This window comes from Misgurnus anguillicaudatus, chromosome 4 (assembly GCF_027580225.2).
Source record: "Misgurnus anguillicaudatus chromosome 4, ASM2758022v2, whole genome shotgun sequence".
NCBI classification, from domain to species: Eukaryota; Metazoa; Chordata; class Actinopteri; order Cypriniformes; family Cobitidae; genus Misgurnus; species Misgurnus anguillicaudatus.
This window is the reverse complement of record NC_073340.2, coordinates 34,081,399-34,225,577: the sequence shown is the minus strand read 5'-3', so window position 1 is coordinate 34,225,577 and position 144,179 is coordinate 34,081,399. Positions and strand designations below refer to the sequence as shown.

The window sequence follows — 144,179 nt, the reverse complement described above, 5'->3', positions numbered from 1 at the left end:
ATACATCAGATTTTACTTCAGTCAGAGCCCCTTTTTTATCATGCTATTCAGGAAATTCTTCATAAACATGGACAAACTGACTGTGATGCATTAGTAAGAGATATAGCCAATGCACTAAAAGAAAGTAACCCAATTTTGAGAATGACCAAAGCTGGCGAGCCTCTTTCCACAATAAGCAGAAGAGCATCATATTTTCAGAATGAATTTCCCATGGTCATGCCAATTGAATACAGTCTTGATTCGCAGTCAGTCTCTTATGTACCAATTCTGCAAATGTTGCAAAACATTCTAAAAAGGGATGACATTTTAAATAAAGTCATTTGTAGTGGCCGCCCAGATAATGGATACAACACTTTCAGAGATGGCAGTCACTATCAAGAAAATGACTTTTTTAAAACAGAAACCTTTCAGATTGTACTTGGTCTATATGTTGATGAATTTGAGCTTGCTAATCCCATTGGAACTTCGCGTAAAAAACACAAAATGTTTGGTCTCTACTGGGTTCTAGCCAATCTTCCCTCAAAAGATCGTTCATCACTTCAGTCAATTCAGCTAGCAATTTTATGCAGAGCTAGTACATTAAAACAATATGGCTACACAGATGTCTTGCGCCCACTTGTTCAAGACCTTGAAGCTCTTGAAAATCATGGTGTTTACATTGAAAAGTTAGGTGACTGTGTGAAAGGAACAGTGCTTTTTGTTTCCTCTGATAATCTAGGTGCTCATTCTTTGGCTGGGTTACAAGAGAGCTTCACTGTTGAGCATCCATGTCGATTCTGCTATGCCAAGAGAAGTGAAATCCAGGAAAAGGAGGTCTGTCTGGGAGCCTTTGAACTCAGATCAAAGCAGGAGCATGACAGGCAAGTGGCTAAAGTGATAAATGATAAGAGTTTAGGAAAGCAGTATGGTGTGAAAGGTGGATGTGTTTTCAGTGAAAGGTTGGAACATTTTCACACAATCGGTGGTTTTCCACCTGACGTAATGCACGACCTAATGGAGGGTGTCATCCCCATTGAAATGTCTTTGTGCATTAATAATTTGGTTGCAAGGAAATTAATTTCTCTTGAGTCTCTAAATCAAGCTATTAAGCAGTTTCCTTACAAATTCTCTGACAAAGTTGATCAGCCTCAAATCATCCCAGCCACATTTGCCTCTAGAGGCACGATTGGTGGCAATGCCCATGAAAACTGGGCATTAATAAGACTTCTGCCCCTCATGATTGGCTTTGATATCCCTGAAAATGATCAAACATGGGAAATTTTGTTGCTTTTAAAAGATATTTCAGAAATGGCAGTGGCATTGAAATTTACTGAGGATTCTCTTGATTTTCTTGATGCAAAGATTTCAGAACACAGGCATTTACTTTTGACAGTGTTCCCTGAATTCAGATTACGCCCTAAACACCACTACATTGAGCACTATGCACAGCTCATAAGAATGTATGGACCACTAAGAGATGTGTGGACAATGCGCTTTGAGGGAAAGCACAAATTCTTCAAACAAGTAATCCGTGACACCAAAAACTTCAAAAATGTTACACAAACTCTGGCTGTTAGGCATCAAAGACAGATGGCTTACTATATTGACTGCCCCTCTTTTTTCAAGCCACCAGTTCAGACAGAGAAGGTGATGGGTACTTTGATTTCCACTTTCTCTGAGAATATTCAGGAATTCCTGAGACGGACTTATGCAGTTCAAAATACTGTCCTCTCAGCATCATCTGTGAGCATTGATGGAATCAAGTACAATCCAGATATGGTTGTATCTGTTGGTACTTGTTCAGGACTGCCTGATTTCAGACAGATTTTCAAAATTCTGGTCATAAACAATGATGTTCTATTTGTGTGCAAAGAACTGACATGTTGGTACATTGAGCATCTTCGTTCTTTTGAACTGTGCAGTCATGTCCTGTCACTGTCAGTTATCAAACCCTTAGATTTAAATGACCCATTTCCTTTGCCAGCCTATACACTTAGGGGCAGAACCTATGTTACACTTAAACATTATATCCTGTGCTAAATGGATGACACAATTAAAGGCATAGTTCACTTTAAAATGAAAATTCTGTCATCATTTACTCATCCTCATGTTGTTCTAAACCTGTATGAATTTCTTTTTTCTGATGAACACAAAAGAAGATATTTTGAGAAAGATATATCTTTTTTCAGAAAAAAGAAATGTATACATGTTTAGAACAACACAATAATGAGTTAATGATGACAGAATTGTCATTTTAAAGTGAACTATCCCTTTAATGCCAAAGGGAGTTCAGAAACTCTGCAAATTGTCATTGTTTACTCTTTTTTTTTATTATTCAGGACGTAAAACGGTTAGTTTGTGTAAGATGTTCTGTACTATATAAGAATAAAGTAGTGATTGCCTTCAAGATTGAGGAGGTCATGAAAGCATAATTCACTTGTTTTAATTAGCTTTATGTTTCAAGTGTTCTGACCGTAGATTGGTGTGTTTGATGAAAAACAAATTGAAATGTAACTTTATTTTCTTAACTTTTGTCACATTCTGTGCACTGTCTTTCTAAAGGACCGCTTCATTGCACAAAGGAGATTTTGTAAAACATTTGCAATGGATTACATTGTTGTTGGTTTTTATACAAAGCTATTTATTGCTTTGAACACAAGGATTATATGGCACAAACAGCATGGTATTATTTATCAATTCTTTTGTGTACTTTTTAAATGTGTTTAAACAAGAATGGGTGGTAATTTTTCTTTCTTGAAAAAAAAATGTTTTTTTGGCAGGGTAAATACTTATCTTCAGAAAACTTACTAAGTTCTTTAACCTTTGTAGACAAACCAAATATAGAGACGAGGATCATACTCCGAGTGATTGTCAATGAAAATGATATCAGAAAAGTCACACTTCCTGAGAAACCACAGACCGTTGAGTCACTGTTGGAGCAACTTGAAGAGAAGCTGGGACTTACATACAAGTTCTCCATACAATTTGAGGATCCTGACTTTAACAATTCTCTAGTGAATCTTACTGACATTGCTGACTTGCCAGATAAGCCCACACTGAAGATTGTCTCTGTTGTGACGACACCAACACCTAGTACAGCAGAGACGACACCAACACCTAGTACAGCAGAGACGGAAATCCTTTCTGTGGCATCTGATGACCCCTCAAGTCAGAGTAAGCGAACCACATGGCCAGAACCATTTGAAATCCCAACATTTCCTGTTGACGTTGAATACAGGTTACGTCAGGGAAACTTACATTACATGCAAGATCAGACTTATCTACAAGTGTCTGGAGTGCTGAAGCACGAGATCCTACACAAACTCTCAGAGACAATATATGGTTTCAAAGCCTACCCAGACAAAGAAAATTTTGAGGAGGTTGCTGCTGCACTAATTAAAAAACATCCCTGCCTTACCCAGCCTGGCTCCTCTAAGGGGTGGAACGGGTGGTATGATAGCCTCAGGTGGAAAATGGGTAATTATCGTTCAAAACTGCGACGTGCTGGGTGTTTAGAGGTATCCGTAAATGGTGGAAAAAGAAGAGGACAACAGCTTCAGAAAAACATCAAAAGACCGAAGAGGTATGAAGTCAATTTTCTACCTGATTACCCTGATGGTGAAGATGAGTCCAGCTTGGAAACCAAAAGGAAAGAGATGGCAGGGGAAATAAAAAAACGTCGACCTAATGCTGCACTGATAGCCCAGAATATGAATTCTACGTTTGCATTACGTAGAAAAGAACTGATAGAGAACGAACCTGCTGTGAAGGATACCGTGGACAGGTGGCCAGCACTCTTTATGGAGAGTCAGGTGAGTAACTATTCTTATGTAAAATGTCTTTCAATTTTTCTATACAATTTAAAAAATAAACAGCATAAAATGTGTTTAATCACATTTGGTTAATAAACAGATTGATGTTTAATTCATACTTTGAAATTAAAGGATCATTTTTTACTAAAATGTGCCTTTTTTCATTTGTAGATTGTGGCGGAGTTTAGTCGCATATCTGGCAAAAACCTACAAACTGAATTCTTCCAAAAACTGGACGGTTTTATTCCACGCTTCATTGATATCTTCAGGACCAAAGGGGGAGATATTGGGTGTAAACTTAAGAAGATCCTGTGCCAGATTGATGATGTAAGCTCCACAGACACACCTCAGATTTTTGCTTTTGCAGGTAGACTTTGCTCTTTGTTGTGTTTGTGCTATGACTGCTATGAAATATTCCTTTTTCAATAATTTGGCAGAAATCTGACATCAGTGGCAGAAGAACAGCAGTTCTCCATGGCCTTCCACTGCTCCTTGGAGAGGACCCCACTGATTTCTACAAGACATGTTTTGTAAGTAGTTATATAATTTTCTGTTCTGGGTGTTTGTAATGCATGCAGTTTTTGAACCAAACCGCCAGGACACAAAAGCAAAGTAAAGAATAAAGAAAAAGTGAAAACTAAATGAAGAAACCAGAGGAAAACTACTGTAGAAATCATGCATTTTCTAGGTGACATAGAATGATTGAACAGAGTATTTATCCTTGTTCTGTGATGTGACTTAGACAAAAAAAATTTGTTTGGGTCTGTAATGCCTTAGAAGCTTCCTAAAACCTCTCTCAGAAAGCTCTATTAGGGTGGGGGATTTTAAACAAGTGGTTTTGCACCTATTTGGCTTCCCCTACTGGCTTAACTTGCAATCTCATTACTGATTGGCTGACTTTTCTGCCACTCAAAAAATGTAGCCAATTGGAGGGGCAGTTAGATGCCTGTGATGTCATAAGCATCAGTTTTTCAGATTGGGCTGTTTTCTGGCTGAAATTTCTAAAACAGGAATTTCTATGAGACTGAGATGTTTAGCATGTTTAGCACTTTTTGTATGTTTGTGAATGCGGGTAGACTACCATTATTCAACAAAGACAAGGTAAAAATGGTTTTTCATTCTCTGTCCCCTTTAATATTCACATTTTGTTTCACCCTCAGATTCCAGATTTTCAGGATTTTTTTTGTATGTCATATTGTTCTATCCTAACAAACCATACTTTAATCTTATTTATTTAGTTGTCAGATGATGTATAAATCTCAATTTCAGCAAATTGACCCATATGATTGCTTTTGTGGTCCAGGGTCACAAATATCAAATTAGCAGTTTCAGATTTGGTTTTGATATTTATAGCGTCAGCTTCTTTTATTTTCATTCTATTGTGCAAAGTGTTTTCGAATTTGAAGTTGTTATAAAATACATAATGTTACTTATTTTAACATTTTTGTTATATGCTGTTTTTAGGACTGTGGTGATGAGGAACACCAGGCCAGCACTTCAGTTTGCATACTGACTGTGATTCCTGAGGACTCTCAAACTGTACCTTATTCACTGCACCTTGACGCCACATCCACAGCCATAGTTTTGGAAGGCACAGTTGTATTGAATGACATAGGAAATCTTCCCCAAGCCATGTGCCTGCTCTTTGGGCTCATTTATGCTCTAAATTTAAAGTATCCTCTGCTGCTGAAGAACACTTTTGATTTCATACAAAGGGTGATTATGTCACTCGGCCACAAGTCTCTAAAACCTAAAATACAATCCCTGAAAAATCGCTTAATGCAGTACAATTTTTGAGTTTAATTTCTTTAAGAAGAACTTTGCAATATAAATTCTGTTTATAACTTTACATAAGACCTACAAAATTACTGAAATACAGTACTGAATTTTTTTTACGCAGTCTTCAGTGTGAATTGTGAAAAAAATATTTCCAGAGTGCAGAATGTGCATTTATGCTTTGAATATGCAGTTGATGATTTCATGCCTTAAGTAGGTCTTGAATTAACATTTTATGTTCATTAAGAAATAAAATAACTACTTGTGCCAACAGTCTGTGGTCTGTCTTTGTATTAACAACTTATAGGTTTGAGTTGAACCTGCTTAAGAAATTTAAGGTAATGAGTTTCCACAGATTTTTCTAGTAATTTGAACTAGCAGACAAGTTATAGTAACTGTTTAGTTTGAGTTGTCTGTACTAAGCTGAAATGAAACTGTAAGTTAGCTGAACTTATCATACTGAGTTAACTTTACTCAGGTTTTCATATAATCTCCACAAATTTTTCTAGTAATTTGAACTAGCAGATATGTTGTAGTAACTGTTTAGTTTGAGTTATCTGTACTAAGCTGAAATGAAACTAAGTTAGCTGAACTTATCATACTGAGTTAACTTTACTCAAGTTTTCATATAATCTCCACACATTTTTCTAGTTATTAGAACTAGCAGACATGTTGTAGTAACTGTTTAGTTTGAGTTGTCTGTACTAAGCTGAATAAAATCTGTAAGTTAGCTGAACTTATCATACTGAGTTAACTTTACTCAAGTTTTCATATAATCTCCACACATTTTTCTAGTTATTTGAACTAGCAGACATGTTTTAGTAACTGTTTAGTTTGAGTTGTCTGTACTAAGCTGAAATGAAATCTGTAAGTTAGCTGAACTTATCATACTGAGTTAACTTTACTCAAGTTTTCATATAATCGCCACACATTTTTCTAGTTATTTGAACTAGCAGACATGTTTTAGTAACTGTTTAGTTTGAGTTGTCTGTACTAAGCTGAAATGAAATCTGTAAGTTAGCTGAACTTATCATACTGAGTTAACTTTACTCAAGTTTTCATATAATCTCCACACATTTTTCTAGTTATTTGAACTAGCAGACATGTTTTAGTAACTGTTTAGTTTGAGTTATCTGTACTAAGCTGAAATGAAATCTGTAAGTTAGCTGAACTTCTTATACCGAGTTAACTTTACTCAGGTTTTCGTGTAATTTTTGTGTATACAGATGTTAACTGTACAAAGCTGTTTTTTGTTTTACTAACTCAAAAATGCTTACTTAATTTACTAGACAATTTTGAGGTAATCGGTTTCCACAGGTTTTCTTAGTAAACTCAACTTATTACTTTTTACAGTGTACGCGTAACAGCGAGTTTAAGAGGTAAGGAACTTGATCAACAAGACAATACCTCATTTACCTTGACACCTCCACACAATAAGACAAGATCAAATAACTGAACATTTAAAGGACAAAGCCATCGATAAGCTAAATCCAAGAGAATGGCCACTTATACAAACGTACTGTTTGAGTAAAACCAGAGAAATCTGAAGCTTGAGATGATGAAACAAACACTGAGATAATGTGTGAATCCAGACTGACAGGAATCTCATGTTTAGGAATTCAGTAATAGCTAAAACAAAGGTGCTTTATTTTACAACTGCTGCATGCAAGACTTTCATGTAATACATCTCTCAAGTAGGATTTATGTCAAACTCGGCATTTTTAGTTTTTGTTTTCCATGTACGGCAGGAATAGTTTTCCTGTAGCTCAACTGGTTAAGGTCATGGGTTCGAACTCCAGAGACCTGACATACTGACAATGAATATAATTTCTAGACTGAATGCACTGGAAGTCGCTTTGGTTTTAAAAGCATCTTTCATATGCATAAATTTAAATAAAATCACAGCTACTTTTATGTATTATTTCTTCAATTAGAGGAAAAATATATGAATTCTATTATTAGAATAAGGACTGGACTGTAAAAATATCTTTGCTGCCTTATATTTTTATCGACTTGAATTTCAACTGGATTTCAACAAGTTTTCTTTCTCTTGACTAGAGAGTACAACTTATAAAACTGATTATAAACGTTATAAAATAAGGCAGCAAAGAAACTTTTAGTTAAAATATGTGCATTGAGGAATGTCTCAGTATTTGATGCATGTGCATCCCACTTTTGCTTTATTAACAAAGAGCGAAGAAAACAAAGTGCAAAATAATTGTAAAAGCTGTGTTAAGACTTTTATCTGTTTTAAATTCTCAAATAAATTCGGTTATAAATTGCACTCCAGTATATTCTTAAAAATTAAAGTGCTACATGATTCCATATAAGAATTTTTGTCTGTAGATTCCATAAAGATCCTTTAACATCTAGATCAAGGGCCTCATTTATAAAATGCTGCATAGAAACCATCCTACATTTGATAATTCTATCAAAAATGCGTACGTGTGATTCATAAAACGAACGTACGCACAGAAAACGCATGTACCCCTTTCTTTCAGATGTGAAATTGATCAATAACAAATAATCTTGAACTTGTGCGCAGCTGAGCAGTTTCAGATTTCTGCCTTTAAATGCTGGCTAATTAATGTCATTGACATATAAAAGAGCGCTTGTCAATGTTTAAACCCTTTTCGAGCAGTAAGAATGCTTATATTTACACAAACCTGCAGCAATCTGACAAGCAAAAGTGCACCTGTTCAGACCCTGACGTGGCGCAAAGCACTTTTCCGTGTCAAAGACAGTTTTTATAAATATGGACTTTGCCGTGGATTTTTACGTTCGCACACTTTACAATTAAATCTGTGCGTACGCACGCTTTATAAATGAGGCCCCTGAGGTGTCCAAAGTTGGCCCCCAATGACCTTTAATTTGGCCTGTCATGAGATAAGGAAAAAGGATAAACATCATTGACACAGATTTGTATCATTTTTTGTTTTATTTGTACATTATATAGATGTAAATTGAAATTAAATGCAAGTAATTTAAAGTTAATATTTTTTTAATGTACATGCATACTTGAAGGTGTATAGCATGCATCTAATAGGCTAATAATGGAGAGGTCGATACAGTGGCACACAGACAAAACGAAATTTAAAAATAAAAGGCAAAATTATTTCTTTTTTACAAAATTTATCTTTGAAAAAAAAACCTGCATTAGTTATGCATAAACATAGTAATGGCTCAGCAATGTTGCCTTACAGCAAGAAGGTCCCTGGTTCGAGCCCCGGCTAGGTCAGGTGGCCTTTCTGTGTGTAGTTTGCATGCTCTCCCTGTGTCAGTGTGGGTTTACTCCGGTTTCCTCCCACAGGCCAAAAACATGCAAGTTAGGCAAGTTGGAGATGCCAAATTATCCATCCCCCAACCTGTGTCTGGATTAAATTGGGTATGAATAAATCAGTTCTTGCCAGGAATATAGCCGTAGATGCTGGAATGGTGTAAAGACTAAAGAAAGAAACAGGGTAATGTTTGCCTATTGATTTTTTAAATATTAAAAAATAAGTAATTAGAAGAATCTGGGCAACTTTAATATAATACAGCAACATTTACTTTCAGCCCATGTTCCTCAGTCAGATTTGATTGTTGGCCCTTGGTAGGAAAAAGTTTTGGCATCACTGATCAAGACGGTTCTATGTAATGGACAAAGGTTTATAAAACACTATAAAAACTATAAAAAAGTAAAAAATATATAAATTAAGATTTTAAGGACCTTTAACTAAATGATTCTTGGGGAGACCAAAATGTTTTGGGTTAAAACCTTTATTTTCTTTTTGTCTTTGCGTAGACTCTGTATGATGGCTGCTTGGGGAGGATGGGGTAAAAACTACAGATTACAGATGTCATCCAATTCTTGCAGAATGGTTGATTCCTGGAGCCAGAGTAAAAGCTTTTAGATTTAAAAGCTCAACCCTGATGAGTTCGACTTGGATTGACAGCTCAGGTTGAGTTCCTTGCGGTCGGCCCTCAGCTATGCACAAGAGCCATTTCAGCATGAAGTACTCCTGTCAATCCAAAGAGATTAACAGGTAGAAGAAATAACGTTTAGAGTCACTCACTAAACTCATTTGCGCCTGACACACAGAAAGCTAAACAAACAAACATTTAAAAAAATCATTTCACATTAATATATTTCCCCCAACACTGTAAAAAAATTCCGTAGAAATTTCAATGTTATTGCAGCTGGGTTCCCGGTAATTTACCGTAGATTTAAATTTATGTTATTTACTGGCAAGAGTTTGTTCAAAGTTAAATAAATTTCAAATATCAACAAGTTTTTCTCTTTACAGAATAAAACTATACAACAACAGCCTCATGCAAAGCATTCTGGGAACCAGAAATCATCATCAACAACAGTTATTTGCTTCAGATTTTGTTTCCCAGAATGTTTTGCTTGATGCTGTTTTTTTAGTTTTACTCCATAAAGACAAAGACTTGTAAATGTTTAATGTTCAATTAACTTTGAACAAAATGTTGCCAGTAAAAAACATAAATTGAAATCTACGGTAAGTTACCGGCAACCCAGCTGCAATTTCTACGGAATTTTTTTACAGTGAATATTTACAATCACAGAAATTTCCAAATTGATTTTTTAACTACTGCATCCCCATTTTCTTAATAATGTCTTCTTTAATGTATATGTCTTATACTGACATTTTCTTCAAAAAATCAAGTATGCTTTAAAATGTAAATTCTCAAACTTTGCAATAGAGGAGTTGTGTTTTGGTTAGGTTGACCTGTCATGATAAATCACCTGTAGACTATGAGAGATGATAGTTCCCATAGCTCTCTGGTTTTATAGTGTTTTGAATTTCTGCAGCTCTACTGTAACAGTCATGCTGTATCACACACTGTACTGTACCTTTATAAAGCCACACTGAGCTCAACAGCGACCTCTGTCGAGAGTTTGATGCCACTGCAGCCACATGATAAGAATCTGCACTTCGTATTTGAATCAAATTGTCTTTGTCATTTCAACTTACTACAGTATGTTATATTGTGATTAGTGATGGATACTTATGTAACTTAGTTTGGCAAATTAAAGTGCAGTGAAACATGCAAAATATTAAGTTGAAATGATTTGTAAAAATTTAAGACAGCAAAAATTTTAAGGGAGTGGAAATAATGCATTTATTTGTAATGCATTTAAGAAAAACCCTGCATCTTTCAGAACAAAAGTCAGTATTTAGTGTTGATCTTTCTTGGCACTCTTTTGAGGAGCACGTTCCTGCTATCATTCAAGCGTTAGGAGAGCTCACATTAAATACAAGTTGTATGTGTTTCATTTTTTTATTCTGCAAATACAATTTCCAGTATTTTCTAGTTGTATTTTAACAAAAAAACAGAGAAATAATTATACTATTGCAAAAACAACAAATCTAATGGTGGCATAACCAAAAAGATTTTTGCACTGTATTGTATAGACAAAGTCACTTGTAAGCAGACATGTACAGCTGTGAAGTTTAATACTTTTGTATTTGATCCTAAAAATATTTTACCAGTAAAAATAAACAACCGTAGCCTAAAAAACACTTGTGATTCAGAGACAGATAAACATGAATGAAGAGAGGGGGTTTACATCCTCAGGCATAACATTCTTTAATGTCTTAAACTTTGGATCCCTTTCTTCTTACTATCTCCGCTCTTCATTTATGAGTTTTAATTCAAATGTAAATGAAGCGAAATTGGGTCATTTTCAATTTCATCAGTTGAACATTTTCTAGGTAAAATAAACCCATCCAGTTAGGTCCATGACTTAAACAATTCATAATTTCTTAGAGCGTGTGTTAAATTTTTATTTAAGAATTTTTATGGTAAATAAAATCCAGAGGGAGTTAAAACATTTCAAAGAAGCAAAGCCTAGAAACGCAAAATTAGACCACATCATTAAAATCCTCTTCAAAGTAAAGGTGATGGGATGAAGTTGTTTCACATGATTAATCTCAGTTGGGATGATTGGCATATTTTCGGCGTTCACCAGTGGCCCCTATAGATCTCTGAGGGCCCGTGTGGGTCTGGAATGTCTCTCTATTCCTCCATCACTCCTCAGATTACAGCGTTCATAGATCAAGCTGACAGTGCAGAATGGCTGCAATGAGTTTGTCTTGAGACTGCAGGACCTGACAGAGCTGCCCGATGCATGCCGGTCACAGTCTATACCCACTTCTCTATGACAAATGCATGTTAAAGATGCATCATCTGTCTTATGCAGAAGTTTCTAAACCATCAAGAGTCTCATACAGTTCTTCTTATGTTTGTTTATTTCTGTAAACAACCATCTACTTTTTAACAAGATTCAAAGAAATATCAAAACATAGTGTTAGTTTTATTTAACTGCTTTAACTCTGTGTAAATAAACTGTCACATTAGAGCAACTTTGCTTTTGTCAACGTTTCTGAAGCTCATTGTGTTAGCAATGCAGAGGTCATTCCAGGGATCACACAAAGCGGTGCTTTTTCACAGGGATGATAACTTTTTAAATTTTATGTATCTTTAGGGTACCAATGTGTACTTTTTGAAAAGGTACCACCCCAGTGACAACTTTTGTACCTTCTAGTACCTTTTTTCTGAGAGTGTGTTTTATAAAATGTTTAACTTGAATAAATGTTTAAAAAAATTGTCTTGCAAATGCATAAAATGTCATAATAATTAGCGTGCATTCAATCTATTGGCTGCATCCCAGATTTATTACAAAGTCACTGTGCAGGTTGTATTACATTAAATCATAACACAATTCAGTGCAAATATGACATGTCTATATAGAAAACCTTTGTCTTAAATGCATAGATGTCATATACACTGGGGATGCTGGGGACATGTCCCCACCACTTTTTGAAAACATTTGGTTAAAATGTTCTGAGAAATCAAGCGAACCAAGAAATATTAAAGATATATTTGAACAAAATAAAACATGCAATGCAGTTTAAAACAATGTACATTGTCCAAAAAAAGTTACTTAAACAAAATATACTATAACTGATTCTAAAATGACCCAAAAACATTCTTGACACAGTTTCATCTTGTCCAAGTTATACATTCTCTCTCTGTGAACATGACAAACAGCCATACTGTTGAGTCGGGTTTGTGACATTGAAAAATGTCATTTTTGATGCGCTGCTATTCAATATTTTTCCAGTCCTGCTGTAATGTTTTTTCATCTGATCTTTTGTCCCCAACACTTTTCAACACAAACTGACGCCCCTGCTTAAATGTATTAAAAATTATAACATTTACAAAAAACTTAAATATTGCTTTAGTCTAAATTAAATGCAAAGTGTAATACTTAAGGTTAAAAGTTTGGTTAAATCAGACTATTTGATGAATATAAATGCAAGCTTTTGTGAAAGGTATGAAAAGTCTCACGAAATTTGGTTATATAGTCACATAGTTGTTTTATTATTTTTTCGTGATATTATAACGAATTTCCGCGTTTTTTTTTTGTGATCGTATAACGGCTTCCTGTTTTCGTGCGATTGTCACGTTTTGGCTACTCAACTTTTGTCCTGTTTTCTTACCATTGTCGCTTCAGTTTAGGGTTAGATTTACATAAAATGACATCCCTACCCAAACCCAACTCTAACCCTAACGCCAGGTGACATAAAAAAATCTGAAAAAAATAGTATAGATGGTTTCATCGGACGCACGTGATACACGCCTGGATCCGAACATTACTTCCGGTTTTGTTTTTTTAATGGTCTGACTAGTTGCTAAACTGATCTCTTAAAACAAATGCATCGTCGAAAATAACAAATGTTTTGGTTTCCTAGGTAATCTATGTGTTGTTTTTTTGCTTGTTATATAAATAAACTACGTTTAAAGAACTTTGTTGTTATTTATTCTTAGTGGAGTTTACCGGAAGTTACGTGCGGACCGCGACAGCCACTTGTTTATGTTGTTACTGCTGAAACGGTCTATAAACCAATACATAAATTGACACTCTAATGCAAGCACCAAATCTAACTCTAAGCCGAAGCGACAATGGTTTAAAAATATGAAAAAAAGTTGAGTAACCAATACGATAATCACACGAAAACAGGAATTCGTTATACGATCACGAAAAACACGGAAATTCGTGATAATATCACAAAAAAAGAATAAAAGAATACGTGACTATATCACAAAACCTTGTGAGACTGGATAGGAAGGTAATGAAAGTAAAAATTAAGAAAAATCGGGGCAAGTTGTCACTTTAAAGCAACACTATGTCGTTTTTTTACCTTTTAAATAATGTCTCTAAAATTATTTCATTGATAGAACAACTTTTAACTGGACAACTTGTACTGTTGCTGCAACCTGGGCAGCCTCCTAGCTGCTACAAGCACACTCTGAAAGTGGCGGTGGAGGGTAGAGCACACAGCCCCGCCCCTCCCCCTGCATGCAGAAGAGTGTCTGATACCAGGCACTGTTGCGCTTTTCAACCACATGGGGGAGCTGTAAGTCATTTTTACATGGAACCTTCATAGTGTTGCTTTAAGATTATACAACTTAGCAGTGTTGGGGAAAGTTACTTTCAAAAGTAATACATTACAATATTAAGTTAATTGCGTTACTTAGTACTTTTCATGTAAAGTAATACGTTACTTTTAAATTACTTTTGCGTTACTTTTTCTAACTTGGCTAAGGCTTACACTCTTTTAGCCCTTGCAGGTGTTTTTTATGACTGAGAAGTTCTGCATTCAGAAATTGCGTATTTCCATCGTAAAAATGTCAAGCTCTGGCCTGCCATCTCAGTTTCTGATTCAAACTGTTCCCGCTCAGGCGTGCATGCAAAGAGTGCATAATTCTACGTTAATACGTTCAGTTTAATTCAGTACATTATTTTTTAAATCAAATTAATTAAACTGAAAAGTATTTTGCATTACTTTTTTAAAAAAGTGACTCAAATATTAATGTGTACATTTATAATGTAATGCGTTACTTTACTCGTTACTTACTTACTTTAGAAATGCATGTTATTTGTAATGCGTTACCCCCAAGATTGACTATAAGGCCCGGTTTCATGCATTTTTGCAAAAAATTCATTTTTACCTAAAAACTCCATGACATATTTTAAAATATGAGTGTCGTTGCTTTGTCTTAAGATGCACACCAGTAATGTTTGTTCTAAGACACATTTCTATAAGTTACTTCAATGTCTTAATTTAACATACGCCTGCTCCCAGTTTAATCCAAACCCTGTTTTGTGAAACCAAATGTTGGATTATTTTCAACCCAGCATTGGGGCATACCCAGATGTTGGGTTAACTTAACAACCTAGCATTTTAGATCTACACAAAACAGCAGAGGTTGGGTTGTGTTCGTCACTTCTTGCCCCAACGCTGGATTAAAAATAACCCATCATTATTGAAGAGTGTAAAAGTTTCAGTCAAGTAATTAAACAGATGTGTGTTTTCTGAAGCAGTGGTTTTGCATGTTGCTTTCAAACACCTAAGCGTAAATAAAAAAGTGTGACAACTAGCCTCATTATATTAAAAAACGACGTCTGACTGTTAGCACTGTTTTCCTGAAGATTAACTGATGCCCTTTGAGATGGAGGTCAGATCTGAAGACACTGATACTCAGATGAGCTGAGAGTCCATTCGGACCCCCTCTTTCCTCTCTCCTCTCATTTGTGTCTTTTACCGGGCGCAGTCATGTGAGGAGGAATGTTCAGGAAGTAACTGTGCTCCGGGCGAATATCTGAGTGTGGGGCTGAGAGACAGATAGAAGGTGAGAGAGATGACAAAAGAAAAGGGCTGAGAGTGGCCCCGGGGCCGAGTCGACACGCCCACCTGTTGACTGCGGTCCGGGCGTTAAGTGCACGGTGAATGGACGCTTACAATGGCGTTGGCAAGATGATCTGCTCTCTGTCTGTCTTTGGCAGCCTCTCTGATCACTTCTTCCTCTCAGTGTTGACACCGATCAGCAGGTGATAGATCGACGCAAATGATGAGAAAGAATCTCGGGAGATCTCGTTTGCCCTTTTTACCATCTGGCTTAAGTTCTTCTTAAACCCTCAACATGTGTTTTTTGTTGCTTTTTTCTGCTGGTGTGTATGCACACAGGATTCAAGCTCAAACTTTCTGTGAATTTTGCTTTTGGCGTTGTGTTGCCAGGGTCTCGAGGTTAATTGTTTCACACTTAAACAAACTATCCAATGATCACTCAGACATTCGACAGACTTCCCTGAAACATGAATACAATGATATACACAGGAATATTTTATTGCTTATAAGTTGTCTTTGGAGAAGTTATAGAGATTTCTATCATGTTGACATCATGCACTGACATCATTTCTATCATTCTATCATGCACTGTTGGCACAGTTTCAGATATTGGATATTTCTGAAAAAAAAAAAAGAATAATTAATGTTTTAGTTGTAGTCCTACATAATTCATATAAAAATGTTTCTGTTATTAGGTTGTTTTCTGAGAATACTGTGTGAGATAAAGTTAGATTAATGGAATCTTTTCCAAGAAAGCAATTTTGTATTATAAAGATGCCTTATAGGTGTCCAAAAACAGCCCAGACGTCTAGGCTAAAACGAGGTAAAATTTGGGCTCTCAGTAAAAAAATTAATAAAAAACGTCTAACCTTAATTAAAGCAAACACCTTGTAAAATATCATACACCCTGCAAAAATGATTTTCAAGAAAAAAATTCTTAGTATTCTTGTCTTGTTTTCAGTAAAAATATCTAAAAATTCTTAAATCAAGATGAATTTTCCTGATGAGCAAAACGATCCAAGAAAATAAGCCTGGTTTTTAGACCAAAAATATCAAATTTAAGTGATTTTGTGCATAAAACAATCAAAATAATCTGCCAATGGGGTAAGCAAAAAATCTTGAAAATTTTTCTTAAACACTAAACACTAAGAAAAATTAATTATTTTCTTAAGTCGTTTTGCTCATCAAGAAAAGCATCTTAATTTAAGAATTTTTAGATATTTTTTACTGAAAACAAGACAAAAATGCTAAGAACATTTTTTCTTGAAAATACTTTTTTTTGTCAAAAACAACACTAAATTCTTTTTTTTTTTTTTTTTTTTTTTGAAAACAGTTACTCATAGCCGGACTATATCGAGTCTAGTTAAAGGGGTCATATTATGAGATTTTTTTTAAGATGTAAAATAGTGCTTATGTGAAGCTTTGGCTTAAAATACCCTACATATAATTTATTATAGCATGTTAAAATTCCCATTTTGTAGAGCAAATGAGCTGATGAAATGCAAACATTCGTCGCCATGATGGTGGTTTGTTGAAATTGAAACTCGATTGTGCTGTCAATTATTTTTTTCTTTCTCTCTCTTTCTCTCTGCACTAAATGGCAGTGCCGTGGTTGGATAGTGCAGATTAAGGGGCGGTATTATTGTAATTGGCCTCGCTACCTACCCCACAAAACAGGTGAAATCTGAACGACCTAATTTTTCACATGCTTGCAAAAAATGGTTTACCAAAACTAAGTTACTGGGTTGATTTTTTTCACATTTTCTAGGTTGATAGAAGCACTGGGGACCCAATTATAGCATGTAAACATGGAAAAAGTCAGATTTTGATGCTATGACCCCTTTAACCTAGACTTGCTGGGTTAGTTAGAGGAAAAATGAATGAGAGACCACAGATTTCATCTCATGGTCAGAGAAAAGTTTTATAACACTGTCAGTAAAAATGAAAGCCTATAGTGTGCTTTTAAACCCTGAAGAGAAAAATCATTGTTGAGATCTTTTTAATATCTTATTTGTTTCTCCTACACAGCAATGAGATCTTATGCCATCACATATTTTAGAAGAGAGCTCAACAGTGTCACAAACTGAGCCCATATTTGCCATGACCTCAGATATTACTGATCAAATATATCAACACAATCTCATGGGAATTTATACGTACTTTACAAGTTGGATAATTTTTATTAATTCGTAAGACCACATTTGTGGGGTTTGTACGATTTGCTTTCACCACTTTGACATTGGGGTTAGGGGTGGGGTTTTATGTTTTATATATATATATATATATATATATATATATATATATATATATATATATATATATATATATATATATATATATATATAATCGTACATTTTAGTTTGATTCATTTCGTACAAATTCATACAAATTTGTCAACCTGTAAAATACATAGAATTTCTGGAATAGTTATATGAAACCAAATTATTTCAACTATCTGCACTAAATATTATATCTGTTTACTTTTAATCGTTTTTCAACAGTTGTCTCATTTGTTTGCACCTTGCACCTTACTCTGTCATACACACTTTACAAACCTACAATTATCCACAGACAAATTACAGCAGCATCCAAAAACCAGATCGGGCTAACCTGGAGGCCAGTACAAGAAATCTGATCACCTTTTCCTCACAGACCTTTAAACCTTTGGGTCTCATGTCGTCAAAGCGTGAGGTCAGTGACGGATTTCAGCCTTCCCTTGAGTTTGATTTAAAAGCTCTTGTTATCAGTTTTACAAGATATTTTCTTAACCCGATAAAATTTTGTTTCCAAATATTTCTCATGAGAAGATTTTTAAACCCGCAACGCTGGATTTTAATATTTGGCTCATATAATCACAAAACCTTTAAATAAAGAAGGGGCTTGGACCCTTGAGTGACCAGAATATCGAAACACTTGAAACACCAAGTCGGAATGCCTTAACATCATAGACAGGCAACATTCACTATTTGTATAACTATGGTTACAGTTTGGGAGTTTACAATGTTAAAATCTTAAACAGTTTAAAGCTTTGGCCTGTGCACTTCTACTGAAACTTTGGTAAAATGGATAACATATTGTTCATCATCTGTTCATGGGACTTTCTTCACATCTGCTGTGAGATGAGCAGTCACAGTCCATCAGCCAAACATCAGATTCAGACGTCAAACAGTGCTGATGTGTTTTATGGATTTTATAGTCCGGAGATGTGGCATGACAGACCGGAGCGTTCGGTACACCAACAATATTTCATCAAACTGACACCTGTGCCGTCAAAAGTGTGAAAAGATGCCTGGTGGCTGAACTGTTGAAATGAATTCGAAATGGACCCCATGATATCGCTCTTGGATAGCCAAATATGTGTGTCCATCGTTTGAGATCTGGGAAAAGAGTTGCGTGTTGAGGACGGGCTGGCTCTGAATCAGCGTGTCAGTTTCACTGGCAGGTCTGTGATCTCTAAAACGGCGTCTCGCTCCAGCGACGACCTCGGCTTTTATCTCGAACACAGAGCCATCACCTACGGCTTCGGTTACCATCATAGTGACAGATTTAAAAGAGCAAAGATCTGTTTCACACACAGAACGATGGGTTTTGAGAGGGAAATGAGGGCAGTTTTCACACTATGCATGGTGGCTGGTGGGTCACTGTCAGTTTATGAGTATTTAAAACAATGCTGGAGAACAGTAACATCGAAGTTAGCCCATTTTTTATTAACTTAAGCCATCCTAGGTGTATGACTTTCTTCTTTCAGCCATAACAATCAGAGTTATATTAAGTTACAGCGGGGAAAATAAGTATTTGACACATCAGCCTTTTTATCAGTAAGGTAGGGTGACCATACGTGCCATTCTTCCCGGATGCGTCCTGGCCAGGATTTCGGTGCGTCTTACTTCGGTGACCACATATGCCATTCAGTTAAAAACATGAGACGTACAATCGTAGTTTCATTCTTACCTTAAACTGTAACGGTTGCTTTTTCGTAATAATAATAATAATCCTCTATGACGTATACGGTCGACAAATACGACTTCCAGAAGACGCACCCGAAATCCTGGCCAGGACGCGTCCGGGAAGAATGGCATGCATGGTCACCCTATGTGAGGGCATTTCTAAGTCGGCTATTTACACAAAATTTCCACCAGATGTAGACATCAAGCCAAATATTTAAAACATACAAAGAAATCAGAACATTTAAGTATACAAGTTGAGTCATAATAAATGATTACGAAGATCTTGAGAGATCTTCTTTGCTTTTACCCATCATGAAGTCTTTCCTGTGTGCCTCATGAGTAATGAGAAGCCTTTATAGGCCATCAATTAGGATTAAGGCAGCTGATTTCAATTAGTACTGATAGGGGGCAGGGTTTTTCTCTCAATACTGACAGATTTCATGTGATCATCTGTTTTTTTGCCATTTTGCACCTTGCTCTCTTCATGTGTTCAATACTTATTCCCTGTGTCATTTCACTTTATTTATTATGACTAAACTTGTATACTTAAATGTTCTGATTTCTTTGTATGAATTCAATATATGGCTTAATAGCTACATCTGGTGTCAATAGCCCACTTAGAAAATCCCCTTACTGATAAAAATGTTGATGTGTCAAATACTTATTTTCCCCGCTGTACAATTAATAAATGTCTTTAGATGTAAAGTGTTGGGTTTTCTTTTATAACCTTTATAAACGATATGGCTTTTGCCAATGGCCATACGCATGTTAATGAGATAACCCACTTCTAGTCAAAATAAATTTTGGTTGCATGTCGTTTTTACCAAAATAACAATTTGATATGTCTGATATTCAATCATGTAAAGCCAGCAGTGATTACAAGGTGTTTGGTTCACATTTTTTATTATTACTCAATCATTTATTTTTGGGCTAGACATCTATTAAATTTTCACTGACAGCCCAAATTATGCCTTCTTTAGCTTAGACGTCTAGTCTGTGTTTGGACGGATATTAGACGTCTTTTAAACACAAAGTTAAAGTATTGTATGAAGAAGCAAAAGTGAAATCCTTTTAAAAGATTGACTCCCTTTAACCTCTTGACAGGTTTATGACTGTTTAGCATTCACTGTAGACCTATTGCTTCTCATTAGCAGACCCTCGGGCTGTGTAGAGATACATTTAAAAATGTAACACCTCCCTTTTAAAAATTGCTAATAAGGTTTCTTCACAGTGATGCCACAGAAAAACATTCAGTGATTTCTTATCTTAGTCTGTGCACTGTCAGAATTACCCTTTGAAAAGATACATATATGTGCCTTTAAGGTACCAATATGTATCTTTGAAGTACCAATCTGTACTAATATGCTCCCTTTAGGTACAAAGGTGTACCGCTCCAGGGACAGCTTTTGTACTTTATTTCTGTTAGGTGCAAACCAACAAAGAGCCTTTTGTGCACAAGGAACCTTTAAGGAATCTTTATTTTTAAAGAGGTAATCATATTCTGCACCCGATCTTTTCTGCATATCAGTTCTTCTCTGGTTTGTCCGGTCTTGTGCTCTCTGAGGATTTGATCAATCAAATGTTCAGTCACACAGAGAAAGTGGCTTCGAATACTAAATCAATCACATCAGCTGTCAATGTGGCGTCCTCTCAGCTCGCTGGCCTGCCAAAGGGGACAACAGGCTTTAACAGGACAGATTAACCTGTGATTGCACCAGACAAGCTGTGAGCATGACTTATTGTGCCTCACCATGCTGATCTGGGGTCAGATGTGTTGTGCACTTTATCATACAGAAATGTAAGGTAATCACTGGGGAAGATAAGATGAGATCTGCTGTGAAGATAGGTAGAGATTTGGTGGACAGGTTAACTTCCAGCTACTTAATTCATTTCTGGCTGACAGTGAGAAATGTCAACACTTCATGAGCTGACGGCAGCATTTTAAGACAGAAGTACAAAATAGTTACAAATAAGCACAAAAATTAGTGAGCCTGTGACTTATTTTTCAAGGGCGCACGATGCAAAGCTCGTCACAACATGTATGTAGTCCTTCATGTGAGTGGCTCACCATTTCAAAATATGTGTTTAGTGTGAACCATGTGCAACACATGTGATGTCAAACTACGTGCCTGCTGCAGACGCTTCAATGGGGTTTATGATAAAAGTGACACTGGCTGGCGTTTGCCAGATATCTCATGTGTAATGAGTGTTTAGTTAAGTTAGGCACGTATTTTGACAAAATGCATGATGCACATGGTTCACATGATGCAACAAACACATATTTTGAATTCGCACCCCTCAGAAGAGAAGTCACCGGCCCCACTGCCTGTCTGTGAAATCCAGTTTAAAGTCTCATTATAAAATTGTGAGATGAGAAGCAACACAGTTTGCTTTACTCACTCAATATTAAAGATATTAAGATTATATTTTCTTTACATTATGTGGGATCATTTTATGTAGTAGTAAATCACAAAAAAATACTTATCACAGGCATGCAGGGTCAAATAAAAATAATGACATAAGGAAAAAACAAAACAAAACAAAACATAAGAAAACATTTTAATTGACTTTGGCTTCAGGCTAAATGATTTGTATTTTGATAAATACATGTTTTAAAGTAAATGTTTTATATATATATATAAACAGAGCATTTTTAAAAAAGTAAAACACAAAAAAAAGTTTAAAAAAAATAAGCACGCAAAATAAGAAGTAAATAAATAAACATATATATATATATGATGGAGAAAAGATGGAAAAGAAAAATAAATAAATACATTACATACTAAAATAAATAGTCCCTTAATAGCAGTTGATATATCATTTGTGTGGTTTTAAACATTATTATATGTTAAATCCCTTATATGTACATCCCTAAAAGATGTACAATTTCAATTGCAAGTCCGCAGTCATTTTCTCAAACATCTTTTCGGACATGTCTCGGTCTTTATGTCCATTCCTTCACAGTAGCTATATGTACCTGCATTCAGTTCACAGTGATTATTTTTCTGGCAGCCATTAACAGTATATGTAGTACAAATGCGATGTAAAAATATTTTAAAAATAAATACTTTTATGTTACTTTAACTTAAAACATTAACTTAACTCATTACCAGCAGGCCTTTTTCAAAACAGTTTCCCCAAGCATTTTATTTTTATTTTAAAAAAGTTTCACAAATTGTCTTCCAGGAAAATGTTTTTCTATAAACATATAAACATACAAATATATCAAATGAAAGAACGGACCCTCTGCTTTCAAACAAACAAATTACAAAGGAATTTTGTTAGAAATCAGATTCCGAACGATGATCAAAACATACACGGAGTTTTTATAAATAAGGTAAGAGTGCCATCTAGTGGATAATAGCGGAAATACAGATTACCGTAAAAACTCGTCAGGAAAGCATTATTGGCAGGGAAATGTTTTCTCTTAATATAAATTGTCAATGGTGCGGAAAATCATGTTAAATCAATTTCAACTTGATTTTATAAGTTATGTCAACTTTTCATAAGCCAAAACTTAAAATAGTAAACTTTTAAAATTTTAAAATTTTAAAAATAACTAATTGTTTTAACTTCATGCTGCATTTTCTTTTACAGTGTGGGATTTACTAAACTGATCTGTACACTGTAAAAAATACTTTGCTGCCTTAATTTTTTGGTTGAATCAACTTGGATTTCAACTTACTATTATTTATCTTGCTTAGAGATGAGTTGTTATAACTACAGGTGAGTTGGCATAACTTATAAAATTAAGTTGTCTTTTCTCAACTATATTTTATAACTCATCTCTGTTGACATGACTTGTTGATTTAACAAAAATATTTTAAGTCAGCAAAGTATTTTTTACAGTGTAGGAAATCCGTCCAGCAGAAAAAAAGTACGGGGTGCAGTTGTGCATCTTTTTCTAAAATTTCACTAATTTCCATTTTACCCCCCTGCCAATACACTTGTATTTCCACAATATTTGAGCGTATCTCCCACTTTTCCACGGTCTCAACATTTCGGTAATGGGGAAAAACTATCAAATTTGGCCTAAAGTAAATGTTTTTAATATTACTCATTCACTGCAAAATGTTTCGTTGTGAATTCACAGTAAATAAATGGATAAATTTTGCATGACTTTCACAGCAAGGATTACAGAAATATACTGTGAAAATACTGACAGCAATTTACTGTGATGTTATATCTGTGATATTACAATGCATTGATGTAAAAGCACAACTGTATACTGTAACTTCACCGCTTCAATGGCAAAGCAATTACTGTGATATTACAATACATTACTGGGGAATTACAATCTTTTGCTGTTCATCATTACAACAAGGCCATGTACTATTACAGTGTGTACTGTGAAAGTACATGTTGACAATAATTTACTGTGAATAGAAATGAATTAGGTAATGATTTTTTACCATAATGTACCAACCACCACAGAATTACAATATTAACTTTACGTTAATGTTCATAACAAATGTGGTGTATTAACACGAAGTTAACACAACCAGGGAAAAAACTACCAAGCAAAGAGTCAAGGGTCAAGAGTCCAACTAAAACAACCACTAATCACAAAAATGGTGACTTCAAATGAAACAAAACATCGACATCTAAACCTAATAAGTGAATTGTGTTTTCTACAGCAATATATTTACTGAACATTCATGTTTTATAAAATAATAAAATGCAATGTTTCTCTATCATTTACATAACAATCAAACAATTCAATATAATAAACAGTTGTTGTTTTAAACATTGTGTGAACATTAAAACATGACATCATAACGTTTAAAAATGGTAAAATGCAACATTACTTTAACGTTCAGACAACACAAAAATGTTCTTAGAATGTCAAGAAAACTGGACACTTTTTACGTTGTCAAAACGTTTTTGGGAACCTTGGGAACTTTCAGGGAACGTTCTTCGAACTTTTTTCTATTAGCTGGGTTTATCTACATCAACGTGCCATATTTTTTAAAATAAATTTATATTTTTCTGATTCCATATTTATTTTAATAAGTCAGACTACGTCCATGTTTTTATACAGTCTATGGTTCAAAACAGTTCGGTTATGTCATGTGACTTCCCAGGGCATATTTCAATACAATATTTCACTGGAATAATACAGTTTAATGCTGTGAAATCCTTAATTTTTTTACTGTGTTGCTGTGATATTACAGACCTTTTTGTGATATAACAGCAGGTTTTAGATTGCAAGATTTTACTGTAAAATAAGAGTTAAATGCTGTAAAATCCAAGGATACTACAGTATAGTTTTCACAGGTATTAATTGGGATATTACAGGGAAACTTAATTACAACAAGTTATGGTAAAATAACACTGTTAATGATTGTAAAATGCTGGTAATTTCTAACAGTGTTGAGTACATTGAGCCATGTTTAGGACATAGTGTAACTTCTCACCTGCAGAACAAGTAACCAAATGAAATGCATTTAATTTTGCAAATTATCTATAAAAATAATCTATAAAAATATCTCATTAACGTCTAATATTCTGACTTTACCATTGTCTATGTGTGATATATTGTCATGCTTATTATCTCATGTGCTGTTTTCTTTGCTTCATGTTAATGCCCTACTTCACTGTCTGTAAAAAAAATGAGTTGCTATCTCCATGTATCACATCACCCTGGAAAGCAACTTCCCATATGTTAGAAGTAAAATGCAATCCAGCTCGCTAGATTTCGGAGCAAAGCCTCCGTAGCTGTCAGCCTGTGTGTGATGCTGAGAAACCGAGCAGGCTAAGTGGAGAAATAGCTGGAGGTGTGATCTTATCTGATTTTACCTGAAGAATGACACCATAATGGAACAGCAAGGGTGTAATTATTCCTTCTCTCCTTCTCTCTTCGGCTCTCCCTCCTTCTCTCCGCCCCTTCTTGCTCTGCCCTTTTCTGACAAATTAAGATTAATGACGGTGATAAGCATTGGTTCCTGCCTGTCTCTGCTCTGGTGTGTGAACAGGAATCCCTTTTCAGATTAATTCTTACTCTCATCATTGTCCAGGTTCAGCATTCACCTGAACCCGACATGATCATCTCCGTGTCATACTTCACATATGAAGAAGCACATAGCTGTCTGTTAGTGGTTGGTTTTGAGTATATGCGTGTGTGTATTTGCCCTGCAGGCACAGGTTTGTGTGTCTTTGAGCTGTGTGATACAGGTTTTGGGGAATTGTGTTTCACCACTACAGAGGGTCTTTCCTTAATCCATTCACACCCTCTAAGTGACCTGGGCTCAGGAGTCAGTCTGGAGAAAGAGGCTGAGAAAAGGCACTGAATAAAGGAGAAGAGATTATCCTCTATTTGATATAATTCAAAGTCTGTTTGCATACCAAACGCCTCAGAGAGATCTCCGCTGAAGTGAAGCATTTGAGAAACGTCACGCGTGGACGTCCACATAATCCCTACAAAGAGAGTAAAAGGACACTTGATGTATTCAATATCATTGTGATTCTATATCATTAATAGAGGTTATCAAGCATGTTCATTTTTTAAAAAAATCATTTCTCATAGGAAAAGTCAAGCATTAACTCAATACCTTAATATTAATGAGGCAATATAGTAATTGTGTTGATGCTGTTGTTGAGCGAGGTGACAGCCGATAGCATTGTATTTAAAGCTTTAGATCATTTACATCAAACGTGGACCGGATTAATACACCTCGAATCAGGTTGAGTTCATAGCTGGGTTGAGTTTGACTTTGGCGTCAGCTTGAATTTCTTACAATTTGGATGTGATCTTGTTGGAATTCTTGGAACTGCATTTTGCATATTTGGGTCATTCTACAGAAACGTCCACTTTTGGTATGTCAAGTTTTCTAACATTTAAACTTAAACCACATTATTAGATTACTCTTTGACTTTATGAGTACACATAAATGACAGCTTAATGATTTTTTATTTTTTGTGTGCATGTACTTAGAGACTGCATACACCATTTTTGTCACTGGTGTTACCTTACTTCTTTAGCAATATTAAAGGTGTTTATGAAATATTATTCATAAATAAATTATTCATAAATTATATCATATATATTATTTATGATTATATCAGCTTACTTCTTAAGTGTAACAGAATTCAATGCATTTAAAATTATCATCATGTTACATGTGAAAGATTTTATTTAATGTGAAAGAAAAAAACACCAGTGACAATAAGACCAGTGACAATTTCCATGAAAACTGCATTTTACAAAATTGCTGCTGCAAAGTATCAAACCACATGTTGTCAATCATTGTATACTCACTAAATTAAGTAGTTTAATTCATTTGTATTTTAGTTTTTTGCAATTCCCAAACAAAAAAAGAGGTCATACCAGTGACTTAAACTAAAAGCTTCATATGAAATCATGAGATAAATGAGAAGATTTCTGATAACGGAAAAGAGACAGTGGACTTATCATGGGCTTCTCTTCATAGATCTTAAGGAAAGTGAAAGAAGGAAGTCAAGTGATGTCATCAGTGTGATTTTTATTTAAAAATAAGAGCTTTTTTGTTAAACGGTAACACCAGTGACACAACTCCACTACTTTCATTATATATTTTATAATATTTATATAGCATTTTGTTTTTTAATGTAATTTACATCATATATTTGATAGTTATAGACACATTATTGTATTTAAAATGGAAGGAAACACTGTTTTTGATCTCAAAATAAAGCATTTTCCCTCTGTACATGACTGTGGGGACGAGCACTTCTGTGGTGCTTGGAATTATAATAATTAATAAAAATCAAATAATTGTTCAAATGACATATTGTTTCATTTAAAAATATAAAAATTGTAACCCTAAAGTGTTTTTCAAGTGTAATATTTCTGCAAAGATTAGGGACAGAAAAATGAACATTTCCGTAGAATGACCCAGGCACTTATTTTGACAAGACAAGTGATGCACACAGGTACACTCGATGCACAGAACACATATTTTGAAAAAAGGAACCACACACATGATGGGCTACATGCATGTTGTGATGAACTTCACATCAAGCACCCTCAAAAAAAGAAGTCACCAGCCGCCACTGGCCATTTTATTGTTGTTTGGAAGTTGGAGGTCTTGGAGTGTGAAGGGTTAAAAAATATGCCTTTCATCTCACTGTGATGGCAACACCAGATCTCACTCATTCACTGAACACAAATGATAGAAGTCTAAGTGAATGTTTTAGAAATGTGAATACTGTGTACTAAAAAATGGTCACATGGGGAAGTATTCTTTACAAATATATATATGCATACATTTGGTACCTATACTTATCTTTAGTTACTAATATGCACTCTTTGGTACCAGTATGACCAAAAATGTGACTTTTTTGACAACATAGCTCCTAATCTGACATAAACTAACTTTATTTTTCTGATGTAGTTGAGTTCTTTCCCATATTATGAGAATTATGTGAGTTTTATTTCGTTTTGCACACAGGGGGCAGCAGAGAGCTGAAGTGTTGCTATCATTATGAACACACCCTTGCTGCCCCCTGTTGGCAGAAGTCCAGCATTTCTTAATCTCTTATATCGACAAATGATATAAAATATTCACAAAGTCCAAAAGGTACATGTTCAACTCAATCTTCCTGTAATCCACGTGACGTCATAAATAGCCTGACATTTAGTTAAAGCAAATATTATCCATTTATAAATGCAATTTAGTGATTTTGTCAATTACATCCGTGTCTTTAAAAGATGTGCATTTTTCACTTAATCATATTTTCCATGATCTAACTCATTTCCTTTAATTATTTATAAAATTAGTTAATTATTAACTTAATATCTACAATTCGTTTCACTCCACTTTGCTGGTTTTATTATATTGTAGACAAGTGTATTATTAGTCAGGGCCGGAGTGGGACTCATTTTCAGCCCTGGAGTTTCATGCCTTAGACTGGCCCACTTTAGTTTTAATAATAATATAATTAAATCCTCAGTAGCCTGCATAAGTTTGCAATAGTGCACTGTTCTCTGCAGCTTTGCAATTCATTGTATTTTTAAAATATATAATTTCCAATTCAGTTTTAATACAGTAGCATAAACAATTATTATTCAAAACCTATTCAAAAACTACTAAAATGGAACAAATGTGTTTCTCTTTTTTCCCCTTTATTTCTATATTTTTTTAAGGTGGGTCTTGAGATTACCTGCTGGGCTGAAAAAGTTTGGAAACCCCTGAAATGCAATACACAAGCAAGATTTATGAAGTATGCAGGGGAAACAGATGGAAAAATACGGATAAAAAATTGATAAATTTTTTTACTTAGATCATGTATGTTGCCAAATAACTTAAGCTATGCCTACTTTGTTTTAAAAAAGAACAAATATATAATGGACTTTCAAAAGTTTGTTTTACTTGAGAAAAGTAAATATAAAGTAAATCACAGTTATATGAAACTTACTTTTTTCCAATTAACTGATGAGTTTTGCATCAAATAGATTTGTCACTCTTGCAATAGATGGTGAATTATGACTATTCATTCATTGTTACATCTATGACTTAGATTTAAAAAAATATATACCACGGGTCTGTTGAAAGCTGCATTCTGATTGGCTGAGAAATGTTCTATGGGTGTTGATTATTTTTCTGTAAACCGCACACCTAACTTGTCAAATGTCTTAAAAATAGGCACCAGAGCAATGTTTGTGGTAACCGTGGTATAATTGATTCCGGTCCGCTTGGCGTCGTGCCTCATTGCCACCTTGGTGTGCATTATTTTCTTATAATTCAATGGCCCGTCGTCAATTATTCCTTACATATATATGATTTGTAGATCCTTTTCCTTTCAGAAACCGTTCGTATCAAGTTGCGCTCAAGTTTATTTTTAATCATGCATGACAACACCGGTCCTTTATGGTTTACCATAAAAAGCAGAACACTAGATCCTTATTGTCTTTTATTGTCACAATAATATTTACAGAATATTTGTAGTAAATAAGTGCAATATATATTAAACAATTTATTATTATAAAAAACAGCCATTGGTTATATATGATTTGAGAGTTTTCACTTATTTAGATTTGATGCTGTAAGATAAATAGTGTGATATTAGTGTGGCAAATCTCTGCAACAAGAAAAATGAATTACATCTTAAACTCTAAAGCCTTAACAGAAATAACATTGTAATATATAACTAGTTTCTAGATTTTTTTAAATAGGTGAAGACATTTACGAAACATATTCCGGAATTCTCGAGTACAATAAACCAACCATTCCTACCACATAGGTAGATAAGGTAGCACTTTATATTACAGTACTTGTACTCATCTTGTACATAAATGGCAAATATGCTGTTACAGACAAATGTGTGGTACTTACCCTTGATTTGTACTTACTGTACCTACAAATGAATATACAATATACCATGTACATACAATTTCTAATTTCTAGTTTGTTATTAGTGAGCATATATATACACACTATAAGTACTTGCCATTAACCCACACTTGCATGTAAGTACTAAATACTTATATTCATTTGTACACTCTAAAAATGCTGGGTTGTTTTTAACCTAGAGTTACTTAATAACTATGTACCAGTAATGATACCATTTAATTAACATGTAGATACTCAAAAGTAAGTACCACACATTTGTCTGCAAGTACAACACATTAACCATACATGCACAAGGTAAGCACACTTACTGCAAAATAAAATATAAAAATAAAGATATACAGTGGCCTCAAAAAAAGTATTTTGACACTTAAACCACCCAAGTTGCATTTATTTATCACATATAGACATTTCACATACACACCTACCCCAAATAAAAGTTTAAGCAGGTGATACTTTTTATCAAATTAAATGACATATTTTTAAGTGTCCACTTGTTAGGGCCACTGTATATACCCATTAATTTATATTATATTAATATTGTATTAATACATACATTAATACAATTATTAGTCATAGCAAATACACCACATTTTAAAATGATGTTCCTGTGAGTGAAAAACATAAGAAATTGTGTCATTTTGCTTAAGTTAGAACAGCATGATGTCTTTGGGTGCATCCTCGGTTGGTTTTTCCTGCTGTTTGCGCCGTTTGTATGCAGTGTGGACATACAGATACACCAATACTATAGAAATCAGGTTGGTGCCAATGTACGGTATCAGGAGAAAGAACCCGACCTGAAGATCTGCCTTACTTTGCTTCAAGTTCACGTCGCTGTTTTCAGCTAACACCAGCGTCTGAAACATCTGAACCGGGTAGATGTTCACCACGTACAGAATTAGTGCCAGGAATGCCACACACGCTAGATGAGGGAAAAAGAAAGTGAACACAGTTTCCTTTAAACTGATCTCTTATTTAGGGGTAGGGTTACAGTGGTGTCCAAAAGTCTAAGGCAACATCTCCTTAAAATAAGGAGAACAGTTTAGGTTTTGAAAACAAAGTTTTGACCAAAAAATACACAAAAACTTTGACACTGCTTTAAATAGATGCAAATTTGTGACGTTAAGATTTTGGTGCAAATGATCTGGTGTTCTTGTTTCCATTGAAACACACAAGATGCTCTTTGGAACATTTAACATTTAGTAGATCATAAGGTTTTGCACAAATTCAAAATAATGTTTTGATTCAAATTTACACTGAAATTATTATGCTGATAGCATTGTATGTATTTCCCAAATAATGCAAAATCCCATACGAAAAAAATATATAATTTCAAAAAAAATTTAAATATGCAAAAAATGCCAAAAATACACTCTAAAATGGCTGGGTTATTTTTTACCCTTGTTGGGTAAATATTAGACAGAACACAGCGTGGGGTAAAAATTGACCCAATGCTTGGGTCATTTTTAACCAGACTGATCTCACGGAAAGTCGTGTTATAGTCACACAAAAAAATATATAAATTTATTTGTGTCCATTTAGCTTTTTTGTGCCTTGTCACTCACACACATTTCTATAAATAGTTTTCATTTTCGTGTCATTTTATGTATTGTTTTCTCATAGTTTTTTTCTTATTTTCTTACCATTGTCGCTTGGGGTGGGGTCAAAATCACTTTCTGTTACATTTTTAGACATCCTAACCCAAACCCCAACTCTAACCCCAATCCCAAGCGACAATGATTTAAAAATAGGAGAGAAAAATTAGAAAACAAAACATAAAATGACACGAAAAAAAGTCGTCCATTTTTAAGATGTATATTTACTGAAATATATTTTAAAATATGTTTACATTTTTTTCCACCAATATATTTTTTGGCCATTTTTTTATATTATGTAAAATATTTAAAAAATAAATATATTTTAAGACATTTAAATTCACATCGCATTGGAAGAAAAACTTTTTGTGCTACAAACCTGTAAACATAACAGGCTTGTAGTAATTAAACATATTTTATATTGCAAACATATATTTATAATTTTATATACAAATACTTACTTATACTATATACATTTTATACAAACACTTATATTTTGGCCAGGAAATATATTTTTTGCCATATGGGTTTCAAAATTAGAAATGTATTTTGAAATAAATGTTCATTTTTGGAAGGTTAAAACTAAAAATTAAGCTTTACATTCTACAAAAATTATTTAGCATAAATTTAAAACATTTTTGGCCAAATTTTTTTTTGCCATATGGAAAGCTGTATTTGACTTTATGACAGTAAAAATCTTTATAATCTCACGCACTGAATCCACTGCAGGCGTAAAGTCCTATTGGTCCCATATAGGTCTCATATGGATTACTGAAGCTGTTGTACAATGTGATCAGAATACTTCCTGCTGACCCCAAAAGAGCAAAAGCCAAAAGTGCTACAACAAGAATGTGTAGTACAACTGGAGCTCCACCCATTTTTGCCAGACGATTAAACACTGAAAACCATAAAAAGAGTTAAAGTGAATGAGCCCATATTATGATACGGTACAAGAGACATCCTGATGGTAAACAAAATTATATAATTTGTGACAAATTGCAGTAATACATCCTCAGCCCAAGCCCTAAAATTCCAAAGTCCACCTCAGTAAAGTTTTCAATGAGTTTTTGATGAAATTTTACTGTGTATGGTTACTTTGGTATATTGCATAAAAGCATCTATTAATTTAAATGTATTGATATCATATACAGTGAGATCAAAAAGTATTATATTTTAAAAATTTCTCATTTCGTCCGGCCTCTTTTAAACATGTTTTCACTGCCATAAGGAAAACAAAATGGCATCTGCAAACAAATGATGCTAAATACTTTCTCAGAATTCTGAATTATTCATTTCTTGATATATATTTTATATTTTTAATACAACAGGTAATTTTAGTGTTTGTCTTGATATTACATTTTTTAAGTTTTGACCCGTGATTGGTTGACATAATTTATAAAACAAATTGAAATTGTTTCATTTCATTTTTAAGTCAAAGTAACATAAAAATATATTTTAATTTGATAAAGATGCTGCATTTTTACAGTGTAGGTTTCTTAGCAAAAAAAAAAACATTCTTTTTCTTTGTAGTGAGGTTAGGTTATTTTGTATTAGGGTATTTTGACTATAAAAAGAAAGGAAAGAAATGGTTTTATCATGTAAAATCAATTAAATTAATCTTCTACGTAGCCAATAGCCATCTTACCTTCTACTGGTAGTCCAAGTGTATCAAAAAATGGGCAGGAAATTTTGACCTCTGAGCCATTGAAAAGACCGATTATAAGTTTTGAAGTCCCATTATAATTATCTGAAGAAGTTGGAGAGCAGGCCTGGGTAGATGTTGCCCAGTCTGTAGACATCCCATAGCCCAATACAGCCACGCCAGCTGCGCTTAAAAAGGCACTTGATAAGAAATGTGCTAGTTTCTCAGTGGATGGCATTGTTGCTGTGTTTTTCAGGAGTTACTGAGATCCTTGCTTGAGAAGTTTTCCAGTATATTTCCCACTTAAATGTTTTTCGTTCAGCTCACAGAAAAAGATCATTTGAGTCCTGGTGCTCGTGGTAACATCGAGAGCTCGGGATGGGGTCAGGGGTTGAGGGTGGTGGGGTAATAAACGCTGCTGATATAGGCTGTACTTTGTCACTGATCTGAAATCAGTATCAGGTGTATCCCAGCAAAGGCATTGGCTTGGTTTTGGGTGGGGACAGCTGATCTCAGATGAGCTTGTGATTAAATTGGTCATCTTGGATGGCAATAAAGTGATAAAGTACAGCTGCCTGTGTTGTCATGGTGTTTATTCTAGAGATCGAAACATCATAAAAGTGACGTATAGGTTTGATCAGTATGAAACCCAAGGTGTTGTCTTGGAGTGACAACTGGAAACATTGTCTTGGGTCTTGTGACATTCGGGATACACTATTAATGGCTTTATTTAGGTCACGGTTTATATTTTTAAAATTATTTTTTGAAATGATTAGTTTTGTGACTTAATTAACAAAAGAAAATTACTGTAGCTCATTTGATATGTCAACATATTAGATATGTCAAGAACATAGGTCTTAAACATGTTCTAATGTTACATAAATATTACTGGATATTTACTGAATGCCAAATTTAGATTGAGTTTTATGCTTTACAGGGTGTACAAAGTCCATTCTTTAATGATAGCAGATTTTCCAGGAAGATCACACACACATACACACACAACCAAAGGTAATATGATCATACATGTGTGGAAACACCCAAACTTTTACATTGTTATTAAATACAGTTTATTACTTTATATTAATAATATATGTTATTATATACATGTTCAATCACTTGTGGTGTATGTTTTTGGGTGTGGGGTAAATTGTCACAATAATCCCTTCCCTATTATAGTCTCCAATACAGTTTATTACTTCATGGGGCGGTTCCCGGACAGGGTTTAGATTCATCCAGGACCAGGCCTTAGTTATTTCACAACATTTAAGTCGTTTTAACAGATTTATTTTACAAAAAAACAATAAGTGTGTGCATTTTGAGACCAAAGCAATGACACTGATATATGTTAAGATGTCAGTGCAAGAGGTTTTTAAATTAGGGCAGCTCAAACATGCATTTTAGTCTAGGATAACCCCTGTCCGGGAAACCGCACTTATATTAATAATATATGTTGTTATTATTATATATACGTTGAACCACTTGTGGTGCATGTTTCTGGGTGTGGGGTAAGTTGTCATAATAATCCATCATCAAACCATTGTTATTATAGCCAACAAATATATTATTGATAAAACGAGGTGTCATTATAGCTTTAAACAACAGATGGCGCTTGTCTTTCATTTATCGCCATTGCGCTTTATTTGCTGTGTACATTAGATTAGGAAAAGATTTCCCCTATATTTATTTCTTGTGTTATTTGTCTTAATTGTTTTTCTGATGACAATTTAATTGCGTTTAGAAACAAACCAAACGTATAAACTGTCTGCTGTGCTAAACAGATGTTACAACCTCAAAGAAATAAACGCATAGAACTGTAACGCGCATGAAACATGCGTTTGATAATGGGCGGGGCTTAGCAGCCCGGAAGCTATTTCTGTTACGATGATATGTTATGACAGATTAAATTTTCTTATTTAAACTCTTCACTTTATTTTTTTATTATTTGATCATATAATTTGCATTACTCATTGTCACGTCTGAACAACGAGAGTAAACAGAGACTATTAATGCAGTAAACATTAGCATGGGCCATGTGGTTCGTGTTACTTTTCTCAACGCTGGACATGGATGTACCAATCACAGTCGTTTGTGATTACATGCTAAAGATTCATATATATTTATAAATATACATTTCTTGGTATAATTTTTATTAATGTATTGCCTAAATTCCATAATAGATGTAAACGATTAAAGTTGTTTAATTTCAAATATTTCCAAAAAGACACAAAACGTCATTACATTTGAACGCAACTCAATGATCGACTCTGCTTTTGGGCCACTCAGCGCCCCGTAGAGGAACGAACTTCATGTCTCAAAAAAAGGCGAGTAACGTTTGTTTTTCACGCCGTTTGTAGTGTACGCTCCTTCGGATCATCTCAGAAATGATCGCCAGGCGGCTCCCAGCCCGAGGAGAGTCCCGGAGAACCGGGCGAGCCGCTGACAGAGCACAGTCAATCCGCAGCTCTTTCCTCTTCAGACAGCCACGATCCGCTTCATAACTGGATCATAAACCTCTGTACTGCTGGAAACCACGCGCTTGTGTTTACGGTAAGAAAATTATTAAATCAGTCAAACTGAATCTCGAGGGATTTTAACGTCAAAACTAAATTAGGCACATGTGTAGGAATGCGCTGTTTATAGTACACTGGAGGGGCGTCAATGCGCGCGAGACACCCGTATTTACGCAAACACAATTGAGATTTACGTGAATGTTTCTGTTGATTTATTTTGATAGGACTTTATGTATTTTGCTTATAATACACGAGTTGTTTTGAAGGAGAGCATCTCCTATGTTGCTAACGTGAAGTAACTGTAATATGTGGGTTAGTGGAGCGAGCTGTAGGCAGAGATGGAGATGGGCTGTTTGGGTGATGTGAGGTATCACATTCAGCTTCATCTCTGCAGATCTGCAAACGCAGAGGAGATGAATGTCATGCATGCGGTCCTCTGGAGCTCGGGTTTATTTCACAGCAGGGATTAGTGACAGAACTATAACCAGAACCGTAGCTAGAGATTAAATTAGTTCTAGAACCATAACTGAACTAGATCTAACTGAACTATTAATAGAACCGAGTAGAGACTGAACTACAACCAGAACACATCTAGAGACAGAACTAGATCCAGATCCAGAACTAGAACTATTACGGGGCAGTTTCCCGGACAGGGATTAGACTAGTCCTAGACTAAAGTAAATGTAAGAACTGAAAACAACTTGCACTGACATATGTTAAAATACATCATTGCCCATTGTTTTGCCTCAAAATGCACACAAGTAATGTTTTATTAAGGCATTTTTGTTAAAACTAGTTCTATTTTCTAATTAAACTAAGGTCTAGTCCTGGCTTAAACTAATCCCTGTCCGGGAAACCACCCCTTCATGTACAGTACAGTTAATGACTGTACTAGAACAAGAATCAAAGCTAGTGATTTAACTAGTACTACAACAAAAATCATGACTAGAGACTGAACTAATCCTAGAATCACGACTAGAGACTGAACTACAAGCAGAACACAGCTAGAGATAGAACTATAACTAGAACCAGATCCAGAGGTAGAGAGAGAACTACAATCATTTTTAATGACTGTACTAGAACCACAACTAGAGATTGAACTAGTACTACAACAAGAACCATAACTAAAGACTGAACTAATCCTAGAATCACGAATAGAGACTGAACTATAAGCAGAAGACAGATAGAGACAAAACTAGAACCAGATCCAGAGGTAGAGAAAGAACTACAACCATTTTTAATGACTGTACTAGAACCAGAACTACAGCTAGAGATTGAACTAGTACTACAACAAGAACCATAACTAGAGACTGAACTAATCCTAGAAACACGAATAGAGACTGAACTACAACCAGAACACATTTAGAGACAGAACTAGAACCAGAACCAGAGGAAGAGACAGAACTACAAGCATTTTAATGACTGAGGTAAAACCAGAACACATCTAGAGACAACTAGAACTGGATCCAGAGATGGAGACAGAACTAGAACTAAAGTTAATGACTGTACTAGAACCAGAACCGCAGCTAGAGATTTAAGTAGTACTAACACAAGAACCACAACTAGAGACTGATTTAATCTTAGAATCGTGAATAGAGACTTAACTACAACTAGTGGCCGGTTGCATAAAACTTTAAGACTAGTCTTAAAAGTTAGTCATGAATTTTTTTCTTCAAGACTGATCATAACTTTTTTAAGTATGTTACATAGAAAGGTAGATTGGTCTAATTTAAATCAAAATAACAAGACAGATTAACCCTAACTAATTGGTAGTTAGTCAGAATCATTCTTAAAGCAACACTATGTAGTTTCCATGTAAAAATGACTTACAGCTCCCCCATGTGGTTGAAAAGCGCAACAGTGCCTGGTATCAGACACTCTTCTGCAGGCAGGGGGAGGGGTGGGGCTTTGTTTCCTACCCTCCACCACCACTTTCAGAGTGTGTTTGTAGCAGCTAGGAGGCTGCTCAGGTTGCAGCAACAGTACAATTTGTCCAGTTAAAAGTTGTTCTATCACTGAAATAATTTTAGAGACATTATTTAAAGGTAAAAAAACTACATAAGGGCTTTTCACACATGAAATTGTTAACCCTGGGTTATTCTAAACCCAGGGTTAATGGAATCCTGGGTTATTTTTTTCATGTTTCACACTGTTCAAACTTAACCAGGGGTTAAGAGATAACCCTGGGTATTCATAATTTGACGTTTCACACTGTGCATTCCTAAACCCTGGGTTAGGAGTCTCCAACCCAGTTTCAACACACCTAGCCTTGATTAGCTACTTCAGCTGTGTTTAATTCGAATCATAACATTCTAACCCTGCTTCGTTTCACACTGCATGCGTTTGGCACCACAATGCAGGGTTAACACCACAAATGCGGTGCTAACCCTGCTCCAGAGCAGGGTTTCATAACCCTGGGTAAAAAGCGGTGCTAACACCGCTTTCAAATTACAGGTGTGAAACGCTCCTTAACCCAGGGTTAAAAGCGGGGTTTAGAATGAAGATAACCCAGGGTTAAGCGCAGTGTGAAAACCCCTATATAGTGTTGCTTTAAGACACAGTCTTAACGTCACAGCTATGTTTATGCAACCGGCCGCAGCTACAGAACTAGAACTAGAACCAGATCTAAAGGTAAAGACAAAACTTCAACCATTTTAATGACTGAACTAGAACCAGAACCACAGCTAGAGACTGAACTACAACCAGAATGTATCTAGAGACAGAACTAGAACTAGAATCGGATCCAAAGATAGAGACAAAACTAGAACTAGAGTTAATGACTGTACTATGACCAGAACCACAGCTAGAGATTGAACTAGTACTAAAACAAAAAAACACAACTAGAGACTGAACTTTTTCTAGAATCATGAATAGAGACAGGACTAGAACCAGATTCAGAGGTAGAGACAGAACTACAACCATTTTTGATGACTGAACTAGAACCAGAACCACAGCTAGATATTGAACTTGAACCAGAACTACAGATAGAGACAAACAGAACCGTTGTCCACAGTTTGTTAGATATGCACATGTTTATAATAAAACGAAACCTCACTAAATCCTTTATATTAGAAATGTGGTTCTTATTTTTACAGTGAATTCCATATTAATAGTCATATGTTAGTGCTAACTAACTGTTTTAGTCATGAAGTAGTGTGTACTTTTTAAGTTCAAGGTTAAAAGATTAAGTTAAAAGATTTTTCCAGTGATATTATTATCTTTCTGTGAAAGTTCTTGCTTTTGGTTTTTCTGAATCGTGGGTCGTAAAATGAAATGACTTGTCTGTAGATAGATATAAGTTGCATTCAAGTAGCTTCATGTTGTGCATTCTCAGTGATGTTAATGCATTTGACACTTTCCCTTTAAAGCGTTTTTTTTTTATTTTGTGTGTGGGTAACAGACATAAGCTTGGGTAATTGGTAATTGGTCTAAAGACGTTGCAGTGTAGCAGGTGAAACAGTTTGTTTATAGTGAACTTGTTAGATCTATTAAGGTCAGAAGGGATCTGATGCTTATCTTGCTTTATAGACGTTGTGCATAGCAAACGGTGAGGACATACAAAGAAGAAAGGGGCTCATTAGAGAGACTGAGGCTTGTTTGTTTCTGTGAGCGACGAAATTAAGTTGCCTGGCGAGGAAACGGGAAACATGTTCTCTAATAAGGATTTAAGTGCATACATATCACAAAGAATGACCCATAGAAAGACCCTTGTTTATGAATCAAGGTTTTGATCAATTAGCACAAACATCAGGGCTTTCACAACAATAAATATACAGAAAGTCAGATAGTCTGTGAGTCAGTGCTTGACTCATTTGCCTCACTAATCAATTCATTGATTAATGGTAGAATGAACTTAGTACAAGCCTTAGTAAATGCATTACAGAAGTTCAAAGTTTGACTATTTATTGTGTCATTGCTTAATATTTGCTGTTATCATTTTGGAAAGTTTCAATTACTATTAAGTCATCAAGCAGGCACTCTTATCTAAAGTAGGGGTGCACTGAAAAATGCAGATATACGCTAATAATACGTGGCTGACTATTCTGAATCACACAGCCGATATTATTCACAGCTATTTCATTTTCTACGGCTTTTAAAAAGTAAGTCCTTATCGATCTGAAATCACTGTTAGTTTCAGTCGTTCATAACATGCATTTAAAAAAGCAACTCTCGTCAAACATAATTATTATACATATTCTTTATTATCATGAAAAATAAATGAAAAGGTGTAAAGAACAGCAATATAAATATATCCTTAAGCCATTTCCTGGAGCTGCGCGTCATAGCTGCATGTGTGTGGTTCTTCGTCTACAGCACATATTGAGTTTCTGCACGAGAGCGCCCCCTGGCTTTTGGATGTAGCGGCATTTTGCCGTAATTCATTGAGAAGCATAGCAAGCATTATCGGCCGATATATCGGTGCACCCCTAGTTCCTAATATCATTAAGTCATCAAGCAGGCACTCTTATCCAAAGCAACTTACAAGTAACATCACAAGTAATTCATCATACAAGACGAAGAGCCAACAATTCACATAATATGATCTATGCACTAAATGTTTGGTAACCGTGGTGTGCAAAGGGGGGGGGGGGGGGGGTTGCCGTAAATTTGTGGAAACTTTCCATGGGAACTTAATCTGGGGAATTTGGGAAATATTCTTAACAGAAGTTTATGGGAATTCACGTGAATTTTTGGGAATTATTTTTAAAATTTAGGGACATTTATATAAACTAACCATGTTGTTTTGTCATAAGCAGACATGCATGCAAGATAATACACATTTTCAAGAATCCTGATACTAACGCTCCTTGAGCCTGGATTTATTTGATAAAAAACCTTTCAGAAGTTTTAAACAAATTTATGTAATTAACATGAATACACTGACATTATTTTGCGTGCAAGGTTCAAGAAATGATCTGTGCATGTTATGGAAGAATGCAAACATGCGGGGGTGTGGCCTCAATGGCCCGTGAGGCCACAACTGAAATTGCATTAAATCTCTGTTATAGACAACTCTGCAAGTTTATTTCCATTAATTCCCGTTAATTCCCATATGTTCCTGTTAATTCCTATGGAAAGTTTCCAGCCTTGAAAATTCTCATAATTTTGCAACCCTAGACAACCGAAACTATTTGGTTGAACATTGAAAAAAAATCGATGATTGGATGAAAGCGTGAAAAGACTGAATGAATATTACTGAACAAAAGATTTTTTAAAAATCATTAATTTGCTCAATTCACAGTAAGGATGTTTTCATACCTAGCTCGTTTGAGCCCTCGAAATGCTCTCAGAGCAATTCAGTGTGTATATGTGAGCAAACCAAGTGATCTCAGACCCTCCTAAAAGGACCCAAAAGGGTGGTCTGAGTATGGGTCGCTTTTGGGTTCTTTTGTAGTTAATTTCTTTTTGACATGTGAAAGCAATGAGGTCCTGGTCTGCTTCGTGTGTGATTTTGACATGAGTTCTTATGAAGTTGTTATGTAAACAAGAAAGGGTCTGAGATCACTTTAGTCCAAAAAAGAACTGGGTCCTCTTTGGAGTCCACTATATTGTGAACACCAAAATGACTGAGGTCACATTCAGTTAGTTCCTTTTCTGCTTCACTTTAAGTGAACTGGGTTTGGTTCTTTTTTCATGTTTAAGTGCTATAATTTGGTCCCCAGTGCTTCTATCAACCTAGAAAATTTAAAAAAGATCAGTAACTTAGTTTTGGTAAATCATTCTCTACAAGCATGTGAAAAAATAGGTCATTGAAATTGTGATGTCAGAAGGGGATCTTATATTAATACCGCCTCTTAATCTGTACTATCCAACCACGGCACTGCCATTTAATGCAGAGATCAACTTATTTTCATTTAAAAGGACACCCAAAAAACGGCACATTTTTGCTCACACGTACAAAGTGGCAATTAATGCTATAATAAATTATCTATATGTAAAGTTTTCGTTTAAAACTTTACATATGAAGAGTTTCGTTGCAAAACGAGATAACCACCGTTTTGTCAATTGTTCAGAAATCTCGTTTTTTGGTTGTGCATTCCAATTCATTTCAATTCAACTGCAGTTGGTTTGTTTTGATTTAAACCTTCATAACTTAAAAAATACAGCTAAGTAGAACCATAAAACAAAATAATAACATGATAACATAATAATAAACATGTTTTGACAAAAATTTAAAAAATGGATTTATCTCGTTTTGCAACGAAACTCTTCATATGTACTCTGGGGACACCAAAGAATTATTTGACATCTTAAAAAGTCTTGTTTAACTATATGTGAAAAACACCCAAAAGATGCAATGTAAAGATAGGCACTATGTCAACTTCTTCAGATAAAGCAACACATCTGGTGTCCATCCGCTCTTGTGACGCTGTTAGAAAGAAGTTTTAATGCTGTGTGTTTGACAGGGTGTGGTAGCGTCTGGTGAACAGCCTCAAGGTGCACATAGCATGTGGGTTGCATCCAGGACTCTTGCTCTCAGCTGTACAAATACAAGCTCGTGTCATGGCTGTACCTGCCGCCTGCATGTGTTTTCCCCACGCGCATCTTACTCACTGAGCCTGCCTCAACACGTCTAGAGATGAGAAGCGCACGTATGCTTCCACAGAAGAGATGGTGAACCTGAGGACATTCAGGAATTCTTGAAATATCTGAGCTGTGGAGTCAGCCGTGATTTTAACGGTTAGTGGGTGACTAGGTGAAACTTTTTCGTAGGGTAGATTGTTGTTTTTGAACTCTCATGGGTGTTATGAGTACCATAAACTTTATCATTGGCTTTAATAATTTAAAGAAGATCCCCCTAGGAGTGTTTTATTGCGCAGAAGTTGCTCTTTTAAAGGCGGGGTGCATGATCTCTGAAAGCCAATGTTGACATTTGAAATCACCTAAACAAACACGCCTCTAACCCAATAGAATCTGGACCTTCTTTTGATAGACCCGCCCCACACATCATTCGCGCGTGACGTGCGCGTCATTCGAGTGAAATTTGCATTATTCGTGCCTCAAATTCACGTCTTTCGCCTAATTGTCTGACCTCTTCACTCACTTTTCTCCAAGCTAGATCCTTTTTATTCCTGATTCTATAAAAGTATGTAGATGTGTCGTACGTAATGTCCAATTAGAACGACGATGATTTAGTCCTTCATTGTTGTTTCGTATTTCTGCCTCCACTTGCTTCGTTGTAATCACGTGAAACGCCCGAAACACTCAATTCATGCCAGATCATGAACGCGGATTGCACCGCAAGATGTTTATCGCGTCTTTGCATTTACTTAACATGTAAATTACTCGCGCTCAACTACTGCTGGGCAAATATTAATCGCGATTAATCGCATACAAAATAAAAGTGTTTTTTTGCATAAAATATGAGTGTGTGCTGTGTGTAATTATTATGTATATATATATATATATATATATATATATATATATATATATATATATATATATATATATATATATATATATATATATATATATATATATATATATATATATATATATATATATACACACACACACTTTCATGTATGTATTTATGAAACATATTTATATTTATATTTGTGTATATTTATTTATATTTTTATATATTATATATCATATATAAATAAAATATTGATATATAAATAAAACAATTCTGAAATGAAAATATATATATATATATATATATATATATATATATATATATATATATATATATATATATATATATATATATATATACACACACACATAATATACATAATAATTACACACACATATATTATACAAAAAATGTTTATGCGATTAATCACGATTAATCTTTGCCCAGTCCTACGCTTAATGCTTCATTTGCATCTGGTGTGAACGCACCATAATAGGAACACTAAAATTTCAAATGTTTCTAATAAAGTTCCTTTAAAATAAAAATAAGAAACATTCAGAGATCCACAAAAATTCAGTCTTATAAGAACATATTATTTAGATGTTAGGGATATATTTCACTAAAGAGTCAAATGCTTTCGAAATATTTAAGTTTTCTGATGTTTGATTGCAGAAAAATGACTGGAGTCTTTCAGGAGAAACATCTGCGAAGCATAAAGTCATTTAAGGTTGCCTCCGTTTACTCTCCAGTGATTCTTGTTGCTCTCTATGAGAAACCGTTTACTCGACATTATTTGTGTTTTTCTTTCATGTAGTTGTAAAGCAACATCATTGTTTCTGTAGTGGGACAGGAAATGATGTGTGAGATTCTCCCGGTTTGTGTCTGGAAGGAGATCTGGATTGAGTTAAAGTTGTCGTTGGGGGAGAGGTGATGATGTCATATTATTACCAACTGCCCAGAAATATATTAAAAGCATTATGCATTTCCCAGCACATCTCTTGTGATCTCTCTTACTCGATTACTTTGAGTTGGTTTTGGGGATTTTAATGTTTCAGAAGAACCTCAACATCGATCCAATACCGGTCATATGGTTTACGTAAGGAATAATTGACGACGGGCCATTGAATTATAAGAAAATAATGCACACCAAGGTGGTAATGCGGCACGACGCGAAGCGGAGTGCTGTTACACCGCAGGTGTGCTTATTTTCAAATAATTCAAAGGACCGGAGTCAATTATTCCTCTTATACCACGGTTACCACAAACATTGCTCGGGTGCCTATTTTTAAGACATTTGAAAAGTTAGGTGTGCGGTTTACAGAAAAATAATCAACACCCATAGAACATTTCTCAGCCAATCAGAATGCAGCATTCAACAGACCCGTGGTATAAATTATACTGTAGTTCAATCATGAATCTTTAGGGTCAGGATGGGTGTCATGACCAAAATATTTTACCGTTAAATATATAGTCACTCAGTAAAACGTCATATTTGATTTAGTGTAGCAAAATCTCTACCAGTCTCTACACATTTGTACTGTCTCACATCACTGATTCAGGTGTCTCAGACTTTGGTCAGAAATGTAACAGGTGTATGTGAGTAGACGGGTTTCTCTGAAAGGCTCAACGAAGCCATCCTGACTTTTCTTTTGAGAGCGAGAGAGCTTGAGAAGAGAGGTTTGTTCAACTTTAACATCAGACATCACTACTCCGAAGAAGCAACGCACTTTAGTTTTGTATGTGTGTGTGTGTGTCTATTGGTTATACAGCAAAGGTTAGCTTTACATAAGTGCATCAGTTTTGCTGTCTGAGAGAGTTTTTGAAGAATTTGTGTGTAGGGTGGAGTGCACTATGACGACATCTTTCTGGTTATGTTTTTAAATCTTAATGTAGCAGAACTGAAAGTTTATGTAACCCTTCTCTAATAGAGTGATGTTATGGTACTCACCCCAAAACGTTAACACACGCCCTGTCTTCACACATGCATGCACACATACACACACACACACACTCATGCACACATGTGAGAATAAGCATAAGTAAATGCAACTTCTGACTTCCATATAGAATAAATAACAACAGAGTCATTTTACAGTAGTTTATTTCTGATAATAAGGGAAAAAAATGACATGTAAATTACCTTTGTTCATATATCATATCTAAAGCGTATTAACTACTACACTGAGCTAATGTAAATGTGTAAAATAATTAGGGATGCACCGATATGGAAATTTTGGGCGATACCGATACCCGATAACTCTTTATATTTGGGGGCCGATAACCGATATATATATAGGCCGATAAATATTCATTATTTTCACAATGAAAAACTCCCAGACCGCGGACATCTTGTCTTTGCGCTAGACTAGCATACTCTTCTTAAGCCCGCAACACGTGTCATCTTTGTGCTATGTCACAGAAAGCACCAATCAAAACTTCACATGGCCAGCAATGAGCAAGTGAAGTGGTTCAACAAACCAAAATAATCCATCATTTATCGCCTTTCATTTATCGGCCTAATTTTGCTATCGTGCATTCCTAAAAATAATGTATACAATGTTAGCTACAGTTCCTTGAATTCTTGGCTGGCTGCCAAATCTCTCCACACAGTTGTTATCCATGCTCGTCGTTTCCCCGCATCTTTAGCAAACCAAAACATTGTATAGAGGGTAAGCATTGACGTCACTTTTACATGTGACCACGCGAGAGCTCGCCCGGTTGTTAATTGTTTCAAAGCAGCTTTACATTAATAGATGTAGGAAAAGCATAGAAAAATGAGCGTAGTAATAATGTAACGTATACAGTAAAGTAGTACGTTAAGTCAAAGGTGGCGGACTCTCCAGGGGATGAAAAAAAACCCCTAGGAGAAAAACCCTCCTGGCTAGTCCAGGGTGAAAACTCCTAGGAGGGGAAAAACCCTTGAGAGAGATACATATATATATTTATATATATAAATACTATCGGGGTATTTGAACGGGTAAGCGAATTAAACTGGTTCCGCCGGTGACAGTTTTACTTCTCCTTTTGGTGTTTCTTAGCAGCCTGTAAAACGATAGCTCCGAATTCTTGTTAATCTGTTATTACAGTCTATCGCACAACAGCTTTTTCCCATTTAGACGCATTTTCCCCGTGTTTTCGCTGATTTCACACTGTACACAAAGTCTGCCACTCCGTCTTCTGCCACTCAGTGGGCGTAACTGCAGTCACTTTCGCCGAAGGATCATGTGCATAACCGCTATAAAGATCAAATTTTTTGTGTTATTATTTTTAGACACATTATTTTTGTCAATACCCTTAGTTGAAGATCAGATAACATTTTATGACAAATTTATTTAGAAAACTATAAAAATTCCAAAACTATAAAAATACTTTTTCTTGCCACTGTAAATCATTCACATATTTATTAGGGCCGGGACTTTAACGCGTTAATTAAGATTAATTAATTACACAAAAAATAACGTGACGCGTTAAACATTTTAAACGCATTTTAATCGCACCTATATTTGCACCGCGGAACATTTCTCATTGGATGAGTTTCGGCGGACCGATTATACTGGAGCACCAACTAGCGTTCATGACTTCAGAGAACAACAAACCACAGTGAACATGAAAGAAGAAGCTGATGATTTGGTTGGCCCCGTGGATGGGAATTTTTTTTATAAAAAACGAACGGATGGAAGTGCCGATAAGAGCATGGTTGTGTGTAAGCTATGCAACAAGGAATTCACATATCACCGCAGCACATCGAGCCTCAAGTATCATCTTGGCCAGGTCACTCCTGTGAATGAGATTTTTAATCTCAGTGAGTTTTTTACCTGGTTAAATAAAGGTTTAAAATGCAAAACATATAGCAGCTAGCGTGGACGTTAGCCCGACTACGAGTACAACGACTTGGTTGAACAAAAATAAACAATGTTTTGTTGCTTAAGCTTATGTATTCAGTCATTATTCATGCTATACTAAAAATCCATGTGAAAAAATAATTTCTCAATGTTCTCAGGTCAAATATTTATATGTGATTAAAATTTGATTAATTTCGATTAATTAATTACAAAGCCTCTAATTAATTAGATTTTTTAATCGAGTCCCGGCCCTAATATTTATATGTTAGTTAGTTCTAGCCATGATCTAATGGATAACAAATCACAAAAAAATCTGGTTTGCAAAGACTTAAATAAGAGTTGAGTAGGCTTGTACCTCAAGGTGTTTTTGTGCCTCACGGCTCTGAAATGACGAAACTGCTTTTTTTACAGTATCACACTGTTAACCACCGAACCTTTGAAGTGCTGTAGCTTTCAGGAAATACAAGAAGATTATTGAGGAAAATGCTCAGCATGGTCTTCTTCACTAAAAAACTACAGTGTTTGCCTCGACTGCATTTTCTGAGTTTGTTGAGAGAGAGAGAGTGAGAGAGAGAGAGAGAGAGAGAGAGAGAGAGAGAGAGAGAGGGATGCCATGTATTTCTTAATACTTCCAGATCACTTCAGCTGCCCTATATACCAAAAAAGTAGTTTGAACATTGCAAGTGTAGCATGTAGTTTAACCAAATCCTTCAGTTGCTTCAGTCGATATATCTGAGGATCTAAACATAAACACATGTACAGTAAACACGATCCCTCCCTTGCTATGATAATTATGTGACTTTTATATGAGGATTTTTCCCTTGCTTTTCTGGTTTACTGTACCCTGTTGGTCATAGCATTGTTGTGACCACTGAATGATTAGTCGTCGACCAATGTGTGTGTGTGTGTTTTTTTTTAATGGCTGATGAAGCTTGTAATGATAATAAATACAAACATTTAAGAAATTAACTGGGTTGTAAACTGATCAGCATCTTTGACTTATTTGTGACTCAATCTTACTCATCATGATCATGGTGCGTTAAAGTCTAAATTTTTGTGTCTAGACAAAATGTTGGGCTCGCAGGTGGTTGTAATATGCTTTATCATGCTTTCCAGACGTCAGATACTATTTTGGAGATGAGGGTCAGCATTGGCCTCAATGTCAACATCCTGTTTTAGCATTTTTGTTGTTAAATTTTACACTTGCTCAGCTGTCATGTCTGGAACAAGGGGCAACCGTCCGGTCTCTTTTAAGAAACCAACACCGAAGTGACTAAGGGGCAGTTCACAATCACATTTCGCGTCTAAATCCATGCGGAAAATGCGACCATCTGTTGGTTCTTTTCACATGACCTGCGGTGGGCTAGCGGCATTCTAGAAAGTTGAAATGTTTTTAACTCGATGTGGTGCGCACGTCGCCTCCGTTATCAGCGTGCATACCGCACGCGCCTACATTTGAAATAACTTGAGCGTGCAAAAGACACGAAATGTGAATCACCCCTTAAACTGCAGTTCACCGACTGGCCTCTAGAGACAGGCTCCAAAAGACAGTCAATCCCATAGACCCCCATACGGAAGCCGAGAGAGGCCATGCACTATTATTATTTTTGCTTGCTTGTTTTCTCGTGATCACGACTTAATTTCTCGTGATCTCGAGATAACAAAAGTTGTTTTCTCGTGATCTCGACATAACAAAAGTTGTATTCTTGAGATGTGATTAAAGCTTGCGTGTACTCGATAGAACGTGTTGTTTTGTTTGTAAACAGCAAAAGCATATTTTGCTAAATTAGCAAGGATGAACATATGAGATTTTACTTGGATCAGAGATCGCTCAAGCTGAAATAGATTTGTCAATATTTACAATTTTACAGTGGTGAATTTAGGGACCGTCTTTAAGTTACTCAATACACATTTCTACTTTTAACAGCATTTAAATGGAATGACTGAAAGTCAACAAACAGTCACAAAACCAACGTGTTTATGTGGTTGTCAGCTAATGCACACTTTTTAGATTGTTGATATTTATTTAAATAAACTGTTTAATACTATTGACGATAGAAACGTGTACATTATTACTTTAGAGATGGTCCCTAAATTCACGAACATGAACGCCCAACTTTATTTATATATTAAGTCTATCTACACATTAGTGTGGTAACGGCGAAGACCCCAACTCATATACATTAGCATTCCACTTCAAAATAGAATAAATATTATGAACAGGAAATTACATTATGACATTTGGATTATCATGGCAGGATAACGAGATCGTTTTCTCGAGATCATGAGAAAATTAAGTCGTGATCACGAGAAAACAACTTTCGTTATCTCGAGATAACGAGAAATTAAGTCGTGATCACGAGAAAACAAGCAAGCAAAAATAATAATAGTGCATGTCCTCTCTCGGCTTCCGTACCCCCATGTTAAAATGCCCAACTTGTATGTTTACAGCCTGGTACAAAAAGTGTTTTTGGTCTATATAGCTAATTTGGTGTGTGTGTGTGTGTGTGTGAATTATATTAAGCCTCAAAGTTTAAAGTAATTTGGGGCGTGGCCACTTGAGCTAGGTGCAACCAGGCACCTCAGCTCCACCTACTATCTGATTCTTTGCTCATTTTCGGTTATCCACGAGTGACGCACTGCCAAGTTGGTGACGGCTTGCCGGGCTTCAAAATGATCTTCAGAAACCTATGGGTGACGTCACAGACACTACGTCCATGTTTTATACAGTCTATGGTCTGGAACCGAGGTTAAGTAAACCATCGGGTGTGTCTCCTGCAAACCTCGTGAAGTTCCGTCGTTTCAAACAGTATGAGGTGTAATTTTCAGCCCACTATATGAGCCCACACAAGTGCAGTTCTTGCTTATTGTTTCTCAGTGCAGTGTTGAACTGATTGAAGTGGATGTTGCTGTTCATTTTAGCTTATTCCTGTACCCCTGAAATCCACAATTGGAGATAAAGTGTTGAAACTCAGAGAGACTGCTTGGAGATTTTATTCTCGACAGATGAAGAGAAATTTTAAGGATGGCTTTTATTTGTGTGGGATTGGTAAAGCATGAAGTTAGGCACGACTCCCCACAGGAAAGTAAAATCACAGATTGTTTCTTAGCAATGAGATTAAATGGAGAATAAATGTGGGCTGTTGCTTTCTGTTTTCAGATTTTGCTCCTGAGAAGCAGAATTTAGGCATCTTGTGTGTGAGTTTTTGGAGAGATCTCCATACTGTCTCAGAGTTTGCTCAGATTTACCAAGTTACATAGGCAAAGTGTCCAAAATGCGTGCAAGTTTTTCTGCAGAATGCACTTCACCAGGCTTTTAAAAAGTTTTTTTCGAACATGACAGATTCATACGTAACAATCTTGCTCTATTTCTTTTATGGGCAATTTGCAGTGGAAGTCCTTATATGGGCACTTTACCTGGAATAGCGGCGCACGCACACACCAACCAAGAGCTGACATGAAATCAGCGTCACCAAAGAAGTGTGTTGTTGTTGTTTTTGAGGGAAATTTCAGCTTGCGACGCTTTCCAAAGAACCCAGCGTGATGGAAAGATTGGATATAGTTTGCTTATCCTGGGTAGCAGCGGAGTTGTGCGTGTGTGTTTGTTTAAAGCTTTCATTGAAATTGGGCGATCCCAACCGGGTCATGAGTCACAGGTGGTAATAAAACTGCATCAAATGTGTTTGTTTTGTTGGCGATCGTAAGTGCAGATAATGTAAATGACACGTACATGTAGTGAATTATAAGTTATCCCGAGATAGTGGGATAATGATTTGTGTGTGTTGCTTGCTCTGATTCGCTCCGCCCGCGGTACACCCCCAGGAGCTCGGTTTATTCAGAAAAGATCTGTAATGCTGATCTGTTTTTTATAAATCTGATAAAACTAAAGACTCTTTGGATATATGAAGGATGTAAAACTACTCTATAGGTACTCAAGATTAGCATGAGATAATCAGAAACAGCGTGTGTTATGTGAGCTCTAAAGACCAAGTTATTCGGCCTTATACGTTATCAACATTCATTTAATTAATTTTTATAATCCGTATTCCAAATTGTATGTTTACAAAACTTTTATTTTTTTATGTATCTTTAGGAATTCTAAAAGAAGCATCTTAAAAATGTTTTTATATTTTTCATTATCATTTTTAATAAATTCCAGGTTAAAGTCATTAGAACCACCAAAGTTTGATTTCATTCATTTCAATCTTTGACATGATTTTACTCAGTCAATACTAAAGATATCAAGGTTATATGTTTTTATAAATTAGTAAATGAGAACATGGTTTTATAAGTCTATATTAGTCATTCACATTGTCTTAGTGAAGGATAAACTGACCAAAAAAATCCCCGACCACAACTGTTTTGTGTTTGAGTATCTATAGGACTGCAAGTTGTGGGTTTGTTTGTTTTTCTTGAAAACTAACCACAAGTAAAACCTCAAATCAAACAGTGGGACTGAATGTAAGATGATTGCAGCCTGAAAGGTTGGGCAGTTCAAGAGAAAATGTGATTATGATTACATAAGATGATTATGAAAGTTGTTGCTTTGCCTTAAATGATCTTCATATCATAACGGCATCATGTTTTTAGCTGCTAAAATGAGTGACCTTACAGAAGTTACGGAACTTGTTGAAAACACATACAAATTTTAAGTTTAATAAACATTTTCACAGTTTTGAGTTCAGTTCACTCGTTTTAAATGAGTACATTGTACTGTTTGGGTTTACAGTGTATGGCTCCAAACAAATGTTTTATTTTGTGTCACCATACATACTTGTGTTACTTCTCATGTGACAGTCTTTAAATAGGGAAAACATGGAAGTGTTTTGTGGCTTCTAAATTCATCCCTGTTTGGAGCAATAGGAATGAATGGGGCTAGCCCAAATGCCAACACATCCACGAGGCGCTGCACAAAGATCAAAAGTGCACGATTTGAAAAAAGATGTACCGCCTTAACTAGGTCGTCCAAAAAAAAAAAAAAATGCTGCACAAAAGGCCATCAAGTGCATCTTGGAAAATAGCGCGTACGCGCTTCACACTGCAAGTGGGCATGTGCGCCACATGGCCGAAATGAGAGAAAGACGTGGTCCGTCACTGACTGGAGGATAACTAGCCAGTTGAAAAAACATTTCGGAGAATAGCGCGGACATGCTTCACACCGCGAGCATGCACGCGCGCCACACGGCCGAAATGGTCCGTCACTGTCTGGAGGATAGCCAGTTGCTAAAACGCGTGTCCGTGAGAACTGTAAGTGGACTTATGTTTTAGGTTTATTTAAGACTGTTATTGTATTAGTCGATAGTTCTTGCAAATTTAAAGTAAGTTCGCTGGTGATTTTGTTGTTTGAAAAACCTGCTAGCTAGGTTGCACGTTTGATTAGATATAATTGTTGAGCGCTCTTGCTCACTTTATTTATGTGCATTATTTACATGCTACAGTAGTTAAGATAATGTAATTAATAATGGGAAATAATCAGTTTTTACAATCTTCGCGCTATCTATCATCATTCGCCAGACGTTCTACAACATCTGCTTCAGTTTGTGTTTATTAAAAGTTTGTGTTTATTAACCCTTTAGTTTTACTTCATCATGCAGCTATTCCCGTTAGAGGTATCTGTTAAAAGCATTTAATTCATTAATAATTTAGTATGTGTTCATTGTCTGTCATAGTTTCTTCCAAATTAAGTTTTATTTGAGTGTTTTTTATAAAATATTTTCATTTTCATCATGACGCGTACGCCCGCCCCTTTGATTGCCACGCCCCCAGCACCATCCACACGCCCAACCCTACTACCTTAACTGACACATTTTCTGTGGGAAACCCTGATCGGCATGTATTCATTTGTCTAAGGTGAGGTAAGAACATAGTAAAATATTGGAAAATGGTGGTGTTTTCCTTTAACATGGACCCATAACAATAATCATGGTTAAGATAAAAAAATAAAAACATGCAGGAATCTTTAGATATAATGCCACATTTTTTTCGAATCTTCAAAACTGCATTTGGGTAATTTTGTCTCCTCTGGCCTTGACTAAAAAAAGTCACTTTAATGTTTAAGTGTAGTTATTATTGGACTTCTGTATGCACATTTTGTGATTTATTTATTGCATTCTTTTAATCAATTATGAACCTGATTATTAAAAACCGGGCTGCGAAATATATAAACAGGTTAGGGGCGATTCGCATTTTGCCTTTTTTGTGCTCGCAAATACGTTATTTTAGACGTGCGGCAAGTGCGCTCAAATAGAAAACAACGCAACTCCAGGCGCGTTGACGCTGCAGTGAGTTGAAAATACTTCAACTTTTCAGATTTCAGCATCGGAAAGCATGTTGAAAAGAAATAAAAAAGCGGTGTGGTTGCGTTTTCCATGTTGCGTTTAAACGCGAAATGTGAATTGCCCCTTAACAATTGCTTTTAAAAAGACCTCATCTAATTTTCACCAGGCACCTTTTTAACACTTCAGCAGAAATGATAACTCAATGATGCATGTCTTCTGTTTCTGCTGTCTGTGCACTTGTTGAGAGTTTAATGGTCAACTAAATCAAACCAGCCTCATGTAACTTTGCCCTTGATTTGCATTATAATTCAGACATCCAGCAGGTCTTTATGCAGATCTGATCCAAACTGAGATAAATCAACAATTCTGTTCTTCACTAGTACCTGTGATTTATATGATTTGCTAGTTTTGAAGGACTGAATAGATAAAGATGTCTTTTGGTTTAGGTGTGGTATTTTCCCGTATGAGCTTGTTGGTGATGCTAACCAGCTAAATTTTACCCCACATCATGTTGTGTTCATGAGCTCAATTGGTGAGCTTTGCACTAGAACCACAAAGGTCATAGGTTCAACACCCATGGAACACACATATAGCGATAATGTGTACCGTAAGTCACTTTGTATAAAAGCATCTGCCAAATGCATGTAAATTTGCCTTTCTTTTTTTCTTTCATAGCATTTTCATTGGCTAAGCTGGAATATCGATAGTTTAATCAATACACTGGCGACACTTGAAATTCAAGCGTCCATTTACCAATCAATACTATATCACTGACCACCAGTGAAACTGAGCGTGTATTACACCGTTTATTGAACCATGAAAACAAATAATGGTCCTCTAACTGAGGTGAAATAGTTTCAGGGTTTTTTTCCCCAAGTCTTCATGAACTCCACGCAGTGAGCAGATAGATTCCAGCTAGATTTATTTACAGCGGCTCTTCACCTTTTGAAGCTCATCGGTTCTGAAATGATTTTCTGTCACGTCTGTCTGCACAGGCCAGTGAATCGGCCGCCCGAGGCATCGGAAACGCTGCGTCTTCCTCTCTTAAGCACATGCACTTACGTATACACATTACACACACAATGGCATCCTTGCTGTGTGTGTGTTAAGTGTTTGTTTACATCCAGAATATAAAGCAGGAAAAGGTCCAAAATGGGTGGGTCCATGCTTACTATCACATTACATTGAAGTCTGCTTCTGTTGCATGACCCAAAGGGCACGAATGCAGATAAGACGCCACCTGCCCATCAACGGAAGATAACGGTTTAACTGTTTGTTTTTTTTTGGTGTGGTTGTTATGCTTGTTTTCATTTCATTTAACTGGAATAACATCCCAAATTACTTTGTAGGAATTGCAACTGACTAAATTACATTTAGCACTAAATAGATTCCTATTAACAGAGCTTAATTGAATTATATATTGTGAAACCACTTGAAGTGTATTTTTTAATTAATCTCGACTTGACAATAACAATAAAAGATGCTTGTAAGCTTGTATAGCTGCAATAGTTTGTATAGCTAAAAAATATTTACTTTATAACATACTTTATAACTAGCCGAGTTTGTTACACATACAGTATATTTATGCATTTGGCAGATACACTTTATCCAAAGTGACTTAAAGGATTAGTCAATTTTCTTAAAAAAAAAAAATCCGGATGGTTTGCTCGCCACCGTGTCATCCGGGATGTTGATGTCTTTCTTTGTTCAGTCGAGAAGAAATTATATTTTTTTGAGGAAAACATTCCAGGATTTTCCTCAATTTAATGGACTTTAATGGACCCCAATACTTAACAGTTTTAATGCAGTTTAAAATTGCAGCTTCAACGCAGCTTCAAAGGACTCAACTTGATTCCAAATGCATAAGGGTCTTATCTAGCGAAACGATTGTCCATTTTGGCAAGAAAAATCAAAAATATGCACTTTTAACCCTCTATTTCATCCGGCTGTGCGACGAGCCAGCGCGACCTCGCGTAATTGCGTAATGATGTCGAAAGGTCACGTGTTACATATATTAAACGCACATTTGCGTATCATTCTACATACAACAACGTCAGAACGGTCCTCATTCTCCACACTTGTAAACACTGGGGCGTAGTTTTGATACGTCATCAGTGACGTCTTGACGTAGTGACGTATTATGTGAGGTCGCGCTGGCGCATCACAGGACCGGAGGAAGACGAGGAGTTGTGGTTTAAAAGTGCATAATATTTATTTATTTTTTGCCAAAAATGGCAATAATTTTGCTAGATAAGACGCTTATGCCTCATTTGAGATTGTTTAAAATCCTTTGCAATTGCAATTTTAAACTGCATTAAAACGGTTAAGTATTGGGGTCCATTAAAGCCATTAAAATGAAAAATATCCTGGAATGTTTTCCTCAAAAAACATAATTTCTTCTTGACTGAACAAAGAAAGACATCAACATTTTGGATGACATAGTAGTTAGTAAATTATCTGGATTTTTTTTTTTAAGAAAATTGACTTGTCCTTTAAAGTGCAATGAGACATTTTAGTTTACTAAGGGAATAAACCTATGATATTTGCAATTCTAGCAATGCTCTACCAATTATTACTGTTAGTGCTATAAATACTGTAAATGCATGATATTGTAAATACATGCTTGTCCATAGACAAGCAAGACAGCTCATCTGGGTTTGGAGCAGGGCCATTGAGGTGCGTCTCTAATGAAGGATTAAAAAAATGAAAGAGCCAAATTGCATCACTTCCTATGCTGACTTCTCTGATCTCACCAGAAGATAACAAACCAGACAGGACATGACTTGTTTAAACATGACTCAATGTAAACTGCTCTTAGTAATATGGCTGTAAATACAGTTGAGGTTGTTATACATAAGATGCACATACTATATGTTTGCTTTATGCATTATATACATTCGGGAAAATATACGTACATGCAGAAAGTAAAAGGCCGTTGTTACGCCAGGTTTAAAAGCCCTGCAGTAACAGGAAAGGAAAGAGGTTATGAAATCAGTTCTGAGTTAAGTTTGTGTTGTGTTTTTACGACAGAATGGTTAGTGCTGGTTAAAGTGTGTCTTATGTAAGCCTTTCATATTAATACTGTAAGATAAGAACAGAATTAAAAATCAACCCTAATGAAACCTATTTTTGGAGTATCTGGCACATTTAAATTAGCTGGTTAGATTTTATTCCCACACAGGCTTACAAAAGAAGACCATCAGCAGCACATCATTTAATGATAGAAGGATGAAAGCAGGCAGATAAAATAATACACAGAAAGAGGCTGGGCTTGTGGTTTGTAATGAAGAGAAATAATATTGGACTGACTTTTCTTGCCCAAGGTTAGATTTTGTGAGACACACACACACACACACACACACACACACACACACACACACACACACACACACACACACACACACACACACACACACACACACACACACACACACACACACACACCTATTTGTGGGTGTGTTTCAGAGTTTTACAGCTACCATTTACTGCTGGAATAGTTTCCTCCTAAACCATTTAGTAAATTTGAAGAGTTTGGTTCCAAAATGCAATAAATCCATTTTGACTAATTTCAGTAAAAACGTGTTTTCTATAACAAGCAAGTGACAAGATACAAACTTTCACATAGCATCTTTAGGTTATAAAAACATAAAAAATTCAAATCCATAATTTGATTTTCAAAGATTTATTATAAAAACTAATTATTTTTTTCCACAAAATGCAATAAATCCATGACAAGTTTTTTTTTTTAAATGCTATAAATCTATTGAATCAATCTATAAATGTGCATTCATCTTTGCCATGTTATATTCATTTAGTTGACTAGTGTTATACACCGATTAAACATTAATGACATTAATCAATACACTTACTTTGTCATATTAAGAACACTGTCATTGCTGTGGTTATAGGACGTTGTCGCTTAACATTTTTTCACAGCGATCAGCTGTAAAATGTTTTGGTCCTGCTCGATTTTCGTTGCGTAAAATAATGGAAAGTTTTTCATAAGATCCTCTGGGGTCAATGTGTAAGCATGACAGAAGCTTGATGCTGTCGGGAGAACAAACAACAGCAGGCATTTTTTTGTCTCACGAGTGCCTCTCACATAATTATTCGATTTTGATGGCTTAAGTTTCTTTCCCGTCACAGAAAACCACCACAGGTTTATCAAAGCCATCGAAGTATTATTTTGTTTTTGTTTGTTTGTTGATCACGAAGTACAAAGTAGATGAGGAAAACTAGGAGTCTGTGTGTATTCAATGTGCTGCCATTGTTATTTACAATGCGTGGAATGGTGCGCTGTAATTTCTTTAGCGAATTTATTGCATTCTGTGGAAAAGGAGAAGTGGCCTTTATTGCGTTTTGGGGAAAAAAGGGAGAAAAGATGACAGAATAACATGGCAGATATTGGATTTTACATAAAATTAAGAATTTACTTTTAAATACTGACCTGATATAAACTGATTTTGGCGGTAACTACTTTTTTTATGGCATTTGTTGCGTTAAGGAACCAAACGCTTCATTTTTACCCCGTGTTTACCTTTCCTTAGACTAATAAGTGAATTTTATTATATTATTTAATTTTAATTTGCATTGTGTTGTATTATATAACATTACATTATATAATAACAGGAATTGTACATTGTTATATAATTTATTTTATTCTTAAGAAGATTTCATCCACTTTTATTATTTCATACGTGTTCCTTTCCTCGTGACCTAAAGCGATAGTTCACCCAAAAATTCGTTTATTTATTCTGTTGAAATTTTTTAAATATAGGATGGTAACCACACAGTTGACGGTACGGTATCTCTTAACCCCTTTTTGAGTTCTTAAAAACAAAACTGCATCGCTTTCATTCTTAGCCCCTGATTGACTAATTGTTGATCGTGATGTCATCATTTCCAGAATTCCGTCTGATTTGGTGGGAATGGATGGATATATGGATCTCTTGTGTTCCGCCTCTAATCTATGTTGACCATGTCAGGAATGTGAGTGCTATTGTTATGACTGCTGCTGTCAGTGCAATGCAACAGAAACCTTCATTGTTTCTGCCACTTTCTCGTGACTGTCGTCAGAGCAGACTCAGGATTTCCATAATCCAGCTCCCGAATAAATGAATCCTAATCCATTTCTGACCCATGCACAAAGAGCATGCCACTGTTTTTCTTTTTCAAAAAAAGCTGACACTTCATTTCACAGAGAATATACAAACATTTTTATTGTTTCCACTAAATTCTGCAGACACAATGATTCAGTGCTGTTTCTGACATAGTTTTTTGGGTAGTGCATTTAAAACCATTCTGATGAGCTATTTAGAGTTTTAAAATGTGGCATTATTTTTATGACAGATAAACAAAATTCAGGAAGTGTGGAACAAGTTCTTCTCAATAACACCACAAAAGGCACAAAATTTTGATTTTGAAAACAACATCAGTGCAATACCGTTAATGTAAAGCTTAATGGCATCAACATGTACTTACAGCTGAAGCCTAAACCTTTTTGAGATAAAGGCCAGAGAGAGAGAGAGACTTTTTTGATCTCACATGTAAATTGCTTTTGTGGGATAATCCAGTACAACACGTCTCAACAAACAACCAACAGGAGATTTCAGTACCGTAGTATACTACTCTGAAGGTTAATGGAAATGTTAAACACAATCAAAGCAAGCAAATATCTCAAGCGTATAATAAACATGCAGACGAGCTGCAAGAATGCAATTACACCGTGTTTCATTTGACTGCTTGCATTTGCACGCGGGGCTGCTTGACTGCACACTTGGTTGGATTTCGCTGCAGTTGTGTTTTAGAGGTACTAAATTGCAACAAGATCAGATAAAGTTCTGACCGGATCTGACCGAGGAAGTGTATTTCCAGGATGAAGGAAATATGAACAGAACAAAAACATCCATCGGCTGGAGAAAAACATTTATTTAGTTTAAGGGTGTTTTCACATATAGTTCATTTTAAAAGAACCAAACCCAGTTCACTTAAAGTGAACCAGAAAAGGAACTAGCTGAATGTGACCTCAGTCCTTTTGGTGTTCACAATATAGTGGACTCAAAAGAGGACCCAGTTCTTTTTTTGGTCCTCTTCAGAACTGAAGTGATCTCAGACCCTTTCTTGTTCACATCACAACTTCATAAGAACTCAGATCCCAGCTTTCTGTGCAGCAGTTGATTTTGATACAATGTCCAAACGACACGCAAAGCGGACCGTGACCTCATTGATTTCACATATAAAAAAGAAATCGAACCACAAAAGAACCCAAAAGCGAACCGTACTCAGAGCGTTTGGAGGGCTCAAACGAACTAGGTGTGAAAACACCCTAACATTTTACAATCAGGCCTTCAGGCAAAGGATATAATGGAGAACAAACGACAGTGTTACGGATTAACCAACTCATGTCCCTTGAGCTTGTTGTTTGCTAAAATGGTCCAGAAAATGTGTTACATTATACCTCAGATTTATTTTTTGTTTGCATTTGTTATTTACATTCTTCTTATGCATTTGGGAGACACTTTTTTCCAAAGAGGCTAAATTGGGCAAAAGATGTAATATTGTGTCCAAGCAGCATACACTCTTACCGGTCATATGCCCAACACATAAAGCAATAGTTCACCCCAAAATGAAATTTTCAGGCCATTAAGAATAATGACATAAAGGTGACTAAATATTTTAGGTGAACTGTATCATCTTCTGGTGGTTTTACTGAACTTTAAGGCTATGTTGTACGTTGTTTTGGAAGGCTTGATTCTCTCCTCTTCTCTTTGCTTTCTTCTCTTCTCATTTCTGGCAGCTAAACACTTGCAGCTGGACCTGGAAACAGTTTTTTTAAAGATGAAAAGCAGAACTAAACTGTGGTTATTTTCAGCACCTTCTTTTACATGCCACACCTATTGACATTTGTATAAATGTGTATGAAGAACTTAGTTCCAAAATGCAAAAAATCCATTTTGACTAATTTGGGTAAAAAATGTGTTTTCTACAATATGAAAACCACTATTTTCTGTAACAAACTTTCATATAGCATCTTTAAGTTATATAATTAGATTTTCAAAGATTTATTATAAAAACTGCTTTTTTCTGCAAAATTCATGACGAGAAAAAAAAAAAACATTAATGGCATTAAAGGGATAATTCGGCCAAAAATGATATTAAACCCATGATTTACTCACCTCGAAGCCGTCCGGGATGCATATGTCCATAATTTTTCAGACTAACACATTTTCAGTTATTTTAGAAAATGTTTTAGATCTTTTAGTTAATCAAATGTAAAGTTACGGGGTCCACGTCCTTCAAGTCCAAAAAATGTGCATCCATGCTTCACAAAATATCCTTCACAATATATCCTTCTCCAAAGAAATTCAAACAGCTCCACGATGATAATCAAAGGCCTTCTGAGGGTGATCCGCACCGTTTTGTTGTAGAGGTGTCCATATTTGAAGCTTTATAAACGAAAATAACTAGCTTTCGATAACGCAGCCATTTTAGTCGCCTCCGCATTCAAGATGAGAGCGTACACAGTTTACGGAGGTTTCTCTGCTGCTGCTTTGTGCCCTCACCCTCCGCATTTGTCATACGTCACTAAGACAAGTGCGTACACTACGCTAATACTCTCTCCTGAATACAGAGGAGTTTAAGATGGTGGCGCTACCGGAAGCTAGTTATTTTCGTTTATTAAGTTTTAAATATGGATATTTCTACAACAACACTGCACGGATTACCCTCAGAAGACCTTTATTTATCAACCTGGAGCCTTTTGGATTTCTTATGGGAAGGATATATGAAGAGTTTCGTTGCAAAACGAGAGAAATCCATTTTTTAACATTTTTGTCAAAACATGTTTATTATTATGTTATCATGTTATTATTTTGTTTTATGGTGCTACTTAGCTGTAGTTTTTAAGTTATGAAGGTTTAAATCAAAACAAACCAACTGCGGTTGCATTGAAATTAATTGGAATGCACAACCAAAAAACGAGATTTAAAAAAACGGTGGTTATCTCGTTTTGCAACGAAACTCTTTATATGCACATTTTTTGGACTGAAGGAGCTGGACCCTGTAACTTTACTGTTTAGCAACTGGAAGATATAAAACATTTTCTAAAATAACTGAAAATGTGTTTGTCTGAATAATGATGGATATGCATCTCGGACGGCTTCGGGTGAGTAAGTCATTTGTTTAATATAATTTTTGGCTAAACTATCCCTTCATCAAAACACTTACTTTGTCATATTAAGAACACTTTCATTGCTGCTGTCATCCTTGTGAAGTTGGTGAACTTTTTTGACAGCGAGTAGCTGTTAAAATTTTTGGTCCTGCTTGATTTTCGTTGTCTTTGCGTAAAATAATGGTAAGTTCTTCATAAGATCCCCTGGGGTCAATAGCCTCTTTCACACAGTAATTCTGGTAAATTACCATGAATTTACCAGAATGAATTTACCAGTAAATACAAAAATGTGCTGTTCACACATGCAGTGACGTTCCGTCTTTTTACCAGTAAGACATCATTCACACATCAGTATCAAAATACCGGTAAACTCGGAGAGAAAGCGGAAGTTAACTGTGGTGAGCGGCAGGCGAGCTCCGTCCGTGTCGTATTTGTAAACGGCGGGTTATGACTTAATATCCACGGTCCGTATTTTTTTGTTTTCACATATGTGGCAAACGGTCTCGTAGTTGCTCGTTACCAAACAACATTGCGTTATGCGGCGTCAAACGGAACTTGCGCGTTTTCACATTATGCTTCACAGATGTTGTGATAAGGACATCGGCAATTTGGCAATTAGATAGTAAGCTGTTTTAAACAACTTTGGTGAAGAAATGTGGATGTTAACTTCAGGTGTGCTCGACTTTTAAGCAACATGTGTGTGGAAACGTCCATAAACAGTCTGGGGGAAACCGCGTCACCTGTATAAAAAACTTTCTGATTGGCCCGCCCGATCTGTCAGCACGGTCTGACGTCATCTAAATGCCGGTAATGCTATATTTTTCGTTCACACACAGCGCTTACCGGTAAATTACCGTTAATCTTACAACCTGTCTTACTGGTAAATTGGGAGCACTGATTTACCGGAAAGGTTCTGTTCACACATGACATGTTAACTGCAATTTACCAGTAAATTACCAGTAAAGACTGTATGTGTGAAAGGGACTAATGTGTTAGCATTGATGCTGTTGTGTGAGAACAAACAACAGCCGGCATTTTTCCTTCACCCCAGTGCCTCTCACATACATTTTTTTTATTTTGATTGCATACGTTTCTTCCCCGCCACAGTAAACCACCACAGGTTTATCAATGCCATCAAAATTACTATTTTGTTTTTGTTTGTTTGTTGATCACGAAGTACAAAGTAGATAAGGAAAACTAGGATTCAGTGTGTATTCAAAGCAACGTCATTATTGTTTACGATGCGTGGAATGGTGCGCTGTGATTGGTTGAACGGATTTATTGCATTCTGCAGAGAAGGAGGACTGGGGTTTTTGGGGTTTGGAAAAAAGGAGGAAAAGAAGACAGAATAAGATACAATACTGATTTTGGTGGTCTTTTTTTTCTTATTGCCGTTTATCACGTTTTGGAACCAAACTCTTTCTATACACTGGTGTGAAAAAGTGTTGGCCCCCTTCCTGATTTTTTATTTGTTTTGCATGTTTGTCACACTTTAATGTTTCAGATCAAATGTAAATATTAATCAAAGATAACACAAGTAAACACAAGATGCAGTTTTTAAATGAAGTTTTTTGTTATGAAGGTAAAACAAAACCCAAACACACATGGCCCTGTGTAAAGAGTGCTTGTACCCTAAACCTTTCCCTAGACAATGCAAACATGACAGATGTAGTATGTCCGCAATGTATAGATACTGCATACTTTCTTCCTGTCTGGTTTTTGCGTGTGGTTGGTGGTTTAAATGAGTGATAGTTTTTTCTCAGCTAATTTCGAATGTTCTTCAGTTTGACCACAAATGTTAGCTGACAGGGCACAATGCTTTGAGTTTCCTTTCCTTCCGTTTTTTAACTCTGACACTGCTGATCTGAGAACAGGATTTTACTCTCTTTGGTTGGAGTTTTGGCTTGTAGTGTTGAGCAGTGTTGTAGTCGAGGACGAGTCCAGATAAAGCTGGATGTGGACTTAATCTTGACTCGGACTCAACACTCAATCTTTGGTCTTGGAGTTGGACTTGACCACAACACGGGTGTTGAGGGCTGTTCTCCATTCAGTGATTGGTGGCCACTAGCAAGTCTCCATTTGTCTTATGTAAAAATGAATTAACACCTTTGTTTAGCCTAAGTGTTGTGACGGCACTGTATGGTACAAAAAAGGGCATATGACCCTTATTAAAGGCATATCACTCTAGATTGTATCTATAAGCGTCCGTCAGGCCATGAATGGCCCTTGGTTCACTTTATCTTTATCACAAGAATCTTAGTGGCCGATGGTATTTTGGTGTTTATACTGTATGAGTCAGATAACCAACCTGTATTCACTCTCTTCATTTTAGTTTCTGTTTTACTCCTTATGTTATTAATTTTAAAGACTGACAACATAGTTTCTGGTGTTCGTTCTGTTAAGAACGGTTTTCATTGCTGTCTGAACAAGATCAGACTGAAACATTGAGCTTGCAGATTTGGTCTTGCTTTCAAAGAAATGCAGAAGATAAACTCATGATCTGATTTCCATATATCCTACTGCTTATCAGTGTTGGGTAAGTTACTTAAAAAAGTAATTAATTACTACTTACTAATTACATCTTCAGTCATGTAATTAGATTATTGTACAAATTATTATTTTAAAGCCCCACTGTGTAGGATCTACTTCCATCAAGCGGTAAAATTCTATATGACAACCAACTGAATATTACTTTCTAGCCCCCCCATTCGGAACGCGTTTTAACCGAGGGGCAACCTTCCGATCTCTCTAATGAAGCCAACACGGAAGTGACTTAAACTGCAATTCATCGACTGTCCGCTTGAGGCTGGCTTCAAAAGGGAGTCAATTCCCATAGACTCCCATGTTAAAAATGGCCAACTTTAGGGCTCAGTCACACCAAAAGCGTTTATGGCAGTTGCAGGTGCCTTTTTTGAATGATATTCTATGGGCAGGGCGCGTTTGCGCGCTGTTTATGCGCGCCGAGCGCCTTGCGGTTTTCTGCCGCCTGCCGCGCACGCGTTTTTGAAGGAGCGCTGAGAGCGGAGGAGCGCCTGACGTCATTCGCGTCTTCCATTGTCCAATCGAATGAGGGGAGAGGCGGGCCTTACGTTGTGGCGAGGGAAGTTTACAGTTGCTTTGAAGAACCGGACTCCACTCGCTCACTCTCTCCTGCGTGTTTGTGCTCCTCTTATCCTCAAACAAGGTCAGAGCAAGCGCCCTCTTTTTAAAGTTTCTGCTAATATGACAGTTAACAGCAAAAGAGCGCTCACGCTTCAATATTTGATTGACAAGACAGCTGACTCGGTGGTTGCTTAGCAATATGAAAAGCCGCGCTGCACTGCTCTTTTTTAAAAAAGGCCGTGCGTCGCGCCTTGCGTTTGCAAGCGTTTAAAGCGCTTTTGGTGTGACTGAGCCCTTACAGTAGAAAATAATATGTTTACAGCCTGGTACAAAAAGTGTTTTTGGCCTATATAGCTAATTTTGCCCTTCATGACAACTGTGAGGGGGGTGAATTTTTTTGTAACTCACCCGTTTAGATTATATTAAGCCTTAAACTTCTGCATAATTAAGGGCGTGGCCGCTTGAGTGTCGGTTGAACAGCCACTGCTGTCACTAGACTCGCGCTAGGCGGGCGTGGTTTCGCCTCAGCTTCACCCATGTCCCGCCTCTTTACCCATTTTCGGTTTTCCGCAAGTAATTCGCGGGGACGCGCGGCCAAGATGGCGACGGCAGGCAACGCCTACTTTAAGCTTCAAAAGCGATCTTCACAAACCAATGGGTGACGTCACGGACACTACGTCCATATTTTTTATGGTCTATGGTTTTAACTAGTACGGTGGCCCTGTCATGCCAAGGTTAACATGGCTTCCAGTAGCTACAAAGCAAAAGCAATGAAAAAAATGAACAATTTGCAATGTACTTTGCATGAGATCCGTCAAAGCACACAGATGTATGTTAAACATGGAAAAAGTCTGATTGTCATGATATGTCCGCTTAAAATCACATAGAAAAAGCAACCATATACGTAGCTAAGACACTCCTTTTACATCCACACGAGGAAAAATATACCAGGGGCTGTTACACTTGGTATTTAGATGTGTTTTCATCGATCGGATCACAAGTGGACGAGAGAGACACATCACGTTTACACTTGGTGTTTAAATCCGTCTCTTTTTGTCCATTTTTTTGTCCAATGCTTATGTTTTAAGTAAACGTTACATGTCTGCCCTACTGAAAAATCCAGCTAAGACCAGCATAAGCTGGTGAGCTGGTTTTAGTTGGTCCCCAGCTTGGTTTTAGATGGTTTTGCTGGTGTAGGAAGCTGGTTTTGCTGGTGTAGCAAGCTGGTCTAGCTGTGTTTTGGTCACATTTTAAGCTGGTCTAGCTGGACTTAGCTGGTCATGCTGGAATACCAGCTGGCCCACCAGCATGACCAGCTTTGTCAGGATGGGAGGACCAGCGTAAACCACCTTAAACCAGCTAAGACCAGCTAAAACCAGCTACCAGCTTATGCTGGTTTTAGCTGGATTTTTCAGTAGGGTGTGTATATGTAAGAGCTTTAATCGCTGATATTGGTGAAATAAGATCACTCAACTTTTACACGCTTGTAAAATGAAACGAAAGACGTGCAGATGAGCAGCGTTTTATCAATAAAAAGCTAAAAATAGGGCTGTCACCGTGTGTTTGTGCTAGAGGTCAGAAAAGATGAAAACATTCATCTTAGTACCTCAGATTACATAAATGGGCGGAGAGACGGCGTGTGGCTGTTCGAACACATTAAACCCCATGCGTGTTTACACTAACTGCATAACCATGCTATAGTTAGCCAAGGAACTATAAAACTTCAAGTTTACAACATAGACTGTATAGATGTAAACGAATATGCTGAATTACCTGTGGAGAAGATATAAATTAGCAACTTCATGAGCCCCATCTTGGAAAACTAACTACAATATTGACTTTGGTCTTGATGTTTTTCCTGTCGCGTTGTCGTTTAAAATCCCCGTTTCGCTTCCTTGGTGACTTGTTTTAATGTCCTCGAGAATATGTCTTCAACAGGCTTTCAAATCTGCCTCAAATCAAAGCATTAGATCGCAGGTTTATCACGGCGTGCGGCTGTTGTAAAATCCGAAGGATTCAGTCTACGCAGGTCGCATATCCGGGCTGCATACGTCATCAAGCCTGGTTTATTTAAATTAACTGAGCATTACATTCGTAAGTCATAAGCATATTACATCAATTTACAATTAACTAAGAATAATTGTCAGCTTTATAATTGTTAATATTCTGAAATAAGACCGTCTTGATGATGTTTACCGCATACACATGCAACCTCCAGAGGCTTCAGCTAGCGGCCAGCGTGAGTGACTCTGAAAGCGCGAAAGGCGGAGCTTGAATTTCAGGAATGTCCCTCGTCGGCGAATGTATTTCAAAGATGGAGGCACAACATGGATTCAGCCACAGAGCGATTCGACGGTATGTATTTTAAATAGCAGATTCTACACTCTCGAGAATACTTTGATTAGTGGGGTGGAAGTAATTACGCATGAATGAGCACATACTTTTGAAAGAAAACATGGGTTTTTGCTAAGAATTAACTAAAAAAAGTACACAGTGGAGCTTTAAAAATATTTACTTACTACTTATTAATTTTCAGCCATTTTATCATCAGGTGAGAACAGTAAGGCTTTAATCATATACAGCAGGAACCCAAACCATATCCGGAGAGCATTTGGTGGTATTAAATTTACTTTCATATCTAGTAAGCAACCACACAAAACACCCTAGCAACCAGCCAATAATGCTTATGTTTTATAAAAATCCATGCATATTTTGCCAATATAAAGCAGTTTCAGTTGGGATTCATGTGATGGTCCGTTTATGGTTGACTGAGCTTTTTATTCCGAATTCCCGTACATCCCAGTGTCCTCGAATTTCTCAGCATCATTTGATAACAAGATCTGAAGTGGTCCGAGGAAAAATCTTTCTGACGTGATAACAGAAGGCATCTCTCAAAATGAGATTTTTGGAGCCGTTGGGAGAAGTCAGTGATTGTCTGTGTGTTTGCGGCTGCCGATTCAAAAGCCTTGGGCAAACACTTCTGACTTGACTGAACAGGACTGACTGATAAAGGCTGATAGAAATTAGGAAAAGGGACAGATAGGGTGTGCAGATGGAAGGAAGATAACCACACGTTTGTGTCGTGTGGCCGGTTTTGCGGTTTCCGCACCACAATTCTTTAATCTCATTGGCTCGACCCTTGAGATTCAATCAAGAAAGATTGCCGTGTTTGCAGGACTCAAATGCATACAAGTAAGGAACTGATCACATTTACTAAGCATATTCACAAAAAATGAGCAGCATTATACATATGTCTCTTTGACAAAATAAATATGAATATTGTTGGGACAAACAGCAGACACCATTGTGTAACAATTTGTTAAAATCAATTTAATCTGCTTTGCTCATGTTTTTGCATCAGATAAAGAAAAAGCCAGCGAAGGTGAGACTGTCATTGTAATATTTCAAAGAGCAATGGGTTAATTCACTTAATAGTGAGGCAAATTGTATTCATATCAGTGTTTAATGAGGGTTAATTTTAATGTCGTGTGATCATGTGCCTCTGTGTGTGTACCAAATAAATCACAGGTGACAGGTGTGCTCTTTCACAATTTGCCAGTGATCTCTATAGCTTCACCTTAAATACGAAACGTGCTCGGCAGGCAGCAGACTGCAGGTGATTAATGAGGCGGTGCATTTTTACCTTCTTTACCTCGGTACACACCGCAGTGCAGAGAGATCACGCCGCAGGGTGGATAGCTGAGATTTGAACCTCTCACTAGGTGTACACTACGTAAACATTTGTGACTGTTTAAGGAATAGTTAATCAAGATAAACGGTTATCATGGTGTGCTATATGTTTTCTGAAGCCAGTCGAAAAGTTTGTGAGAGAAACTGAAAGATTATTTGTAAGCCAATGACATTTACAGTGAGGAAAATAAGTATTTGAACACCCTGCTATTTTGCAAGTTCTCCCACTTAGAAATCATGGAGGGGTCTGAAATTGTCATCGTAGGTGCATGTCCACTGTGAGAGACATAATCTTTGTATGATACAACTGCAAATACGTATTTGAACTCCTGTCTATCAGCTAGAATTCTGACCCTCATAGAATTGTTAGTCTGCCTTTAAAATGTCTGCCTCCACTCCATTTATTATCCTAAATTAGATGCACCTGTTTGAGGTCGTTAGCTGCATAAAGACACCTGTCCACCCCATACAATCAGTAAGAATACAACTACTAACATGGCCAATACCAAAATGCTGTCCAAAGACACTAGAGACAAAATTGTACACCTCCACAAGGCTGGAAAGGGCTACGGGGAAATTGCCAAGCAGCTTGGTGAAAAAAGGTCCACTGTTGGAGCAATCATTAGAAAATAGAAGAAGCTAAACATGACTGTCAATCTCCCTCGGACTGGGACTCCATGCAAGATCTCACCTCGTGGGGTCTCAATGATCCTAAGAAAGGTGAGAAATCAGCCCAGAACTACACAGAAGAGACCACCTGGGGCCACCGTTTCCAAGGTTACTGTTGGTAATACACTAAAACGTCATGATTTGAAATCATGCAAGGCACGGAAGGTTTAAACCCCTGCTTAAACCAACACATGTCCAGGCCCGTCTAAAGTTTGCCAATGACCATTTGTATGATCCAGAGGAGTCATGGGAGAAAGTCATGTGGTCAGATGAAACCAAAATAGAACTTTTTAGTCATAATTGCGCTAAACGTGTTTGGAGGAAGAAGAATGATGAGTACGATCCCAAGAACACCATCCCTACTGTGAAGCATGGGGGTGGTAGCATCATGCTTTGGGGGTGTTTTTCTGCACATGGGATATGGCAACTGCTCTGTATTTTATGGGGAGGATGACCGGTGCCATGTATTGCGAGATTTTGGGAAGAGACGGTGGCAAGATTGACAGGAGATGACAGAGAAAGAACGCTCTAATATAACATGCTTTAATAAAAGCATGTTTGTCAGTGTAGGACTTTACTGGTTCTAGGAAGTTTTTATTACCTACTGCTGACACTCTTTGTCGTTCTATATGACTATTGAGAATTACAGTAAAGGAGAAGCGAAAAATGCACATCATATTGAAAGCAAAGAAAAATAGACAGAGTTTTAATGACATGAGATGAAATGCTATAGTCTCTTGTTCTCCGAGCTTGTGCATTCAGCAGACAAATTCCCAGGATCACCGCCGCCATTTCTTTTTCAATGATAAATTTAACTTGTAGTGCTGTATGTTTTCGCGTCTTTCTCTGACACTTTAAAATGCTTTTGCCAACATGTTTGCTGCGTTTGCGCATATCTTACTCTGTGCTGGGGACTATTTAATCACATCATCAAAGACCTCATTGTTTTCGGTAAAATGTATTCAGCCTTTTCACTTGTTCAGCCGAACACCGAAAATTAGTTTTTTGCTATTTTCTGACGAATAATTTCGGTTGACGAACATTCGGGGCATCGCTAAAATACATGATGCACGAAGTTTGAATAATGATTAAATATCACAAGACTTGGTGGTGTCATACATACATTTGTGATGCTACTTTTTGGAGTTTGAAAACCATGGCTACTGTCCACCATGACTGTAATCTCTTGCTGGACAGGAATATCTCCTTAGAAAATCACTCGCATAAGAAACAAATGTTGGAAAAGCATTCATTTTAAATGGACAGTTCACCCAAAAATGAAAATTCATTATAAACCTGTATACATTTGTTTGCTCTGATGACCACAAAGAAAGATATTGAAAATAAATGTATAGAGGTTTGTAACAACATGAGAGTGAGTAAATGATGAAAGAATTTTAATTTTTCTGTGAACTATCCCTTTAAGGTGAACTATTTCATCAGTCAGAAGATATCCGGGCTTTCCGAACAGATGTGGGATGTTGAATCAAAGAGATTCAGCCTTTACTGGTGGCTTTTATTTCCGTGACACTCTGACTATGATATTGGACCGCACCCAGAGTCTAAAACCCAGTGTGGTACACACCAACCCAGGTGCAGAGGACACAATGCAGCTCTTTCTTCCACTGGGGCTGTTTATGTGCAGCATGACCAACTCACATCGGAGAGGAAGAGCAGAGGAAAGAAGGCAGAGAAAGGGAGGAATCGCTGGAGAGCGAGATAGAGGAAATGAGCTGAAGGTTTAGGGTGGGCAGGGACTTTGGACCGGAATGAGGGTATTGACCAACTATTGACGTATGCGTCTGCGAGGCTGAGCTTTTTAAAGCAGCGGTCAACAAGCACAGAAGCTTTCTCAATTTTATCGATTGCAACAGTCTACTGTAAGATCAACTTCAGAAACAAAACATTACTGAAGTATCCAGGGTCCAAAATGAAACGTCTGTGTTCTTTGCATTATGTATTCATTTTAATAATAATAAATAATTAATAATAATAAGAGAGAGAGAGGGGTAGTCGGAAATCGAACTTGGGTCCCTAAAAAGGCGTCTCACATGTTGGAGCACTGCCCACTACACCATCGTCTCAAACGCATTTTGCATTATTTATGAGAAATAAATGTTATATATTTATTAGAAAACGTACATGATGTAATACACAACTACACAATGCTTACACTGCAGTTCTTCTTTTTGCTTGCATGCTGAATTACAATGAATTTTGCATCTTCGTGCATCTAATTATTTATATTTAAACACTTCCTCTAAAGTCGACAGTGTTGCAATATGTGTTGATCCTTGTGCACGCCCTAAAGAAAATAAGATGCATTTTAAGTATACTCACAACACTGATCAAAAGCAGCATTTTATTTATATCAAACCAGATTATAACCTAGACTAATGAAGTTATAGTTTTAAACGTGCATGATTTATTCTTGTATCAGATATACCACTTCGTCTCACTTCGTCCGGCCTGCCCTTTGTTCGGTGTCATCAAAGATTGTTTATCTGACACACAATATTCACAAATGAATGACCGGAGCTGAATATCATCTCTGTCTGTCCGACTGTCCTCTATCTATGATACATGATCATAACACGGTCCTATCAACACAAGCAGAACTCCAGAGATATGCTTTTATAACCTGATATGTCACTGACAGGAAACACATGCCCACTCCGAGGGAAACACACCAGGGAAAGAAAATACGCTGAAGTGGAAAGAAAACATTGAGCTGAAGAGTAGAAAGGTTTTGTTCTGGGTTTTTACTATCTTGGTTTTTGTGTCGGCACTTTTGTGCGGTTGTTCTGTTTGTTTTTGCTTTGTAATGACATATGCATGATATTTAAAGTGGAAAATCAGGCTATTGGTATGAATAATTGAAGCATTGGCCTTGTTTATGTGACAGTTTAAAATCAGGGCACTGAATTCAGGCCGTCATTTGCCTCATTGGGACAGGAAACGTCACACGATTAGATGTGATATTTTGAGCGTTCCCAACAGGGAAAAGATCTATAGTGCCTCTGTGTGCAATTTACCGTCTATGTGAATCACCACAGTTTTAGTGAATGTTCTGGCTTTTACAGTAAATAAGTTACATTTTAACCAGTATCATTTAGGGCTATGACAATTAATCAAGTGTCCCATTAAAAATACATGTCTGAAATCGATTCTGAAAAGCAAGGCTGCGATTCTGTGTTTCATGCGCAGCTTATGCGTGTACTATGGCGTTTTGGTCAGTTAAAAGTCCTTATCTATCTGAAATCATTATGAGTTGAAGTGGTTTATAACGTGCAACACTCGTTAAATAAAATCATTTAAAATATTCTTTATTATCAGGAAAATACCTGAAACAATTTAAAGAACAGCAATATAAAATTCTTATAGACATTTCCTGGAATAGCGTTTGTAATGCTACTTCTTCTTTGGCACAAGAGTCTCTGCACGAGAGCGCCCTCTGGCTTTTGGATGTGAAGGGATTTCACCGTAATTCATTAAAATTTATTCATTGAGAAAACACGCATTTGCACGATTAATTATACAGCCCTAGTATCATAGTAGGGTTTCTATCCAAATGTGAAGCAAATCTTTTCAAAATTAAAAAAAAAAAAGAAAACGAATAACGAATGCGAATTAGGTGCGTTTCCATCAGTGCCCGTCTGTTTCAATGAGGCATTTCCCACGGTTACGAGTCATCCAAAAAATATTTTTAATTAAGATGCCAATTAAACCTTTGTAATTTATATAGTACTAGACACCCCCCCATCCCTAGCTACTACGTTTATGGCCCAGTGACGCTACGAAGAGCATTTACTACTTTAAAAAAATGTGGGTTGCGTTAGCGCTGTCACGGTTAGGAAATTTGGCTGCCGGTTAATTGCCTAATAAATTGTGACGATTATGACGATTAATTGCCTGTTTTGGGGCTTCACCGGTTATGGCGATTAATTGTCTGTTTTATTAGTTTGACATTTAATTCTCATAAATTTTGTTTGTTAATGCAATAATTTTCACACATTGTTGTGATTATTTAAATTAAATCTTTTGCAAGGTTTACCTAGCAGCGAATATTAATACACAACACATTTAATTAAAAGTAATTATTTAATGATAATGGTTAATACTGCTTATCAAAGTTTTGTCCACTGTATTGAATAGTTTTGCAATGTATCGCATTACACTAGCAGTTAAGGAACACAATCTAATACAGTCCAATTTATACAGGCGCTACAGCTCCCCCTTGTGTTTTTTAGAGAGATGTGCAATCATTGCGGTGATTTGAGACAATCATTTAATCATTGTGACAACCCTAGGTTGTGTACAATATTTTTTGCAGTCCGAGTTGCAGGCGGTTTAGTTAAAAATGTCAGTTGGCTGCGGGTTGTTTATACATTGACCCTCGCATCACCGATGTGAACTCCACTGCTTTGCCCCATTGGTAGTCGCTACGAACTATCGCTCATCATTTTCATAAAGTAAAAAAAAACTTTCTCGTGTCGCTGGACATGCCCATCCGTTCGCTAATGTTTACTTTCGCTCGTTACCCCGGAGGTCTCCAAACTTCCATTGAAATGAATGAGATCACGTCTCTGTGCTACTGGTAGTCACTGGTGGTTTGAATAGGGCGAATTAATTTTATTCGAAATTTGGCATTTCCATCACTCGTTTCTTATGCGATATTTCAAAATGTGAATACAATGAGTGAGATTGAAACCCAACTATTTTTATAAAAAACCCAGCTCATTTACAATTTGTTCGTCAGTTTGATTCTCAGATCTGATTGTGTGCACAGGGTTTGTGCATAATTGCAAAATGTGCTGTCAACATTATTTTAACCATCATATATGAACAAGATAGTATGTATCATGCTACTCAACCTGAAATCAGACTCTATTGAATCAGACCATATTATGAATCATCAGACTCATGAATCAGAATCACACACACTGTTTATGTTTGTTTTAAAGCCTGAGTCAGACTGCTGAAGATTCACGTCGCCTTTTAACATCCCGGCTGTGCCGGACAACAACATTGATCATTTCACCCCTCGCCCCGAGTGTTTTTCCTCAGTGTGAGATTTACTCGCTCAACAGAGAGCTTCATGCTTCCAGCATGCGATCAGAGATGAATCTTTATTTATTCAAAAGCCACATCCAGAGTTCACCGGCCGGACATCACCACCGGAGATCTGCTTCTTTCCTGGGATAAGGGAACATAGATTTTTTTAGGTTAGCGTAGGTGCAGGTGCAGAGAGATTCATTATTGACTTACATTATGTCATGTGAGCTAATTTCAGATTTATGTTGTGATGGAAAAACACTTTTCTAAAATCAGTTTTGTTCTGTACGACTATCATAACTGAATAGACCCCTAACCTCTCAAACAAATAACGTTAACCTCTTTATTTATGTGTCTGTGCTTTTATCTGAAACAACTCACAGTGCATAACATTACAATATTGTCAGCATGTGTGTTTCCCCGAGCCCACAACCTTTTGCACTGCTAACCCATGCTGAGCAACAGGAACAGGAATTTAATGAAATGTTGCCACTTTATCCACGATTCCATGCATGTGGGAGACGACAACATGGTAAACCACATAGTAACCCCCTCTCAGTCTGGTTGCTAGACTGGATGGTTACCATAGCAACAGTTTGGCATTCACAGGCGTGGGGATTCTGTACTTGCATCTTTTCTCATGACTATATATTGTACTTAAGCACTTGGGTCTCTTTCCTCCACCTCTTCTTTGTCTTTATCAAGCTTTCTTTCATTCCCAAAGCATCCAGTCTCTGTCTCATTTAAATTCATGTATGGTGTCCCCCTGAGGGGTTGCTGGGATTATATTACACACAGAAAGCATCTCTGCTTTTGGGCTTTAGGCGTTTCAATGTGTGGCGATATTGAGAGCTGTTTAAATTTTAAAACGCCACGTGAATGTGATGGACTGACGGCTGGTTGAATTTGAATTGAATCTTTTTGCTGATGTGTTTGAGAACCAACAGGAGCTGTTAAATATATTTTACTCAGACTATTAAGCGCAAATGGTGGGGGTGAAAGAAATGGAGCATGACGACGATTTCCTGTGTAATTTCAGAAATTGGATTTTTTAACTTGACTCATTTTGCATTTTCTGAGTTGTTAAGAGAAAAAATCATTACATGTGAAATTGTGAATTAAACTTTAGTCTGTAATGTGTAGATGCAATGACAAACTCCTGCATTGGCTTAACACAGAACATGGGGTGAATCAAATGACGAAATGGGTTTGTAGATTTAGTTTGATGTTGAAGTTTTTATTTACAAAAAATAAGAATGAGTCAGATTTGGTGCGTTTAAGACCACACTGCAAAAAATGACTTGTTTAGTATTTTTGTGTTTTCAGTATTTAAATATCTAAAAAAAATAATAATTCAATATGAATGTATTTTCTTGATGAGCAAAATTACCTAAGAAAATAAGTCTAGTTTTTAAGAAAGAAATTTATACTTAAAGTGAATTTGTGCTTAAAAAATAAAAATAAAAAGAGATATTTTTGTCTTGAAATTTTCTTGAATTAAGTGTTTAAGGAAATAGTTTACAAAAAAATATTACCCCATTGTTTTTTTTCTCGTTTTAAACACAAATTCACCTACACTGTATGTTTTTTTGGTCTAAAAACTTTAAATGTATGTTAATTACTGGCAACAGAAAATCAGAAAAACACAGAAATCTTCATCAACCTTTTTCAGTTTTTTCTTAAGATTTTGGTTAGATTTTTGGCTATTTTCTTAAGCCATTTTGCTCATTAAGAAAACATCTTTATTTAAAGGGGACATTTCACAAGACCTTTTAAAGATGTAAAATACATCTTTGGTGTCTCCAGAGTGCGTATGTAAAGTTTTAGCTCAAAATACCATATAGATAATTTATTATAGCATTTTAAAATGGCCACTTTGTAGGTGTGAGCAAAAATTTACCATTTTGGGTGTGTCCTTTAAAATGCAAATGAGCTGATCTCTGCTCTAAATGGCAATGCCGTGGTTGCATAGTGCAGATTAAGGGTCGGTATTATCCCCTTCTGACATCACAGGGGGAGCCGAATGTTGCAGAAAATGGTTTACCAAAACTAAGTTACTGGGTTGTAACACATTTTATAGGTTGATACAAGCACTGGGGACCCAATTATAGCACTTAAACATGGAAAAAGTCAAGATTTTCATGATATGTCCCCTTTAAGAGTTTTCAGATATTTGTACTGAAAATAACAAAAATACTAAGTAAGAAAGTAATTGTATTCAGTGCAGCAAGCAATTTTGAGTTTAAAATACATTTAAAGAGTAACTAAACCCTTAACCAACTTTTTTTAGTTAATGATCTGTAAGAATGATGCTTTATTAGTGCTGTTCATTGATTTTAGTAAGTTTTTTGACATTTGGATATAAAGTGTTTCAATACTACAATATATGGTGTAAAAACGTCTGAGTGCTGCCCTCTTCAGGTTGAACGGTGGCTACTGCAGTTGAATTTTCCTATTGGATGTTGGGTCCAAAAAGTAACTCGTGACGTAAGCAGGTTCAAGCTCACCACGCCCTTGTTACGATCTCACCACATGCTTGGTACGAGCTTAGTTCGTCCCCTCTATCTCCGTTGGGATCTGCCCACTTTTCTTGCATTTTTCAAATATTGCCAGTGGGTGGAGTCAGGCTCTGACAAGGGGTTTAGTTACGCTTTAATAGCTATCCAAACACAGACAAGATGTTGAGGATAAAACAAAGAAAAATTTGGGCTGTCAGTGAAAATTTAATAGACATCTAACTATAACCCCAAAATAAATAAACTAAATAAATTAATTAAACCAATCACCTTGTAATCACTGTTGACTTTGCTTTGATTGACTATCATACATCTTACAAGTTATTGTGGCAAAAACAACATGTAAACGAATTCAGGTTTATTTTGGCTAGAAGTGGGTTACTCATAGCCAGACTATATCAGGTCAATACTTAATCTAGATGGTAAAATGTTGGTTATTGCTTGCTGGGAAGACTGAAGGTTGAAAGCCATACAGTAGTGAACAACTTTCTGGTTAGCATTATTGCTCCTGAAAGTACTTGTGCCTATTTATTTTCTCAATAGTAAAAAAAGATTATGAACCAAACAACCAGCTCTGATAAATCATCATTTTCTGGATTTAACTTGCGAAACAAGTATACGAGAATTGTAAAAAAATGCCATATGTAACATATAGGAAATTAAGAACGTGCTACATTATTCATAAATACAAATGATTACCGGAATAAAACATCTAACCTGAGTTTTCTCTCTCTCCAGATTTAAGTGCTGTATCTCTCCATTCTTAGATCCGGTCTGTGACGACAGACAGATACACAGACAGAGGGTGGGAAAAGTAAAAAAAAGTGAGAAAGAAGTACGAAGAAGAACTCATCTTGCTTCTTCTCGAAAAGATCGCACAGATGAAGTGAGATAGAGAGAAGGTTTGAGACCTTAAGGGAGCAATGTGACGGCTGGATTTTATCTGCAGCTCGCCGGCTACGATGGACCTCAAAACCAGACATTGAATCTCTTCTTCTCAAGGTAGGAACCTCTTGTTAAAACAAACAAAATTTTCTAAGTAAACAAGAGGAAAGGACTGTAAAAGCTGTGTAAACATGCTTGTGTACTACTGTAGGACGGCTGGCAGAGCTGGGTTCATTTAACCGGATCTCGTGTGGTAATCGAAATGGTTAAATTACATTATAACTCATGTTAACAGTTCCACAGCCAAGCTGAAATGTACGAACAAATGTAAAACGACATGCACACAAACTCTCTGACAGACTTAGTAATTTATGTTTATAGGATTCAATTTCGTTCAGACTGTGCGAGCGTGTAAAGTCCAGCCCGTCTGCTTCATGTTCATTGCATTTGTCATATAGTTTGATGATCATACGCCGTGCGCTTGTGAATGTTAAATCTTTCTGATCTTCTCGGCGTCTGGAGGAATATTAAAAGGCTTGTTTTCTGTTGTCCCTGCTTTTGCATCGTTTCTGGCACAGCATCTCTCATTATCAGCGCAGTAACCAAACACAAATACATGGAGATATATCACAGGTTTGTGTGTAAGCGCGTCCAGGGATAAATGAGGCAGCGAATGTTTTTGTCAGAGAAAATATAAGTCTGTGCGTGTGTAGCGTCCAGTTGCTTGAAAAGTGTGTTGGATTACAACATGAAAATTGGCAACATATAAAAGAAAATAACCTTATCAGTCACCAGATTGTGGACAGCATGTGCCGAGACATAGTTAGGGTCTCACATAGACACAGATTGGTCTTCATCATACTAAGAAATTGATATTTACAGAACTTTACCTCTAACCCTAAATGTAATCTTCCTCATACAAGACTGTTGACATTATTAGATTGAACGCGAAACATGATTCGATTGATTCATGAGCCTGTCAAATAAAGGAAGGATTATTAAAACACACACACACACACACACAAAACAAACTTTCTCTATCATTCACATTAGGGCCAACAAAGTGTATCTTAATCACAAGTTTTGTGATGTAATTTTGTATTAGCTGCAAAAAAATATATTTGTGATACATGGGTTGATCCAACGAGTCATCCAAAAATATTTTTAATGATAATCGGGTTGCGGCCGGCCAGTTGGTGTTATTTTTTCTTTCCTTTTTTAAACGTAATTTTTTTGCAAGCATGTCTGCTTGTGAACAAAATTTTTTTTATTTATGTTTGTATATGATATAGTTTATATACATTTCCCTTAATTTCCAAATAATTTCCAAATAAATTCCTATTAAGTTTTCAAATTCGAAAATTTCCAAAATTCCCCCAGATTAGGTTCCCATGGAAAGTTTCCAGAAATTTACCAGAAACTTTCCACTCCTTTGCAACCCTTTTAGAAACATCTTTATCTTTATGGCTCGTAGGGCTCTCCTCGACAAAGGATTTACATATTCGAATCAGAATTGTCAAATCTTTTCATAGTCGACCAATAGTCGAATCATCTATGTGTGTGTGTGCATGGGTTGGGAGGGGGTCAGACCAGGTACAAATTGATAACTTTTATTTTCTTTCACAAGCAGCACACATAAACAACTTTCTGATAAAGTGACCAGAAACTGTCTTTCAAGTGATGAACGAAGACAAAACTGATGATGCATTTAAATATTTTTAAGGTAAAACGTAAGGCAACATTTGTTTAATTATTCCTCATAACATTTCAAAGCCACGATCTACAGAACATCACACAAAAAAACATTTTGATAACTAATCCTAAAAATATAACAAAGGTGATCCTGCCTTGGAAACCTCGGCTAATTCAGTGTTTTTATTTAATTTGGAGATTAAGCGCATCAAAGCAGTCATGACCAAAAAAAATGACAAATGACAAATAATTTGTGATTGTTACTGCAAATTATAAAAACTAAGCTTTATATACAATTCATAAAAACACTGAAATTAATGATTTTATAGACACTACGCGCTATTATTTAGCACAGAAATACCTGCTTACTTTCACTTTGATCATCTCCATTCACTTTAGATACAGAAACAACTGATGATATTATTTATTTCAGGAATCTCTTTTCTATCATTTAAAAGTGACCACCAAACATAATATTAAATCACAAGAAAGACAGTCGTGTCAGGCATAAATATAGGTTCGGTGCAGATATTTTCCGTTTCATCACGGAAATTTAAAGAAACGGCTTACCTATTTTATAGTTTAACTTTTGACAAGATAACCATATGTTTTAAATACATTTTAAAAACTTAAACCCGTCGAAAACACCCGTGTTTTGATGTTTAGTTTGATGAACTTCTAAATATGAGACGCAGAGCACCTAGCACGTTCACCTAAATTGCATGCGCAAACATGGCCAGCACGCAATAGTGCAAAATCTATACAACGAAAAGCAATCCAAAATGTACAGACTTAAATTAGATCAGAATTTACGTTTATAATAAATAATTTTTTTTTTATAAAATAAGGTCAGAAGTAACAAAGTGCAGAACAAATGTGCAAAATGCCTCAAGTGCACGAAAACAAAACACAAGCCAAATAGATACATCAGATAACCCAGAGTGATTTATAAATAAAATAAAATAAAATAAAATAAAATAAAATAAAATAAAATAAAATAAAATAAAATAAAATAAAATAAAATAAAATAAAATAAAATAAAATAAAATAAAATAAAATAAAATAAATTATTAAAAGAATGAAAGTATAGCCAGAATTGCCAGCTTTTTCTTTTAAATGTAGAAACAAAGATGCAATGGTTTATTTACATAGGAACCTCTTATGGACGTGTAGCCCGGTCACAGGGGTTGCTGGATTTATTAACGCATTTTAAAAATATTTATTTAAAGCTGCTACTTCACATATTATTTGCAGAATTATAATAATATGCTGTATATTAATATATTGGGAGAAAGCTGTTATATGTGAAATCAGAGTTGTGCACAGTGCACCATATACGGCCAAAATTAAAGGATCCTCATTTCATAACACATCTGCGACGATTCGACTGTGAGATTGGTAGTCGAATCAGGCTTCTCCTATCGATGCATCGAATCTTTGACATTCGGGGTCACCCCTAATGGCTCGGTTGTGCATTTTGCCAAGTGCATGAACTTGCGCATCCATCTGATTGAAGATGTTGTCACGATTAGGCTTTCTTTGTTTGTCTGTCCTACCCAGTCTTTTCAATTTGCGTATAAATAACACAAATAACACATATAAATAACACATCAAAGTCGTGCAATGCACACGCCAAAGTCCAGTTTTTGATACGTCAGTTCATCCCGTTCACTTCAGTGGAAAGCAGGTGCGTGCAAATAGCATGCATCTTTTCGTGTATTAGTTTCTCTTTTTTATTCTATTTTTATTCTAAGCTGCATGCACACCGCCAGCAACTCTTTTAATTAAATCGTTATCGTTGTCCTAGTAACTTTATTGCGTAGCTGGACCTGCTCATTTTCTGTCGCAAATAGTTACTGGCTGTGTTCAAAATGCCCCTATACCCTTATTCCCCTTTCCCTACATTAGTTTGCTAGTATAGTCCACTTGGATGAGTGAATGAATTTGGACACTAAGCGGTTGAAGACACAGAAGTTAATTTGCACGCACCTCACAGGGGTAGCGGCTACCTGTTGAGTGTATATCAGTTGTACACTCATTATTGCGGTGCAGGATTGAATAAGTGTACTCGATAAAATCCTATAAAAGTTTCGGACACCACTACAAATGGCTGTCCCCTCAAATAGTGCACTGTTTAAGGGTATACGGATCTATTTTGGACACAGCCACTATCGCTTGTGTTGCCGGAAGTTGCCAAGCTTGAACAAGATTGTGTCGGTCCACCTTTGCTAGTTGCTGGTGGTGTCTACTCAGCTATATAGTGCAAAAATACATCTGTGCATTTAGTCATAAGAAACAATGCATATTTTTTCAGGTCTAGTCATCTCTCATTGGAAGTTCTGCTTTACATTTTATCTTCAAGAATGTCCTTTTAACTCTAAAATATGTTGGATTAAAAAGATTAAACATTTCATATTAATGAATATGAGCAATTCCAGCATTATGGTTATGACATTTGCAGTCAAAACTTGAAATATAAATTCACAGAGAATGTATTTATTACCAACACTGCAAAAAATGATTTTCAAGGAAAAAAAATCTTGGTATTTTTGTCTTGTTTTCAGTGGAAATGTCTAAAAATTCTTGGATGGAGATGCTTTTTCTTGATGAGCAAACCGACCCATGAGGATGGGTCTAGTTTTTAGACCAAAAATATCAACTGTAAGTGATTTTGTGCGTAAAATCTTGAATATTTTTCTTAAACACTAAATTCAAGAAAAATGTAAGAAATATATGCTTACCCCATTGGCAGATTTTTTTTTTTGCTTGTTTATGCACAAAATCACTTAAATTTAAGAATTTTAAGATATTTTTACTGAAAACAAGACAAAAATACAAAGATTTTTTTTCAAGTTGAAAATATTTTTTGCAGTGTGTATTGATCTCTTTATATTCTCCTAAACTCCTGATGAGAGAGTTTAGACATCAGAAAAATATCAGTCTATACTTAAGTTTTAAAACAAAGCAAACATGCATGCGTTATGGATGTGACAAAAAAAACCTTTTTAAGTCGTGTTATAGTCATGGAAAATGTGATCAATTTATTTGTGTCCATGACGCGAAATGCAGCTTTTTTCATACCTTTTTCATGACACTCTCACAAATTTCTATAAATACCTTCTCGTGTCCATGGCACGACTTTCTTTTTTTTTGTCATTTTATGTATTGTCACCCCCCCCCCCCATTTTCAAATCATTGTCGCTTTGGGGTTAGATTTGGGGTTTGAGTTAGGATGTACTTTTATATATTGGTTTCTACATGGTTTTTTTTTTTTTCACTTTTAAAACTATTCTCGCCTGGAGTTGGGGTTTGAGTTCGGATGTCTAAAAATGTAACAGAAGGTGATTCTAACCCCAAGCGACAATGGTAAGAAAATAGGGAAAAAAAACAAGAAAACAGTACATAAAATGAAACGAATAAGAAAGTCGTGCAACGCACATGAAAAACTATTTATAGAAATAAGACATTCGTACACAAGGCACAAATAAATTGATAAAATTTTGCATGACTATAACACAACTTTCCGGGAGATAAGTCTGAACTAGAAGCAATAATACCCAACAAATGGAGAACAGATGGCTCTTCAAAGAACATTTAATATTTATATTAAGTTTTATATGCTCAATTCTGAAATGTACAGTAACTATAGAAAATTATTATTAAAAAATGCTTCAAAAAAAGAAAAACAAAAAACAGAAACTTTGCATGGGTATTTAAACGGCTTTGTGTAGTAAATGCCGCTCCATCTGAAAGCAGCTGATGCCGATTTACTTCTAATCAAGGACCCGGCATTACTGATGAGATGCGCATGATGCATGCGATTTATCGTGCAGCACTAATTTAAACCACTGGAGGTGTAAATCAGAAAGTTCATTACGGTGCAATACAATATCGATATTCTTCGCCAGCTGTGCAATATTTGCCGATACATCAAACACTTTTTTGATGCAATTACGATTCTATTAATTTATCTGTATTTTAACATTACGAGCTTAGTTAAGCAGTTCAATTTTTTATAACTTACAAATGCAAACAAAATATATAACACGAACATTTCATTAAACTCTTTGGAAATAGCACAATCTCTGTCCCAACTAGAACATTTACAACAACAACAAACTAACATAAAATACACTTAAAAAAAAGGAAATTAATAATGAAGGGCAAAATGTCACACAAAATCAAGCTTGTGATGGCAACAGTCAGTCTTTCAGTATTTGGTGCCAAAAATGTGCCATAGTGAAAATCACTCAGGTAGTTGTAAACTTTAAACCTAACAAGTGCTGCAGTTATCTCTTTTGAGAGATTTTTCTTAAAAAACAACATGTTTAGGGAAGAGGACACTGTTTTGCATGGACAACATCACCTGCAGTGCTAAACACACGCTTGTCTTCTGTAGGGCTGGGTATTGGCAAGGGTAATACGATACATATCACGATTCATGGGTCATGATACAATGTATCACGTACGATACAATATGTTGCATGTTGCAATACATTGCAATGCTTTTTCTTTTTTATCAAAAATGTAAAAATAATAGAGCTGATTTTTTCTTTTCTTTTTTTAAAGCCAAAGTGCGTCCACACGAAAGCTGCAGGTGTTTTTACATTTTCTGCCATTTTTTCACTCCCGTTAACTTCTGAGACATTAGCCGTATATGACAGACAACTGGACAGCGACAACTACAGCAGTGGCGGAGGAGGTCGTTTGACGCACACAGAGGGATTATTACGTTTTTTTTTTTACATCAATAGTAGAGTTTGAAATATCGATACACTATCGTGGAAAAACATATCTCGATAGTTAGCTGTATCGATATTTTTGCACAGCCCTAGTCTGCTGTCTCTTTTGCTGTTTTCATTCATTTGCTGAAAATGCGCGCTTTGGCAGAAATGCGCAAATGGGCGTTACGTCAAAGAATGAGGACGTGGGGAGTGTCAAAATAAAGGTACCTCATAGCGATATTTTATTTGGGTCATCGATGCATCTTATCGTTAGAAATGTTATTGATCTATTGTATAAATATTAATGTATAGTAACACCCATATAAACCAACAAATATTGACATCTGAGAATTTAGGATGGGTAAAAACTTTACTTTTCATAATAAGGTTAACATTTGCATGGATTTGCCCATTTTTCAGCTGTGGCTGATTGTAGTCCCAGGTTTATCTGCATGTTTGAGATTGCATGTTTACCTCTTTATTTTCTCTAATCTATCAGGCTGGCATTGTGTTTGGCATTGTCCATGCGGGAAAGAGAAAGAGAGAGAGACTTCAAGGGCTTAGATCAGTGTCCTCTTGTTGTAAGCTTGTGTTTGTGCAATTCAGGACAATACCACCCAGTGTAGTGAAGTGTTTGAATGGCCCACATTTCTATAGTTGTTTCTCATAAGCCAATCCGAGCGAGAAAAGGCCTTATGCAACTCTAATCAACAGTATGGTCCTGACAATCTGTTCACACACACACGCATGCTGATAGTCTGGCAGGTTAAAAACTGGGCATGTGGAAACCGTCTCTGAGGATTTCTGCTCTCGTGCTGTGATGTAACGGGTGAGAAGAATCTGATTGTACCTGCTGTGTTTGGTAAAAAAAATAATTTAGACGTGCCCTCTTTCATTGATTAATGATATTAATAAGTTAATAGTGATGCTTCCCTTACGAAAATTAACCAAGATTTAACTGTTTTTAAAAAGCATGCTTATTTTATGGTAACCATGGTTTTACTACAGTAACCATGGTACAATTTTTTCATAAGGATTGTGTTGAAACAAAACCTAAACGGCAAATTAAAGGTAAAGATTAACTTAGTTCTGCAGTTTATATACTTGCTGTTGGCATATCAACAGGGGTGCCTGCTATCAGGTTAGTGTGTGAATGTTAACAGATATTGCGGTATACATCACACGTCATGCTAAGCTTCTTTTTTTATAGTCACTGCAACCTGTTATACTACATGAAACATGACTGTAGGTCATAAATTAATCCTGTGCTGGAAATGAGCAGATTAATTCTGGGTTTAGGATCTAGATGCACATTTATGCAGTTTTAAACAGATAAATGTAATGTTATTAACAGAATGTGTGTAGATGACAGAATCCAGATAGATGTTATCATTTTCTCATCGTCAGTCAGTCTTCGGGAAACAGACAGGACTTATACAGACGTCTAAAGAAAACGGTATAAGCTACTGTAAACTTTAAAACACATTCATCTCACATGCTGTAGTCTGTAAAATACTGCAAGCAGTATTTGAATCCCACAGGAATTTGTACGTATTTTACAAGTTGGCTACTTTGTTTGAAATCATATCAAGTTATCAAGTTAATCTTATTATTTAAAAAAACAAAAATGAAAGCCTAATGCTACGTACACACCAAACGCGGGGCATCGCATTACTCGCTCTAAATTATTTGCAGGATTTAACTTGAATTTTTTGCTCGAGTTGAATATTTTTAACTTGGGCGAAGACGCGTTTGAGGCGAATAGCATGTGTTTTCGCATCAAACGTGCCACCCATATCGCGTCATTCGCATCGCCCCATGCTAGGACGCGTCTGATCGCGTCTTTGCATTGACTTTGTATGTAATCTACTTGCGCAAATCTTTGAATTCGCATCTTATGTGAACCCACAGGTACCCCACCCCTAACCTCACGGGGCGAGAGGAAATCGTACAAAAAAGTACAAATGTGGTCGTACGAATTAATACAAATTAGCCATCTCGTAAAATACATACTGTGGCATGGTAAGCGTGAATGTCGTGGCGTGGATTGCGCGTTCCACGCAAATTGAGCATTGCCGCGTGATACGCAGCAGTTGAAAATCTGAACTTTTGCACTACGTTTACCAATCAGGAGCTTGCTGTAGCAGTGACGTCATTACATGAAGCAGAAAACAAAACAACAATGGAGGACAATCATAATCACTATTCAAGACATCTTCGTACTTTTACAGGAAATAAAATGATCTTGTTTGTAAGAAAGTGAGTGAGGAGGTAGAAAATACAATCTGGTAAGTTTACTCAGTTTAAGCTATATAAGCCCCTCCCATGACGCAAATTTACGCGTGAATGTCTCGAATGATTAGAATTTCACGCACGACTTTCATTCGTGAATAAAGCGAGTAAACTCAAAATGTTCAAGCGTCCAACTACGCGCAAATAGCACGTTTTTGCCACCTTTTCCACGTCTGGTGTGAACGGACAGATTGGCTGAATATTGAAGAAGAAACAGCCAATAAGAGCCCAGATTAAATGTGAACTTCTTCAATATATTTAAAATTCATTCTAAGGTGAAACTTCCAGAAGCTTCCTGATAAAATGGTACAAATAAAATTCTAAAAACAAATGAATCTGTTTGGCACAGGTATATTTTTGTCCATGAAAGTAATTTTAAGCATTAAAGGGATAGTTCGGCCAAAAACGATATTAAACCCAAAATTTTATTAACGTAATTAACTACCTTCCGGTAGCGCCGCCATCTTAGACTCATCCGCATTCAGGATGAGCGCTTACGCAGCGTACAGGTTTCTCTGCTGCTGCTCTGTTCCCCCGCCCTCCGAATTTGTCATACGTCACTAAGAAAAGTGCGTACACTACGCTAATTCTCTCTCATGAGTCTAAGATGGCGGCGCTACCGGAAGGTAGTTAATTACGTTAATAAAATTTTAAATATGGATATTTCTACAACAACACCGCACGGATTACCCTCAGAAGACCTTTGTTTATCATCTTGGAGCCGTTTGGATTTAATTTGTGAAGGATGGACGCACTTTTTTTGGACTTGAAGGTCGTGGACTATGGCTGGACTCCGTAATATTACATTTAATCAACTGAAAGATCTAAAATATTTTCTAAAATATCCGAAAATGTGTTTGTGTGAAAAACGATGGACATATGCAACTTGGACAGCTTGGGGGTGAGTACATCATGGGTTTAATATCGTTTTTGGCCGAACTATCCCTTTAAACCATACAGCATAAATTAAACGATATTTAAGTTTCATTGTTAACATTTCATTCAAGTGTTTCAAAACTTTTTTGGTAGTGTATATCTCACATCAGAATTCAAAGCTTTACTGACGTAAACACAATAACATATTTTAATAAAACAAATTTAAGCGTTACACAGCTTACAAATCATATGAAAAGATGTTTGGTCATTTAATCATGGGTTGTTTTTTGTTACTGCTTCATTCAAATATAAAATCGCAAGCTTAAAGTGTGTTTAATGTAACCGTTTAATGATTACAAGCTCAACATAATAGCCAAAGAGAGGCTGTTTAAGATCTGGGACTTTGACCTTAGCAGTGAGCTCTGTTGTATTATAAACATGATATGATACATCATTACAACGGCTTACATCTGAGTGATTTAACTTTTCTTGGAAACAGTAGTGTTTAGTCAGTTATAAACACAGGAAGCACACACTTACACTTAAACATACTAGTGTCACATACTGCAGTAAAATGTGTATCATCATTAATCAGACAAATAGTTGTGTTTGGTGTTGGTGAACATCTCTTTTACAGCTGCTTATATTTGGGGCTAGGTATTAAAATGGCCAAGGACATGAAAGATACCCCAAATTTGTGAGGCTTGAAATGAGCTTAAGCCGACATGTAATTTTTTACATGCATCTTGTAGGATTTTCAAGAAAACGTTTGTTAAATGTCAAATTTAAGCAGTTGCATTTGTTATGTAGGAAACAAATTAATTTTGTGGACCCGAAAGCACTAAATATTGTGCCATTTTCCATGTTATTCCCCTTGGCCAGGTGTGGGCCTCATTCATAAACACTAAAATGCTTTATTGGAAAATAATACGCTTTTGGAAAAAACAACATGAGCAATGAACAAAAATATGTTTATAACCGGTTGCCTATAATTATTTTCACAGTGTGTGCACTTGTAAAAATGAAAACATGGAAAAATGGAAACCTCACACAAATATTGTTATATTAGATTGTGCTCAGTGGTAAAGCATTGCGTTAGCAGCACAAATAGTCATGAGTTTGATCCTCAGCGGCCTTGGTGCCATTTGCATGTTGTAACTCGTCAACATTGAAGTTCATTTTTTTTTCTTTTTTACACTAAATCTAATAACACACATATTTTACTTTTCAAATGAGTATTGGTCAATCTTAGATAGTAATTTTTTTTAACATGGTTTCTTAATAAAGGATGGATGCATTTGGTAACAGGACTGAGTTTTTAGCATAGATTTAGCAAATAGCTGCATAAAATATGTGCTTATAGCATGAAGAGACTAAGCAAATTTTAGTGATTTAAAATAAACCGATAACATCAATGAAATGATGGCTGCGTCTGAAAGCTCCAAGGCTTCAAGGCATGTCCGAATCCAATGATAGGTTTACTTCCTGTTTCCTGAGATACTTTTATTGTCCTGTCCCACAATTCTATGCGAGAATGTGAAATTAAAATGTGACTTGTAGAATATTCATAGATTTTCAGAGGGGACATGAGTAATATTCGCATTTTATTCAAAATATTATGACTTTTTCAATGGTAAATTTTTTTTAAAGCAAAAATGCGATATGGGCCCATACATAAATGCAAAAAAAAAAAATGCTGTTTATTTTCAGTGATACATGTAGTTTTTATTATTGTTTTAAATGATATAGTTTAAATTTGCTGTTAGATTAACATGCATGACACGTTGCTTAATAATACGATGTATTTTAGAGTTAGTATTCTTGCATTTTTATACATATAATGTCCTGGGGGCAGAAATGGCACTGATTTGGTGGAATGGCTGATAGAATTGTTTACTTTGAAATGCATCGTAAGTTGCTTTGGATAAAAGTGGTTGCCAAATGCATAAATGTAAATTTAGTCGTAGATAAAAATGTTTGCACATATTCTTGCTATTGAATGAATATTAAATATAATCTGCATTTCTCCTTGTCCACCATCATAGTTGTTTTAAAAATCTCTTCCTGGATTGCTGTGAAAAAAAAAAAAAAACATGCTTTCCTGCTAATATAGATTTATTAACCTAACTCTCTGGTTTCAGTAGGTACACTGTCAGAAAAAAGGCACTAAACTGTATCTTTCTGTCGCTAGGATGGTACCCTAACCATGGGTTCACACCTGCCACGTTTGAGGCGTCAAAATCGCATGTACCGCGTCTAGTTTGCCGCTTGAACATTTTGGGCTCTATCTTACACCCGGCGCAATGCAGCGCAATGCGCGACGCAAGTGTCTTTCGCTAGTTTCCACCCTAATTTTCACGTTTAGCGCCGCGTTGTTTAAATAGCAAATGCATTTGCGCCCCCTTTGCGCCCATGGGCGTTCTGGTCTGAAAAACGAGGTGTGTTCAGGCGCATTGTTGGCGCGTTGCTATTTTGAGGCAACTAAAATAGACTACGCCATTGACCAACAAAAACCTGGTCTAAAGTCTAAAGTCAATGGCGCAATATGTTTTATGTTATTTAAAGAGCGCATTAGTAATATGCGCCTATACACGGGAGGACAACGCGGGTTTGCTTATCACAAAGTACATAAATGCGCAGCAGCACAAAAATGGTTTTAATTTTAAATATGAAAGATTAAAGGATTGAATTTAAAAGATTATTATTGAGTCTCTTGGACATATTTATAAATGAGGAGGACTGATTATGAGACGTTAGAAGGCGCAAAGAGCTGCTTTACCTGTAGCCTGATAAGTAAATAAATGCTTTGCTTTAAACAAATGCGTCTGTTTTTAAATGTTTTTTTTTTTTAATGCTACCTCACGGATTTATTGTATATGATGTACCTGTGGATATGGCGAGATGAGAAACATTTGTAAGTAATGCTTAAAAAACTCTTTGCTAAAAAAACCGCTGTCCAAAGTGCTGAAACGTGAGGAGAGCCGTTTGTAAATTCTTTATCTCCTGTTTGTTACAAATAAAGTATTTTTAGAGTACAAACCTTATCTTACATACTTGTAAATTATTTTTTGATGATATTGGATAGCTATACATTTAAAGCAATTACAAGCCTGCTTTTTACTTCCATGACTAAAAGAAAACGGGTTTTAAAGGTTTTAATAAAAAAATAACAATTTCAATATAAGGGAAAAACAACACAATTATTTAACATTAATCTTAAACTGGGGATCTTCTACCTCCGTTTAGTTTTTCAGTTTACAAAGTCTGTCATCTAAATAGGGATTAGACATAGCGCCAGCGCAACTTGCTTTTAAAGGGAATGAGAGCTGTGACTCTCATTGGTTTACTGCACGTTACGCCCAAAATACTCCCATTACAATAGGACCTACCCTTTTCGACCATGCGCTCGGCGCAAAAACGATTTTTCCCGTCGTTAAATTAGCAAAAGTGGATTCGGACACGCCCATTTAGACGTTGCGCTGTGCGCTTTAGACAATGCGCTTAGATCGTTAAAATAGGGCCCTTTGAGTTTACTCGGTTCATTCGCACGTGAAATTCTAGTCATCGAGACATTCACGTGGAAATTTGCGTCGTGGGAGGGGCTACTGCGACTGCGCTCGCTTTCTGTAATCACGTCACTACTAGAGCAAGCTCCTGATTGGTTAACGCAGCGCGTTTTTCTGCCAAAGTTCAAATTTTTCAATTTGCGCGTTTCCTGCAGCAACGCTCAATTCGCGTGAATCTCGCGCCACCTTATCTTTACATTGACTTAACATTGAAATCACTCGCGCTTGATGCCTCTTACCGCGTCTGGTCTGAACGCAGCATAAGGTTTCGTTTGGTAACTTAACAGGTAAACATAACATAATGCAATGATATACCTTTTTACTATACCTTAAAGATCTATAAAGGTCAGTGGCGGCCGGTGACTTCTTTTTTCATGGGCACTCGGTGCAAAGTTCATCATGTGTGTGGTTCATAATTTCAAAATATGTGTACTGTGCGTCGAGTGATCCTATGTGCATCACGTGTCTTGTCAATATAAGTGTCTGCTGCAGACGCGTCTAAAGGGTTTATGATAAAAGAGACGCTTGCGTTTGCCAGATACTCGCATAATCTCATGCGTAATCACAGTTTACTGTTAAGGGAATGTCTTCTCTGGGAGCGTCTCTTTTATCATAAATGGTTATGATGCGTGTGCAGCAGGCACTTATTTTGACAAAACTGATGCACATGGTTCATATGATGCAACAAACAAATATTTTGAAAACGCAAGCAACACACATCACACTCCAAACACTATTTTTTTATTTGCACCCCTCGGATGAGCAATCAGGAGCCGCCACTGGTAAAGTATTGTATTGTATTGTATTGTACAGTTAAATGTTTTGTAAAATTGTACAAAATTGGTCCTTAAAGGTACACAGTAGGTCCTTTGGGTATAATATCGTACCCCAAAATATACAACATTTCAATGTGTTGCATACCCATAAAGGTACAAAAATGAACCTCAGGGTACCACCCCAGCGACAGCAAAGGTACAGTTTTGTTACCTTTTTCCTGACAGTGTAGCATAATTACTTTAAACTTTTGAACATGTAGGGTGCATGTATAATTCAACTTACATGGTACATAGGCAGCTCACTTGATGTTTTTTTTTTTTTTTTGTGGAAAGTGGACTTCTCTCTTTTTTATTTTTGTATGTGTGCATGTGTGTTTTTATGTATCGCCCAAGGCTGCAGTGTTCATTCATTAAACCGCATCAGTTGTCACGTTTCCATGGTAACCCTCAGGAAGGTGATGCGACGGCTGTCTGGCATCCCTCTATCTGATGTGACCTTCCCTTCAGCCAGACCTGCATTAATGCAAGGCTGCATTCATTGCGCTTGAGGCAAACGTGCTCTTACAGGAACTTGGTGATCAGCGTTTACATTTCAAAGACATGGGGAGTTTTTTTATAAATAATGTTGTTTGATTGGTGGTTACTGTAGGTTTGTGTAATATGATTGGGTGAGGCATCAAGGTCTCTTTCTCTTAAATGGGTCACTGTGTAAAAAACAATGAGGAGAGGAGAGTGAATAAATATAAAACAATAGACAAACCAAAAGCTTTAATCACATTCTCACAGCCGGCGGGTTGCAACTGTGGTGCCCTTGAGCAAGGCACCTTACCCTAATTGCTCCCCGGGCGCTGGGATAGCTTCCCCTTTTTTCGTGTGTGTGTGTGTGTTCATGACTTGGAGTGCGTGTGTTCACTACTCACCGTGATGGGTTAAATGGTCACATTTTGAGTATGCTTTGCAAGGTTGTCACTTTCACTTCTTTCAGATTACCATTGAAGACAGCGTGTTACAAGCACACTATAGGCTGTGAAAGTCATTTCAACACAGTCTTTACACATACTGTAGAGCAGCATTAGATGTGTAAATAGTACCTGTGCTAAAATAGTCTTACTGTGGCTGTGGTTTAGTCAGGCAGACCAGAGACGATGGGACACGTTTGTGTGGTGATGATTCTGCGAATGTGCGTGTAGAGTTCACTTTGAGCTTTTTTTAAAACAGTTGTTTAAATAAACTCATGTATATATATGTAAAAGTCTGCAGATGATGAATTATGCAGGTTATTGTTGATTGTGTAGATGTTAAAGGGCATTCCACTTTTTTTGAAAATATGCAAATTTTCCAGCTCCCCTAGAGATTTATCATATGTTTTTAGTACCAATATATTGAACCAGCTGTTTATGGAGTCCAGACATCAATTACTTGTGCATGTGTTTTCTGTTTCAGATGAGGAAATAAATATGTTATGGATGGATATGTGTTTTTGGGAGACAACATACTTTGTAGGAATTCTGTGAATAAAAATGCACAAACCAGAATCAATAATACTCAAATGCAAAAGGGATGGCTCTCCGTAGATTTTTTTATTTTTATTTTCATGTGCATTTATAAGGAAGAAACAGCATTATGGATGTAGGGGTGTGCGATATAAAGATTAAAATGTCTCCACAATCCACTTTTTTTATCGTGATCCATGCCTACATCAAGTACGCGACAAGGGGCACGCTATAAAGGATAGGTAAGGGCTGGGTATACCTTTTTTCCGCGTTCAGCTTGCACGTGCACGCGCCCGCTGAGCTTTCAAAGTATACTGACCGCGGCTACGCGCGGATGCCCGTGCTCTGACACATACGCAAAACAAATTTTTTTTTATTCAAATTTTTACTCTACCAGGCCGTCAGGGCATCACTGATTTGCAACATTTACAGTACATTAAAAAAAATTAAGTGAAGTAAAGTAGCCGGTCCACCATTGCAAACAAAGTTTAAGAAAACAAAGAACAGAAATCAAACATTATGGTGTCGAAAATGCTCCACAGCTTTCTGTTTTCGAAAGAAGTGAAAATAAAAGAGGAAAGACGATGGTGTGTGTGCAAATGCTGTCTATTTCCTTTGTGTAATTGTTTGTAGTGGATTGTCCTGTCTCAATATTTTTTCGTGCATGTGCTGTTGTACGCGTACTGTCCGTGCATTTTCCGTGCATATATATTTGTTACCTTGTAGGACTACATTTTTAATTGGGGGCATTATAGTATGGCTTTGTTAAGGCTTAGTAATGGCAAAAATCTTAAAAAAACAACATGAAAAGAATTGTGATAAATGCATGAAATCGCGATTTTGCCTAAACCAACTGTAATATGATATTTCCCCCATATTGCCCACCCCTATGCTTACCTTACCATAAAAAAGGGATTAAAAACTTAAATGGAGACCTTGCATGAGTATGTAAGGCAGCAAATATTGATACAGGGTTCCCATCGCGTCATGGAATTTCTGGAATATGGAATTTTATTTTATATAGTTTTATGCAAATCAGAGATTTTTATTTGTTGCTTTAAATTTGATCAAAATGTAATCTTAAGTTGTGACGTAAGAAATACAGTTTTGGGGTACGCGCCGGAGACTACAATTTAAACAGATGTTTATTGGCACTGTTTATTCATTTCACACATTTAAGCTACATTTTTATAAACTTACGTGACACTACATTATTCAGATTTTTAGTCAATGAAAGTCAGGGAATTTGACATTTGACTTGTATTTGAGATATCAGTATGGTTAAAAACATTTGGTTAAAACTTCATTTTTCATTTTTATTCATATTGCATCTAATTCTGATTTGTTTTAAGATTGACTGTCTGCACTTTAAAAATTTTCAAAGTGATGAAGATTTGTTTGTTTTGACAGTGTTGTCAATAATATATGGTCTTAATATTCAGTATAATGATGGGGAACTTCCCCTTACATCAAGTGTATGTATAGTTTTTTTATTGTCAGCATAAAGATGCTGTTATGTTGTGCCTGTCTTTGTAAAGTGTTCTTGCATCTCACTACATAGCGATTGTCACAAAGTTCAATGTATGTGAGAAAGACTAACAGGAAATTTAGACACAATTGTGTTTTGGCTGAAGCTACCTAGAGTATATGCAGACTAACTTAACTTAAAGCTCTCTTCATCTCTGCTATAAAACGAAAGTATCAAGTCTGAGAGCGTCTACTAAATGTTAATGTAAATGAAATGTTTTATATTCCAGCACCTCCATCTTACTTAAGACTCCTACAGCATCTTAAATTATCCAGCATCCATTTGCTTTACAAGTGCACGCAAGGCCAGTTTAAATGCAGGTTGTGATGATGACAGAGACGAGTGATGCTACTGTATGGTCATGTTTTTTTTCTGTGGTTAGAAGCTTTTGTTATCTCTAAATCATAACCAGCATAAATTATTATCTTTGGGGTGTGCACACATAGAGAAAACTGTAACAACGGATCTAACAAGTACAGTTAGATACTTTCAGATATGCACTATATTCAGAAATACAGATCTTTTCACACATGTACTTTTGTTGTTGCAAGGAAACGATCTCGCTGTGCTAACAGAGAAATGGTCCTACATTTATAGACACTCGTGTGGGCTGAAAAACCTTCTTACATACTGTTATTAATTCATGGTTACCAGCCTAGACACACACAGACCAACAAACACATATAGTCTCTCTTACTGTGCCGCTCATGCATTCGGGGATATTTCCCGCACGTGTTGACGAGAGGGCTAAGACCTCACTCAAGGCCAAGACCAAATGTCTTTCTTAAAAAGACAGTCTGTCTACCAGTTTTACCCCATGACATGTTTATAATAATAACTCTTAAGAACTGCCCCACATGTTGGGGGCAAAGACAACAACATCGGACCACTTCTGAGTCTGACCGATGGCGGGATCACTTGATCACTGTGAGCGGATGCAGACGGGAGATTATGTTTATAGAGGGACATAAAAACACTCTACAGTATACTATACGCCTCATATAGTAGAAATAAACCCACAAAGTGCTTTGAAATGTGCAGCTTTGTTCGACGCATTGACATAATTTCCGCTGAAACAGGAAGTTGGGGCGGGACATAAAGAGTAGCCCCTCCTCCTTTAAAAAAGCCAGATTTAGCGATTTGTACTCACAGCTTTAAATCTGTTGAGCTTAGATGCGGAATAATGTCATAAAAATGATAGATCCTTATAGGCAGAAGAGAGACTGTAAGTTTTGAAAACTTTTATCTTTTAAATGTGATTTTGTTAATGCATACTAGTTTAGCATCATTTACATAAACATTCTAACTTTTTTAATGTTTTGTGTATTCGGCAAATGATTTTACTCAAAAGTTAAAATCACCATAAAATTTTTTTTTTTTTTAAAGGTGCCATAAAATGGAAAACTCTGTAAACCTAAGCATAGATGAATAATCATGACACATCGTCAGCCTTAAACACAATTGTTTTCTTCTTTTTATGTAAACATTGTGCATGCAAAATCAATCTCTTGCAATCTCAACATAACACCAACGATGGCGTTACTGTCGTGGTGTACGCCCCAACATTAAATTACACCTTAAATTCAAGCCGTAGTCCACCCTAAAACAACATTATGCTCCAACACTATATTTCATCACATATATGTAGTTGATTGTGCCGGAAGAAAAAATAATTGTAAACGTTCTAAATGGGGGCGGGTCTTGAGGCGAGATGATTGACAGTAGATGATAACATTCTTTTGATTGACAGCTGCACAGGATGAGCTAACGTTAGCTTGCTTTGCTTGTGTTGATAATAACAACAACAACATGATAATAACTTTCTACGTAGTATGTTTATCTTTATCTATGTTTTATGTATTTTTACCATTTTACATTACCTGAGTCCGCTGAAAAACTGGACTCAAAACAGTACTCCAAATCTTCCTGACAAAAGTGCTAGCTGCATATTAAAATTTTCGAGTAATCTGTTAGTGGTGTGTCAGCTGAGGGTCGCGTTGATGTAAACAATAAAAACTCTAGGTGGCCTAAAAACTCTAGGTGGCCTAAATTTGTTGTCCTTACATCCACTTACTGAACAGGTTCTAGTCATCTTTTATCGAGGGTTTTGGTAATTTCCCCTTCAGAGACGGTAAAAGCGGAGTTACTGTTTGGTTGGGTTCGTCTGCTGGTTAACTTCAAGTTGACTTGAGTTGATTTGAGGGGTAAAAGAAGTTATTAGGCTTGTTCAACTTTATGCGGCGCCGCAAGAATCGACAGCCGGATGACGTCAAAGTACCGCGAGAACGATTCGCGAAATCATAAGGAGGAGTTTGCTTTAATCGCTCTCGTGGAACCTTGACGTCATCTGGCTGTCGGTTCTTGCGGCGCCGCATGAAGTCGAACAAACCTGAAAGCTGCATCGGTTAGTGGGTTGAGCTAATGACTCAGTTTTCGCGCAATGCATTCTGGTTAATCGAGTCCATCAAAGACCGTTACGAAAATTCACTTCAACACACTATCCATCTAATAATCAAAATCGTGCAAATTTCTTTTTTTCTCATGTAAAATGCAAAATGGACATAAATTACCTGTGATAACAGGCTAAAATGTCTAGGGTTCAATTCTGCTTTAATTAAAATGATGTTACAATGCTAAAAACAAAGTTGTGACTGCTGAGTTAGCGCTATATGCTAGTTAATGCTATATGCTAGCATTTAGGCTTAAAGGCGGAGTCCATGATGTTTGAAAGCCAATGTTGATATTTGAAATCACCTAAACAAACACGCCCCTACCCCAATAGAATCTGGACCTTCTGTTGATAGACGTACGCATACGCAACCCGGCATTTTATTTGATTTGATTGGCTATAAGTGTGTTTTGGTAGTCGGCCCGTCTCCTTTTCCAAAGCGTTTTTCAAACATCGTGGACTCCGCCTTTAAGTTCTACTATTGACATTACAAATATGAGCTTCATGGGGCTCGCTGTGCAAAAGCCAATCAGAGCAGAGCTCAACATTATTATTTATGACTCTTCCAAATAAGGTAATAATAAACCATTTTATTCTAAGGAGAAATCTTAGGGTTGTAAATGGACATCAGGGCTTGACATTAACTTTTTGAGGAACTTGTCCTTCAACTTCACTCTCCACTCCATGCCGTCCCGCGACTCCCGCCCCTCCGTGTTTGTCGATCAGGTTTAATGCGCGCGCAGCTTGTTTAGTAACAATAACAGTAACGTGTGTGTGTGTGTGTGTGTCGGCGCGCCGCGCTCTCCGTTCAATATTCCGCTCTGTGTTTTGGCTGCGGGTTCTGCTCTGTCGTTTACAGCACATAACGTTAAGTAACATTGTTTGAAATTTAACTTGTCCAGTCGGACAACTAATTTTCTCTTACACTTGTCCTACAAAAAATCCACTTGTCCCTGACAAGCGGACAAGCCTTAATGTCGAGCCCTGGACATGTTAAACTGTCTCTGGATCATTTTTGCACTTAATAAAGATATCAGAGAACAATTTTACAGATTATTTGAATGCATTCTTTGGCACCTTTATTGGATATTGTAGGTTTTTTTATATAAAAGACTTTGTGAATCTGGGGGAAATAACTCAAGGCCCTGGGAAGTTTTAAAAAAATATATACATACATAGATACAGGTCATTGAAAGTGCTTGAATCTGTTTTATGCAAGAAGTTTTCTGGGAAAAATCCATATTATTCCCTGTGTAGTGTAGGATAATATCATAAAAATTCTAGACTTTTAAAGCACGTGCTAAACTGTTCACTTTAAATGCTTATATCTTCTGTATGCGAATGTTGATTCATACCAAAATGTTTTTTTTTTTTGCATAGTTGTGTTTGACCCATAAAAACGTCTCTGGTTACATATGTAACTGTTGTTCCCTGAAAAGGGAACGAGATGCTGCGTCTCCATTGCCATTCTTCCTGCGTCCCTGTAACGCCGTCTTTGGCAATATTTCAGATAGTGATATATTTCTTGGCTCCCGCGTCACCCTGTCTTTGTTGTTAAGCCTCACCATTGGCTAAATTTGATTTAGACATTCAGACGCACTTACCCCTGGAGGCGTCCCCAAAGTGTCACCGCAGTGACACAGCGCGAGTTCCCTCGAAAGGGAACTGTAACAATGTATCTTAAAAGGTAACACAATGTAACCTTGCTCTCACTTGAAATTTGTCCCCACATTTAGTCCTTGAATTTGAGGGTATGGAACCTGGAAAGTCCTTGAAAGGTCCTTGATTTTGAAGTGTGGGAACCCTGTGTGTGATTCATTATAAAAAAAAATATGTGCTCTCATAATCTTTAATCAAAAACATTAACCTCCTTCCCTTCTTGAAAAACCACTTCTCTGAACTTCCTGTGTCATCAGAAATTGTGTGAGATCTGGGCTATCGGATATATTTATATATTCGGATATATTACTCGGATATGTCACGATACGGATAAGAAGACAATCGCTACTTCAGTTTCATGGTGACTTTAAAGTGCATTCAAGATATATTTTTTATTTATTTATCAGTATGAGTTTTCTCAGGGGATCAAACTCACAACCTTAAAGCTGCTAATGCAATGCTTTACCAACGGGGCTACAAGAACACTATAACATCTTTTGTGTTTCACACGAGAAATACAATCATACGAATTTCTCGACATTAAATAATGCTAGAAGTTTTTTTTGCGGTCGACTGTTCCTTTAAGGAAATGGAGATGCTTGAAGCAACCCGTAATCCATTAACTCACATACACAGTCCAAAGCACAGATTTGCGAGACCCATTTGGGAGTCCATTGCCTGCGCTGCTATGTGGCTTCACAAGATTTATCTGTGTCACTGATTTACTTCACTTTCTTTAACAGTTTGCCACTGTTTCCTAGCAAACACGGTGATGGCGATGTGTGTGCAAAGAGTAAAGTCTCCAGGGAATACTATTTTTACTTTGCCCTTGACTTGAACGATAAATTTTACCCCAGGTTGCTTACAATAAAATATTGCAGAAATCCCTCCGTTGATACGCACCTGCTATGAGATACGTTTTGTTTGTATGTTTGTTTATGATGTGTTCAGACGGGCCTTACAGGATTTATGTCCCTGCTCATCTGTGTTCTGGTTTGGCCAGACTCGGTTTATCAGCATCTTACCGCAGGAAACAGGGAGGGTCATTTCTTCTCATTAAAATCCTCCCATTACTCTTCCTGCATCTGCAGGCGACTCTCAGGTCTTTATTAATTGCAGTGGGATTCGGTATCGACTCGAATCCTGCCGCTGTCTGGATGCCAGCGAGCTCCGGGACGCCAGCGAGAAATGCGGCACATGATGCCTGTTTGTCACGGAGGCTAATGCAGAAAGTGCTTGCGTTTCAGACGGCCCCTGAGGAATGATGATGTTTGAGAGAGGCTTGTTTGAGATTTGGCTAGACGTGTAATATCATCATTATACGCTTAAGAAAATAGCTGAAATAAAAATGATGTCCATTTAAAAAAAATCAACACCAAGATTTTTGCTTGAAATATATGCAGTATTTTTGAAGACATCACAACTATGTGTAATTATGCAAGAACTTGAAAGATGTTTTAAAAAGTTTTAGGTAAAGTATAGTAGGCCATGCTGTAGGTTACTAAATAAATAAATATATATTTTAAATAAATAACTTTTGGCAAGTTAAATGTCCTACGAATTCAGTATTAAATGTTAAGCATTTTGCATTGCATGTTGTCTGTGCTGGTGTTATTTGTGCAATGTGCTGGGTGTGTAAAATACCAAAAACACCTACTTCACTTTCTCAATGAAGAATATCAGTGACCCTTTGTGGGTGTTAAGTTAAAGTGCTTATTTCTTGCGAAAAGCATTAATATCAGAGCTAATAATAATAATATAAATTCTCACAGTTCACCCTGTCCTAAAGACATCTGCCATTCAGAAACATTACTATAGTACTGTGACTTTACATTTATGGTTATGCAAATATCAAGTGAGCTACAGAAACAGATATTTTTAAAATGAAGTTTCTCTTTCAATCACATTAATATTGCAGATTATGAGGAAATGCAGATGTGCTAATAGGCAGTGAAAATGATCTGCTTTTCCCCAAAATGCTTGTACAGATTTAATCGGATGAGTTTTGTAACACCTCTAAATCCAGGCGGATTAAATCATCTGTAATTGTTTTTTATTCTGCTTAATAGTTTGTGTAACACCACGTGTGCACAAAATGACAGAATAATAACTTAAAATCGATGAGAAAGTTGTTTGATGATTTTCTATGGTTCTGTGAATATTATAAAAACGTGAGCATCTTTTCTTTCTGTAGGCTTTGTTGACATCTAGTGGAGCAGTAGAGTTATTGCATCTTTTTGTGCATTAACACTTTGGTTAGATTGTCATATAGTGTCACATTTAGATTAAGAAATTGCACAGCATTATTATTTATAAATCTCTCTTTTCTTCTCTTTCAGACACAATGGTCATTGTTTTCTTTCTAGTAGCATCTGCAACACAACTCGCAAACAATTCAACAGAGGCTGATGGCAATGGTAAGTTCAATTTCAATACTTGTGTATGTCTTGAATATTTCTGCATTTTATTCACTGACAAGTCTGCTTTGTTTTCATTTGTTTTGTGATTTATAAGAATCAATAGCTTGTCTGCCTGCAATACTGACGTTTTACACAAGGTGGCGGTAGATGATGTAAATGCAGAAGTACATTTCGAATTTGTTTTGTTTTGTTTTGTTCAAATTTGCTCTTGTATATCCTGCAAGTTTTAAATTTAAATTTGGTTGCAAGTTTATGCCACCACAATAATTAGAAACTAAGAAGCTTCTTTCGGATGTATTAAATAACAGAGGCTGACACTTCTTGAGTATTTTAAGTACATTTTTCAAGCATCTGTGTTTGTCTTGGGAAAAAATGTACTTTACTTTACTAAAAAATATTCACTAGATTCTAAAGCGCAGAATCGGTGTATTCCTTTTATAATGCATATCAAAATTGATTTAATACTTTTACTTTTCTTGAGTTTATTCTATGTAGAATTTACTTCCATGTAGAAAGTAAAAATACTTAAGTAGTGTCCGCCTCTGGTAAATAATAAATAGCAAAAAAGTTTATTTGTAATTGAACTAATTTCAACCATTTTGAAATAAATTGTAATAAATATGGGTTCTTATGTATTGTTATACTAAAACAATAGAAACTAAGTTCTAATGGATTTAATGGGTATAATGGGAATTGCATTGGTGTTAATGGAAACTATAAGTGGGTCTTTTTATGTGTTCGAATTATGTCAAAGATTTTCTCTCCTAGCCCCCTGTCATTATAGGGTCGCCGTGATTTCACAAAGTAAGATATGATCTTGGATCAGCATTTTTTTGTTGGTTCTGGATCAACGTTTTAATCAAAGAAATCCTAAATTACCCTTAAATTAAACCCTAACCATTTTACCCCTCACATTAATAAGAAATAGTAATTTGAGAAGAATTTTTTAATTCTTACCCTAAAGATTACTAAAGATAATAACTAAAAATAATATCCGTCAACAACATTAAAATATTCCACACGCAGAGACATTGACTCTCCAGAAAACAGCGTGAGGCGAACTTGGAAGTTTGCATTTATTTCAGACAGAAATCTTTAATTGGTGCTGTCCCGTGAGCGGGACACCTACGTTTACTTCAATATTTTCTATGTAAATGTTTATCTATCACGACAAACTATATATTGTTGGAAAGGTCTAAGAATGTAGTTTTCATATTTCAAAACCTTTTAGCATTAATAATAATGCAGCAACTGTAATTTATTCATTTGTGACACAAGTAGGCAGCAAACTTCAAAGCAAACCAGCAGAAACCTCAGTTTTTTTTTACAATTTTATGTATTAAAAATAATACTATATTGCATTTTTATTTATTACAAATAAATTTAAACTACTTTAAAAAAATGAATATTTTCACCTCCAGACACTTCCCTAAAAAACGTGTCTTCTTTAAAACAAAAATTACCAAAATTAAAACCAAAATTAGGCTTCTAGACCAAAAAAAAAAGCCAGAGTTATATTAAATTAAAGGTGTATATCACCTTTTCACCAAAAAGAGCTGCGCCAGTTAAAGGGTTAAATGTAGTATTATTATTAATATAGTATTTAAATAAACCAGGGGACCCCCTTAATTATATTTTTGTGCTTTATAGGGGGTCCCTCAATGCATATAGGAGGTCATGGACCCCCCAGCCCCCCCCCCCCTCAATTCGAACATTGGGTCTCTACTGGTAATTTGTTGAGTTGTGAGATCTGGTGGATGGGAACCAATACAACACTATTAATTCCTGCTGGAATGAAGCTCGAAACAAACTACATGAAATAATTTTGTAATGGTTTTATTGGTAAACAGCTAGTGGTTCATAATGGCATTTGTAATAAAAACCATCAGAATAAAACAAGGTTCTTAATATTTTTTTTAAGTTTTTGTAGCTTTTATCAGTGACTTTTCAATCCTGTCTACATTTTGTCAGAGTTTAAGCGCCTCATAACCATCAGTGTGGATTTGTGTTAAATCTCCAGTGGATTATATAGTCTGTGATTTGGTCTCCAGTAAAGTGCTGATGGCTGGTTTTGGCATGTGATTCATGTCTAACCCGCTGTTAAATGAATGACCGATGCTTATCCTGCAGTCAAAACAGCACAGAGTGCTCTATTAAATCACCCATAATGGCATAGCTTGACTAGCTGCCATACCTCACTTAAAGCCCAGCACCGGAGCACTCGAGTGTCTCCATTCCGGCTCTGTTCGTGGGCCAGTTTCCTGTTCTTTTGTTCGCTGTGGGTTTAACAGCCTCTCCTTTTTCCTTTCCAGCGAACCAGGGGCTGCCGACCTCACAGGTCCTGCACTTACTACTGGGGCTCTGCGTCTTGCTTCTCATTCTGGGCCCGCTGACCTGGTTTTGTCTCAGGTACAAATACACATGCAGACAGTGATAAACACAGAATGTCATGCCTACAAGCTCCGCCCACATTAATGATCGAGGGCGGGGGCCAGGAACTGAAACACGCTCACACGTATTTATTCATATACGTGTAGAAGTTCAGATACAGAGAGATATCGCATGGTACTGTGTGTACAGACTCGGTGTGTCGTGTAGCGCGCGTGTTTGTGAAGAAACAGCACAACTGATGAAAAAGAGTTCGAGTTTTCGTTGGTGAGATTAAGTTACTTAAGAGAGCTCAGCATCTGTGTTGTAAGGATATGAAGCAAGACTTTACTTGATGTTCACATGTTTATCTACACGTTTTATTTTGTTGTTCAGGTTGAAAAACCAGAGGAAGGCTGACATCACAGCCATTGACAAGAAAATACCAAATGGGATTCTGGAAGAACAAGGTAGCGTAACCTAATCTTCACCTGCTGTCAGGATGTGTTGGGCTGTGAACTAAAAGTAACGGGTTGCTTGTGAACCTTCAGTTGTGAAGTGTGTGGCACGTTTGACTTTAATGTGTTATATTCAGTTTCCTGTTCATGATTTTTAGACAGGACGTGAGTATTCACTTGTCGTGTCACAATATGACTCATATTTTATTTAAAGATGTTCGTAATTGTTCCGAATGGCTATGCTAGCTGTGAATTATGGGTAAATTATGGTTATTATAGTCATTTGTAAGAAACGTGTTCAACTGTAGACCTGATGTTTATATTAAGTGAAATGCTACAAAACTATTGATTAAAATAATGTAAAGTATTGAAAGTATATACGACTTTTATAGTTTGTTTTAGTTTATTTCACAGAATTATTTATAAGTGATAAAATTTTTTGTATATTATCACTAAATGTTGTTTGTATCACATATTTAAACCTTTGTCTTGACAGATGTCATGCTCCATGATGAGGTTTCCTCATAAATATTTAAACTAAAACTGCGTAAAAGAGGAACTTGTCAGTTCTTTGTAAATCAGATGTTCCTGTTAAACAACGTATTTGCTTTTCATAGACAGCAATGAGATAAGTGTGAACAAACTCAGGTTTTTTTATATAAATTTTCTCAGATTTAGGGAAAAAAACAGAGTAATCGTAAGACTCCATATGTGACCGTGGACCACACAACCAGTCATAAGGGTCATTTTTTAAAATTAATATTTATGCATAATCTAAACGTTGAATAAATAAGCTTTACACTGACGTATGGTTTGTTAGCATAGAACAATATTTGTCCAATTATTTGAAAATCTGGAATCTGAGGGTGCAAAAAACATCTAAATATTGTGAAAATCACCAAAATGACGTCCTTAGCAACTGCATCCACTCACAAAAATAAAGTTTTTGTATATTTACGGTAGGAAGTTCACAATATATCTTCATATAACATGATATTTACCTAAAATTCTAATAAATTTATACATAAAAGAAGAATATATAATTTTGACCCATACAATTTATTGTTGGCTATTGCTACAAATATAGCCGCGTGACTTATCACTGGTTTTGTGGTCCAGAAGAGTTTCAATAGAAATCTCAAAAGCTGTGCTCAATTTTGCCAAGACATCAAATTTGCCCTAAAGACCTAGATCAGTGGTTCTCAAACTGGGGTCCGGGGCCGCGAGATGGTGCCAGGGGGGCCCCTGTTTTATGACATTTTATAAAAGACATTAATTTATCATGAATTCTGTGTAGTTAAACCTAAAAAGAAATAAGGCTACTAACCAACAGCACTACTTTGTATAACTTAATATGTTTTGTTTAATTAAAATGTTACATTTTATAACAGTTTTTTGTCATAAATTTTATTTGGGGGGGCCGCAAAGGAATGCACCGTACACAATCTGGGCCGCACGTGGAAAAAGTTTGAGAACCACTGACCTAGATCATATCTATGCTTTTCACACTATTCGGACGGGATTAGTTTTCCAAACGTTTCAACGTGTCCCCCACGACGTCTGTGATTTTATGTACCGATTCGGACAGAATTAAAATTCTCAGGCTATTTCAGAGATGGGAGTGTCTGTTTCATGCATTTCGTATGACCGTGTGACCAGCACAAACCACTTGGAATCTGATCTTTTCGATTCTGATTTGAGACACATCCATATGTGGTACTAAATCATACAGATGACATCAGTCTGAACAGTCATATCAGAATTCCTTTAGGTCATTCTAGATTGATATGCATCACAATTTCGGAAATAGGCAACACTTCATGTTTGCAAAACAACTTAAAACATTGAAGACATTTAGTCTTCCGTTACACATCGCCTTATACACAAAAAGGCCCTGACACGCAAATAAGTGTGTTTGATTTTCCTGAAGCATTGTCCAGATGACCGACCCGCAAGTGACCCGGGAGCAGACTGCCTGGGATCGTATACTCTCGTATCGCTCGCTCCCACGTAGGGATGCAACGATTATAGATTTTGATGGTACGGTTATAGTCTGATAAATAATCACGGTTGTACGGTTATTACGGTTATTATGGACTCATTTATTTTACAACATTAATGTAAAAAAATCACATGAATACATTTTTTAACAATTGCTAAATTATTTTGTATTTTCAGTTTGTTTCTTTAATTCTTGGACAAATGATAATAATAATAACCTAGCAGGCTTTGGCTTAAACAGTATAGGTGCCTTTTGAAACCTGTAGGCTATTCATTTTAATGATCTTTTGAATAAATGTAATTTTATGACTGAATATATATTATAATATTATAATATATTATAAATATATTATAAAACTAAATGTATATTATTTTGATTTGTTTGAAGTATTAGTAAAAATGATATAAAACGAATAATAACACAGGGTCATCCTGAACTGGGTTTTGCGAGTCATTTTGGACTGGCAGCATTAATGTGTTAACTCATGCTATTAATTCATAAATCATTAACGCGTTAAAATAATTCAACGTTATTAAACACAGTCAGACCACCAGGAGCCTCGCCCGGATTTGATCCGTGAGGAGGAGGTTTTTAATGCTGCACAGACCGATTGGAGTGTGGCTCTTTCACGCACCCGTGCAGGCACGCACACACGCACACAGACACACACACACACACACACACACACACCAGATGCACGAACAACCAAGAGACGTGTCACTTGCACACATTCTTTTGAACGCGGAGCTTTGTCATACAGTGCGCTAACGAGCATGTCGCATGCCGCACGCGCCTCTTGGTGGTTCGTGGATCTGGTTTGTGTGTGCGTGCGTGAAACAAAAACACGCGGTGTAGCGGAGGCTTTACGGTTACTTAACCGTGACATTTTAAAGCGCGGTTAATAGTGAAACCGGTTAATCGCTGCATCCCTACTCCCACGAAATTGAAATAAAACGCATCTACTACTGGCCGGTCTGCGCAGCTCCGTATAAAGCCCACCACGACTGTTTAGTAGTCTGCACGTTCATGTCCATATTACTGCGTGCTGCGCATGACGTTTTATTGTTTTTTTATGGATTTGAGCAAAGAATCAGAATGTTTACAGTCTGAACGTAGTCTTATTCTTTTGCTCATACTCTTACTGTATGTCAGCAGTTGTTGGAGTTGTTTTTAGGGAAAACATTTGAGACAGTTGCAGCTAAAATAAAAGAGCATTTAGATCTGTTTGGATTTTGAATCGCAGGGCCCTATTTTAACGATCAAAGCACAATGTCTGAATCACATGACGCAGGTGCACTAACGATACATTCACAGGGCAAAAAGGTTAACGTTTGACGGAAGGTTTGTCTGAAGCGTGGCCAACAGCCAATCAATGTGGCCGCAACACATGCTCCGGTCTTCCATAAATGTAATTGGCTGGCTCTGCCTAGGTTATTTGCATAAGGTGACTCGATTGGCTTACGCATGCATTGCCGCTTGAAAAGTTGAGAAATATTCAACTTCTACCGGGAGCAACGGCACTTGTTTTCAGACCAGCATGCCGTGGGCGAACAGATGGGCATGAGTCCATTCGCCATTAAACAACATGGCGCAGCGTCAGGCTGAAACTAGCATCGTTGCTCCTGGCATCGCATTGCGCCGGGTGTATGATAGGGCACTTAGTCTCATGCAGACATATTGTGTGTCCTAAAAGTTTTGCAACACACTAAACCTTAATCTTTGCACTTTCTTAATAACGCAATAACTAAACTCTCTCTCAATTAATGATTGAGACTCTTTGCTACAAACATGCAATGATCTTTCAGTGAAGTTTAGATGTTAAATACTGTAAATGTTAAGCTTTGTGTCAGTGAGCTTTGTGTTTAGGAGGGAGTGCTACACTATGTGGAGGATGTGGGTTACCAAAGCATCTCTTTGATGATAAAGTCTGCAAACATTTTTGTTTGCTTTAAATGCTGTCGTATGATGGGTGCATGCATCAGTGACTGACAGAGATTGTGCTGTGGACACCTTGAATCGTGCATGTTTTAAGGAGAGATTGGCTATAAACGTTATTTAAGGAAGACGGATCTGTGCCATTTCTGAAGTCCTGATTGTTATAGCGACTAGCGTGATTTTTTTGTTGTTGTTGTTTTGGGCTAATAAGCAACCATAGAGCACTGCACGCTGATATTGTGGTAGCATGACTAAAGTATATAACATGTAAATGTTTTGAGGTATTTTCATAAATGTATGTTTGCAATTCACCAGTGACTACTCTCTGTGTCTGTGTTGTATAAAAGAATATATAGATATGGATAAAGATGAAGATGATCTGGACTTGTCATCAGAAGGTCTGGTTTACGCTACGTATTAGTATTAAACAGGGTTCGGTGGACACCAGCATGGCCGTCTCTAACATCTCATCCTCTCTAAGCTTTAGTGGTTGCTGGATTCTTAAGGGCTTAACTGTGGTGATTTCTGGAAGGTCCCTCTTTGTCATTATCTATATTAAGCGAATGTGTATTTCCTGCTTAAATGTGCAAATATCTTTATCTCTAATGCATGTGGTTACTCTACCTCGTCTCAAAAGTTTGATGATGTTAACACGTTTTTTTTATCTGGGTGATCAAAGTGTTGTGCATACAGTAGATATATTAGTATTTAAAGGGATAGTTCGGCCAAAAACGATATTAAACCCATTATTTACTCACCCCCAAGCTGTCCAAGTTGCATATGTCCATCGTTTTTCAGACAAACACATTTTCGGATATTTTAGAAATATTTTAGATCTTTCTGTTGATTAAATGTAATGTTACGGGGTCCAGCAATAGTCCACGACCTTCAAGTCCAAAAAAAGTGCGTCCATCCTTCACAAATTAAATCCAAACGGCTCCAGGATGATAAACAAAGGTCTTCTAAGGGTAATCCGTGCGGTGTTGTTGTAGAAATATCCATATTTAAAATGTTATTAACGTTATTAACTACCTTCCGGTAGCGCCGCCATCTTAGACTCAGGAGAGAGTATTAGCGTAGTGTACGCACTTTTCTTAGTGACGTATGACAAATTCGGAGGGCGGGGGACAGACCAGCAGCAGAGAAACCGCTGTATGCTGCGTAAGCGCTCATCCTGAATGCGGATGGCTCTAAAATGGCGGCGCTACCGGAAGGTAGTTAATAAAGTTAATAACATTTTAAATATGGATATTTCTACAACAACATCGCACGGATTACCCTCAGAAGACCTTTGTTTATCATCCTGGAGCCGTTTGGATTTAATTTGTGAAGGATGGACGCACTTTTTTTGGACTTGAAGGTCGTGGACTATTGCTGGACCCCGTAACATTACATTTAATCAACTGAAAGATTTAAAATATTTCTAAAATATCCGAAAATGTGTTTGTCTGAAAAACGATGGACATATGCAACTCGGACAGCTTGGGGGTGAGTAAATCATGGGTTTAATATCGTTTTTGGCCGAACTATCCCTTTAAACTTCGATTTTTATTCAAATCTTTGATGTAAATGTAATGCATTCACACAGAATTTAAATTTGGAAACCAAATCCTTGTTTTTTATAAAAACCAAGTGATATGTAAGGAATAATTGACAACAGGTCGTTGAATTATTCAAAATTACGGTAATGCACACCCAAGGTGGTAATGCACTGCAGGTGTGCATTATCTTTTAAAATTATACCACAGGTCTGTTGAATGCTCTATTTTGATTGGCTGAGATATGTTCCATGGGTGATATATTTTTATATACAAAAAAAAGAAAGTCATTTTTTTGGCAGTGTAACAGTGGTACACTGCAACAAAAAAGATTTTCAATAAAAACATTTCTTAGTATTTTTGTCTTGTTTTCAGTAAAAATATCTAAAAATTCTTAAATGAAGATGCTTTTTCTTGATGAGCAAATTGACTCAAGAAAATAAGTCTAGTTTTTAGACCAAAATATCAAAAGTGATTTTGTGCATAAAACAAGCAAAGAAATCTGCCAATGGGGTAAGCAAATTTCTAGAATTTTTCTTGAATTTAGTGTTTAAGAAAAATGTTCAAGATTTTTTTGCTTACCCCATTGGCAGATTTTTTTTTTTTTTTTTTTTGCTTGTTTTCTGCACAAAATCACTTTAATTATACTTTTTGGTGTAAAAACTAGACTTATTTTCTTGGGTCGTTTTGCTCATCAAGAAAAAGCATCTTCATTTAAGAATTTTTAGATATTTTTACTGAAAACAAGACAAAAATAATAAGATTTTTTCTTGAAAATCGTTTTTTGGCAGTGTAAGCAGATTAATTGACTCCGGTCCGTTTTAGTTATTCGAAAATAATTCACATCCACTTCGCTTCGTGCCGCATACCACCTTGGATGTGCATTATTTTCGTATAATTTAACGTCAATTATTCCTTATACCCTGGGGCTGTTGGGTGCTTTGTTCTGATTGGTTGAGAAATGTTCCACGGGTGTTAATTATTTTTCGATAAATGCACACCTAACATGTCAAATGTCTTAAAATAACCGCAAGAGCAATTAATATATCCTTTCCTATGTGAAATAATTGACTCCAGTCCTTTGAATTATTAAAAATTAAGGCACATCCACGGTGTAACTCTTATTCGCCGCATTACCATCATTGGGTGTGTATTGTTTTCGAATAATTCAACAATTCGTTGTCAATTATTCCAGCTCGTACCAAGGGTGTGGGGTGAGATCGTAACAAGTGCGTGGTGAGCCATGCTTACGTAAGGTCGTACCGCTTACGTCACGCGGTACCGCAACATCCAATAGGAAAATTCTACTGCAGTAGCCACCGTTCCACCTGAAGAGGGCAGCACTCGTTTTTGCACTATATATTGTAGCATTAAAACACTTTATATACATATTTAATGAACAGCACTAATAAAGCCCCATTCTTACAGATCCTTAACTAAAAAAAGTTGGTTAGGGGTTTAGTGACCGAATTTATTTATTCTGTTTATACCACGCTTACCAAAGACATTGCTCTGGTGGTTATTTTGAGACATTTGACAGGTTGGGAGTGCATTTGTGGAAAATTAATCGACACCCATTGAACATTCTTAACCAATCAGAATAAAGCATTTAACAGCGCAGTGGTATAAAGATTGATAATACAGATGAAATCTATGCACACACTTCACCTAAATAAAACCATTGATGAAAGCTAACATATACCAGTATGATTTAGACTATTTTTTCTGTAACTCCGATGGTAGAGCATTAGTATTAGCAGTGCAAAGGTCATGGTTTCGACTTCGATCCCCCAGAAACATGCATATGGATAAAATTGAATGAACTGTAAGTGGATAAAAGCGTCTGCCAAATGCGTAAATCCAAATGTAATGCAATAATAGAAAATGTGCTCTTCTTGAGTAACAGTCTAGGTTTTTAAGTTAATACAGCCCTTGTGTCTGTTAAGTGTAGCTAAAGCATGCAATTGTTTTCGGGTGTATCTCATTTCGGTGGAAATGGAAATTAAAAATGTATACTTGTGTAGAAAGCATGAAATAAAAATGATCTTATTATCTAACCATATTCTACATTATTGTATCCCTCCACAGAACAACAGACCGTGGTCTTACTGCCTAGATCTCCGTCCTCCTCCAAAACATATTTCCCCATCCCCGTAGACAACTTGGAAGATGAGTATCGGATACGCTCTGCCGATGATGGAAAACTCTTCCGGGAAGAGTACACTGTAAGTTTTTGTGTGTCTGTTGTGTGTGGTTATGTGTGTGATGTACACAAATTGCTATGCAAAATTCTATAGTATTGCCATACTGAGATTGGCATGGATCCATATTGATGTGTTCAGCCCCATGTCTGATGGCCAGACAGCCACATTAACTACTTTAATGACACCACTAGACATTACAATCCGAAATAAAATACAAATAGTTACTGTAATACATGTAGGTCTGCTAATGCATGTGTTACTTATCACTAATTATATATCATATTAGGCCGGTTTTGCTGTATATTTAGTGGCAACAGTAGTGGAGAAATTGTTGTTTTGTTCAACGCTGCTAAAGAAGCTGATGCTGCGGTATTGCAATGCTATTAACGGCTAGAAAACCTTCGGACCGCATTCGTGTGAATCAGCAAATATTCCTCCACATTTGCTGACAGCTCAGATGCTCAGTTCCCATTGAGAATTACTGGAATTAAAAAACGTTAAGGAGTCATCGGGCATTGAGTCATTTGAGAAAGCCCCCGTCATCCACTTTTAGATTGGGTCCTCTTACAGGCCTGTGATTCAGAACAGACTCCATATGAAGCATGTGCATGTTTTGTCATGGAAACAATGCGTTAAAGCTCAACAATCTAAATAGCCACTTAAACTGTTTAAGTCGGAATGGAAGAAGTTATTCAGGTTAAACAATAGGTTTTACATACAGGAACAAAGCTTAACTAACAGTGCAGCAATAACACAAGGACGGGTTTGGTGGGAATTTGAACAACACGGTGAGTTTATCTCAAATACATCGTTCTGTAAGAATAGCGTCAGTGTTAATTCAAATCAGATTACTTTGTCATTTTAACATACACAAGTATGTTGACCACAGCACTGCAGTGTGTTTAAACTGCATACTATTCACACAATGCACAGAATATACAATACACACTGAACACTTTATATTCAGTAGCCTACATTAAACACACTATACACTACACTATACCGTATTTTTCGGTCTATAAGCCGCATTTTTTTCATAACTTGGCTGGTGCTGCGTCTTATATTCAGGTGCGCCTTGTAAGTCAGTATGAATTAATTTTGACATTTATAAGGCAAGAGTCAACATTACCGTCTACAGCCACAAAAGTCCGCTATATGCTGCTTCTGTATTTATGTAATTCAATGGATTCAGTGATGTGGAACGACGAGTATGCGAACTTCACGCTAGTTGGCTTGTTCGGTTAATTTAGACTATTCAACCTTCCAGGTAAGTTCTGTATGCTATGGTTTATCGTTTAAATAACTGACAATGTTACGTTAACGTACAGACATCTATTCAGCCTGCTTTTCTGTCTGCTATTGTTTAGTTGAATAACTCGCCTTTCCAGATTAAATGGCTGTTCTTCGGCTTGGATTTTGTGAAATAATTTTCTAAATAAACGCGACGTATAGGCCACTGCGACTTATGTTATTTCGTCTTAATGATGCATTTTTGAATGATTCGGCTTATAGTCCGGAAAGTACTGTATACACATTAAACACACTGTATACACATTAAATATACTATACTGTACATTGTACATATTAAACACTCTATACTCTAGACAGTATACTAGACACTATACACATTAAACACAATATGCACTACACAATATACCCTATATATTATACACAATACACAATCAATATACTGTACATTTCACTGATTTAACACACTACATACTGTTAACATTAAACACACTACAGGGTCTTCCGCAAAAAAATGGGTTAGTTAAGGTGGTAGGCTAGGGCTTGTGGGTGAACCCGGAGGCATAGTAATCAAAGGGGCAGGGTGTACGCATCATGATGAAAATGAAAATATTTTTATTTAAAACACTCAAATAAAATGTAATTTTGAAGAAACTATGACAGAAAATGAACATGTACTAGATTATTAATGAATTAAATGTTTTTAACAGATACCTTTAACAGGAATAACTGTGTGATTAAGTGAAACTAAAGGGTTAATAAACACAAACGAAAGCAGATGTTGTAGAACGTCTGGCGAACAATGATAGATAGCGCGAAGATTGTTATTTCCCACTATTAATTATTACATTATCTTAAAGGAGTGTGACTACAGTAGCATGTAAATAATGCACACAAAATAACGTGAGCACAAGCGCTCAACAATTATATCTAATCAACAGGCATGTGCAACCTATCTAGCAAGTTAAACGCAATATACACATAAACCACACTATATACTGTACACATTACATTTACTATACTGTACTTTATATAAATGTAACACACTATAAACACATTAAACATGATATACATTATACACATAAAACACGCTTCATACACATTAAATATACTATACTGTACATTATACACATTAAGCACACTATATACACATAAACCACACTATGTACACATTACATTTACTTTACTGTACTTTATACAAATTTAACACACTATATACACATTAAACATAATATACATTATACACATAAAACACGCTTCATACACATTAAATATACTAGACTGTACATTATACACATTAAGCACTATATACTCATAAACCACACTATATACACATTACATTTACTATACTGTACTTCATACACATTAAACACACTATATACACATTTTACATGATATACATGATATACATATTAAACACACTACATACACATTAAAAATACTATACTGTAGGTTATACACATTAAGCACTATATACTCATAAACCACACTATATACACATTACATTTACTATACTGTACTTTATACAAATTAAACACACTATATACACATTAACATTATATACATTATACACATTAAACACACTAGATACACATTAAAAATACTATAATGTAGGTTATACACATTAAAAGCACTATATACTCATAAACAACACTATGTACACATTACATTTACTATATTGTACTTTATACAAATTTAACACACTAAATACACATTAAACATGATATACATTATACACATAAAACACGCTTCATACACATTAAATATACTATACTGTACATTATACACATTAAGCACACTATGTACACATTAACCACACTATATACAGATTACATTTACTATCCTGTACTTTATGCACATTAAACACACTATAAACACATTAAACATGATATACATGATTAAACACACTACATACACATTAAAAATACTATACTGTACATTATACACATTAAGCCCACTATATACTCATAAACCACACTATATACACATTACATTTACTATACTGTAATTTATACCTATTAAACACACTATATACACATTAAACATGATATACATTATACACATTAAACACGCTTCATACACATTAATTATACTATACTGTACATTATACACATTAAGCACACTATATACACATTAACCACACTATATACAGATTACATTTACTATCCTGTACTTTATGCACATTAAACACACTATAAACACATTAAACATGATATACATGATTAAACACACTACATACACATTAAAAATACTATACTGTACATTATACACATTAAGCCCACTATATACTCATAAACCACACTATATACACATTACATTTACTATACTGTAATTTATACCTATTAAACACACTATATACACATTAAACATGATATACATTATACACATTAAACACGCTTCATACACATTAATTATACTATACTGTACATTATACACATTAAGCACACTATATACACATTAACCACACTATATACAGATTACATTTACTATCCTGTACTTTATGCACATTAAACACACTATAAACACATTAAACATGATATACATGATTAAACACACTACATACACATTAAAAATACTATACTGTACATTATACACATTAAGCCCACTATATACTCATAAACCACACTATATACACATTACATTTACTATACTGTAATTTATACCTATTAAACACACTATATACACATTAAACATGATATACATTATACACATTAAACACGCTTCATACACATTAATTATACTATACTGTACATTATACACATTAAGCACACTATATACACATTAACCACACTATATACAGATTACATTTACTATCCTGTACTTTATGCACATTAAACACACTATAAACACATTAAACATGATATACATGATTAAACACACTACATACACATTAAAAATACTATACTGTACATTATACACATTAAGCCCACTATATACTCATAAACCACACTATATACAGATTACATTTACTATACTGTAATTTATACCTATTAAACACACTATATACACATTAAACATGATATACATTATACACATTAAACACGCTTCATACACATTAATTATACTATACTGTACATTATACACATTAAGCACACTATATACACATTAACCACACTATATACAGATTACATTTACTATCCTGTACTTTATGCACATTAAACACACTATAAACACATTAAACATGATATACATGATTAAACACACTACATACACATTAAAAATACTATACTGTACATTATACACATTAAGCCCACTATATACTCATAAACCACACTATATACACATTACATTTACTATACTGTAATTTATACCTATTAAACACACTATATACACATTAAACATGATATACATTATACACATTAAACACGCTTCATACACATTAATTATACTATACTGTACATTATACACATTAAGCACACTATATACACATTAACCACACTATATACAGATTACATTTACTATCCTGTACTTTATGCACATTAAACACACTATAAACACATTAAACATGATATACATGATTAAACACACTACATACACATTAAAAATACTATACTGTACATTATACACATTAAGCCCACTATATACTCATAAACCACACTATATACACATTACATTTACTATACTGTAATTTATACCTATTAAACACACTACATACACATTAAACATGATATACATTATACACATTAAACACGCTTCATACACATTAATTATACTATACTGTACATTATACACATTAAGCACACTATATACACATTAACCACACTATATACAAATTACATTTACTATCCTGTACTTTATGCACATTAAACACACTATAAACACATTAAACATGATATACATGATTAAACACACTACATACACATTAAAAATACTATACTGTACATTATACACATTAAGCCCACTATATACTCATAAACCACACTATATACACATTACATTTACTATACTGTAATTTATACACATTAAACACACTACATACACATTAAACATGATATACATTATACACATTAAACACGCTTCATACACATTAATTATACTATACTGTACATTATACACATTAAGCACACTATATACACATTAACCACACTATATACAGATTACATTTACTATCCTGTACTTTATGCACATTAAACACACTATAAACACATTAAACATGATATACATGATTAAACACACTACATACACATTAAAAATACTATACTGTACATTATACACATTAAGCCCACTATATACTCATAAACCACACTATATACACATTACATTTACTATACTGTAATTTATACCTATTAAACACACTATATACACATTAAACATGATATACATTATACACATTAAACACGCTTCATACACATTAATTATACTATACTGTACATTATACACATTAAGCACACTATATACACATTAACCACACTATATACAGATTACATTTACTATCCTGTACTTTATGCACATTAAACACACTATAAACACATTAAACATGATATACATGATTAAACACACTACATACACATTAAAAATACTATACTGTACATTATACACATTAAGCCCACTATATACTCATAAACCACACTATATACACATTACATTTACTATACTGTAATTTATACCTATTAAACACACTATATACACATTAAACATGATATACATTATACACATTAAACACGCTTCATACACATTAATTATACTATACTGTACATTATACACATTAAGCACACTATATACACATTAACCACACTATATACAGATTACATTTACTATCCTGTACTTTATGCACATTAAACACACTATAAACACATTAAACATGATATACATGATTAAACACACTACATACACATTAAAAATACTATACTGTACATTATACACATTAAGCCCACTATATACTCATAAACCACACTATATACACATTACATTTACTATACTGTAATTTATACCTATTAAACACACTACATACACATTAAACATGATATACATTATACACATTAAACACGCTTCATACACATTAATTATACTATACTGTACATTATACACATTAAGCACACTATATACACATTAACCACACTATATACAAATTACATTTACTATCCTGTACTTTATGCACATTAAACACACTATAAACACATTAAACATGATATACATGATTAAACACACTACATACACATTAAAAATACTATACTGTACATTATACACATTAAGCCCACTATATACTCATAAACCACACTATATACACATTACATTTACTATACTGTAATTTATACACATTAAACACACTACATACACATTAAACATGATATACATTATACACATTAAACACGCTTCATACACATTAATTATACTATACTGTACATTATACACATTAAGCACACTATATACACATTAACCACACTATATACAGATTACATTTACTATCCTGTACTTTATGCACATTAAACACACTATAAACACATTAAACATGATATACATGATTAAACACACTACATACACATTAAAAATACTATACTGTACATTATACACATTAAGCCCACTATATACTCATAAACCACACTATATACACATTACATTTACTATACTGTAATTTATACCTATTAAACACACTATATACACATTAAACATGATATACATTATACACATTAAACACGCTTCATACACATTAATTATACTATACTGTACATTATACACATTAAGCACACTATATACACATTAACCACACTATATACAGATTACATTTACTATCCTGTACTTTATGCACATTAAACACACTATAAACACATTAAACATGATATACATGATTAAACACACTACATACACATTAAAAATACTATACTGTACATTATACACATTAAGCCCACTATATACTCATAAACCACACTATATACACATTACATTTACTATACTGTAATTTATACCTATTAAACACACTATATACACATTAAACATGATATACATTATACACATTAAACACGCTTCATACACATTAATTATACTATACTGTACATTATACACATTAAGCACACTATATACACATTAACCACACTATATACAGATTACATTTACTATCCTGTACTTTATGCACATTAAACACACTATAAACACATTAAACATGATATACATGATTAAACACACTACATACACATTAAATATACTATACTGTACATTATACACATTAAGCACACTATATACTCATAAACCACACTATATACACATTACATTTACTATACTGTACTTCATACACATTAAACACACTATATACATAATCATGATATACATTATACACATTAAACACACTATAAACAATATCATATGTTGATTTGGTGATGTTTATTTTGTGCTGTTGACAGTCATTACCCGGAGGCTCAACACAAGGAACATGTGAAGAGGCAAATAAAGAGGAAAACAAGGAGAAAAACAGATATCCAAACATCTTACCATGTAAGTTAACACACATTGAATTGCAATGAGCATTTCTGATGATTTTATGGTGAAAACATTTATATATCAAGTGGGCATATATATGGACTGCTGTTCTCTCCTGGCTGATATGTGGCTACATTAACTGTATTGGCATCTACTCTGACATTATATCAGTTAATATCTCAGTGTTGGCTTTAGCTCTTTGGTTAGTATCTCAGTGGCCATTGAGAAACCTATAGGTTGTGTGTGGGTTATATGTATTACTTAGATATCAAACCGAAAGTTTTATCACAGTACTACGGACAGCCTCACGCGCCGGACTCCACTTCTCTAAATTCAACTTTTATCACTCTCAGTTCCTTCTGTCTAAGAGCCACATCAGTGTCATTTCTCTATTTTGAAGTTATTTTTGCATATATTTTCACACATAGTTTTTTTTTTACTCATGCTTTACATTTTATTGAAACAGTTGTCTATTTTGTGTGTTTGTTATATAAATAAACATATTTTTGTATTCCCATTATCCAGATGATCATTCCCGAGTGATTCTAACAACCATCGATGGAGTTTCATGTTCAGATTATGTCAATGCGTCATACATTGATGTAAGTTTCGCAAATTATATAATACATATTAAGTTTTAGTTCTTTTTTTAAACAATTCTAAATATAAACCCTGGTGATAACCAAACATCTGAGTTTATGAAATGAAAAATTGTATTAGAATCAAATTAGATTTGTTCATAACACGATCATAATCGACTGCTTTTTTTCAGGGTTATAAAGATAAAAATAAATTTATCGCAGCACAAGGTGAGCGCATCATAATTTTAAAATTAAATGATTAAGCTTTATCTTGAATGAGATTATGGATGACGGTGTAATCAGATGAAATAAGACTGAGTGTCTATGGGATTTAATTTTTGGTTCGTTTGTTTTAGGCCCAAAACAGGACACTGTTGCAGATTTCTGGAGAATGATATGGGAACAGAAATCAGCCACTATTGTCATGCTAACGAATCTGAAAGAAAGAAAAGAGGTTTGTGTCCCTTTTTTGTTTTTTGGATCTATTTCCTTGAATTAGTGATGACTTCCCTGCTGAAAAAAAAACAATAAAACCATTACAGAAAATTCTAATGGTTTCCAATAGGAACCATTAGCTTTCACCAATAAAACCACTACACTGTAATGTGTGTTGGGCCATATTCCATTAAACCAATAAAATTCCCAATAAAACCAATAGAATTTCTGTGATGGTGTCTATTGGTCTTTTTTAGCAGGGTTACACAGCAGGCTGTCTATAAACAAGATGCATGAAAGCAGTTTATATGCAAAAAGCTACCATTACAGTGATTTTACATGGGTAAAGGTTATTATTATTTTATTTTATGAAACAGTGGCAACATATTTAGAATAAACTAATTTTTATAGTACAGGGGTCGGCAACTGGCCTGTCAGCAATAATATCTAGCCGGCAGCCAGATTATTTTTTATAGCGGCTGGTTCTGAATTAGATCTGTAATGACAACAACATTTTACTCACAAAGCTGTGTTCGGCTTTACACGGCGCTGCAAGAACCAACAGGGAGATGACATCAGAGTACCGCGAGAATGATTTTGAAATTAAACTCCTTCGTATAGTCTGAGCCGCGAACACAAAGTCGAACACACCTAATCACTTTTTTGCCTTCAAAATAAAAGTACCAGAATCTTTTGCAGCAATATTTTGAGATGAATTGAGAACTTTTAAAGGACAAGTTCGGTATTTTACACTTAAAGCCCTGTTTTCAGATTGTTTATGATGAAATAGAACGGTTTTGACTGAAATTTGGACATATTATGCTGGCCCGAGAATTTTTGGTTTCTGTGGTATAACCCCCCCACACCCACAATGGCTGCATAGGTGCCCGGGGAACAATCCTTCTTAAAATGCATTAAACTTTGGTTTACAAAGACGTGAAACTCAGCGAGTGGTCAGGGGTGTTCACTGATATGCTCACACAAAAATCACTGCAAAAGATGCCTTCCAACAGCTGCTTTAGCACACTATTGGACGTAATTTTCCAAATGCCTCACACCCGTATATTCTTCCGTTGAGAGCTTGAATAATAGACACTCCAGCCCAGTTGGTGGCGATATTCCATCTTTGCCAATTGCAAGAATACAAACAACAAAAACTACGATAAAACCTGTTGGAAAGCATCTTTTGCAACGATTTTTGTGTGAGCATATCAGTGAAGACCCCTGACCACTCCAAGAGTTTCACGTCTTTGTAAATGAAAGTTTAATGCATTTTAGGAAGGATTGTTCCAGTGCACCTATGCAGCCATTGTAAAGGTGAGGGGTAATACAACAAACACCCGAAAATTCTTCGGCCAAATGTCCAAATTTCAGTCAAAACCGTTCTATTTCATCATAAACAATCTGAAAACAGGGTTTTAAGTGTAAAATACCGAATTTGTCCTTTAATTTGAAAAGTTCTAAAAAGACTTTTTTGAGATGCACCTCGCCTAAAATTTAGACGAAAAAGAGCTTGTATGTCGGAAACTTCATCACCAATCTGGCAGTTCAATCGACCACAAACGTCAGCAGAGTCATAGATCGTGTTTGCGTATTTTTTCGCAAATTAAATAGATGCAAATGAAATACCAATAAATAGTGATGGAAGAAACTAAGCTTTTTAAAGCTTTAAGTCAATTTAACCAATTGCTTTAAAAAGTGATTCACTCGAAAACATCTAAATATGGCGCCACCTGCTGGTAAAAATGCTGTATTGTTTCTCAATATGCGTTCTTCAGCGATCTTGTGTCCTTGTATTCTCGCTCTATGTCATCATTAACCATTGAAGTTCAATTCCAGTTCTCAAGAACGCAAGTTCTTGATATCAAGTACGCATCAAGTGCAGACTTGTGCGCTGAAATCGCTTTACGCCCCAGAAGTCATTGGCGGAGGTCAGGTGAGGAACAGGAAAATCGCACACATTTCAATTCTCACAAGTGCGTTCTGTGTTCTCACGACCTTCTGAGTTCGTTCTTCCAAGGCCGCCAATCTCCACGAGAACGCAAGTCCGTTCTTTACGCTTTTGGAATTGAGAAACAGCCAATATCTCAGTCCAAACATTTTACACTTTTAACAAAAATAATTGCAAAGGTTTTTCTAAAAATGTGTTTCTAAGAAAAATCATTATTTAACTTTAAATAATTAAAAAAGTGTATTCTGTGTTTTTAGTTTTATTTAGGGCAGACAGATCTCGTTTGTCATTAAATCTGTATATACATATAAAGCAGGTAAAATTGTTTGTGTTATCAGTCAGAAGGATGAATGTTTTCTGAACTTGCATGCTAAAACTGACCCGAGTTCACCTAATCATATAAGATACTGTTCAAATGAGTTCACTTTTTGATCAACTCCCCCTAGTGGTAAACCACAGGGTTTTCAAAATGTTTCGAAACAGTTATAATGTAATGAAGCATCGTTTGCTAAAATCACATCACTTGGCCAGTTTAAAAACACGCGCCGATCCACTGATCCGAAACAAAAGATTTGTAAACGTTTCGAGGCTTCATGAATCAGTGTTTCGAAATTGCCCATCATTACCGATAAATGCATTTACATCAAGATGATTAGCACCAATAAACGGATAAGGAATTTATAAAAATATAAATAAAGTCATCAGAAAATGACTATGTTGTGGTCCACCATCTACTGGCAATTTTTTTTTTGGCCCAATACCGATAACATATTGTCCGACCACTGGTATAGTATGTTAGCATTCCAATAGGCTGTTTACTATTTCAACCAGAATGCATAATAGAGACATCTGAATATAAATACAATCCTTCAGGTCCATATTTGAATGAATCATATGATTTTACGATAATGTCTTATTATAAGCAGTAATGGCTCACAAGTGTCTCCATTTCTCCATAGCACGTTTCCTCGTCTGGTAACATGCTCAAAGCACCCACACGACTCTCCATCACGTCCGCGAGTGTCTTTAGAGACTCAATGACAAATCAATAAGACACAGGACAGAGAGAAGATTAAAGTCAGCTTTGGATAGGACTCAAAATCAATGATTTTAATAATGACTGATAAAGCGCTTTGGCTTTAACATAATTAGTGGGCAAACTCTCATTACGAGAGATTTATCCTCATGCTCTCGGCTGGATAATGCTGAATGACAAACAGGCTGTATTAACATCTCACATTAGCATCTTGATGTCTTGTAAGTCACCTTTACTACTCGAAAAAGCTACATTGCAAGATCAACGTGTTATCTACGGCACAGATTTGACCTTGTGATTTTATATACGTGTTTTTTTTTCACTTTTTTCACAAAAACTACATTATATGATGATTCAAGGAGTATTAATAAGTGAAAAGTACATATGCAAAACTCTAAGTGCGTTGAAAAAATTTTTTATCGGGCTCTTATCAGCAATTAAAATGCATTATTTTCACAAATGTCACTTTACATTTACATTTAGGCCTTTAGCAGACGCTTTTATCCAAGGCGGTTTTCATGGGTGGGACAATAATACAAGTGCTTATACTGTACCATGTTACAAATGTTACTATTCCGAAACAGTACCTAAAAAATCACTTTAGTCATTTCTTTTTTAGTCATTTTAATCATTTAGTCATTTTAGTCATTAGTCATGTTTTAGTCATTAGTGCATGCATGCTTTGGCAAAAACTTTAAATTCTCTTCTTTGGACAAGAAGAAATGATGCGAGTCAGAATTCAAAACGTAAATATTAGGAAACTGAAAACTCCAACATCTAATTCTTCGTCCATGCACTTAGTGGACTTTTTTGAAAAGGGATGTGGCGTTTAACACATCCCTTTAACACATCCTTGACTGGCCTGCGACAGGGATTGACATTATTTGAAGCAAAAGTATTTGATGATCTACAACGTACTATGTACATCATTTTTGTATCAGAAACAAAGAGAAAGTTTAAATTTACTCTCTTTATCTCTCTGTAGGATAAGTGTTATCAGTATTGGCCCGATCAGGGATGCTGGACATACGGTAATATCCGCGTTGCCGTGGAGGACTTCACTGTACTGGTGGACTACACGATACGCAAATTCTGCGTGCAGTATGTAAGTATAACTGTGGTAATGACAAGTTCATGTGATTATGTTTCTACCATGTGACCTGATTCTCATCCGTCCTGTGTCCACCGCAGCAAGGCGCCGACGGATCCAAGACGCCCCGTCTGGTCACGCAGCTACACTTCACCAGCTGGCCAGACTTCGGCGTGCCGTTCTCTCCCATCGGCATGCTCAAGTTCCTGAAGAAGGTGAAGCAGGTGAACCCCTCATTGGTTGGACCTATCGTGGTGCACTGCAGGTATGAAACGAATATAATGTTTGGACAATCAGATTTGTTTTACGCTAACTGAAACAACAGGTTTAGGTTTAAGTAGGAAAAGTGGTATGACAAAAAAATCCATCTCATTAAAAAGTAATTTTATTTCACACACTGCAAAAAATGATTTTCAAGAAAAAAATGATTCGTATTTTTGTCTTGGTTTCAGTAAAAATATCTAAAAATTCTTAAATTAAGATGCTTTTTCTTGATGAGCAAAACGACCCAAGAAAATAAGTCTAGTTTTTAGACCAAAAATATAACATTTTAAGTGATTTTGTGCATAAAACAAGCAAAAAAATCTGCCAATGGGGTAAGCAAAAAATCTCAAACATTTCCCTTAAACACCAAATTCACGAAAAATTCAAGAAAAAATTGCTTACCATTGGCAGAGTTTTTTTTTTTTTTTTTGCTTGTTTTATGCACAAAAAATACTTACATTTGATATTTTTGGTCTAAAAACGAAACTTATTTTCTTGGGTCGTTTTGCTCATCAAGAAAAAGCATAAAAATGTAAGAATTTTTAGATATTTTTATTGAAACAATTCTAAGAATTTTTATTCTTGAAAATCATTTTTTTTTGCAGTGCAGAAACAATATATACTGTATTTCACATTAAAATTTGCAAAAATATAAAACCTTTGCTCTATAAGTGGCACTGAGAGGTTTGTTTGCCAATTAGCCTATCAGCGCCACCTATAGAGCGGGAGCATAAAGCGCACTTCATTTGTGGCAGATGATCTACATTAACGCTAATAATGTTGTAAATCACGTTCAAATTCTTGAAAAAAAAAACACTTGATTTGCTTAACGATATATCTACTTTTTGAGCACTCAAAGTGGGAGATCCGTTTATTTTTATTATATGAATCACAAATGGGGTTTCTGCAAAATATCTTAGTGCTGGGCAAAGATTAATCGCGATTAATCGCATACAAAATAAAAGTGATTTTTGTGCTTAATATATGAGTGTGTTCTGTGTGTTATTATTATATATGTAAATACACACACACACACACACATTCATGTATGTATTTAAGAAACATTTACATGTGTATATATATTTATTTACATTTTTATATATTCTATATAAATTAAAAAATAAATATTTATAAATAAAACATTTCTGAAACATGTGTGTGTGTGGTTAAATATACATAATAATTACACACAGTACACACAGACACGTATATTATGCAAAAAAAAAAAGAAATATGCGATTAATCGCGATTAATCTTTGCCCAGCACTACTTTTTTATTGTTCTAATGAAAAATAAAAGGTAACTTAACAGCTATTTTTATTTTTGGGTGAACTATCCCTTTTATTATACACTTATTAATTGTCCACTTTTTAGGTTTTATATTTTTGCAGAGCAATACTCTATATTTCACTTATTGGGCTACACACAATATATCATACGTAATGTAATATGCTCTGTGGCGTTTATGAAGGAAATATATTATAGCATTAACCTTCGTGCACTGTCCAGTGCATTTCTGTTCACACAGCACTGCTTTTACTTAAATGCGTACGTGAGACCCAAAAACGTACGGGTGGGAGATCGGTTATAGATTGTGGTTGTCACACATGTAACCGAACTGCATGGGAATGCAACAGTATTAAGGTTACATATATGGGTTTGACAACTGTATTCTGTTCACGTAATCGTAATCTATAACAAATACTAATTTTAACAAATCACAAGCCCTAAATAAATATTACATTTTACATGCACTAATAGCTTCTTTTCAGTTCTGATGAATTTTTTGGCCTGCCTCACATCTCGAGACCAAAATATCACAGTGAAGGTTTTTTTAACTTGCATCTATAAGTAAACTCATGCAACCACACAGAAACATCTAACAAGGCCATAGCAACACGTTTACAGCTATATATTGCCATGGGTCATCTTCGCCACCTTTGTGTTCACATCCTGGTAACCACACAACATTCGCAACCAAGTTTTAAATACTCATCTCACACTTCCTTTGAGATAAAAAAATTAAGCTTAAACTTAGTTAAACTACTGCCTAATATATTTGATTTAAAATGCATCAATAAATAAATGTATTGTAATACAGATCAGTATCTACATTCAAATTTGATGGCATACAAAAGCTTTATTTTCAGTTTAACAACAAACTTCCTGATCTACATTTTGAAACTTCTCAGTTTTGCACGGACTAACAATAACTTATACATAGTTGAACTTAAGCTTTCAGACAAAGGACAAATTTTACACAATTTCTGCCTCATTATTTTGGAGACCCCACAGCCCCCGTGCGTCAGTCTGAAGGTGTCTGTCATGCATGCATAATTGATTTCATCAGACAATGATATACATTATTCAGAGTGATTAGCATGTGATTTGAATTAGGTGAAGGATGGGGTCTTCTCGCTGCTGATTGGTCAGAAATATAAAATGAATGTATGTAGGTCAATAGCTGTGTTTCGTGTGTAGCTTTAAAACAATAGCCCGTCTGTGGTCTTGCTATTAATCTGTGTGTCATATTCTTCACATTTTGCCCTTTACTTGTGCCCTAAACAACCAAATGCAATGTCAGCCATAAACCACCACTTCAGCTCCTATAAAAGACCCTATTGAGGGGACATGTGGCCCTTTTGAGGAGCACTTCTGCCCTCTAGTGTTCAGATTGAGATTAGACAGGAATAAAAAATGTGTTTTTGATTGTGTGATGCGATAACGTTGATATGATCAACATTAATATGATCTCTCTCTCTGTGTCAGTGCTGGTGTGGGCAGAACAGGAACATTTATCGTCATTGATGCGATGATTGACATGATAAACACTGAACAGAAGGTGGACGTGTTTGGTTTCGTGTCAAAAATACGAGAGCAGAGATCACAGCTTGTTCAGACAGACGTGAGTGAAACAAATTAAACAGGTTTTATTTTTTTTCCACTGATGCCTGGCTTGGCTCCCCTGAGGTCACATGAATTTAATGAATATTTATTAATGAATATTACTTTATATCACTTCTTTTTAGTTTTACAGAAGGCTCTTGAAGTGCAAAAATTTAACTTTGCATTATTTGCCAACCTGTATCTTGTCATTGTATCTACCTAGTTTACACTGAAAATGACTTTCTTACTTATTTTTTATGAAAACAAGACAAATATACTAAGAACTTTTTTCTTAAATTATTGAAAAATGTGTTTATGAAAAAGTAAACTTATTTCAAGAATTTTTTTTCTTATTTCATTGGCAGATTTTTTTTGCTTTTTTAAGCACCAATTTTACTTAAAGTTTTTTTTTTTTTGTCTAAAAAACTTATTTTCCTATGTCATTTTGCTTATCAAGAAAATATCTTAATTTAAGAATTTTTAGATATTTTTACTGAAAACAACACAAAAATATTAAGTAAGAAAGTCATTTTTTGCATTGAAGAGATATACTGCAAAAATGAATGTCTTACTTAGTATTTTTGTCTTGTTTTCTAATAAAAATATCAAAAAATGCCAGTGCAGTAAGACAAATTAACTTAATTCCAGTTTCAACTTAATTCAGTAAACTTAATTTAAGTTTATTTTTCTTACTGCACTGGGAGATATTTTGACTTGTTTTAAGCAAAAAAAAACTATTGATTTTCATCATTTATTACAATAAACAAGACTTAATATACAAAGAATATACATATAAAAAGAAAACAAGACAAAAATACAAAGTAAGACATTCATTTTTTGGAGTGTATGCATAGTAGTGCATCCAAAACTCCTGAAATAAGTGCATTTTTTCATAAACACTTAATTCAAGAAAAAAATTCTCACCCAATTGCCAGAATTTTTGCTTGTTTTAAACACAAATTCACTTAAATTTTATATTTTTTGTCTAAAAACTAGACTTATTTTCTAGGGGTGTCACGATTCTCCAAATCCTCGATTCGATTACATTTTCGATTCTAATGACACGATTCGATTCTCGGTTTTTACTTTTTTTAGAAAGACAAAAAATGCTATGCCATTAATATTTATTATTATTATTATTATTATAGTTTCACATTTACATGCACATTGCGTGCTTTTCCTCGCATGGGGGGTTGTGGGCTTCCCTTTACGCGAGAGAGCTTTTCGAGAGGATTCCTTCTTGCACGCACATTGGACTCCTAGAATCTGAAATAAATAAAATCACTAGGTTGTAATCCTGTTTATGATATGCATTTCAAGGAGTTGTAGCAATACATTTCCCGTGTTTAAAATATATATGAAGAGTTTCTTTGCAAAACGAGATAAATCCATTTTTTAACATTTTTGTCAAAAAAATTTTATTATTATGTTTTATGGTGCTACTTAGCTGTATTTTTTTAAGTTATGAAGGTTTAAATCAAAACAAACCAACTGCAGTTGAATTAATATTAATTGGAATGCACAACCAAAAAACGAGATTTCTGAACAATTAAAAAAAACGGATTTATCGCGTTTTGCAACGAAACTCTTCATATATCTGAGAGTTTTTTTCCCCCACTTGGCAAGCCAACCGGATGTGACGTGGGGGCGTGGCAGCATCGACGATCCCATTTTTTAATTCGAAGTTCGATGTTGTTACTTAATTTCGATCGGTTTCGATTTAAAATCTAAATCGTGACACCCTTATTATTTTCTTAGGTCATTTTGCTCATCGAAGAAAATACATCGTGATTACATAGACATATAAACAATAAAACAATAAAAACTTGATTTTTACCACAGGGGGACTTTTAATATATATTCATAAATAATATGCATCATAAATTATTTTAAATAAGTTTATTCAGTTTCACCATTTTACTTTTTTTTCACTCATTTACCGTAATTACATTAAATCTGCCATAAAAAAACATATCGGTCGACCACTATACAAATTATGTGTTATTTTATATTACTTTGTGTAAACAGACTTACAGTACTCATTCATCTATCAAGCTCTTCTGGAGTATTTTCTGTACGGAGACACAGAGCTCGACGTGTCGTCTCTGGAGGGTCACCTGCAAAAACTTCACAACACCTTTGCCCCCCTTGACCGCGTGGGCCTGGAGGAGGAGTTTAAGGTGAGAGACGTCGATGTATTTTTATTTATTAGTGGATATATTGGCTGATTATTTTTGAATCTGTGATTGTCTGCATCATCATCTTCGAGCTTATATTGGTGATTTTTCAGAAACTTACGAACATGCGTATCCTGAAAGAAAACATGAGGACGGGAAATCTACCTGCCAACATGAAGAAAAACAGAGTCCTTCAGATTATTCCATATGATTTTATGATCATCTGCGCACATCCAAAAATATTAATTTAAAGGGGAAATACTGTATAGTCCCTGATTATAAGAGGACCCCCCCCCCCCTTTAAAGTGTACCTTTTGGAAAAATTCTTTTTGAAGACCAACTTTTGTCTTTTATAAAGAAAATGCTTTAAAAGTCATAGGGGACCAGTTTGGTTTCCCACATTCCTTAATACTTTACAGTACCATACATAGCCTTCAGTGCATCTGGATTTAATAACATTTAGCCTATCTGTCCATCTCATTGTGAAAAAAAAACATAAATATTTAATTAAAAGTAGAAGTCTGCCCTACTGTAAATAAATGTAGTTAATCAGGTTGCTTCAGTCCACTTGTTTATTTGTATTTGGCGCCACCTACAGCATTTTTGCAGGTGTACAGTATGTTTGACATGCAATCGTCTAGAGCTCGAATATAGACGGTTTCAGCAGTAACAACATAAACAAGCGGCTGTCGCGGTCCACACGTAACTTCCGGTAAACTCCGCTAATAATAAATAACCACAAAGTACTTTAAACGTAGTTTATTTATATAACAAGCAAAAAACAACACATAGATTACCTAGGAAACCAAAACATTTGGTATTTTCGACGAGGAAGTTTTCAAGAGATCAGTTAAGCAACTAGTCAGAAACCGGAAGTAAGGTTTGGATCCAGACGTGTATCACGTGCGTCCGATGAAACCGTCTATAAGACGACACCGTTTATTGAAATGTATTTTCGTGAAAAAAAATTTAGGGCAATACATTACGTCATTTTTAGCAGCAACAAAAAATTAAAAATCAATTTGTGCAGCCTGACTGGTCAGGATTGTGAGTTTGGGAGACTACATACATGTAGCAAAAAGGTGGACTGTTTAATGCTTGTTGAATTTGCATGTCTACTTGGTGCTACTAGTGGCACAGAAATTAAACCTTTTACCTTAAATTAATCTTTATCTAATCTAAATCTTTATTTTATTTTTCTTGTTATTTTTACTTGTAAACTTTGTGTACTATGTTTATTGTTGGCTCTTAAAGGAAAAAAAACACTGTTTTTCAGTGTTTTGCTATGTTCTTGCCTCAGCTAGGACGAATTAATGCATATCTGTTTTTTTCACGGCGTGCACTTTTGGTCTTTGTACAGCGCCTCGTGAATGTGTTGGCATTTGGCATAGCCCCATTCATTTCTTAGGATCCAAACGGATGAATTCATAAGCCATCAAACACTTCCATGTTTTCTCTATTTAAAGACTGTTACATGAGTAGTTACACGAATAAGTACACTGAAAAAAATTATTCATTGAATTTAATCAGATTTTTTGAGGTGAGTGGTTGCAATCTATTTATTTAAGCTACATTTAAACAAAAGTTTTATATTTTATTTTACTTTACTAATCTTTTTTGTTTAAATGTAGCTTAAATGGATTGATGCAACCACTTACCTTAAAAAAAAATATTATATTCAATGAATCATTTTTTTTTCAGTGTATGGTGGCACAAAATAAAACTTGAATGGGGCTAGGCTAAATGCTGGCACATTCACGGGGCGCTGTACATAGATTAAGAGTGCATACATTAAAAAGGGTATGTATTGGTTCGTCTAAGTTGAGGTGGGAACATGGTGGGATGTTGAGAAAAGGTGGTGTTTTCCTTTAAAGTAAAATGTTAAACGCCGCCTCATTTCTAAGTCACTTTGGATAAAATCATCTGCTGAATAAATAAATGATATGTACTATAATATTAAAAATAGTTGAGATAATTCAGCTTTAAAATTATTATTTAATAATCTCACTTTTTGTCTACTCATAATTCTGAGAAGTGTTGTCCAAAGCACCAGGCTTGTATTATATATCAATAGTATTTTAATTTAATGTCTTTTTAAATGTTTTAGATGATTTTAACAGAGTCATCTTGTCGATGAAAAGAGGTCAGGAATTTACAGATTATATCAACGCATCTTTCATTGATGTAAGTATTCGATGACTCTTATTGTATATATTTTAAGGTGTGTTCTTGTGTAGACGGCTATTCAAACACGTTTGTGTGTTTTTGCAGGGGTACAGACAGAAGGACTATTTCATCGCCACGCAGGGTCCTCTGGCACACACGGTGGATGATTTCTGGAGGATGGTTTGGGAATGGAAGTGTCACTCGATCGTAATGCTAACAGAATTACAGGAGAGAGATCAGGACACAAACGCACAACACAACACATCAACTGAGCAAACACATCAAAAACAAATCCTGTCATCTCTTTTATGATGTGATGTGTGTTTGTTACAGGACAAGTGTTTTCAGTACTGGCCCAGTGAGGATTCGGTGACGTACGGTGATTTCACAGTGGAGATGAAAGGAGACGTATTGTGCGACACGTTCAGTCTTAAAGATCTGCTGCTTACATACGGCCCTGTGAGTTTATCTGTGTGTGTGTGTGTGTGTGTGTGTGTGTGTGTGTGTGTGTGTGTGTGTGTGAAGCAAATATTCACAATATAAACCTATTGCTTGTGTGAGCAATGAAGTAACATCGTAAATGTCATTTTATTGACCATTTATTTTTCTGTCAGTAGTCGAGCTTTGTTAGATCCTTAAAAAACATAAATGGTGCTTTAGTCCAAAACTTTGCTTGCTTCATGGAAATTAGTTCAGACTGTTTTAATTATTCGATTTGATCACAAGACTTGTTTGATGGTATAACTGATTCTAGTGTGTGTTTCTGACAGGACAAACAGACGCGTTTAGTTCGACACTTTCATTTCCACGCCTGGCCGGAGATCGGAATACCAGCCGAAGGTAAAGGAATGATTGACATCATCGCATCCGTTCAGAAACAACAGCAGCAGTCGGGCAACCATCCCATAATCGTACACTGCAGGTAACACACACAAATACTGTACACATACAAACACAATACAAGATACCACAAACACGGCCAAAAATATATATTTTCAAATATATATATTTTTAAATATACAAAAAAGCCCAGAAATATATTTTGAAATATGTTTACAAAAATGTTTTTACCAATATATATTTTGGCCAATTTTTTGTATATTTTAAAATATATTTTAAAAATAAATATTTTTTCAAGCATTTATATTCACGTTGCATTGGAAGAAAACCTTTGTATTTTAGAAACCTGTAAACATAACAGGTTTGAAAAGATTAAGATTAAACATATTTCAATCTGCAAATATACTAATTATTTTATACATAGTTATATATTTTATACAAACTATCATATTTTGGCCAGGAAAAATGTATTTTTTGCTGTTTGGGATGTAAAATAAAAAAAATTATTTGTTGCCCCTGAAATACACTTTGAAATATATGTTAATATATGAAGGTTAAAACTAAATATATTTTTAAATTCAAAAATATTAAAAGAGCTTTTCTTTCTACAAAATGTATTCAGCATATTTTTGGTCAAATATTATTATAATTTTTTTTTTTGCTGTATGGGAAACAACACACAAACTTACACACTTAGTTAACTCTTTCCCTACCATTAACAAATTATTTTGTCAATTAAGAAAACAATGACGTTTTCCTGGAGAGTTTTTACAGTAATCTGTAATTTCGTAATTATCCACTAGATGGCACTCTTACCCAATTCATAAATAAACTGAACCAAAAACTAATTTAATTACTTTTAAACTCTGTTTATGTTTTGATAATCATTCTGAATCTGATCTCTAACAAAATTCCTTTACAAAAAATGCAATTATTTCAGCTTTTTGCTCAAAATTTGGTATTATTATACCTATATTTAAGAGGCTGTAAAAAGAGAACAAATAAAGATAGGATGAAACGTTTGTTTTCTGGTTTGTTTGTTTGAAAGCAGAGGGTCTGTTTTTTCATTTGATATATTTGTATGATTATATATGTATAGAAGAAAATTTTCCTGGAAGGCATTTTGTGAAACTTTTGTGAAAATCAATTAATATCATTGAAGTTAATATTATTTTCTTGCATGAATGTCATGTCTAACTCATGTGTGTTTATGTTGTGTGTTGTGTTATACAGTGCTGGAGCAGGTCGGACCGGTACATTTATTGCTCTCAGTAATATTCTGGAGCGTGTGAAAGCAGAAGGTTTGCTGGACGTGTTTCAGACCGTGAAGAGTTTACGAATGCAGCGGCCACATATGGTGCAGACAGTGGTTAGTTCACTAAACTTTGGCTTTTCTTACATAATCAATCATCGTAGTTTTACAGTAAAAATACCACAATGTTACTTAAGTAAAACTGTGCTCAGTTGGTATTGACCACAACTTTTGTTTGTGGCTTTTGACCACAAAAACAGTCATAAGTAGCATGTGTATTTGTATAAAATTATCAATTTTATGGTAAAAAATCATTAGGATAATAAAGAGGAAATATCACGTTTAAGTGCTATAATTGGGTTCTCAGTGCTTCTATCAATGTAGAAAAGGTGAAAAAGATCAACCCAGTAACTTAGTTTTGGTAAACCATTCTCTTCCAGCATGTGAAAAAATAGGAAATTGAAATTTGGCTCCCCTTGTGATGTCAGAAGGGGATAATACCACCCCTTAATCTGAACTATTCAACCACGGCACTGCCATTTATTTGCGAGATCAGCTCATTTGCATTCAAAACGACACACTCAAAACACCACATTTTTGCTCACACCTACAAAGTGGCAATTTTAACATGTTATAATAAATTATATATATTGTATTTTGTGCTAAAACTTTGCATACGTACTCTGGGGACACCAAAGATTTATTTTACATCTTTACAAGTCTTGTGAAATGTCCCCTCTAAGTAAAGATCATGTTTCATGAAGGTATTTTGTAAATTAAAATATATTAGAAATGTATTTATCATTAGTAATATGTGTGCTATTGACAACTTTAAAGCGATTTATTTATTTATTTTTTTATTTATTTATTTATTCAAAAAAATTGTCCTATTCTTACAAACCATACATCAATGGAAAACTTATTTCTTCAACTTTCAGATGATGTATGCATTTTATTATGACCCTTATGACTGGTTTTGTGGTCCAGGGGCACATTAAAATATACAAAATAAAATTATTTTAAAAGGTAATGTTTATTGTGTATTCAGCCAATATATATATATATATATATATTTTTTTTAATTATGAAAAATAATTGTATGATTTTACAAAGCTATGGTATTTTTGTCTGTGGTTACTATAAAATAAATATTTAATGTGTATTTTATTGCTCTTTTTCTTTCTCAGGAGCAGTATGACTTCTGCTACAGAGTGGTACAGGACTTTGTCGACATTTTCTCAGACTATGCCAATTTTAAATAATCTAATCTGCCTTAAACGTTTGAGTTGTTGAATGCTTTTATACACGCCGGTCGTTCAGGATTTTCCACTGCGATTGGAAGATAATTCTGCTCTATTTTACTATGCACTTCTCAATGTTACTAAAAGACCATATCTATCTGTAATATAATATACTAAGGCTACTAAAGTTTTAAAAACTGTAAATTGTCTTTATAACACATTTAAACAGTTTATTTTGGTCTCGGATTGTTTTATTATGACAGATCATTCCAATTTCTGCTATTATTATTGTAAAATAGTGTTTGTTTTTGTTTGTTTGTTTGTTTGTTTAACTAATTATTTTAAATTTTTAAACTAGTCGTTGTAGAATTTGTAAAGCAGTAGCTGTAATGTATTTATGCGCTGTTGTAGACAGGACAACCTGCGAGATCAGACATTTTTTGTGAATGTTTCATGAGATTTTATTTATTCAGAGTTATTGCCTCGCATTATATGAACGATATCATTGTGTCGAAGCATTGTTTTTAATCCCTGTCTTTAACATTGTCTTCATCAGCCATAGCAAATGTGAATAATGTTGACAAAGCAGCAAACATTCCCATTCGACAAAGGGGCTACTGTATGTGAGATTATTATTATTATTACAATATGGCTAATGAATTGTTCTCAAGAAAGGCACAAATGTCAGCAAAATATTACATTTATAAGATGATTTAGCACACAATAGACAGATGGAGGAGTGTATGAGTGTTAGGACCATTGACCTCCCTGAGATTTATCCTGAGAAAAGCTGCAAAGGTTTTTAAAGCACACACAAACACACGACTGATGTTGCCTTGCACAGGGCCAATGATTCCCAATAAATGAGCAAATGCGTTATAAAACTTTATTGTTTTGTGTTTTTTATGCTGATCAAATCTGAGCACTGTGGTATTACCATCTTACAGTTTTCTAAGGGTGGCAATGAGGGATATAAAATAGGGGATTATTTTTTCTGAAACTTTGCCCACAACCCATCAATAACAATTTGTTATAAACTTTCTCATGATCCACAAGCAGGAGGTACTGCCACCTAGTGGATATTTCTGTCATTGCAGGCTCTTCAGTGGCCTACTGTACATTTACAAGTTTACTTGCACATCCAGACAGTGTTGATAATGATAACCTAGTTAGTGGTGTTTGCATTCATGCAAGGTTTACATTCATGCAAGGTATTATTTTGCAGACTTATTATACAATAAGACTTATTATACTTATACAAAACTGGATTAATAGAGGACATGTGGGATGCATTTAGGATTTAAGAATTTATACATTAATAATGATTTATATAAAAATGTATAGTCAGGACATTATCAACGTGAACAATGACTGTTAAGAAAATAAATGAACAGAGATGTGAAGGAATGACAGATCCTTGGCATCTTTCTGTCCTAATATCTAACATGTTTGAAATAAAATGTTTAGTAATCTTTAACAGTTTGCACGTGGCAAATTTGCAAGCAGTGAAATTATATATATATATATATATATATATATGTTTGGTTGTAAGGTGTTGAGTATCTAGGAATTAAAGGCATTATTATTTATATATATATACTATAATGTTTTGTAATATAAACTATAGTGAATTGATAATCTGTATAATGCTTTAGTATAGGCCTACTTTAATAGAGTTAAGTTAACAACACTACATCTATTAACAAAAATACAAAAAACAACATTACATAATACATTTTTGTACACTTTTGAAAGTGATTTTGTGAATGTTTATTGTGGATTAAGCTGATAACATTTTTCTATTTAATTTTGAAGCTATGGTATTTTTTGGATGTGGTTACTATAACATATTTTATTGTATTATACGTAAAATGTTATAGTAAGGTGTCATTGAGTGTCTTAAATGGCACCTAGAAATTAAACGCATTATTATTTTTATTAATTACACTATAAAATTTCGTAATAGTGAATTGATAAACTGTATAATGCTGTAGAATACATCAATATTTACAATAGTAACATTAACAACACTATAGTATCTAGCAATTAGTATTTATGAGTATTATATAAGTATTTCATAACTGTATAGTACAACTGTAAATGTTTAGTATTCACTAAAGTAGCCTACAGTATTTTTTCATGGGGTTTGATATGAATTACTAATAATTTTGTATTAATGCTTTTGTTTCTGCATAATACTAATAGTAATGTTTTTCTTTCGATTATTGTGCTTTTTGTGTACATTGTTTACTCTGTTCTCTCCAAATACTTTGAGAAAAAACAAGAAATCTGTATAAATGTTATGCTGTGTGTGTTCACGCTGTCGCCAGCAGGAGTCGCTGTTTAATTGTAGTGACGACTTCCGGTCTAAACGTCACTGGACTGACTCACCGATGTAAACTCCGTCAGGCAGACTTGTCAGAAAGTTAAATTTCATGTTTATAACATGTTATTTTGCATTACAGGTGAGTTTAACTTAACCACTGTTTGGTTGTAAATGCACATTGTTTATTTTACTGATTTCTGTCTTCCTTTTTAAGATAACATCATAAGAGTTTAGAGTTTAGATTATGTGTGACTAATAAATACTAAATCCCACCAATGTGAATAACCCATAAACCTTTAAATTGTCCCCTGAGCTCCTGCTTCAACTCAGTTAAAGATAAACAAAACTTCAGCTTTCACGTCTCCCAGCATGTCTTTCTGCAAAGTGCTTTTCTAATTTCATACTGAAGACGGAGAAACTGCAGGAGGTTAGACCGAAAATGTGGATTTGTTTCTGGCAAACCCCAGCTGAGAGCCGCGGCCCTAATAGAGGTGGGCATTAGGGGCCGAAGTCTGCCAAAGGGACTGCGGTTCAAAGTATGTGCTTAAACGTCTGTGTTTAAAAACAAATGAAGCCGTCGCTTAAGATGAAAGGACATTTAATTTGCACAACCAGGTAGTCTGGAGTTTATGCATTGAATACATGAAATTAATTATGGCCTTTTCACGTATATGAGGTGCATTGTGCATTCATAGGCATGGGTCAGGATGTGTGAGACCCCTTCTCTAGACCCTTGCATTATCATTCAGCTGTACTTTATCCAAACTTTCTTTTTTTATCCTTTTATAAGTAAATATATAAGTAATTTACAGTCTGATTGTTGTCCAGCAAATAAAACCCTATATATATCACTTGACTCTAGCTCACACATGTTTGTGTTGGCTGTGTTTTCTCTCTCTCTCTCTCTCTCTCTCTCTCTCTCTCTCTCTCTCTCTCTCTCTGTGAAGTTTTCGCTCTAATGTAGGCCTACTTCTCAGAAGTGTGACTGGTTGTAGGTCGTCTGAAGTCAGAACGGCTCCCCAGATGGCGGACCCTGCTTCATTAAACCGCTTCTGTAATTGCTCGACTCCAACACAAAACGCCTTGTATCTGTACATTTGCAAATTTCATTTAACCTTAGTCTCTCCTTTCGTACCCCCGGTGGATAATCACTTTGTTTACCACAAATTAAACTCGGCCTGATTGTTTACAGGCCTCAGAGTCCCACCACATTTCTACAACTCTCGTTTATTTATTTCAATAATCGCAGAGCGGGGAGTCATGTATATGCCGCGCTCATCTACATGAAAATTGTACAATTAACTTTTGATTAACCAGCTTGTTCGTTTTTTCCTCCGTTTCTCCCGGCGCTCTACCGTGTAATGGCTAGTCTGAATTTTAATAAACGCCTTTAAATTGGGAGCGGCCCTTCCTTTGACTCGAATGAATGCGAGCGAGCCGGCGCAGCGTTGAATAAACGCTGGCTAGAACAATAGCGCAGACTGCCAGTTTGCGGTATCATCTTTAAGTATGCAAGGATGAAAGCGCACGATTTGTCCATCAAAACAACAAGAAAGGGAGGCAGTAATTCAGATGGCACAAAGTCAAGTGGTTTTCGAGGGCTCGCTCCCCCCTCGTACACGCTGGTAATGATGGAGTATGTGTGTGTGTGTGCTACTGAGGGAGGTGGGAAATCCTCCATCACGTAGTGCACTTATCTCAAGCCTCGCGAACAATTAGAGGGCACAATAACTAAAGAATGACTTTTTGTTGTGCTCCGGCTGCATGCGACAGCAGCGGAGAGCGATAACGGCGTCTGGAGACCGGCTGAACGTCTCTCCAGACTTCGGCCGCGGCTGCAGACCTCGATTATTCTCTCAGCGGCCTGCAGCGCAGCGAGCGCGGAAAGGTTGCACTTTTATCCCGCTGAATGAACGGCACTTCGCACGTTTCTTCCGGGAGAAGATAACTCCCTTTGAGTAGATGAACAATAGGAGTTGATTGGGAATACTTTTGTAAACAGGATGGTAAACAACTGATGCAAAATCGCATCTTCTTTTATCAGCGCACTTGAAGAAGCTCAAAAGGTCACGGATTACAAATAACAATACAGGAGCTATTTAGAAACCTAATGAAGTTTTTCATTTCAGTCAAATGAGGGATCTTTGATTTAATGTCGGGTTATAAATGACAACAATAATTATTATAAATTGCTTTTTTCTTTTTAAGAACATTTAGGGGAAGTATCCCAGAGAGGGATTAGTTAGGACATTTAAGTATTTTTACAAACATACCTTACAAAATAACAATACTAATCTTGAGATAAATAATGGCACTGATACAGTATATATGTCGCTGCAAAAGGTTTTTAAATTAAGGCAGCTCCAACATGCATTGTAGTAAGCCCTGTCCGGGAAACAACCCCTTAGTTAGTTTAAGTCTAACAAAAGTTATATACATGTAAAAAAAATATTTTTTACAATTGTATTTTCTGTTTTACAATTATTATTATTATAAACTCAGCTAAGAATAGATAACAACAAAGTCATTTTAAAGTAGTTTATTTATATAACAAGCAAAATAAACAACACATAGTTTTTCTAGGAAACCAATGTTATTTCCGACGAGGTATTTGTTCAAGAGTTCAGTTTATCAATTAGTCAGACCATTAAAAACAGAAACCAGAAATGAAGTGCGTCCGATGAAACGGTTTATAATGTAAAACAAATGCCAGCATGTGTTATTTTCAGTGAAAAATTTAATCAGATAATGGTTTTATTACCAATATATTGAACCGTTATGTTTTCATTAACCACTAATCACGAGTCCAGACATGAGAAATATTTTAGTCTATACTCATGTTTTCCATTTAAGATAACGGAAATATACATGATGTGTTAATTTTGCAATATAAAAAATCCTTATTGCACTTCAATTTCTAAGTTAAATCAATTTGAAATTACAATTAATTAACAATTTCAACTTTCTTGACTAGTGAAGAGCTGCTATAAATTATAAAAATGAAGTTGAAATCATTTAAGCAAGTTCAAATTTATTTTTATCATTTATAGTAGGGGTGGGCGATAAACCAGTCAACCGCTTTATTGGTCTTAAAGAGCACCAATGGTCCAATATGATTTTTCATTTCCTTGGTTGTGTAAGTGTGTATTAGTTCATGTTAATGATATGCAAAATGTACAATTCCCAACATCTACGATGGCGCGAGTTATCGATTCCAACATAAATCTCTTTTCTTGGACTACAAACACACGGATTGTACACTGAAAAAATTATTAATTGAATTTAATAAATTTTTTAAGGTAAGTGGTTGCAACCAATTTATTTAAGCTACATTTAAACAAAAATATTAGTAAAGTAAAATAAAATATAAAACTTTTGTTTAAATGTAGCTTAAATAAATTGATTGCAACCACTTACCTTAAAAAAATTTATTAAATTCAATGAATCATTTTTTTCAGTGTAGGCAACAGTTTACTTCCTGGGATTGGTGATGTAGACAAGACCGACATTATCATAATTCCTCCCACTTTGCTGGCCAAGATTAGCTGGCCAATCAGGGACACAGAGCTTTTTAAATCCATGCATTTCAGGAAGAGAGTTCAACCTGGAGCTACAAAAATGTACGGTATGTGGAAAATAATGTGTTTTTTAACCATAAACCACGCAAACACATTGTATTATACTAAGTACACAAAACCAAGTCATATCAACTTATAGAAACTCCTCATTAGTAGAGGAAAGTTTAAATAAATTGTAAATCCAAGTTGATTAAACTTAAAAAATTAGATGCAACAAGGAATTTTTTACAGTGTATGGGGTAAGTTGTTAGATTTGCTCTGCAAGTAGTCTGGCAAAGAGGCCTTTTAAGGCCATAATGCAGAGAAATCTAATGCACCAATCAGAAACGTTGGGGCAGGCTTTACACGATGATGACAGCGCAGTGATGGTAAAGCAGATTTTGTACATAAAGATGGATGCCGCCGTGGAACTTCACTCATTCGAATCAGCATATCGCATCTGTTTTAAGAGATTTAAACTTTTCCTTTTCGTTAAAACCCGAGCAAAGAACAACACTCGATTCATAAAAAGATGTTATCGCTGTCTTACTGACTGGATCCGGCAAAAGTCTGATCTACTGGCTGTCCTTCAACGTGATGCCCAGCCAATGCCTGACCAATTACCACTGGCTGAACCAGTTTAATCCGCTATAAATATATATGTATCCCTCTCAAGGGTTTTTCTCCTCCTAGGATTTTACCCACAGGGTTTTTCCATCCCCTGGAGAGTCAGCCAACATTGGCTTAACTTAGCACGTTCTTGTATACATTACATTATTACTACGCTCGCTTGTATGGATTATTCTTAGCCGCTGTATTCTGCTGCTTATATTATCTATCGATTATTCTGTGTTTTCCCCTACATCTATTCATGGAAAGCTGCTTCGAAAGAATAAACAATTGTGAAAAGCGCTATATAAATAAAATTGAATTGAAAAAAATCAATTGATATAGCTCTGCATACGTCATCTCCCTCATCGCTGTGATTGGCTTTAGGTCTATCCAATTGGACACAGAGGCATTTGAGAGACATCTATTGGTGACGCCCCTTTGAAAAAGATTTTTCTATGAAGCTTTGCCTGACCATAACTCAATTACTAGAGAATGGTCTGGTTTTAACCAGGCTAGTAAGTTGTAACATTTGCACTTGTGTCACTTTCAGTGTAATTGTACGAAAAATGAAAAAATGTAAGTTCTAGAAACAAACTTTAAGGGGCAGTTTCCCGGACCAGGATTAGCTTAATCCAGGACTAGGTCTTAGTTTAATTAGGAAATATAAGTAGTTTTAACAAACATGCCTTACTAAAAACATTACCTGTGTGCATTTTGAGGTAAAACAAAGGGCCCTGATGTATTTGAAGATATGTAAGTGCAAGTTGTTTTCAGTTTGGAGAGCTCTTAAAAGTGTTTAAGTCTAGGACTAGTCTAATCCCTGTCCGCGAAACCGCCCATAAGTGTTTATTTGTATCGTGTGTGTGTGTGTGTGTGTGTTACTTGAGTAAAAATCTTATTAATCTACCTCAAATATTTTTTGAATGAAAGAGACAAAACCGAAAAGAGTTGCTTTGTGTCCCACTCTCCCCTACTGCGTGTTTGTGTGTCTTTAACACAGGCGCTGTTGTAACTGCTTTATATAGTTTTTTGTGTTTTCATTCCAGATAGAGAGAGAGAGAGAAAGAGAGAGAGAGAATAAAAACCTAAATAAAAATGAAAGGAATTGTGAGTTCTTAAGACGTCGGGCCGTTCCATTGGGGAAAAGCACAGAAAGAGTGGCAGACAGCAGAAAACAGAGCGGTGAACAGCAGCTGAGGAAGATAAAATGAGCTTTGTGCTTTCTTTTCACTGATGACTGCCAACGCCTGAGTTTCAGTAGAAGCAGGAATATCTGAGAGGTCATGTGTTGTATAATGAAAGAAGTCGAATCAGGGGACGTGTTAGAAGGCAAGGTGATTCTCGGTCTCCCGGGACGATATTTCAGGATCCAGGACCTATAGATGAGAAATGGAGACATTGGGTTGATCTATAGTTTATAAACTGACCAAAATAATTAGCATTCAAATGAGATTTGAGGAGAGCTTTTGACAGATGAGATGACACGAGCCGGCGGTGCCGTATTCCCCCGACTGTCCCTCTCATGCCCCGTTTGTCATCTTTTACCTCTCTTTTACTACTCGGAGATAAAGAAAAAGACAAGTGTTTGGCTGGTGATGCGGAGCTGCAGTCGCAGCGAGTCTCATTGAAGAGGTGCTTTGCAAGTTTTTAGCCGCATGAATAATTCGATATCTGAGCTTGTTGTCGCGCTACTGGATGTATGTTTCAGAAATCTTAAGAGCGCGTCGGCTCTTTCTTTTAGGGGTTTCGCGGCAGCTCTGCGCCTTGTGTGCTCGACCCACTTTGTTCCACCAAAATACACATTCAAGAGACGCAAATTAGGGGCCCACCGAGTTAGCGCTTTTTAACGTGACGCCGCGGCACCATGAAACCAAAGGAAGGGCGACATCGCTGTCACAAAGGGAAGAGAGAAGACTGAGGGAGATCGAAAAAGAAAAAGGCAGCGAGGCAATGTTGGGCGTCCGTCCAAGGCCCCGCTAAGAGGCCATTGTTCGCTCACAAGAGCCGCCGCGGGGCTAGGAGGGAGATACGGGGGATTTAGCGACATGACTTGAAGCAGGGCCGCGGGAGCGAGAGGATTGGGGGATGACCAGATTAACGTGTCGGCCTGGAAGCTTCTCGTCAACTTTATCTCCTCCTGCATGGCAGTCGTAACAAAGAGAACAACCTCAGTGCTTAAGGCCATGAAGCAAAACCTGTAGAGTCCTCGGTCTGAAGGAGCCACTTCTCTCTCTCTCTCGTGTCGCATTGTAAAGGCGCGGCGGCTGTCAGCGCAGACGGCTCCTGTGGGACCTGGCGGGGCAGGGATGCCGAGGAAGAGAAGAACTTTGATGTAAGCTTGTAATCGTGGCGATGCAGCCTCAAATGCAGAGTCGACAAACAGCAAACGAAGCTTGTCATCCAAAGCAGGAAAACAAACAAAATAAATAAAAAACGTTTACGGGGCGACTTCAAAAAGAATGCTGTTGAAGTTGAGGACGGCACTACAAGAGCATGATCATTGCCTCTTTGTTCTGCGGATTTGTGACTGTTATGGTAGAGATTTCAAACAAAGGAAAATTAAGTAGCTCGGTGCGTCCATCCTTCACAAATTAAATCCAAACGGCTCCAGTATGATAAACAAAGGTCTTCTGAGGGTAATCCGTGCGGTGTTGTTGTAGAAATATCCATATTTAAAATGTTATTAACGTAATTAACTACCTTCCGGTAGCGCCGCCATCTTAGAGTCATCCGCATTCAGGATGAGCGCTTACGCAGCGTACAGAGGTTTCTCTGCTGCTGCTCTGTCCCCCGCCCTCCGAATTTGTCATACGTCACTAAGAAAAGTGCGTACACTACGCTAATACTCTTTCCTGAGTCTGGGATGGCGGTGCTACCGGAAGGTAGTTAATTACGTTAATAACATTTTAAATATGGATATTTCTACAACAACACCGCATGGATTACCCACAGAAGACCTTTATTTATCATCCTCGAGCCGTTTGGATTTAATTTGTGAAGGATGGACGCACTTTTTTTGGACTTGAAGGTCGTGGACTATTGCTGGACCCCGTAACATTACATTTAATCAACTGAAAGATCTAAAATATTTTCTAAAATATCCGAAAATGTGTTTGTCTGAAAAACGATGGACATATGCAACTTGGACAGCTTGGGGGTGAGTAAATAATGGGTTTAATATCGTTTTTGGCCGAACTATCCCTTTAAACATGTCAAGCATTTTTTCCCACCAGACATTAAAAAAATAAAGTCTGGAGTAAATGGGAA

At 35.7% G+C, this 144,179-nt stretch overlaps 3 protein-coding genes across 3 annotated transcripts; 2 read left to right on the top strand and 1 right to left on the bottom strand.

The window, feature by feature from the left end:
• The first annotated feature begins 2,333 nt into the window (after positions 1–2,333).
• Positions 2,334–6,330, top strand: LOC141363651 (uncharacterized). Its single transcript, XM_073866494.1, has 4 exons — positions 2,334–3,791; positions 3,963–4,118; positions 4,229–4,321; positions 5,256–6,330. The coding sequence occupies exons 1-4, from the start codon at positions 2,745–2,747 to the stop codon at positions 5,586–5,588; spliced, it is 1,629 nt and encodes a 542-aa protein (XP_073722595.1). The 5' UTR covers positions 2,334–2,744; the 3' UTR covers positions 5,589–6,330.
• A 22,763-nt stretch (positions 6,331–29,093) lies between these two features.
• Positions 29,094–33,179, bottom strand: clrn3 (clarin 3). The gene is made up of 3 exons (XM_073867184.1): positions 32,784–33,179; positions 31,852–32,036; positions 29,094–30,466 (listed from the first exon to the last, which is right to left on the bottom strand). The coding sequence occupies exons 1-3, from the start codon at positions 33,016–33,018 to the stop codon at positions 30,194–30,196; spliced, it is 693 nt and encodes a 230-aa protein (XP_073723285.1). The 5' UTR covers positions 33,019–33,179; the 3' UTR covers positions 29,094–30,193.
• A 1,885-nt stretch (positions 33,180–35,064) lies between these two features.
• Positions 35,065–135,301, top strand: ptprea (protein tyrosine phosphatase receptor type Ea). Its single transcript, XM_073867185.1, has 21 exons — positions 35,065–35,330; positions 76,714–76,977; positions 100,255–100,332; positions 102,648–102,744; positions 103,099–103,172; positions 110,724–110,860; positions 118,423–118,513; positions 119,024–119,100; positions 119,271–119,307; positions 119,436–119,533; positions 123,487–123,606; positions 123,693–123,856; positions 126,625–126,764; positions 128,770–128,921; positions 129,032–129,134; positions 131,035–131,102; positions 131,190–131,328; positions 131,422–131,543; positions 131,855–132,006; positions 133,158–133,293; positions 134,364–135,301. The coding sequence occupies exons 3-21, from the start codon at positions 100,260–100,262 to the stop codon at positions 134,436–134,438; spliced, it is 2,055 nt and encodes a 684-aa protein (XP_073723286.1). The 5' UTR covers positions 35,065–35,330; positions 76,714–76,977; positions 100,255–100,259; the 3' UTR covers positions 134,439–135,301.
• Positions 135,302–144,179: the final 8,878 nt, after the last annotated feature.

Excerpts from the sequence above, each read along its gene's own strand:
- LOC141363651 (XM_073866494.1), top strand. The coding sequence starts at position 2,745 with ATGTTTTTTTGGCAGGGTAAATACTTATCTTCAGAAAACTTACTAAGT. Across the intron at positions 3,792-3,962 it reads CACTCTTTATGGAGAGTCAG|ATTGTGGCGGAGTTTAGTCG; the intron begins GTGAGTAACTAT and ends TTTCATTTGTAG. Across the intron at positions 4,322-5,255 it reads ATTTCTACAAGACATGTTTT|GACTGTGGTGATGAGGAACA; the intron begins GTAAGTAGTTAT and ends TGCTGTTTTTAG.
- clrn3 (XM_073867184.1), bottom strand. The coding sequence starts at position 33,018 with ATGCCATCCACTGAGAAACTAGCACATTTCTTATCAAGTGCCTTTTTA. Across the intron at positions 32,037-32,783 it reads ACTTGGACTACCAGTAGAAG|TGTTTAATCGTCTGGCAAAA; the intron begins GTAAGATGGCTA and ends TATGGTTTTCAG. Across the intron at positions 30,467-31,851 it reads ACGCCTGCAGTGGATTCAGT|GCGTGTGTGGCATTCCTGGC; the intron begins GCGTGAGATTAT and ends TTCCCTCATCTA.
- ptprea (XM_073867185.1), top strand. The coding sequence starts at position 100,260 with ATGGTCATTGTTTTCTTTCTAGTAGCATCTGCAACACAACTCGCAAAC. Across the intron at positions 102,745-103,098 it reads CTGACCTGGTTTTGTCTCAG|GTTGAAAAACCAGAGGAAGG; the intron begins GTACAAATACAC and ends TTTGTTGTTCAG. Across the intron at positions 118,514-119,023 it reads ATATCCAAACATCTTACCAT|ATGATCATTCCCGAGTGATT; the intron begins GTAAGTTAACAC and ends CCCATTATCCAG.